Here is a 144179-nt window from a genome sequence, read left to right on the forward strand (position 1 = left end):
CTCAGCTGAATGAAAAGGCCTTGTCAGGTTACCGTCTATACTTGCAACATTTGAGTTTTAGTTTCCAATACAATGTAATGAGGTCTGATACTGAAACTTTTAGAACAGTGTTAATTATAAAATACAGCATGTTCACCTCTTGTGATGCAATGTTTTTGTGGCTGGTTTTTTGTTTTGTGGTTTGTTTTTCGGGGACGCCAGTGGTACCTCAGTTTTCTGCGAAAATGACTGTCAAAAATATGTATGGCCAAATGATGAGGTGTTCAAGCACACTGCGTAACCCATGTGCGTGTTAGGTGAATAGGCTTTTCAGACTGTGATACTCTGTGATGAGTATGGCTGCAAAATAACCCACCATGACGACAAAGAAAGTCACATATTGTAGCACAGTGCTAACCCTTTCATAAAAAGGTGAGAAACCCTTGAATTCCAGAGAGAAGTCATTGCAAAGTATGGCGGAGGCATCCGTGTGGCGCTCCCTTCCTCTCCTCCCTCCATGCCCGTCAGCCTTTGCCAACAAGTCTTCAATAAAGGTAAAAGTGATGTTAAATGTTAATGTGTCAATTTCATTCATCATTTATGTCCATTTAGCATTGTTTCTGCATGTCACACTATAATCGTTCTGTATTAAAAGAGTTTTGTGGTAACATTTTTGTGTCTGGAACGGATTGATTGGATTGACCCTTTGGAACGGATTCATAAGCAAAGCAGCACAAAAAGGTCCTGGGGGTGCTCTGGGGGGGACGGATGACAAGGAGGAAACATCAAAAGAAATGCAGGAGTGGAGAGAAAGGTGACACAGGCGAAAGATTGATGGATGGCAGAGAGACAGTCAGCAAAAACAGAGCAACCAAAACTAAAAACTCTAACTAGTATTTTCTGAGAAGTAAACTTTGCAATCGTGTTTTTGCTGCAATAATGTGTTCCTTGCTCTCTCACTCTGTTTTACTTGTCATTATCAGTGACTGCATTTATTCACGCCAGGCACTTTTAGTTTTTTCACATACTAGTTTGACTACAGTCACTGTTAGCGTTGAGGTCACTGGTGTGGCTCACGTGCAGCAATGTCACATGATCATATTTTTCATAATTGTATTTGTAGTGGAATAAGTAACAAATTAGATTTTTTTTTTCTGGCTCGTTTTATTGTATCCACAAATTAGCTGATGTTATTTTTATTAGCAGTCTAAAGCAAGCAAAAGCATTCTATATTATGTGACTGGCCTTTTACATGCTGAACAGAAACAAATGGTTTTGGTGCAATATAGGGCAATGTTTTCCCATTTAATTGAGAAACATTATGATCCAATAGTCTGCAGATAAGACGCAAACACTTATTGAAATGGCAGCATGCATGCATAATGTATTTATATAACATGCTAATGCCCAATATATAATTAGTGTAATACTCTGTCATTTTTTCCAACAAACCCATCAAGGCAAGGGCATTATAAAGCAATATGCACTAGTCTGGACTTGATTGCTTTGATATTCATTGATTGACATTCTTCCACATGCATCAGTCTATCTCTGTATGGATTGACCATTAGGCAGGGATATAAACTTGGGTGACCATATGACCCAAAACTTAGGAGGGAAAAAAATGAGTTACTCAAAGTGTACTCGAGGATGCCTTGTGATTTCAGTACATTCAAAGTATGCATCCTCTGTATGGATAGAACATTGTTATTTTACAGAATACCAGATGTGTGGACGTGAGTCAGAATCAAGTCACAGATTTGATGACTTTGGCCTTGACTTGACAATGTCATCGAAGACTTGCAACCCGACTTGGATTTTCACATCAATGACTCTAGACATGACTCAGGCTTTAGTCTGATGACTTAGAAAGATGAAATTTCCAGCGAGACAACATATTTTCCCTTGCAGTCTGCCTCATTGAAGGCATCGGTTAATGTCCAATCGGGTTTAAGAACAAACAATGCATGCGCGGATTACATAAATCAAGAATTCTATGTCAGAATATTGTGTTATGTGGTTATGTAAACATGGAATGTACTAAAAGAAAGATTCAGCTCTCGTCTTTCTTCAGAAAAAAAAGTTGGTTTCTAGCTTTTTTTGTTCTTCAGTAATCAGCAGGAGAAAATAGGTAAGTTTAGGGAAAATAGCAAAGGGAGGAAAAACTGCTTTTTGTGAAAAGATACATTTCAAGCTAACTTTCACTTTGACACATTTTGTTTTGCTTTTGTGACAGCTCAAAGAAAAAATTGCACCACACCATAAAAACACAAAAAAATAACAATTTATTTACAAATATAACGCCATGAACCATTTACAATTTTCACATTCGGGACTAAATTGTGCGTGCGTGTGCGAGCTTGTGTGTGCATGCGTTAAAATTTCCCTACAACGCGTAAACTTCTGCACGCTACACTCCTCCACGCTCTCTCACTTCCTCTTTGCTGTTGAGCAAAAGATCCACGCCGAGCTCCTATCAAATGCACTTCTGTCACATTGTGTTTCGGCTTTTAAAAAAAAAATCAACATGTCTTTGGTATGAATTAGTTCATTTAAAACAATTCAAATGCATTCATTGGATTTGTGAAATTGAATAGATTGGTACATTGTTAAAATGACATTTTATGTGGGAGACACAAAACAGTGCTTATGACTTGTAAGGACTCAAAACCTTCAAGCCTATGACTTAGGATGTGACTCGACCTGTCTTTTCTTGACTTGGACTTGCAAATCTTTCCTTGAGACCTGACTCGAGACTTGAGAGTAAGGACTTGAGACTTACAAAACACTGACTTGCTCCCACCTCTGCAAAATAATATCTGTAACCAAAGATACAAATTGCGAAGGAAGAACTTTCAAAAATGTTCAAAAGCTCTGATAAAAATGATTCCAAAAGCAGAACGACACAGGAACAGGAGGTCAAATGCTTGTTCTTCTGGAAAAATTTGCCCTCTTAAAATTTGAACCGCCGGTATGCATGGCGCCCTCAATTTTACAAGACTTCAACTTGATAAGTCTCAGAGGATTAACTCTGTGCGTATGTTTAGCTTTTTCTTTGGCTTTTAGGCCACACTAATTCAAAAAGCCGCCTCAGGCTCAATTGAATGGCCCCATGAAAAACTATGAAAACCAAAACATCCCTTTCTAATAAAAATGCAGGACAGACAGCACAGGGCAGAAAAATAGGACATGGCCTGGGAAAACAGAACGTTTGGTTACTTTAACACAAACACTAGAATATAAATCATGGGCAGCAAATTTTGGTACAGATAAACCATCCAGTCACAGGAGTAGTTTTTATCTGAAAGTGAGACAAAACAGTATTTTGACAGTAGTGTGTCAATGTGGTCAGTGTGCCTACAAATATTTGAGGGCGTTTGGAACAAAGCATCTCTTTAGAGATGAAAGAGATGGTGAAGGTCTGCTGCTCCCAACAGTTCAAAAGCATAGTCTGACCTCCAAAATAAATGGTCACAAATTCCCTCCAGACTAAACTTTCAGTAATTATAGAAAGGATAATCAGGAGTGACGCAGTCTGCCAAGATGACTTTGGAGAGCTTGGTTAGCCTTCACACTTACAGTTCACTTTATTTGGGCAATTGATAGTTTTGCAAAATGGGTCAGCTAGTAGTATAAAAACACTCCCAAACGGTGTTCTGGAAGCCGGTCCTATCCAAACCAGGTTAAAAACATTGCATGCATTGCATCCTCCTGCATACAGGGATGAGGGCGATCCAGTCTACTGTATATCGGTATGAACGATATGCTTGTTTTTGAAATATCGATATGTTAATAATACCGATATATCGCTCAGCCCTAACTACAAGGTTGGAAACCCAGAACAATGTGTGCAGCAGCTCTGTAATCCCAATGACAGTACATGAGTAGAATGCTCTACATGTTACTGCCATGCTGTTTTCACCAGAATAACTTTACATTCATTTTTCCCAAGAGACACGTCTCTTAATTGAAGTCTGAAACAACTGATGAGATTCCCGCCCGCATCGTTTTCCGCTACATTGCTATGTCAACAACCGTCAAGGCTTTCCCTTCTCTGTACTTGCATAATTTCTACAGACGGAGATGATATAAACATGCAAGATGAAAATATATATGATTAAATAGTACCCAAAGGAAGAAGGAAATCCCGTGTGTGTCCCATGGTGGTTACATTAAATGCATGCCGGTTGTGTTTAGCATATGCAGTACAAATACAATACATATGCAATACATACTGGATGAGAATAAGATGTACAGTCGTCCCTTGCCACTTTGAATTTGCAGCTTCGCTTGATCACGGTTTTTTAAACATACAGAATATCCATTCATAAATCATCGCTGTTTGGTTGTTGAATACGGCCCATTAATAGGCAAAAATATGCATATGTCAGCAAATGTTACTTATTTTATGCCTAAATTTATCATTTTATAAAAACTGATAAATGAACTAAAATACACATCCAGTGATCCCTTAATTATTTCGGTTAACTGGTTCCAGACCCGACTGTGATAAATTTGAACAAAATAGGATTCCTTATTTATCAATGGAATATTTTCATAAAAGTGTTTACGACCTTCTAAATATGTTTTTTTAACATTATTAGAGCCCTCTAGACATCAATTAACACACCTATAGTCACCTTTACACTCATATTATTCAATATTATTCATACTGAAAATAGTGGCGGGTGGACAGGAAGTCATGTTAGGAGTTCAGAGTTGAGTTTGAGCTTGGTGTGGGTTACTGCAACAGTAGCCCGCGTTTTTATTGAAGGATTTTTATTAGGGATTATTGTGCCTGTTGTGAGATAATTCAAACATGCAATAAAAATCTATTGTAAATCTACTGTACAGACACCGTAAGTTAAAAAGAAGGAACAAGTAACTCTCCCAATGCATGCCAGTCATTTGATGATTTATGATTTATGCCTCAAGTGTCTTATTTTTTCTCATTATGTCTGCTGTATATTGAATAATATAAGTGTAAAAGTGACTATAGGGGTGTTATTTCATTTCTAGAGGGCTCTAGCATTGTTAAAAACCACATTTAGAAGGGAGTAAGCAGGTTTTTTTGTGCTCTAACTATGAAAATATTCAATTTATTAATAAGAAATCCTACTTAATAAGAAATCCTACTTCACTTATCACAATCGGGGTCTGGAACCAATTAACTGTGATAAACAAGGGATTTCTGTATACTCTAGATGCAAAAAAGTTGTAATATGCTTAGCTATTGTTTTTTGCTGATTTACAGAGAATCAGTCTTCATAAAGAAAAAAAATTAAACTATGTTGTATGTATGAAAACCTTGAAAATAATATTTTTGTCTGAGTCTTGGGTATATCATAACATGATTCTTTTTCCGGTAGTTTTTAAAGAAAATATTCACAAGTACTTTGTGTGTTATATGTGGGTGTTTGCACCATTACCCCTTCCATTCAGTTTTACTCAATTGCCTGCTCTCACGGTATTTGCTGTGTCTGTCTCGCTCTGTCAACGTCTCAGCTTGTGAGGTCTCTGGTTACGGTGCCTACACACGCTAGTTCAACTTGGCCGTGTGCCACTATCCCAGCCAATTAGAATGTTGACTCTTTTTTATTATTTTTTTTTTTTACAGCAGACATTTCGACTTGTCATGGGCATAAAAAGCACAGGTGTAAATAATAACACTAATGACGGGCCCCAAGTCCATTAAGTGGCCTGGTAAAGCGTGTCAGTCAATGCACATGCACAATAGCAAAGCCCTGCAAGTGGTTCACCTGTATGGAATCCAGCCATCATTCATGCAATTAATCATCATTCCAGACGTAAGGTCCTTGCGTTGACTTGTCAAAATGTCTGCAAGTAAAGTGTGCATAGGAGCTAATTTATGGTTAGGTTTCTTGGCAGCGAGTGCCTGCAATCAACTCCACTTGATTGCCAACTAAAAGCACAAGCAGTGGGTGAGGTGAGCAGCTCTGCACAATTAGTGGGTTATTTATGCCAAATTAATCAAAAAAATAAAATAAAAGATTGTATCTGCTATGCAGCCAATGCAAAATAACCTAAAATATTAATTTGTGTGTGATGTAACCCACTGAAATAATCCAAGCATGTCTTGTCTGGTTTTAGTCATGCAGTTATTCGATGCTCATACACAGCAATCAAGAATCTGTGCAAAACTGGAAGACTCATGAAACGAAAGGTACCTTACTTGCAAACAGTTTGGGCAGTATAAAACTGACACTACGTGCCTGTCATACTATTCAAAGTAGGAAAACTACACCCAGAACAGTCACCCGTCATTCACGGGGTGATTGTGAATGGGTCATTGCATGAACCCCTATCCGACCAATGAATCGCCTGCACCGAGTACTGTGTAAAAGTCTAAGGCTAGCATTAGATTTGTTGGTTTAGCAATACTTTAATGACCCCATGTAATGTCACTTCATCTCCATCAAGGCTGAATTGTTTATTATTGTAGAAAATAAACATGGAGTGTCGTATAGTTAGGAGGCTACAACTGGTTCAACTTCAATTTTTTCAATTTAACCATTTCAACGGGACAGCACATGAACATTTGAGATAGGGAAAGCAAGAAATGCAATACCGTATTCAAGCCCAAGGCTAATTTCCATCTGTTGTCCATCAAAACGTCATAAAATAAAATGACTTGACAACAAAAAATACATACACCAGTATGTACATATGAGTATACATTAGCAAGGGTTCGAGCCCACGGTGGTGCACCGGGATGGCTGAACCAGGCGGATTACATAGAACAATATATACAAGGTAAAATACATTCCCTATCATACACCCCCACATCACTTATACAGCTGTTTAAGAAACATTTATTAAGGTGACAAAGAGGTTATGATTGTGGGCGGTGGACCGACACAAACTGCAATATTAAATGTCTTTATTAGCCCTTTTATATAGCTCCTCAACACAATTTAGTGGATTCATCCTTCGTCCAAGTGCCACCCTTTTACAAAGATTAGTGGCACAGTCAAACCTTGACTTCCGAATGCCCCAGTTTTTATATGATTCGTTTTTAAACAAACATTTTTGGTTCTCGTAAACTGTCTCGGTTATTGTACAATATTGTGCGTAACAAACTGTCGTATATTACCCTTTGGCACGTTGAATCTTGTGGTATTAATAACGATGTGGATGGACCATTGTCCCAGCATTGCCTGTTTATTTAGCCCTTTTGGATCATACACACCCAACACCAAATTGTGCAATACTGAGTACACACAATACAACGGTATCCTGTAAGGCACATTCATTCGGCAAACTCAAATGAGATTGTTACACAAATTAGTCCATGTGCCGCATCAGCAATAATTTCCATCTTGACGAAGAAAGAAGAAATCATGGAATGTAACGTAGCAAAAGGGGTAAAGGTGCTTTATAATGATGTTGCATTGTTTTCTGTATGTAAAACTGTAATTATTCTGGATACAATGTGTTTTTTTGGTAATATTTTTGGGTGTTTGGAACGGATGATTTGGATTCATATTATATCCTATGGAAAAAAAAATGTTTTTTGAATGCTCCATCTGACCTTTTGGAACAAATTGATAATGAAAACCGAGGTATCATCGTAATTGGTTTACACGCACCATTTACATCTACAGTATTTGGCGCAGGACTATACTGACTTAGATTTAGACATTAGACTTCGACAGACTTTATTGATCCGAAAGGGAAATTGTTTATTAGACTAGTTCACTTGCAGAAGAAAAAGACACTCTTAAATAAAATGCAATGCGATATAAATGAAATATAATAAAGTAAAAAGGCTATAAGATAAATAATAAAAAATATAAGATATGCAAAGCTTGCATATTTACAAATAGTGTGTAGAAATATGGTAAATGCAAGTAAATTTAGACTTTATACAAGGGAGGGCAGACAGTACAGCGCAATAATGTTGTGAATTATCGTTTACAGGCATGTGAGGTATTGTAGAGCTGGATGGCGTGTGGAATAAGTGAAGTCCTGTAGCGTTTACTGTGGGAACGGAACTGGAGGAGTCTGTTGGAGAATGAGCTCCGCTGCCCCTCTGTTGTCCGATGGAGTGGATGGGTGGGGTTGTCCATGATGGAGAGCTGTTTGTCCAGTGTCCTCCTTTCTCTCACTGTTCCAAACGCCTCCAACTGAGTGCCTTTAACTTGTTCGGCTTTCCGGATCAGTTTGTCCATCTGGTTTTTGTCCCTTTTGCTGGGGCTGCTCCCCCAACAAACAACAGCAAAGTACAGGGCACAGGCTACCACAGACTGGTAGAAGATCTACAGCAGATTTCTGCACACATTGAATCACCTAAGGTTCCTCAGGAAATAGAGTCTGCTCATGCCCTTCTGACTAAACTATTTCTCTGTCAGTCAAGGAGTGAAAAAAGGCTGTGTGCTAGCACCAACACTATTCTCCCTGTATCTCACTGCTGTTCTAGAGCTGCAGAACTGTACCTTAGAAACTCGCTCTGCGTCAACCTGCGTCATCTCTGGGCTCTGACAACAGTTTGTGTCAAAGAACTATTCTACGCAGATGACTCGGCACTTGTAGCTCATTCACTACTGCAGTCAGTATACTTTTAATAGAGCAGCCAGCAGTCTTGGTCTCACCAGCAACGTTTCAAAAACTGTAGCCATGTTTCAGCCCACTCCCAACATCAGAACCCCAGAGCCCAACACCATGCTCAGTTGCCAGCGACTCAAGGTCGTGAAACACTTCACATACTTAGGAAGCACCATCTCCGACAACAACAGTCTTGACAAAGAAATTGAGTGAAGAATCAGCTCTGCTCCTACTTCTTCTGGAAAACTACAAACCACCGTGTGGATACGCTCAGGCATTCGTCTTCAAACAAAATGCAAAATGTTGCCTTCTCTATTCAGCAGAATTCTAATATACGTAAACTTCAAAGTGTTCAAATGTTCAATCTAAGGCGATTGCTTAACATCAAATGAAGAGACAGGATATCCATTGTGGAAGTTGGAAAACGTGCCAACCTGCCAAGTGTTGAAGCCCTGCTGACCAAATGTCAGCTCTGCTGGATGGTCATGTCTTCCTCAGTCTTTTACGATGACTTACAGCAAGGAAAAAGGAAGGTGGGATGACGTACGCTGTGCTACAAAGACTGCCTTAAGCGTCACAGGTCAGCCGACAACAATTTTAAAGAATCCTGGGAAGACGAGGCTAAAAACTGTCCCATCTGGAAAAGCCAATGCTGTTGAACGTTTGGAGAAAGAAATTAACATCTACAAACTAAATGAGTATTTATTCCATTGCTCCGCGCATTGGAGTCTTTTCTCATGAGAAAAGTTGCCGTGGTCATACTCTTCATGGGCGACTGCTGATGATGATACCGGATTATGAGAAAATCCTAACTGTGAATGCTTTCTTTTAACAGGTATTCTCTGCACAAACTAAAATATTCTATTCATAGACTTTAGTTGTACTCCGAAACACCTGCACTTACTTTGAAAATCAAAGTCGGTAAAGCCTTTAATCGCAGCGCATTCAACAAATAAAGACAATCTGTCAGCTTTTATTGAAAGTGAACGTGTGTGTTTGTGTGTGTGTGTGTGTGTGTGTGTGTGTGTGTGTGTGAGCTGCATTGCATTGTGTGAACCTGCAGTATGCACACATACGAGACCCCGGCTTTTGCTTAATCTGTTTGATTGATTATCCAGCCGCCTTTCAGCACCTTTACCATATCTATCGCTCGCTTTTGTGCACGCCCCCCTCAGCTCACACATGTGCACACAAGTCATTCACAGGGCGAAGGATGCACAGCGAACGGCATATTAGCCACCTGTGGGCAAGCCAAGTGCTGTGTAAATACCCAGGGGAGAGAGGGGATGAGCTTTGGCGCCCTGTCAACCCTAATCTAGGAGGACACCTAATCTTCACAATCCCCCATAGATCCTTTGCCATCACTCCCAGATGGATAGGAATAATATACCTGAAGCACTGCTATGACAAGATGAATGCAGAGAATCTGAGAAAAAAATTATACATGGGATACAAGGATTCATTAAATGTCACTGATGTTGAGGCATATGCTTTCAGAACACAGTAGGAAGCCTTGCTTTTAAAGAAGTGACATTAATCCATCTGCAAAGTAGGCACATCTGCCTTTACTTGAACATATTTGCTTCTCCCATGACTGGAAGTGACACATTTAGAAATTTTATACTGAACGCATGATTTACACCCACAGGCCACACCATTAAGCAACTCTTGCACAATCGAAATAAAATACAATTAAAACAGATAATGGCTAGTTTATTTTGGCAAGGCAAAAAATACCTTTATATTGAAAATATAATACTTTTCTAAATGTTGCTTAGACTTAGAGTTAGGCAGACTTTATTGATCCACAAGGGAAATTGCTTGGTTACCTTAGCTTCATTGCAGCAGAATAAGAAAAACACGCTTGAATAAAATGCAGTGCAATATGAATAAAATATAATAAAATAAAAAGAATATAAGACAAACAAGGTTTGCATATTTACAAATTGTGTGTAGAAATATGGTAAATACAAGTAAATTTACACTTTATACAAGGGAGGGCAGACAGTACAGTGCAATAAGGTTTGGAATTATATTTTACAGGCATGTGAGGTATTGTACAGAACGAAGTCCTGAAGCGTTCACTATGGGAACGGAACTGGAGGAGCCTGTTGGACAATGAGTTCCACTGCCCCTCTATTGTTCTATGGAGTGGGTGGGCCGGGCTGTCCATGATGAAAAGAAGTTTGTTCAGTGTGCTGCCTCTAACTGTTACAAATGCCTCCAACTGAGTGCCGATTTATGTCCTTTTTGCTGGTGCTTCTCCTCCAACAAACCACAGCAAAGTACAGGGCGTTGGCTACCACAGACTGGTAGAAGGGTTTGATGTTGTCAAAATGTGTCAAAATACCAAGAGAAGCTGTAAAAACCAAGCTGCATTGAATCGGATGCAATAATACATGCTACCAAAACAGTAATAAAGACCTTTGTGTCATACTTCTTGCCGTATGGCTTCTGGCTATGGTAAGCAGACAAAATTCATATAAAAGCTGAGTGAGGACAGCAAGAAAATGAACCAATGTGAAGTATGCAGCGTCCAAAGCTAAGGCACAGCAACAGAGTATGTTAAAATTAGCATGTGTGTACTCTAATAAATAATACCAGGCAGTATCTGCCTTTGGCAATGAAAAAGCAACAATTGTGGGCAGAGCATTCATGGATACATACCTGAAAAACTACTACTACTACTACTACTACTGTGTCTTTCTGTCTGACATTTAATCAACTAAATATTAAAGAACAGTCTTGAATTCTTTTTTTCTGTTTGTTTGTCTAGTCACTTGTTGATGTCAGGTTTCAAGGCCAATCAATCAAGTCATGACGGTCTAACTATGCAACTAAGAGCTAAAAGGAAATTTATTGCTATCACTGATCACCCAGCCCTGGTTGTTTCTATGTTCTGTGAAAATCTTAGGAAGAACTGTACGCTTATCCAAATGTAGTTTTCACTGCACAATTTAATGAGAGCTACAGAAAGAATAAACATTAGAAATAAATTACCGTCAACATCCTTGTAGCAAAGGCATTTCTACTGCATTAATTACTATATCATGTTATTGACGGGATTTTGATGTAGAAAATCTGAGTATCCTGTAATGTTGAACACATTTGGACATGTTTCGTATAGACAAACATTTAAAGTTATGATTTAATGTTGGTGCAGCTGTAATAACCCATTCAGGAGACATTGCTGTTTCCACTAAGGTCTCTAATTGTGGTTGTTGAGCAGTTTCCTGTTCATAACTCAGCCAAAGTTCAAAAGTGTGCCCTTGACCCATAACCTTGCCTTTGCGTAAGGATGTGGGCCGGGGAGGGCGGAGAGGCAGCGTAACAATAAATAATACCTCGTCTGAATGTGAAGCTTGTTTGGTCATGCCTCCAATACCGAATCAGATATGTTCGGCAAGGACAGCCGTATATTAACTCAATTGGCTTCTTCTGAAGGACATCAAAACACATTCCTTTGGTTTAAACATCTGTTAAAGTGACTGGTCAGAGGCGGAGCAGAAAGCTCTGTTTATACTGGAACAAGGACCTTGCTGTGGAAGTGGATCTGAGCGGCATCTCCACCCCAAATCCAGTTACTCGTACCCAAACGTCAGAGCGGTAATTGCACGGCTGCACTTCAAATAGCACTCAAAAGGTGATGGCAGGGTGGGGGGAAAAAACAACAAGCAATTAGCATTTTTCAAGTACCACTCAGGCGGTTGGAGTGCTAATGAACAATTCTATGATCCATTAATCTGGATCTCGTTTTCACACGGGCGCCATTGCAAAGTGCCGCTTGAATTTCTCTAGTACCATCAGAAGTTCTAATGTAGACAATGGTATTAATCAGTCCCAAGCAAGTGGGGATTCACCAGTAATGTAAAAAGTGATAGCCAATTAGGTGACGGATTTAAATATTTTATTACCGCTCTGAGCCATGGATAGTTGTATTAGTAATATATGCACATAGCAGTCAAACAGAATAACAAAGGGCTTCAGCATACATTTTAGGAAATTTGAAGAACCTCACAGCCTTCCATAATATGTGTGTATCATGTTGTGCCCTGGGCTCGAACCAAGGTCTGCTGAATGAGCGTCGAGAGCACTAGCCATCGAGCTAAAAGCCCAGACTGTCAACTGAACGTTCAGCTCAACTCTTCAGATGACAGGGAGTGAGGTTTACCAACATACGTACATATGTTACCTTAGAGAAAAACAAAAATTAAAACACTTATACTCACGGACAACACTAAAAACCTTCAGTATATCAGTATGTGGAATTCAATTGCGGAAGGGGTTGAGTAAAGAACTCAAAAAAATGCATTAAAATCACTACTGGAAGTATTGCATTGTCTGTATTCACTCATCATCCAACTGTGTTACTGTCAACTAATAACTTCTTCAGTCATTATATAATAACTATGACTTATTAGTAGTAGTAGTAGTAGTTATTATAGATATTACAGTATATAGTTATATAATTTATGTATATTGATTTACAACTTTGACTCCTATTGTAATGCATCATCTCTTCTCATATGCAATTAATAGTTGGCAAAGTGTATATGTTGAATACAGGAAGTGAACAAATGGATGAGCATTTAATGGGTGGTAGGATTAAATAAGCCTTGCTTCTTGCTCCTCCTTTTTGTAATATGTGATGTTACGTACACATTGTAATTGTATTTGTAGTAGGCATCCATCTGTCTCGAGAGACAAGGGGCAAGCAGAGTGTATGGAGACCATGTGTTTGGTTCAAGGCCTCACCAGCATTACAATGGTTTTGGCTGCAGGAGCAACGACAGTGACTGGTAGCAAGGATTGAACCACCAACCTGCCGGTTTCCGGACGACCTCTACCTCCTGAGCCACGGTCGCCTCGTAGTGCGTATGCATGTTCAAACCATTACCAACACTGCTCGCACCCGTTACACTTATTCGGGTCACAGCACCAGTGTAACCCACTTGGTTCAGCCAGCCCCGTGTTCCGCTCTGGGCTCGAACCAAGGTCCGCTGAATGACAGTCAAGAGCGCTAGCCGACTCTTAAGGTGACAGGCAGTGAAGTTTAGCAACGTACAGCCATGGTAAAAAATATTTGCATGCCAAAGATGCCAATGTTTTTGGCCATAACTCTGTCGAATACAAATTTATACAAAAATGTATACAACCATGGCCAAAAACGTTGGCATCCTTGGCCAAACACATTGGCATCTTTGGCATGCCAATATTTTTGGCCCTGACTATCCATCCGCACAGCCACGCTGGCTGGCATGCAGAGTTGAGCTTGCTCAAGGATGACATTCATAATGCATAAGGATCAATTCTCCCCAAAAGTTGGACCTAAACCCCATCAAACATTTAGGGCCTGGCCCTCTCATCCAACATCAGTAACCCTTTTCAGACTACACTATGTTGGCTTGCTGTGTCAAAGCACGTAGTTGATACTGTAGTTTAAAAAGCAATGCAACTGAATGCAACTATTTTGTGGGATCTTTTTGTAAAGAGACTAGTGACTTTTGTTCTTAAAAATGGCCCAATAAGCAACCAGGTGTCCCAATACGTCTGTCCATATAATGACGATTGAGGCATATTATTTTCTTCCTGTCGTCCTTGATACTTGCGTCCACTGGGGACATACTGCTTGGTGAGATGGCACTGGGACAATTGCACCAAACACTATCTTTTCTTGACACCATTTAACCAGTACTGAGAATTGAAATGTCAGAGAGGATTATAAACTGAGTTGACAAAAGACACACGCAGCATAAGGAGACAAACACCTTTGTGTCTTGTTGCTTACATAGACAGGCAGAGTACCGATACATACTCACCCAGGATCGACCTTGGCCTATGATGTAACCTGCAGCCAAGCGCCAGAGGGTAAGAAGAGGAAAAGATGACTGCATGGTGACTATTGATGTGTAGCAAAAGAAACTGTCTGCGGTTGAATGGAAATTACATCTTTATCAAAACAACATCCTCAACTACAGCAAAGAATTCTAGAGTTTTAAAATTTATACGATTTTCTCTGCAATTATTTGTATACAGTTGCTCCTCGCTTGTCATGACGGTTGCCCCCTGAGACCACCAGCAAATGGCAAAAATGTGTGTTGCGAGTAAGTCATACGTCCATAGAATTGTCTATTTTTGACACACAGCTGATCTACCCCCAACTCTCCTCCGATTTCGGATCAACATTTGCAATTAAAGTGACTGTTGTAATCAGATTCGGCTCCAGAGCCCTCTTTGAAGTTGACATTGTACAATGCACTTTCGCATACTGTTTTTACACTGCATTAAATAGAGGAGACTTTATGTGGCAAGAATTTCAAAGAACACTTTCATGACCACTGATTCTTTGCACTGAAATTTGAATTTTTAAAAGAACACAAAAATTACCACATTAACTCTACTACTATTTGTATGTGAATGCTGGAAAAAAAAAAGATGATTATGATGAAATGCCATCAATTATCATAAAGCTCGGTACATTAGCTTGACAAGGCGAGGTTATCATTATAATATTTCCATCTCCTACCGTGACATTTATTTCACGTTCATTATAAAACACATGACAGGTGGCAGCCTGCAATGAGTAAGCACGGAGAGAGCTGTTACACATGCGTCCATAAATAATGAACAGCTTCAGATAGTGTAAAGCCATTTTGTTGTCGATACTGAAAATCATTCAGCTTATCACAAATATCACAAAAATATGTTCATCATGTTTGTGCACAGTACAAAGGCTCAAGAAAATGGGGTATTGTTCTGAATAATTAATAAACACAATGTGGTTTCTACCAAAACTGCCTGTGATAATCATATTGGGTTTGGTGGCCTCGTCCTGCACAAATGGGTACTCATCAAATGCCCCCGTTAAAAATCAAAACAGCATTAATGCCCCATGTGAACCAACTAAATTTTCCACTTTGCCCTCCCGCCTCACTTCTCTCTGCGAAAATACTTGAATGAGATCCCAGTGTTGGCCATGTGTCTCCTTCAAATGGCACGCAGTGATATGCAAAATGGTTGATCTTCTCAACACAAAGACAGACAAAGAACATGTCAAACTGTGAGTCCCTGAATTGGAGTTGGGGATGCAGGGGGCGGGGCCATGTTGGTGTCATGGGGAGGTTATGCAAAATGTGTGTGTGTGTGTGTGTGTTAGTAATGGCTTCCAAGTGTATAAGCAGATGCACGGAAAACACTGGTGTATCTGTGCATGTGTCCTTATGTTTAGCTGTTTTGAATGATCAGTTCCATCACACATCACCTTGTCACAGCATGTCACAAAAGCATCCGCACACAAGTTTCCCAAGGCTTGAAGCATGGGGGGCAAGGAGGGGGTCTGGTGTTACTGTGGGGCCCTAAGCCAGTTAATGATAGCAGGCACCAGAAGTCTCACAGATGGCTAATCTAACCATTGTCTTCCTTACCTAGCCCCTCCAAGCAAACTCCCATCACATAGGCCCCCCCATGTAGCATGCCACTGTTTACCCGTATTCCAACCAATTCTAATCCTGTTTAGCAACATTCTAAGAACTCTGAATGGCTTATCCCCTTCGCCATTCATCCCCCTAACTCTGTCCCCTTTTGTTTTTTTCTAATGATAAAATGGGATTGCTGTGGGTGAAGGCAGTTATCTTCAGTTGTGTCAAAGAAAAGATTTTGGCTGCTGGTGTGGGTGGAAGGGCACCATCGGGAGGACCAAGGAATGTTCATTTTCTTTCAAGGCGAGTTCATGCCCTCGGCTAATTAACGATTATACGTCATAGGTTTTGCATTCACTAATATGTGGGGGATGACAGATACGGTGCTGACATGCTCAGACTCCAGGTCCTGCCCCCCTGGGGGGGTCAGCCTCCCTCTTTCCTCTTATCATCTGTCACTCTACATCCACCGTGTCAATCTGAGCTACTGTCTGGCTCGCTGATACTGCTACAATTCCTATTATCTCGAGGGAGGTGTCTGTGTGACCAGTGCCATTAAGCCAATACTGGATATTTATTAACATGTTCCTTCACAGTGGCACAAGTACAGCTTTTTAGCATTTGCTGGTTAATTGGAAACTTTGTGTCTTTTGCTGCAGTCCAGATTGCTGTTGAGGAGAAACTCATTAGGTCTGACCTGAAAGCAGACTGGTCTAACGTAAGCAATAAGCATGGCTGACGTCTTTGACGAGAATGTCATTCAGCATCTTAACAAAAATAGTAAATTCTGCTGAATTACTCTTTGGTTCCCTCAACCTAATATTTTTGGATCCTTGCATTTTCGTGATTCAGCATTCACATCCCTAAAACTCACTGGTTTTTGGTCAATTTTGTGTTTTTTTTCCCAGAAAATAGGTCATTTTTTTTTCACAGAAAACAAATCTCAATCTCCCTAAATCGGTAATAATCCATTGTTACAACATGCATGTATGACCTAACGACGTAACGACAGTGCAAACAGTGACATCAGCTGTCAACTTTTTTACAATCCGTCCTCAAAACTTGCAGCGAGGTGAGCAAATGTTAATACACGGCTCAGAAAAAATAAAAGGAACACTTAAACAACACAATGTAAATCCAAGTCAGTCACACTTCTGTGAAATGAAACTGTCCACTTATGAAGCAGATTGACAATCAGTTCCACATGCTGTTGTACAAATGGAATAAACAGCAAGACACCCCCAATAAATCAATGAATGAATTCATTTGATCTCCATTGATAATTTTTGTGTGATTTTGTTGTCAGCACATTCAACTATGTGAAGAACAAAGTATTTAATAAGAATATTTATTCCATTCAGATCTAGAATGTGTTATTTCAGTGTTCCCTTTATTTTTTTGAGCAGTATATATTATCGTATGTCGTTGCTGGAATAACTACAACCAAGCAGTGTGGAATTGGTAGACGCGGCTTGGAGAAACGCCTTCTCTGACTGCTAGCCGGGATGACCGGAATTTCCATTTTCACAGTTTTCAAAAGTAGAAGAATTACACACCTATTTTACTTTAATTCCATTTGACATTTTTGTGCCAGAATGACTTTCCACACATTTGTGACTGGATAAAATAACCCTAAAGTTAGCAGTTGTTGTGCCACCTTTTGCTATGGCATGCCAAGTGTGGACGGAAAAGCCACTCATGTTATTAAACCTAACCATTGTTCCAATTTTTGCTTATTAATCGAGGGTGCATGTGAACCTTGACTCAAAGCAAGCAGATGAGCCCACTGAGTTCACGGTGTCTTCTTTTCTTGTCGTTTCACTTTTGTTAGCATACATATCAAAGCATTTTTCAGTTCCTTTGCTCAGCTTGCTAATAGGACATGTTGCCATTTATACAGATTTGAATAAGTGGATAAGTAGCACAAAGGCCCCCACAGAATAGGAATGACTTGGAACTCTTTCATCGCTCGCTGAAAAGGACATTGTTACTGTCCGACCTCACTGCAGATTTCCACAGGCGCGGGGGAGATTACAGGCGACGAAAGAATCCACTTAACACATTTTGTTTTGTATTTCTATCTTTTCTTCTCGTCTTATTTGCTGAGTGTCGGATGTATGAAAAGACGGAATCATTGGCAAATGGGATTTTTGTCTGTCTGTTGCGGCCAGGTATTGGCACGCCTTCACATCAAAGGCCGTAGCCATGCTTTGAAGTTTAGCGTGACGAGCGACACCTGTGTCCCTCTCCTTGTTAGAATTGTTCCACACGCTTACACTCAACACCTTTGCCCGAGCCAAGGTTGGAATCAGTGATTTATGTTGGCGAGAAAATCCTTGTGTCTTTTGATGTAGTTGAGAAAATAAAGAAGAAGCTAATGTTACCTCAGGAGATTTTCCCTCCTTAATTAGCGAATATGAATTTGGTGGTTTATCAACATTGTTTAAATGGGATCAGGTATCTTTTTTTTTTAAACAATGTTTTTTTTACAACAAACAACATGAACACAGAACATGAAAATTCCAATGATTTTAGTTCCTGCCTTCCACCAATTCACCACATCAGCATCTGTTCCCTGGTGGGCATGAAGGACACAATCTTGAAAAAGGAGGTAAGTCACAGTGTTACCAAAGCCAGTTTTTTTCCTCTTGCCCTGGCTATTCATCTACGACATGAGTTCATTCGTCATCAAACACTCAGGGTGGATTGCACCCTGCGGGTTGGGAATGAGGTTCTGCCCCAGGTGGAGCAGTTGAAGTATGTACGGGTCTTGTTTACGAGTGAGGGAAGGTTGAAGCGTGAGATTGACGGGCGGTTCGGCGCAGCATCTGCAGTAATGCGGTTGCTGTACCGGACCGTACGGTTGAAGAGTGAGCTGACCCGGAAGGCAAAGCTCTCAATTTACTGGTCAGTCTATGTCCCCCCCACACCTATGGTCATGAGCTTTGGGTCGTGACCGAAAGAACAAGCGGTTGAAATGAGTTTCCTCCATAGGGTGGCTGGACTCACCCTAAGAGATAGGGTGAGGAGCTCGGTCATCCGGGAGGGGCTCAGAGTAGAGCCGATGCTCCTTCACATGGAGAGGAGCCAGTTGAGGTAGCTCGGGCATCTAGTCCGGATGCTTCCCGTACGCCTCCCTGGTGACGTGCTCCGGGCATGCCCAGCCGGGAGAAGGCCCCGGGGCAGACCTAGGACACGCTGAAGGGATTATGTCTCACAGATGGCCTGCGAATGCCTTGGTGTAAATACAAGAGGTGGCCGGGGACCGGGACGTGTGGACTTCCCTACTGAGATTGCTGCCAGCGTGACCCGGACCCGGATAAGCGGAAGAAAACGGATGGATGGATGGCATTTTCTTTTAAAGAGACGCCACCCACCTTTGCAAGCTTGTTTTCTATTTGATCCATTTTTGAGATGTCTAATTTTAGGTCGAGTTGAAGAAAATCCTATACTTTATTCAATTGTGTGATTTCCAAATGCACATTGGTTGAGTAATGGTAATGGTTTGCCCTCTTGAGGGTATCTCTGATGTACGTCAAAAAATGCAAGACTTTTCTTTGGAATCTTGCTGTGGACACCGGAAATTTTCCCTCTCGCTGTTTCCTAGGTGTGGAGGTCCTGGTCCTTTTTGACGCTGAAATACGTGAAGCACTAACAGAAAAACAGTTGCTTTAATAATGAGTTGTCCTCAACTGTACTTTGGCACTGGCTAAGGCCATGCAGATTAATGACGGTTCGTAATCGAAGTTTCGAAGTTTGCCTCGCTTCCTCTTTCTGTTGGACTTCATGCGCTATGGATCTATGCACTATGACATCACATATGAAAAAGGATTAGCATTTACCTACCCCCATTGTACCGTTCTTAATCCTTGTGAGAAACGGTTATTGGAATTGCAGTCCCCATGAAGCAACACTCAGAGTTTGCCTTTTGTCAAGGCATTTGTCTTATATGTTTGTGAGGACATCTGATGAAAGATGGTCAAGGTGGCGAAGGTCAAAAGTCAGAGTGCAACTTCCTTGTCAGTGTGTTGCCCAGTTTTCCAGCGACCTTCTCCAAACTCCAAAGCGATTATCAGATAGCAACCTTATTGATAACGCATGATATCTGGCACTGATAAGGGAGTTGTGAGGCCAAAAGTCTGATAATGAGCATCCGCACTACAGCCAGTTTGCTTGTCCGATCGCTTCTATTCTGCTCTAATACTGAAATTCCCCTGACGTTGTAGATTATTTAATTTCTGATGTCAAGTTTTTCTAATTATTACCTCCGCCAAATGCAGTGCAAAGAACGAGCGCAGCGCGGAGGTTATGATTTTGCCAGTATTTACCTGTTTCTTTGTCTGTTTGTTTGTTTGTGTTAAAAATAATTTGAAAAATTCTGAATGGATGTGGATGAAATTTTCTGGAATTGCGAAAAATGGGATATGGAAGAAATGACAACATTTTGGGGCTGATCTGAATCACTGTCTGGATCCAGGAACTTTTGAAAGGATTTTTTTTAACATTGTGAGATAGGACCATTTTAGCATTTGTGCATATAACTGGTCAGAGCACTTGGGAAATAAATACAGGACAGGTTTCCAACAGGTTCTACAAAATATCAAAGACTGATCCAGATAATGGAATAATTCCAGACACTATGATCCAGAATATGAAAAAATAGGGGACCTTTGGAATTTTCATCATAGCAAGACAACAAATGAAGCTATAATAAACATGCAATAAACAACATTATATAAAGCCAATACACAGTGGAATCTGTAGTGTGCCACCTGATTTGTTTTGTCTTCAAAATCTATGGAGCTAGATCCAGAAGAAAACCACCATAATGGAAAATGCCATTTTTGTGAATAACTAAATAAATGAATCTAATTTCTAATGGTATGTTTTCATGGTCAAGGAATCTAAATAGGTAGATAAAATAAATGTAGGACTAATATACTGTATATGCTATAAGTCCCAACCCCACATGGGGGGAACTATCTAGTTCCTATTGTGAAAAGTGGCAGCTAATTTCTTGTAAGAGAATCGATCGCAGGTGTGAAGTGGGCCTAAGCACGATACAATTGGCCGACTATACGTACAGCCGAAGCTTCTTCTTTGATGTCCAACACAAGTTACTGTGTTCTCTTCGTCCTCCCAAGTTTTTGGGGATGTTACTGTCGCACATTACCGGATGATCTTCGTTATGGAGTGCAGAGGACTTGCCTCAATTAATCTGTAGACATACCTTTTGAGTTGTCAGCTGCTGGACTGGATGAAAACAAATGGGTATTATGTTTCGGATCTCAAGCCAAGCATCAGCAACCCCGTCTTGGAAACATTTCTCACATTCCTTCCTCTTTCACCTTGCCTCATCATCTTTACAAAAGGGACACTGTTTTACGCTGCTGTTGTTTAGTTCCAGATTTACAAGTTAGAGTTTGGGGTAAGTTGAAAATATTTAAAATAATAACAATCACCGTGTAAATGTCGTGTTACCATCTATGTTTCATTTTTATCCTTACGAGCACAGTTTTGCTTACAAAGAATCCTGTGAAAAAAGTATTTTATTTTGATGGTCATGGCACATTATTTACATTCAGAGACGAGCAGCCATTACCTAAGACCCCCAGAAGAGAATGGCAGGCGGCAGCATCAGCATCTTAAACCTGGAATGCGTTTCCCAAGCTTAATGGGAAAATCCCAATACAAAGAGAAGTTCTGTTCTCCCGGCTGATGAGACAGCAGAAACAACCAGCCTCCTCTCTGAATCATTCTCCCAGGAAATGTCCTTCACCACTGGCTTTTTTATGCAGTACGGCTCCCTCTGCCCAGACTCCAAGCACTGTAAATGGCATGCTGGGTCAGAGTAATTGAAATCATTAATCGTGTTTTATTCCACTTTGGGGCAAAGTAAGCTTGAATTGCACGGAAGGTAGTATGGATTATGCTCCAGTGTTTGAGGGAAGCGAGGGACACAATATTGAGTTCCATGCACCATTGAGTTTCAGAGGTGGAATAGATCATTATGCAATCATAGTAAAACTACTGATTTATCACTTGCATTTATTCTCATTCTGAACACAGAAGGACACACATGCTCAAGTATCTTGGTAAAAATGGGTAAAAAAGAAAAAGGACATTTTTAATATGCTCCACACAGATAATCTACAGCATTTAAGTATTCGGGATGGAGGCGGTACATGTATTCGTACTCCAGTTTTTGATATGGGACTTTCCGTTTGGTAAAAAGGTACAACGGTTTACCTCACATCAAAAGTGAGGGACGGGAAGTATAACTACCTTGCTTCAGGCGTCTACTCGTTAAAAAAATTACAGTGCAGCCCAGCCTTTAGCTTGTGGGAGTCATGGCTGACAGAAGCTTGATCCTGGAGACCCTCTTCTGTCATTAGAGCCTCCTGCACTTCTCCTTCTGGGTGAAGTACGTAAACGGTCAACAACTAGTGGATAAGACGAAAGCAACGTCCAGCATTGTCCATTAGAATTTGGGAATGCATCTTCTTCCGCTTATCTGAGGTCAGGTCGCGGGCGCAGCAGCCTAAGCCTGGCCCTCTCCCTGGTCACTTCGTTCAGCTCGTCCCGGCAGATCCCGAGGCGTTCCCAGGCCAGTTGAGAGACATAGTCTCTCCAATGTGGCGGGGAGAGCCCAGCCACCCTACAGAGAAAAGTCATTTGGGCCGCTTGTACTCGCGATGTTGTCCTTTCGGTCACTACCCAAAGCTCATGACCATAGGTGAGGGTAGGGACGTAGATCGACCGGTAAATTGAGATCTTTGCCTTTTGCCTTTTTCTTTAGTGTCCCCACTTTAAAATAACCTCTATCCATTCTTTACAGTCACCAATGCGTGGATGCTTTGGACACTTGGTTAATTGCAAGGCAGCACAATTGTTAAATCCCACTGTCATAGGGCCAAATGGTTGGTTGATGTTTCTGCATAAAATGTCCAAAGCAGCTCCTTCACAAGCAGATGAACCCTTTTATTCACTCAGTGAGAAAGTATGATGCATTGCATATTGACATGCATGCACTGGATTATATGGCTCACACATTGCGGCTCACAGATTTGTTGTCTTTCCGTAAATCAAGATAAAGCTGTTCAAAATGACACCAATGACTCGTAAATGTTATTAATTCTTGATACAATGGTGTAATAAAATAAATGATACCGTAACATCATTTTAGTATGATTAAATTCTATAGATTAATGTTAAGTGTTCTTGTTGCCAAATTCTTACTCAGCAACACTCCGTAACCCCAACAACTTTGGAATCTCACGCAAATTAAGCTGCGCTTCCTTTAAAATCTTGGGTGAACACAAATCATCTTTAAATATGTTCAAAGAGACATTTAATCTTTTACAAGGTTAAGTGTTTTTTTTTTTTAATGCGCAGGACAGACAAATCCTATTAGATTGAAATTATTTCCTTACAAAGAAATCTGAGCACCCTTTCTTGCTAATGGCAATTATCTGACTAAACCCTTTCTAAGAGGTGTGTGAACCCATTTTGGAGCTTGATTGAACGCTATTCATCACAGTCAGAAGTCTCCTTGCTTCTGTGCGACTTCTCAGTCAAAATGGTGAAGGGCATTCGAGTCTATGTCCATACTGAATGTTCAGGACGAACACACGTCTTTCTCTTTTCTGCGCGTTCCAAAGAGAGAAAAACAGCTAGCACGTGGGAGCTAACAATGCACGTCGTGGAGCACGCCTGCACTAGTGGTCAAATGTTTAAAATACTCCAATTTCTCTGGAGGAAAAAGCTACATTTTGAAGTGTTGGATGGTCTGTCTCCATTCCATTGTTAGTTGCCTTTATTCTTGCCATTTTTGTAGCAACAAATGACATTCTCCAGTAAAATACTGTTCAACGGATGTTCACGAGGATATAGCACCACATTCCTTGTGTTCCAAACAATGTTTTTATGCAGATAGAGGGGGTAGTAAGTACTCCAGAACTTGGAACACCTGTAGGACCGCCAAGGCTTGATCAAACCTCCATTTATACTTTAAATTATTGGTCATTTTGTGGTCCCTGAAACAGTATCATTCTGAAATACACATTATTTTTCAGTTTTGGGTAACTTTACCTTTTTTTTAACCTCTGGCACTTCACCACTTACCTTTGTTCCATTTCAATCTATTCATTGCACTTGAACCTCTTGAATTTCAATAAATAACTGGAAACATTTGGGTGTTCTAAAACTTTTGACCGATAGTGTATTTTGACTATAAAGCCCTAAAAAAAACCTCCAAAGAACGCCAGCAATTTTCCATTTATATAAATGACCTGTATATCAACCAAGCTACAGTGACATTGTTATTGTAGCAGTTAACACAAAGAACTATTTTCTTGGCGTACTGAGGCAGCACCTCACACCAAAACAATGCGATAGGACTAGAGATGTCCGATATTGGATTTTTTGCCGATATATTGTCCAACTCTCAATTCCCGATTCTGATATCAACCGATGCCGATATGTGTAACATCACATATCTCCTGTCATGGAATTACCACAACTTCTTTTTCTAGCCATTGAGCAGTCAAGGTCAACATGCTAACACATGAAGACCAGATATCTGTTGTGAAACTAATGGATGCAGCATCAGCAAATTAGCTTTTCTACGTGTCTGTAAACAACATTGTACAACTATAAGCAAACATCTGAGAAATACTTGTGATTAGGCATGGCAAAGCGTGGCTCGAGGAACTCCACATTTGGTGAATCCAGCGTCTTGCTCTAGAAAAGGGCTGGTTATCCAGTGCAATACTAAGATTTTCCAATTGATGGCTTTCACCCTGAGAATTGGAAGTATTGAAGGAAGAAATCTTGGTTCCGCCTCGCATAACCAGCGACACCATAGACACCATAGACATTGTTAGTCAGGAGCGAGCTAGCTTTTAAATGCAGCCACCAAGACTTGTTTACACGCTTCCCGACGCTATTTGATGAAATCATTTGCACGCCGGCTCTGCCGTACGGGAGCTCATAGACCTCTACTGTATATACATATACAGGTACATTATAGGAAAAAAACGATGCCGATATTGACCGATATTAGATTTTTATGCCAATATCGGGCCAATAATATTGGTGGGCCGGTATTATTGGACATCCCTAGAAAGGACACCGATCTGTACCGACTAGGAAACAGGAACAAGCATATGAACAACCACGAATAAACAACCAAATAATCTGTAAAGTATCAAAGCCACACCAAAGGCATATAATGATAATCACAGCTTCTCTCCACTATCATCAAATCGATCAAGTTCATGCTTCGTCCTTTGGGAGGAACAATACCATCAGTGTGTTCAAGCTGAACCACGTGTGCACGGACATGCGTGTTTGTGTGTGCACATGTTGTGTTAAGGGAGGGTGAAACCATGTGCACAGTGTTTGTACGTGTGTGACAATGATGTTCCCTGGCAAAGTCAATAAAGTCCGAAGATAATCACCAGTCCACCGAGAGGATGTATATCCCGAGGAGAGAAAAGCATCTCAGCCAGTAAACACAACCACATGATGGCAACTTAGGAGTGATAGAATTGAGCTTTTGACCGGAGGGTCGGCAGTTCAAACCAATTTAGAAGGTCTAAACAGAAAGGTATGTGAGATGTCTGTTTTTCTCTCTATAACTCGCCATGGCAATCCTAGTCATCTGCCCTGAAGGAAGGAGGTGTGGCCCTTTAAGTGCTGTAAGGGTAAAAAACATATCACCACGTTTTAATGTTTTAGTCACAAAGACAAACAGGGCAACAAAAACGTCATTTTATTTCACTATGTGCTGTGTGCGCCTGCAGGGGCGCGTGTGAGCTGCAAGGTGTTATACCCATGCTCAACAGAAGGTGATCAGACTTTTACAACAAAGTATCAGAGCTGGTCCTGGAGAAGGATAGGGCACATGTACTTCGTATACAAATAAAAGGTAACAACACAAATGTTTTTCAGCTCAATACGGGAAACATACTTTTCTTTGTAAATACGGGATGGTTGGCAACCACTGTTGCCAACTATTCAGTAAGAAAAGTAGCTATCGGCTGTGCTAGAAGAGCCCGAGAAGTCACTCGATGATGTCAACGTCTAATTTGCATATCATTTGCATATGCTGTTGTAAAATGCTGTCGGAAAAAAACAAAACCTTGTAGGAAAGACAAAAAAAGTGAGTAAAAACACCTTAATTAAAACGTCTATTGAGAACTTTCAATTAGCACAACTGAACAGTTAATAACTGATTCTGCTGTTTATTCTGTGGCTCACATGAACGTGACTCAAGTGTGGTTCGTGAGTAGCACACTCTTCTGGTGAATATATGTAATGGCAACTGGTTTAATAATTACTTACATTTACCCCAAGAATTGTAAGACAATCCCCTTCATGTTACAAATGAAAAAGTAGCGATAGACTAACAATAAATCCTTTGGGCGGGGCGGACCTGTCAACAGCACCCGCTGTTGCTCGTTGAGAACACAATATGCTGAACAATACATGCTTTAACTTTTGAGTCCCCGAATACCATCAAACTCCCAAGCGACACCAGAAAGTCACTAAATGTGCTGCTCGTCACTTTTGAGAAAATATGTCGTCAAGGGGGGTTGGAATGTCACCAGATCTAGTATCAAAATCGCCTAGTTGGCAACCCTGTTGGCAACCCTGTTGGCAACCCTACTCTCTAGCCGTGAACCTCACCATGTTACACGTACAAATACGACCTTTGCCCGCAGATAACCCAACTGTTTTATATCGGATATCAAGCCAAGAAAAGCGGATTAGAAATGAAAATTTAGAAAGTTCTGTGTAGGCGCCGCCTCAGCTACAATTACATTCATAGGCAAAGGCACGACTCGGGGAAAATCACGGTAAGGGATCAAATCAAAGTTTGCAATGTCACGCTCTCACGCATATCCTCCGTGGGAGAGAATTGAATTGAGTGCAATGTCACATTTAAATACAATTTATGTTATTGGAAATCTTATGCAAATACAGTCAACGCAGCAGTTAATAATCCGCCAGGAGAGGAGATAGCTATTGTGTTGTGCCTCTCAGCATATGTGATTTTTTATTTTTTTTCTCACATCACAGCGGACCAATGGAGCATGTTCGGTAGGAGCTGTGTTGGTATTCTTGTTGTCAAGCGTGTCTCGTTTTTTGTTTTTTGTTTTCCTCCTCTTTTCACAAACCTGTCGCTGTGAGCTGTGTGTGTCAACGCAGCAAAGCCATGCCTCTGAAGACTTGCGTGCAAGAAATGCACACTTTTTCGGCGGACTATGACACAACATAAAAGTAAACATGAATAACAAGAGCGATAACCGCACGCCATCTCAAATGCATTCACACACACACACGTTCGCTTATCTGCTGTCAGATGAAAGCAATCTTAGTCTGAGGAGTTTAATTATAATATAGTAATGGAGTAATAATGTTGAATTGCTATGAACGGAATTTAAGAATGGCGCTCCGGCTGCCATCCTTAATTGTTTCCCTTATCTTTAGTGTATCATGTTTAATGGTCTATGCTTTTACTGTAGTATTTTTTTTTAGTGTGTGCACTACATTGTGTTGTTATTGATCGCCAATGACGTCAGGCTCACGTTGGCAGGGTAGGCCCATGCAGTCACAATGGCAGATACAGTACATACAAATCTACAAATGTATGTCCACATTTGGAAAAGGCCTGATTCCAGTCTGAGGATATCTGATTCCATGTGTTCTCTTCTCTCCATGCTGTCATGGCCTACGTCTGAACTGAGCCACAAAATGAGAAGTGTGTCACTTCAAAGATATACTGTAAATCCAGCCTAAGTAGGCACAGACCTCGACCAAGGCTGAAGTGTGTTCGAGTTTGTCTATCCAAATTTAAGCAGGCCAAGTCCTGCTTTGCGGGGGATTGTAGGGTCGGAGGGGATGGGGTGTGATTGCAACTCAAAGAAAAATAAATTCTTCGAACAAAACTGAAAAAATGTGCTGAAAAAAGCTCTCCCAGTAGTACAGCAGATCCCCGCCTTTCGCGAGGGGTTACAATCCGGAAAGACCAGCAAGTGGCGAAAAGCCGCAAGTAATTGATACGCCTATAAAAATGTCTATTTTCAACACATGGCTCGCTCTCCCCCACTCCAAACCCTCCCGCTAGCTTGATGTTGATGTTCTCCTCTGATTTCGGATCAACATCATACAGGTTTAGGCGCTAATTATGCCTCACACATTTTTAAAGTATAAAACGTATATGTACTCACCACTAATGAATGATCATTTTAAGATGAACAGATTAAATTGGAGTCAACCTCGTCATCAGACTAGCGCAATCAATAAGACATACCTGTGTTGTTTTGGGCTTGATATCAGATAACTTGTTTCTCGCTTGTTTCTCTCTCAAGACCTGGCAACACACATTCCCCCAGCCTATGATTTGTGTCATTTGATATGCTTACTACACACTTATATAGTAACAATGCCTAGATACATTATAATTGCACACGCAGTTCTTAAACGCAATCGCTAACCTGTGAAAATGCTGCAACTTGTTCCTTGATAATGCTACATACTGTGGATACGCGACTCCAAGTGTTTGTCTTTGAATGTCTGAGTACAGTATGTCTTCTGAGGGCCTTATATTTGTATTATAATTCATTTAGTCGTTCATTTGTGCTTGAAAATGCTAACCATGATTTCTGGTGTATTAGCCGCTACTTTTTTCTCATGCTTTGAACCCTTCTGAACCCTTCTGTTTGGACTACTCGGACCGCCAGTCATTCACTATCACCAACGGGTTTCGAAAGACTGGACTGAATGAAGAGGATAGCTAAATGGCTAATTTGCCCAGAGACAATGGAGAGCTACAACGAAAAAGAGAGAGACTGTCAAAGAGTGTGTCAAAGGAATTATGAGACTGTTCAGTTGTGATGCTTGTCAAGACGACTTGCGTGGTTTTGAATGACTTTTCTGGTCGACTACTGTTGAACTGGTCATCTTGCACCCATTGTCCGTCAGTGTTTAATTAGCCATGTTACAATGCACCGTTCGGCCCTGTTTGGAAAACACCAGTTCTTTAATCCAAACTTGAAAGAAATCTTTCTGTGTAACATCTTTTCTCTTTAAATTTAGTGGGTGCGGCTTTCATGCCGGTGTGCTCTGCAGTTCGGAAATTAGGGCAATTTATGCCAAAAATACGCCAAATTTGCAAAAATATTTTTTTATGTTTAGATTTTATTATTTATAAATATATATTTTTTACTTATAGTAAGTTGCCATAGTCAACCACGAAACATTAGATGATTTTTTGTAGTTAATTTATTTTGAAAACCATGATCGCGCGAAGCCATGAAATGTGAAGCCCAAAGTGGTGGGGGACAACCGCACCACCACATATTCATCAATTATTGACGACTTATGGTGAAAAAAACAGCCTTTTTTCAAAAAAAAAAAAAAAGACCAAAAATCCATGAATTTGCAAGGCTGTGAATGTTGAATTATGACTGTGCGGGGATCCACTGTACCTCTCATTTTTCTATCTTACTGAGGTAATAGAGCACAGATTTCCCCCAACAACATCAATCTATTCATTTATTTAGCTGTTTCATCGTTTCTGCGCGTCATCATAGAAATACGTTAGAGGTTGTTAGCAAGTGGACCGAACAGTTATCAGATTGTAAAAGTAAATATCTGGATTCGCACATTTCCTATCTTAGATCCACAGAAAAATAACCTGTTCCTTCCTTTGTGGTTTGCAGGGATAGAATTTTTCAGCATTCGAGCAAGCAGCTCAACAAAAATATGTAGATTGCTCATGAAAACACTACCTTTTTCTGCTTATGTAGGTAAAATACTAAGAATTGACTTTAAAAGGTAGGAACACTCACAACATAGTTCAAGGCAGGGTTTTATTAGGAGGGGTCATGCGCATGTGTCGGTGCTGATGTGCGGCGCATATAGCTTTTGTTCCGTGTGTTAAGTATGACGGCTCTAATGATGGAGAATGTAATGAGTGGTAATTGCCTGCACTAACTATGCCGCTATCAAAAGCCTTTATTGTTCTTTATTGGACATCATTTACACTCTGATAGCGCACTCTGCTAAATTAGCCTTGATGCAAATCTTTGTTAATGTGCGCTATGTGAGCACTGTGTGTTTAGCCTTGTCTCGGTGTAGCTATTAAACCCAAAACTCACAGAGTGTTGCATGAGGCCAACAACTATCATTAAAGCATCTAATTAGATTATTCAAATCTGTGTCTCGTTTCAACACAATGATGGCTTCTCTGTTTACCAGCTGTCCTACTTTTTCTTTTTTTTTCTTTTTTTATTTCACAACTGCGCTCATCCTTCCTAGAAAAAGAGGACACATTTTACCCAAGATGCATCACGATTTGGCCTTTGCATGACCCCAACCAACGCCATGATGCCAGCGTCTGTCCGCGGGCGGGGTCACACTTCGGTCAGCTTCAACCAATCAGAATTCCCAGCTGTGATCGGAGGGCTGTGAGTGGTCCAACGTCTGACCCCAATGATCTGATTGGACCGAGTGTAGGGTAGTCAGTGCAAACACAATATGAAAAAAAACAACAATGCTCTACTTTTAGCGATTCGTCTTATTTTTCCGAAGAAAAACACTGCGGCTGTCCCACCGTGTTTGCCTCATACTCATAAAATCCATTTTTACCCTCTGCCTTTGTTTTCGTGACAACTCGAGGCGACTACTGTTTGCAGGTCAGCGTCAATGATGGAAGCTGAAGTTGAGTCGGTAACGAGCTGACACTTCCAAAAAAAAAAAAACCTCCTCTCTGGCGTCCAAACCCACAAGCTGTGAAGGCCAGAAGAATGTTAGCACATTAGCCATCGCCCCCTGTGGCCGCACCTTTGTTTGGCTGCCACTTGACATTAGGCTGCTTTTCTTTGGCCTTGTTAGAGGTCCTTAGTGAGGTCAAGGGGTGAAACGGGACACCTGACGATAGAAATGCGTGACTAGAACATCTATTTGGCCAATTTTTTTTTAGACTAGCCGCAAGTCATTTATCAAATAGATTCAACCATAAATCCATTGTTTCGGTATGATCTTGCTTTTGATTAATAATTACAAAGTCCTTGTAAAACTCTCTTTTCAATGCCACTGTCTTTTTTTTTTTTTTTTTCACGGCTGTCTCAAACTTCCTCAACCATGCTGGACTGTTTAACTCGCCGTAAATCAAGGACAGCAGGGAGGACAAGGTATGATTGCTTTCCCACCCAGGAAGTAATCACAGCGGAGCTGCCACAGCACTGATTAAGACTGATAAATATCGACGAGCAGTTAATGAGATGTCAGGCGGGAACAAGGCCCTTACCTTCATGCCTACCGATGGCACCAATGGAGAGGAAAAATGACCTCGACTTGGCAATGTCACCACTGTCTTCTAGAAGTGTGAAGCGCATGCTCTTGGCTTCCTTTAGTTGGTTAGCAAGCAGATTGATAACACTGATGGAAAAAGGAAGCCGCAAAAGACTTGTTGTTCCTCTTAATTACGCCAGCTAAATGGGAATAATTATGTTTTGTGTAACGCGAGACAACGAGGAATGTACTCATTACTCAAACTGTTCTTTAAATTATTCACAACCTGGAGCATTTTGAGTTCAACTGTATTTCTAATGGGTGAGTGGGCATCATTTGGTCGCAAACAAGTCCTGTTCAGAGATACTAACTGTAAAATATTGCTCTGACAAAGTCCCATGTCCAGAATGACTCATACCCGTCCTCCGTGCAGACACACCGTGGTGTGAAGACGTGTTCGCCCCCTTCCTAGTTTCTTATTTTCTTGCATGTTTGTCACACTGAAATATTTCAGATCATGAAAAAAATCGCAACTTAACACAAAATGCAGTTTTTGAATGAAACTTTTTATTATTAAGGGAGAAAAAAAAATCCAAACCTACCTGGCCCTGTGTGGAAAAAGTGATTGCCCCCCACCCGCTACAAAATGAAGACTTTGGAGTGGCCTAGTCAAAGTCCTGACCTGAATCCTATTAAGATGCTGTGGCATGACCTTAAAAAGGCGCCTCATGCTGGAAAACCCTCCAATGTGGCTGAATGACAACAATTCTGCAAAGATGAGTGGGCCAAAATTCCTCCCCAGCGCTGTAAGAGACTCATTGCAAGTTATCACAAACGCTTGATTGCAGTTGTTGCTGCTAAGCGGGGCCCAACCAGTTATTAGGTTTATTAGCTTTATTAGATTTATTAGGTTATTAACTTTTTCACAGTTTTTTTTTTCTCCCTTAATGATAAAAACTTTAATTTCAAAACTGCTTTTTGTGTTCAGATGTGCTGCCACTGACTAATATTTAAATCTGTTTGACGATCTGAAGTGTTTAATTGTGATAAGCATGCAACAGCAACAAAAAAAGAAATCAGGACGGAACACTTTTTTACACCGCTGTATCCGATGTTCTGCATCCATTTTTTAATGTAATTTTCTGGATTATGCCTGTGATTGACTGGCGACCAGTCCAGGGTGTGCCCCGCCTTTTGCCCAAAGTCACCTTGGATAGGCTCCAGCATACCCCTGCGACCCTAATGAGGATAAGCGGCATAGAAGATGGATGGATTAGAAGTTACAATATTCCTTCAGAATGGAAAATAAGATCAGAAATATGAATTACTGTTATAATGTCAAAAACTAGCTTTTTTTCTCGCTTTAGAACGCGCAGCAAAGAGACAAGTGTGGTCATGTTTCTCATAAGGATTGTGGATGATGGGCAAAATGGAAAAAAAGTGCAGATCTTTAACTTTTAAAATGGAATTGATTCAAATGTAAAGTAATGCAGAATTAATACTACTAGAAATGATAACAAATACTGTAAGTTTCCCTGCTGCGTTGTTATAGTTGCAAATCGGTATTTGATATCATTTTTGTATAGTTATTACATACTGTAAATGTAGCTTATGTATCGAGTCATTCATTTATGCATGTCATTTCAATTGTTTTATGTTGTATAGTTGGATTTATAATGAATTACTAATATTTTTTTTTCCATATTGTATATCAAATTGTTTTGTATTTATTTGTAATTTGTTAACCATATAAATTGGGTGACACATTAATGACAATGGTAAAAACAATGCCGTTCAATATCTTTTGTAAGCGTATGTAAATTGAGGGGGGTGCCTTGGGCGTCACATTGGGTAGGGCCGGCTCTGCGGACCAGGCTCAGATGAAAACGCTGAGCGTCTAAAACGTATCAATGAATGGAATGAGTAGACTAGAGATTTATGTCTATAATATATTCTATTTTACTGAGATATACTACACAGTAATTCTTTCATTATGCCTTGAGTTGTTTTAAAATGCAATACTCATTACCTCAGCAAGGATTATGCATGTTTCATGTTAGGCTCCATGATTTATTCGTCACGGTATTGCTTTTATGCCCTGTTTACTATAAATTAAGACTGTAATCTTAATAATGGGCCCTGAGGACGTCCTATCTCTCACACACACACACAGTAGTATTTTTAATGCGCGGGTTGAACTGCCTCGGTGTACCTGAAGGCTACCATACCTCTCACAAGCAACACATTCTAACCACCTGTCGAGCTTTGACCATGAACTTCAGGTCACTGGCTTGGTATGTGGCTGAGACTGTATTGACTGTTATCCCCCCCTTGGCAGACATAATCAACCATCCTACAGAAAGACCGCACAGCTGCACCCAAACAATCGACAATAGGAGGCTTGTGTGGGGCAAAAAAGCCCTGTGCCCTTTTGGAAAGTGGATAGCAGTCGTAATTTTTATAGAGTTTTGTAATAAGTTATTTATGTATTTTCAAAAAAGCACTTGCATATTGCTATAATTAAAAAAAACACATTTAAAGCCCTAGATGGTAAAAACAAAAATGAATAAGTCATGAGTTTTGGTGGAAAAGATGGCATAGCTTGAGGCAAAAGTGTTTTGTTTTGTTTTGTTTTTCTCTCCCAACACTCAACAATTCTTCTTTCCCGGTTCTGGGATAATACATCCGAATGCTTTCAACTCCAAAGTGGGGCCATTTCAAATTAAATTAGTGCGTAGAACCCAGAAATATGCTGTTGTCAACGCTGTTTACAGTGACAATGAAGAAGGCTAAAAAAGACAGGCAGATGTATTTTTATGAAGTTATTAATTTGTTATTTATATTTTGGTGTGACTTTTTCACAATGTGTGTCTATTTTAGTGCATTATTATTCCGTGCGTTTCTCTTTTCAAAGGGTATTGGCTTTAGCTGCCAGTTTATTGTTACCAGTATTTAATATATTCAATACAATGCAGATGTTTAGTGTTGTTAGGGTTTTTTTACATTCTTTTACTTTTCTATTTTTGCAGTGCCAAAGTTCTTTAATAATGCATGAAAACAAAGATATGCAGTCAGAGTAAATCTTTGTTATTTGCCAATTAGCAAATTGTTCAGTTGGAGCGGTAATGAGGCTTTCCAGTCGACTGGCGTCTCTGCACGGCTCAGCTGAGAGAGGTCCGAAGCTAAACACCTCGCTATTTGTCCAGCAATTATGTTGGGTCCCTGTGTCACCGTACAGACGTGACCAATTAGCTGTGCCCAGCTTGAATGAAGGAGAGGGATTACTGCAAAAGAGCGAAGAGGAGATGAAAAAGTAGCTTGTTGTGGGGGGGTTGTCAGGGGGAGGATGAGGGATAGTCAGTAGAGAGCTGATTAGGGGTGTGTAGCGGTGCGTGTTTCTTCTCGGTCTCCGACTGTGTTTCGCATTGATCATCGTCCTGACCGACATGCGGCTAAGACATGCTAATGCGCGGGGATATTTATGCTAATGCCGTTCAGTTGACCGATTGAGGATTAGAAATGAATCTTTATTGACGTCTCAATCAGTTTCCCTTGCATTATATGACATACTCTGATGAAAAAGGTCTGCACACGATCAATATTTTCCATCTCGGACTTGTGTGACACGATGTCGATAGATGAAGCGACGTATACAGCGCACCAGTTCATCTTGCAATCCGTTTACTCCAAAGTGACAGATTGGAAAGTAATGATGGAGCACAGCTCAATGTGCATGATAATGGTTAGTCTGTTTTTGGAGTGTTGTAGTTGTCAAAATAATGCTTGTGACTGAATCTCTAGTTGAATGTAACTCAAAGGGATAGTTGGGATTTTTTGGACATGAAGTTGTATGCCATCCCCATCAGCAGTGTCGTACATCAACGGTGACTTACCCCACACTTGGTCCTCTGAGCCATGTTCTGGTCGGATTTCGGTGATGAGAAATGTATTTCCGGTTAGTTGCCGCGGTCAGTTAAGTAAAGAGTTTGACTTCTCAAAACAATATGCGTTCAAAAGAGCAATACATTTGCGTCACAAAAATGCCTCCTGGCATTACTTTGTCTCTTACGCTGCATCGCTGCGCGCTATCACCTGTCTATTGTTTTGTATGTGGTGAAGATGACTGCAACTTGACCTTTTCTTGGGCTGTGGAACACATTCGTTGATCATTGCATGTTAGGGTAATTGGAGTCTCTAAATTGGCCACAGGTATGTGAGTGTGAGTGGTTGTTTGCCTATATGTGCCCCGTCACTGGCTGGCGAACAGTCCGGGGTGTACCCTGCCCCTCGCCCAAAGTCAACTGAGATAGGCCCCCCCTCAAAGTCCCACAAAAAACACAAATAATGAATCATGCCAGTCAAGACCACAAGGGGTTCCACTGTAAAACTAATCTTGTATATCTATGTACATATACCTGTACAGTATCTCTGTACACGTAAGTGTATGCTGTTCATCAGGAGGAGCTGGCCCTTTAAGTGCCAGTCGCCCCAGTGATTCTTCCTCTGCTTGAGATTTGGCTAAATCTAAGATAATTTCCATTTCTGCCTGCTGCAACACAAACTGTATCTAAGCAGTATCTCTACGGTGTACATCAAGGGGGAGAGTTTGTTGCAAATATCTGCTGCTCCCATCCAGACACTGAGACCACAGAAGCAAGGCTCTACATTTCCCGTAATTGGGCAGGGAGAGGAAGAAGACGGGAGCCTGGGGACAAGGCGCGGGTTGGATCAGGTAGAATCTATGATCTGAGCATCTTTCTTTTATTTGCTGGGAAACAAAACCATTGGCTCAGTGCCCTCAGAGACGAGCTCATATTAATTGGTGTGTTGGAAAGACAATACTGTGGATGTCTGTGTTGCATGTTATTGGCACACTGTGGATGGCACACATTTTATGTGATTGCAAGAGAAAGACTTGCAACTTAGTTGGCATCTTCTAGGAGTAACTTTAGATTTTTGCTATTCCAGCTACCTGTCCATGCATCCATCCATCCATCCATCCATCCATCCATCCATCCATCCATCATTTCTACTGATTATACTGAGCGGTTCTATCCTAGCTGGCGTACCTGAAACACAAAAGAGCTTCAGAAATAGATCTACTCAGTGTTTTCTCTGCCAAGGATCAATATAAACTCACAAGGTGCCTGTCGCCTTACTGAAATATATATATCAATTTTTGACGTACAATTTAACTGATCTAATTTAATCTGTCAACATTTGCATTTGAAAATGAGGGTCCAGAAAATAAGGGAAATTCCCTCTGCCAATGCACTGCACCGTTGTCCTCGCACATTGCTGTTGCTGTTTCCCATGGAAAACGAGAGGGTCGACCAGAGCAGCCACTCCCTTCACGTGAAACACACCCTGTGAGTGGGGCCCCAGCATGAAATGGCAGAATTCACCTGTGAGTACCTGGTGGTGTAATGGTACAGCTGCTGCCTTTTAAGGCAGGAGGCGTGGGTTTGAACCCAGCTCCATTTTTTTTTTTCATCTTCTGTTAATTTGTTATCTTGCACAAAAAATAATTTATTGAACAATTTGTTTGTTTCCAATGTATTTGCATTACAGTAATCACCCGTTTATCACGGTGAATTGGTTCCAGACTCAACCACGATAAGTGAATTTTCGCAAAGTTGTTTTCCTTCTTTATGAATGGAATATTTTTGTAGTTATGACATAGAAAACCTGTTTACGGTCTTCTGAATATGTTTTTAACATTATACCTTATCATAAAATTAGAACCATCTAGACATGAAATAATGCCCAAGTAGTCACCTTTACATTCTTTAACCAATATAGTTGATATAATCAGAGTAAATAAGCCATTTAAGACAGAATCAATGGCGAACAGAAAGTTTTTCTCTTTTCTCTTTTCTCACCGAACAACTACTGACACCTAGTGACCAATGTAGAATACTGCATTCATAACTTGACTGGCTTATACCTGATTTGCATTTTAGTGCATCTACCTATTTTTATGCTTGAAAATTCCTAATTTGGACATAAAATACGTACAATTTGATTAAATATGCATATTTTTTGACTAAGTCACGAATAGAGTGAGGGAGCAATGTTGCAACCGCGATGTAGTGAGGGACGACTGTACTTCAAAACATGCATCTAACTAAATTCAGGTTCAAGTCAAATAGTATTGAAATAGCTTGGAATTGGTCTTTGCTGGTCTGACATACCTTCAAAGTTGGCCAAAATTAAAATGGACTTTTCTACCTTCAAGATACTCCAAGTGACTAAACCATGGGTTCTCAATTATTTTCTTTCATGGCACCCCCGGGGGACAGAAATCTTTTCACACTCACTCTGATTTGAAAGCGTATTGAGAACCTGATTAATATTTATTTATCTGTATAAACAATTGTATGCATTGCTGGCACCAGCATCGTTCAAGCATGAGTAAAGACATGAACATACAACATGTTATGAGTATAGTCGTACATGCCTCTCACGCCACCCTCACACACTATTTGAAAAGCACTGGGCTAAACACTCAATAAGGGGAGTGGTATGTTATGAACTGTTCAAAAATAAATCTGAGAAACTAAACATGTGATAAGTAAGTACAGTCAAAAGAGTGAGTCATTTTTCTTGAAAGAATTTAATTGCAAAAGAGTATTTTAAAAATATTTCTACAATAATGCGTCATCTTTTTTTAAAAACTTTTTTAAAAGTCATAAGTTGTGTATGTTTGCAACATTTAAATACATTTCAATACTTCTCAAAGAGAATTTAACAATTGCATCTCCAGCTATAGTACAGTCGTCCCTCGCAATATCGCGGTTCGATTATCACTCCCTCGTTATGTCGTGTTTTTTTCAGAAATTAATTAATGATCGCTGTTTCGTGGTAGACTATGGTTTATTCTTACTCAAAACATATTGAAATGCAAGTGACATGTAGTATTCTGGCCAGAATTAGGCAACAGTAATGCTACAAGACATCCATCCTTATTACCCTACCTTGCACGGCATGTAGCCAGCCACGGATGCAGAGTGAAAAAAGGTTCTCCTCCCATTCCGTGTGAATGTGGTAAGTTTGTGCCTTCTTCCCCACTCCATTTGAAACCCTTAAGTTTAGAAGAAATACATTTGAGGCTAACTGGTTAGCTCGCTGGCTTGCTAGCCAGCTAGCGGCCGTCAGAGTCCCTGTAGCATAATAGTTGTGCAATCCGGTGTAAACTATGAATAATAGGAGTGTATTGGTGACTATAGTGGTGTTATTAAACGTATTTATAAAATCATAAACAGTTGTTTTGCTGTAACTGCGAAAATAGGCCATTTATTAACATTTCATCAGATATTGCAGAAATGCCATTATCGTGGTCGGCTGTGGAACCAGTTAACCGCTATAAACGAGGGGCGACTGTATACCGCATCTTCCCATGTTGTACCTAACACATCCCACTTTACGTCAAGAAGTGGTTATTTTCCAACAAAAGATGTGAAGTGAGATAGTGGAAGAGCAAACAAAATACACGTGTTTAAAACAGACACAACAGCACAGAATCTAAAAATCAAAAGTAGAAAGATTTGTGGCACATTTGGTTGTAAGTGTTAAATGATGCAACACACAACGAAAGATGAGGGGTAATAGTATGCTGTAGAACAGAGGGTGAACAAAAGATCCAAATAAGGGAAGCCATTTTCAGGGATAAACTCTCACAGACACACAAACATAACAGTCCATTTCAGTGTCAGCAGCTCGGACCAAAAATGTAAATGTTCTTTTCTGCTTTGTAATGTTTAATATTACAAGCACTGACTATGTGGGTAATCCACTCCAAAGGGCCTGTGGTCAAAGTGGAAGCAATTTAATAGTTCTAAGATGTGCAACACTGGGCTCGTCATATTCTTAGCGCTCGGGATGAAATGAGTTTGCACAACTTCAGAAGCCATGTGTATAGCACACATGTTTTCTTCTGCCCAGTTAACTCTTGTCAACTGTATCTTGTTTGGTAATATAACCATGTTGCCACCGCAACAGTTCAGTTCATCTGCCATGTCATGTCCTTGGAAATGTTCAGATATTATGTTGGTTTGTCATGAAAGCTCACTTCTGGTCACGTGATGGCGACGAGGCGGCGGTGAGTCGTTGACGTCATTGTTTTTGTACTGCCTGTATACACGCCAACAACAAGTGTTCTCAGATTTTCCCGCTGTGGAAGTTTTTTTTTTTTAAAATACAGTTTCAGGTCACCCAGAACGCCGTTCCCGTGTGGGTGAGAGGCTGAAACCATAAAATACTTGTGCCGTTTTGACCTGAAAACGTTTCCGTGCGGATAGCCATTCAGTGTTGTCACACGGCTCTTGTTTATTTAAAAAATAAAACAATTCGAAATGCTTTCATTTTTATGTACGGACTCAAAAATGTCACGCCTATGACTTTGGACTTGGGTCGACCTGACTTGCATGTCTTTTAATTGAGACTTAATTTGAGACTCGAGGTTAAAGACTTGAGACTTGCAAAACACTGACTTGCTTGACTGCTATTTAGTACATGAGAACAAGCGTTGTCAGAGAAAAGATACAATTTGGGTTCCTATTCTTTTTCCATTGTTTTTTATGAGTTACTTTCTGTCAACCATCAGTGGATTGCAGTTTGCATCAGACTACCCTACGGGTGTGCCCCTGCAGTTAGTACCTGGAAAAGATTGTGCTAAAAACTGGTTTGACATGGATCAGTCATTTGAAACGCAACCATTATAAATGAACTGAACTGGACTGGACTGTTTACTGGGTTTATATTTACAACACAGGGCCAATTGAGTGGTAGAGTATCGTCTGCTGATAATATAACTTCATTGTGCACCATAATTCTAAAGGCAGCTAAGCCTCCAAGCGCACTCGTGGCAAAGTATGGGCAAAGATGAAGTACTGTAAAATAGGAACCGCACTGTGGTCTTGCATGAGTTCACTGTCGTTGTTCATTGGGCTTTACAGGAATGAAATAGACCAACATGACAATATCAAAACACTCTAACTACTCGTATTCACATGCTGTTCAACCTAAAGATCACAGACTGCATGAAAGTTGACAGCACCAACTTCTAATCCACCGTGCAGGCTGTATAAAGCAGAATTATTTAGTAAGATGGAGCCTGCAGGTTTGGGTGGTGCGTTTGCCAGGGCTGTTGATCCCGCACGGTTCTAATAATGCAGAACGATGAGCCGAGACAGGATGATTGCAGGCCCAGACAGGAAATGAAGAGAAATAATGATAGGGCAGCCTGCCATATGTCTGCATTCACTTCATCCCTGCAAAGTCAGACCGGTTGGAAGCGTTAATGGACCTGACAGACAAGACCAATGGTTTCTCTTTTGACAGCTCCGGATTCTTTCATGAAGATCATCTTGTACAGGAAGTAAACAGAAGGTTGGGAAATGGGGCAGTTGATATAATGGAGTTTGACGAGAGCTCCTATTAAGTGTATGCTTAACAGTCCACATAAAATAAGTTGGGGCGAGTTAACCACGTAAGTAGTTTGACGGGTGTTTTTGAGTTATGCCAAAAAAAAAGTCTACGCTGGAGGAGGTTGCAGGTTTAATAACTATCTTTGACCTAACTACTTTGCTTGTCCAGCTGATCCTACTTTTGCTTCTCGTTCTCATCATTTCACATTGGCAAATAACCATTTCTTTCACTTATTCAACACACCTTTCTTCCAAAAAAATAAACAACAAAAATACAAAATGCAATGTATACAGCATTTATTTTGTTTAATCATCATCAATTCATTAGCTAAATCCTCTTCGGGTTTCCATCTGATTGTTTCAAGTCCACTTTCCCAAATGGTCGTATGCTCCATCTGGGTGTTGGTGGTAGGGGGGTGTAGCAGAGGGACTGGGGCACAAATAAATACATAGGGAAGGATGTCAACAAATTAAACAATAAATTGATTATTTCTGAATCCAGGTACTAGTAAGTAGAAAGTTGTCCACAATGGGTTTCTCTGCATACCTTATATGCATATATATTGTCCAAAGTTCTTCTTGTGAGTCCATAAAAAAGTTTTTAACAGTTGTCCACAGAATATAGCATAATTCAGATATAATTGCTCCTTGTCACGGTTCAGTTCATGCGTTAATTCTCCACAGTGGCAAATAGCGGAAGCTGTATTGTACAGTATACTTGTGTGCAACGTGACACACGTGCACGTCCAAGCACACTTAATTACACGTACGCCCACACGCACACACACACGCACGCACATACAAAAACACACCAAAAAGGCCTAGTGGTCTGTCTATGGTGTTGCCACAGTCCTTATGTCCCCATCTCGCAAGAGTCCACTTGGGGTACATCAGTTTGACCAGCCATTTTGAACCACAAATCTCCCAAAATGTAAGAAAGTCAAAAAGAAAGCAAAATGTTTGATGTGGACGAACAAAAATGAAAATGTGTGACAAAAAAAAGGCGCCTGATCTTATAAACCCTCCTTCAGGTCATGTTGCAGTCCAAACAAGAGTCCCAACTGTCCTTATACGAACGTTTGACCTCAGTGATCATCCTGATGTTCCACCTCAGCCCATCATCGTACCTCACCCGCCTTCAGCAAGTGCCCTTTTAGATAACACACCTTCAATATGAAGATGGAGAACAACACGTGCGCAGTAAAACACCTCCCAGAACTGTCTCTTTCCCGAAGTGGATTTTTGGGCTGGAGGTAAGGGGGCGCTCGCATCAGGATCCAACTGTAACGTTGCAGTTACCAAAGGCAGCTCCCTAAAACACACTGTCATGCAAACGTCAGCCAACGCCAGAGCTGGTGAGGCTATAGTGGGGTTGATAAGGGGGGTAACTCTAACCCCTCTTGTAGACACACACAAATTGAGAAGTACATGATGAATAACATAAAACAGGAAGTGGTAGTGGTGGAAAAACGGAACAAAAAGTAAGTAAGTCCGAGGCACTGCAAGCCAGTTTCATAGCATCTAATGGGCAGAGATGGGTCAGGCAGCTTGGGTTTGTCCAATGGCTCCATCTGGCATGGTTCCTCCCCCATTTTCTTCCTCTATCTGGCCATCCTGTGACTGCACCGGTCTGGGTGTCCCTTTGGTCACACCTGGACAGGAAGTGTTTGGTTCATCTGTAGTCTCATGTCCTGAATGCTACCTAGAATCTTCTTCTGGTGGCCGGCCAATGTAACCCCTATCCGCAGCAAGTCCCTGGATGGTGGGAAGACAAAAAAGGATCATTGAAAAGGGTAACATGAGTGCAGGTGGTTAGGTCATAAAGAAATAAAAGCAGGCAAACAGCACAAATCAAAAGGTGAATAATAAAGTTGACTTTCACATGTAGGAACCGCGATGAGCCACCGGTTATCAACCATAAAACGCCTCCTCCAGTGTATGTCAACAGAACCTATGCAACACGCTTCTGTTTCCCAGCAGGTGGGCAAAAAGGGATGAGTTTAACGGCCACAATGTGACAGTTAACGAGTAAAATACAAGTGTAGCTTACTGTTAAAGTGCAACCTGACACCATTTTTTGTATGGTAAAGGGTATGGCAACCTGTGGAAGTACAACCATTATTGGTAAACACCATATGGTCTTATCTGTGTAATAATGGAAGTTAGAAGAAAACAATTGGGTTATTGGCATAAAAATGATTGAAGTGGTTCAGATCGGTATCTGTTTTTCTGCCAATATACATACAGTACATATTGGCATGAGATCGATGATGTGCTCCACACAGCGACAAGCTTGCTGGCTCAGTATGTCCGTGTGAAATTATTTCCAGTTTTTGCCTTTGGATTGTAAATATGAAATTTGCAATGACTGTAAATCTCTGCTTATGTGACGAGGTAGTGAGGCATCTTACTTTAATCCTTCTAATCTTTTTCCTTCCTGCTGCGTTCATGCATGACATACTAAATCAGCCCAGTTTACAATTTCACTGATTGTATGAGCCCAGAGTTTCATACTCCGCACTTTACTTTGTTCTTAGACGGATGTTTGTGCCACATAGAAATGTGCAGATTTCGAAATTGTATCATTAGCAGCATTATTTACCTGGATTCTTATTTGTGAATTTATTAAGACTAACCTGCCTTATTGATAGTAAGAGAATACTGGTTATCATTTTTTAATGACTTGAGACAAAATGTTTAACTCCTTCAATACTAAGTACGTAGTTATACGTTTTATAAACCCGAAGGCCTGATCCCAACAACATATTTGTACGTCTTCTACTCCTCACCAATAGATTCAGCTTGAGAGCAATTTTCTGGGATTGAATGAGTTAATGTATATATGTCACTTTTTGCTATCACTTTGTCGTAATTTGCAGAAGCACAATGTGTTTATTACACGACATGTGACCTGACATTAGTTTGAGGGAAGAGCTGCTGCCTATATCGGTATCGTAAATGAAGTGCTAGACAAAATCTGTGTTTTGGATATCTGAAAGAAAGCCAATATTGAGCAACTCTGGAAACCAACAAAACAAAGGAACAGTTCAGTGTCCTATTCTACAGGTATTTTATGTCAAATTCATGCTGATGTTATTTCAGACTATCACCCTCCCATCTATATAAACCGTGGTAATGAAATGTAAGCTAACCAGGGTTTGCTGTTCCAAATCTGCTCCAAAGGAAAGGCTTTGCTTTTGAGAACATACCACCGTTTTTTCTTGAATGAAAAGTACAAATGTTTCCATGCAGATAAACACACTAATTCAAAGGCCTGGGAGAGTGCATCATCTTCATTACTTAGGTGGGATAATCCAATCTGTCAGGGGAAACGATTAGTTTACTGTTGGGGCTCTGCCACAGTCTGTGTCTTCTCCGTTCAATCACACACAAATGGCAGATAATCTAATACTGCACTCGGATACCTGACACTGTGCTTGACTTGTAGCTTTTGTCTGTTTGAGTGTAAACGTGAACACAAACAGGCAGATGTGCGCAGGTACTCACGCTTCTCACTCATTCCCTGCAAAGCTAGACGAGGGTGTATCGCCGCAATTACACACAAATACGTTTACTGTGCGTGTTTTTCATATTTTGTCATCCCCTTCAGCACAGCGACAGAGGATAAAATGATAATAAATGGGCGCCATTAGAGAAATTACTGACCATTAAGGCCAAACAGAGAGCCACAGTACGCCACACCTGTCAGCCTGACCAAATTGAAACAAATTACCTCCACCTATATTGCCTATTACGCAGCTAATGAGGATGATTTATTTATTGTTACAATCCTAATTCATTTACTTGATCATCACTGGCCTCCGATTTTCTTGAGCTCTGTTACATAATTTCCTGTTTGTAAACGCAACAGCAGGCAGGTGAATTTTCAAGGTCAACAATTAGATGCCGGGGGAAAATTGTCTATGAGTGTGAGTGAAATGATACCATACATCTTCAAGACAATTGGAAATGACATTTGTAAATGTTTGAAAAATCTATCCTGAACGCGCCTCAAACTCGGCCTTTCCATCATTTGTTTTTGTTGTTGATTTTTTTCTAATTCTGGCAAGGTCAGTCCGTATTGTACTAATTTGGCTCCCAATCACTTTCGTCGTGATGAGCTAAAGCGCCTCCACTCACTCTGCTGTCATCTGAGCAACCAGGTCAAAGGAAGCAAATCCGGCGTTGATGAAATTCTCGTGGTAGCGGCTCATCTTGATGGCGTCCAGCCAGTCTCCCACAGTGGTGAAAGTTGTGTAGTCTGGCACGCAGCGGTCAAGCAAGGGTTGGGATACCCTACGTGATGGGAGGGAGGGAGCAGAGAGAAAGAGAGAGAGGGTTAAGGTGGTTACTCTATTGCCTCTATCGGCCAACCTATCGCCCCCCAAAACGCCTCCCCGCTGAGCGCCACCTCACCACCTCTCCTCCTCTCTCCTCTCCTCTCCGCCACATGTAAGGGGTCGTGCATGTGTGTGTGGGGATGGAGCAAGGTTGGTGTCATTGTGCGACTGTGGAGAGACTGGCTGGAGGTTTGGTTGGTGGATTCTAGCGCGACAGCTGGTGAGGCGAAGCGTACAGAACAAATTTAGGCTTTGGGCAATGTATGTTGAAGAATTTTTGAAGTATTTTTGGAATGGAAGGAAGAAAAAAGATCCAGAAAGCTGCCTTTCAGCTATAGTTTTCAACTAGTATCCTGCTACACACTAAGTGGGTTAAGGCTACATTACAGTGCTGGTTGAATATGGAAAATGATACTTTTTCAATGAGTAATTGGAATCGACAAAAAAACATCTATGATTTGTATTAGGCCACTTGGACATAAAAAAATGGAAATACATTTCACCAGGTTTGGAGTGTGTTCAACAAGAATGAAGAGATATAGCCCCTTCCCTAGCCATAATCAATCAATTTATTCATTGATTGAGTCTCTTAGTACACACATTAGTATATCCGTAGACCTATAGGTTCGGTTAGGGATTTATTCCATTATTTAAATCTGTGTTGGTCTCACAGTACATGACTAAATCAGTGTGTATTAATTCCATGCTTTATTAAAAACACCATGAAAGCCTGTAGAAATGTACATTACAGTGTTCCGTCGCTCTGTCGCAGTTCACCTTTCACTGCTTCACAGATGTTTTTTGTTCTTTTTTTTTAACACTGTTACAGGCTGAGCCTGGCCCTTTAAGAAGAATTGCTCTGTGGGAAGTTGAGTGTCTATCCCTTCCTCATATTCATACTTAAATCTGGATTGTGTTGAATGTGAACATTGGCAATTACAGAGAGAAGGGGAGGGTTCAGGATCTCAGTCACTTTTATTGCAAATGTTGAAGGGTAGACATGTTAATGGGAGTATGAGTTATTCGCCATTCGCTGGTGGTCCCTGGACATAACCCAATGAAAAGCAGGGCTCTACTGTACTCACAGTATTTGGTTAGTCCAAATCAATGTTGATCCAGAATTTGGTTTGTTCTTATGGAGTCAAACAAGGTTTCTGATTGTATTTGACAGTAAACCTGGGAGTGCATAGTCTATGTTGATATACACCAAGGTATTTTGTTGTGTGATTATAGTTTTACTCAGGTATAAGTGTGTATTGCATGATCCTTTTCCACAATGTGCCAAAGAAGACCCCTTTTTAAGAACAACTCAAGCCCCTTTGCTGATCAGAACTGCAGATAGAGGGGCCACCTTGAGAGTTTAATAAAACTGTAACAACCCAGACAGAAGTGGAGTAGATGAAGAAGAGAGGTGGGAGAGGGGAGTCAGAGTGAGGTAGGGTGAGGCACAAGTTTGGGTGAGAGAAAGACCAAGGGAGCAAGCAGAGAGAAAGAGCACTACTGTCTTCCCTCCTCTCTGCTCTGTTGATCCCTGTCATCCTTTTTGATGGCATTAGATTCATTAACAATTAAAAGAAGAATGAAGAAAGAGGGGAAAAAAGGGAAAAGCCAAAGAGCTGGAGCTAATAATGATGATACAGAGGCTCCATTGAGTGGTGCAGATGGAGTGATTTTTAATAAGAGCTACGCTTCGGCGCTCAAGGCCTCGGGCCGTCGTTAAAGCCAGACCATGGCCCCTCTTTAATGGGGTATTGTTGGCTCCTCCATCTCAAAGCTTGCTTCAAAAAGATCCCGAAAGTTTCTGGGGATGTGTGGGCCACCAATTGGAGCATAGCAAGAACACTGGTTAATGTTCTAGTCTCTCCAGATGTGCTGACACAAGCTAGAAATGTGTAAAAAGTGATGCAGTTTCTCCAAACTTCAAGTCATTACTGTTTTCATAAGACTGCCAAACAGTCTCATGGGAATGCATGTTTGTGAATTCTACTATAAAAGCAACAAAACCCAATGCACTGTAAAGTCAGATGACTAGCATCACAGACAGTAATGCTCATTACTCTGACCACCGATGGTGCAGTTTGCCATCATATCAAACACCACATGTTGCATCATCCAAATAACTTTTATTCCAAACTATGTTAACTAGCCTCCAGCTACCCTTCAATGCCAAACAGGACGACCATCACTCCCTATTGCAGATTTGTCGGCAGGAGGCCACCTCTCTGCTGGCCCGTTTAAAATCTTGTTAGTGACTAATTAAAAGGCGCTCCCATCTCCTTTTTGCATCGCCTTAATCGAGCTAATTAACCGCAAGCCTAATCTTCTAAGAACGGCACTCCAGTGGCCAACCGAGACCCTGGTTTCCCCCCAGAGCACAACCCAGGATTGTCTGCAAACCTCCCTCAGGACACAAAGACCCTGATGCAGGGACGGATAGGTAGGTCACCCCTTCCCCAATCCCAATCACTCAAACTCTGCCACCTTCTATCCTTCAAACACTTTCCAAGAAACAGCTTGCGGATAAAGGCAGTGCTGCTAAATGTCAGTGGGGCATAATTTAGCTCCTTGTAATTTAGATTCACATACTGGCCCAAGTTTCATTCGTAGGAACAGGGTAGACATTTAGAATTTGAGATGCGCTATTGTGGTAGATCTGGCTCTTGCTTTTAGAGTACTAAATATTTGGGCAGCGGGCCATTACTTACTATTCAACAAAACAAGTCCAACCCAGTAAATGGATACATGAACAGATACATTTTCAAGAGCTAATGTCAAAGCCAGTGTTCATATTGCCATCTATCTAGCCATCCTCCAACTTACCCGGTCGACTGTGTGCTGTTCGTGACCACCTTGAGGCTGGCGGCATTGCGGATTAGTTTATCCAGGGTGGCGACTATCTGGGTGAATTTGGGCCGCAGGTTGCGTTCTTTCACCCAGCAGTCTAACATGAGCTGGTGTAGTGCTGTGGGGCAGTCCATAGGCGGGGGCAGTCGATAGTCCTGCTCCACGGCATTTATCACCTGTGAAATGATAAGAGACATAACTGTCACCTCCATACTTTGTAGACGTAGTGTACAGACACCAAAGTCAGGTCAATGTAAGAAAGAAAACATTACAAGGTACAGGTGGCTCCTCGGGTTACAGCGTTCTGACTTTCCGACTTTCGCGGTTTTGTCGTTACCCACCCCCACAAATTAATCCATCTATTTTTGATACTGCTTTTCACTAGTTGTGGGGGGCCAGAGACGGGGTACATCCTGGACTGGTTGCCAGCCAATCTTTGGGCACATATAGACAAACAACCATTCACACCTACGGACAATTTAGAGTCTCCAATTAACCTAACATGGAAATTTTTGTGTGTGGAGAAAGGCAGCATACCCCGAGAAAACCTACACGGGGAGAACACGCAAACTCCACACAGAGAGGAGATACCAACCAACATTTTTCAGATCTCCTGACTGCGTGGCCAACATGCTAACCCCAAGGCCACCCATAAATTAATGATTTACTTAATTTTGGTCCGTAAACACTGGACTAACTTCTTTCACATACAAATACGACTTTCAACTCGCGGGCCGCGGATGGATACTGTACAGTGCGTATCTCATTCACAGTTTATTGAGTCACATTTTGCACTTCATTATCTCTATCAAGTGTAAGACAGGCTCTTCTGGTGGAAGTGCGCTGACAAAACCAAAAGCTATGGACGTCAAAATAGACATCATTGGAAACTCTGAAAGAGGAGAAAAAACCCAATATTGGCTGCACTATTGGTCTTTCGTGGTTTAACTGTGACGTTTATCATTAAAGATAAAGATCGTGTTGTCACGTCTTGGCTTGATGGTGTTGTGGCGACGACCCCAGAATGCAGAGAGCAAAACCCAAATGCTGGTAAAATGTTTATTTTTAATCATTTCTGCTGTGCAGCAGCAGGGATCCAGCATTGAGCAGAAACAATCGCAAAGCTCTGACACCAGCTCACTTTACCGGCTGAACTAAATCATTTACAAATTAAAACACAAACTAGCAGCATCAAGCAGAAAACAGGACGAAGTAAAAACGGAAGTAATTTAAAATAAAAGGCATGGAAACCGGAACTAAAGACATGAAAGGGAAAATAAACCTTGTCATGCAGGCTAACTCACGGAGAGTGACACATGTCCTTGACAATGTAAAAGGATCTGCTCCTATGAAAGCGACAGTGATAACTAAGCAAAGTAGCAGTCTTATTATTGAAATGGAAAGGCTCTGGCTGAAAGAATTGATCCTGTACCCTCTTCCTCAGGACGTTCTCCTGTCTCTTTTACTCCTCATCCCAATTAACCACAGGGATAAAAGTAAGTTCTCTTTTTATTAGGGTTTCATTTAATTTTTGTACGGTATTTAGTGTTTTATTATGTCCTTCATATGTTCTGCGTACAATACAACTGTGCACTTTTTAAACTTACGTCCTGATTGCTCATGTCCCAGTACGGCCTCTCTCCGTACGACATGACTTCCCACATGACAATGCCGTAGCTCCACACGTCGCTCGCTGAGGTGAACTTCCTGTAGGCAATCGCCTCGGGTGCGGTCCATCGAATAGGTATCTTCCCTCCCTGTGGATATGCGAATGAGTAGGTGAGCATGAAATACTGGAGGGATGGAGCACAAACACAGAGTCACACACACATACAAGAGGGAAAGAGAGTGTGAGAAAAACGCCGTTTGAGGTAACATTGATGCACACAGCACAAGGGCGCATGACAAACAACACACAAGGTTAGTAGCATGGTTACAAGACAATGACATGTAGGAGCATATGATGTTAGGATAACAATATATATACTGTAAATTGTCATTTTTCTTTACTCAGTGAATTTTATTTTTAAAAATATATATGCACCGACACTAATTGTTCTAATAGAAAAATGCTGCATTTTTGTGCAAACATTTGAAATTTTGATGCAAGAATCACAATTGTCGAGTACTTAGGGGTGTAAATGTGTAGATGTGCCGTACAGTAATCTAATACACTACAGAGGATCCTCGCACATTCGTGATTCGACCTTCATGGCCCTGCAGATTTGATCCTGTACCCGCGCAGATTTTTGGTAAAAAAAAATCTTTTTTAAAATTTTATTTAATTTTTTCCATGGAAAACACAACTCATTCACCATAAATCGGTAATACTGTGTTCCCCCGCTACATCGCGATTCACCTTTGACAGATTTTTTTTTTGTGCAATTTTAGTGCGCTTTGTTTTATTTTTTTTTTACAGCATATGAACACACATTGTGGTCTGCATCCTGATTGGCTAAGGGAGAACCCGCCCATTGTTTTCTGCATCCTGATTGGCTCTAGACCATTTTCAATCTCCTTTGCGCCGCACTACTGTGACTCCAACTTGGCAGTGACACTAAACTCTCTATGTTTCTAAGTTTTCTCCCTGACAAAACCCACAATGTCGATGAAACGTTCTGCACCCGAAAGGCAGAGGAGGCCAACCATCGCACAAAAAGTTGGACTTCTGGACATGCTGAAGGAAGGTCAAAGTTAAGCGTCTGTAGGGAATGAACAAACAATTAGGGAATAAATGAATCTCTGGTTTGTCACATGAAGGAGGAGGAAAATTGCGATGACTGACGACTGCAGCAACATGTTTTAACGAGGATCCAAAACGCTACAGCGGAGCGGCGCCAGGATGAGGAAGGCACGGTCAGAGGAGTGAAATATGTGTGCGGTACTACTAATCATTTCTTGTGTCCAACCTCATAAGTTTATCATTAAAATTCAAACGAAGGTTTGAACTTTGAGAGTGTTTAAAGAAGAGAGAAATGTGAGAAAATGTTAATGGCTGTCTGAGAAGTGTATAAATTGCACGGTGAGGGGTTTCACAGCCTTAAAACATATCTAATAATTGTAAAAAAAAAAAATAAAACTGACTACTTCGCAGATTTAACTTAGTGGGGGCTATTTTAGGAACCTAACTCCTACGGATAATTGAGGGAACACTTGAATGAAAAAAAGTATGTGATAATACAGATGAAATGCACCGCAAACATGTTCCACTGTAAGAAAGTCCAATATTTTTACGTTTATGTCTTTATGCGTCACTGATAATGTTTTTCGTTTTGCACTGGTCTGCATTTTGCACTTTGTTCAGCGGTCCGTGAACGCACCATAGCTGTGTGCTGTGGGACGAAGTTTGGGGCTCCCAAACACTTGCTGCTCAAACCATGCAGAGTGGTGAACACAAGTCAATATATTATCGTTAGTCGTTACTGGACTTAAAGGCACGTGGTGTGGATTATGTAGACGTGGCTTAAGGAAACGCCTTCTCTAGCCTGCTATCCCTTGACGCTAGCCTGATGACCAAGCTAAAGCGAGCAGTGTGTCAAAAATAAAGATTTATTTGGGCCTATCCATTGCTCGTGGTTTTTCAGCATTCGCTGGTGGTTCCGGAACATTACCCCTGTGAAAACCTGGTGGTGTGCTGCCAGCCAAAGTAACATCAAAAGCACTTCAAACATGTCAATAACAATTTCATGTTTTTTTAGTATGCTTTCGAACCTGACGGTGCAGTGGATTTGTTTTGGAGTCAGGGCTATAACTTATTTATTAATGCCATGGTTTATTTATGTAAAAATGTTAGGTGCAGCACATTTACACATTGATATCCAATACAAGTACATACTGCACACACAGTTTTATCGTAACTTACCAGTGAGCTCGTATAGGTGGGGTCCGTAGGGTCATCTTCAAGAAAACGGGATAGGCCAAAGTCGGACACTTTGCACACCAGGTTGCTGTTGACCAGAATGTTACGGGCAGCCAAGTCTCTGTGCACATAGTTCATATCCGACAGGTACTTCATGCCTGCTGCAATGCCACGCAGCATGCCGACGAGCTGGATCACGGTGAACTGCCCATCGTTGAGCTGGCAAAAGAAAATGAAGAATGGCATGGATGAATTGGATTGGCGAACAAGGTCCAGTGTTCCAAGCAAGAGAAGATAGCTTCCTCATTATTGATTGCTCCCCTTTTTATTGAAGACCTGCATCTTTCCTATAGTCTCCAACTTCTCTGGCATTGTACATTGTTACTTACAGTAGACACCTAACTTGGTGGCCATGCCTGAAACAAACTGTACACTCTGTAGACCTTTCAATAACTCATATGAAAGTGAAATAAAGAGCAAGGTTTTCCTCACCCTTAAGAACGAGTCCAGTGCTCCATTCTCCATGAACTCGGTCACAATCATCACTGGTCGACTCTTGGTGACCACACCCTCCAAGCGGATAATATTGGGGTGGTCAAACTGCCCCATGATGGATGCCTCGGAGAGGAAGTCTCTCCTCTGCCGGTCAGTGTAGCCTACTTTGAGAGTCTTGATGGCAACGATGATCTCGCGGCGGCCAGGCAGCTTGAGGCGACCACGGCACACCTCTCCAAACTCTCCTGCGAGAGCCCAGGTGGCAGATGGCAAAGACGGAGAGGAACAATGGGAAAATAGAGAGAGACAAGGGGAGGGGAGAGAGGCATGATGGAACAGTGGAGGAGAGTGGGGGGAGAAAGGGAAGAGGGAACAGTTAACTGGTTAGAACCAAGGAGCAAGGGAAGGGGAGCAAGTGTGGGACAGGGGGAACTGCACGAGAAAGCCAGGACTCTAGGCCATAGTCAAAGGATGGTGGTGATGGAGGAGTGATTATGTGCCAATAAACTAAAGCGAGTGAAGCATAATATGAGCTGATGCAGAGATATAAATAATTGCATGTGATGGTGATAGGAGTGGATGGGGGAAGGATTAGGAAGGGTAACAGTGACACGGGGATGTGGCGCTAAGCTTCGGAAGGGTCGGAGAAATAGGCACAGGAGGAGGAGATAGGTGGGGATAGAAGTTTGGGGGTTCGCGGGGAAGTGGATGCTTTACGTTTTGAGTCTACACCAAGCATGTGCACAGGTGCAAGAAAAAAAATGATCACGGCCACAGTGATTCATGTCAACAGTGGTGCAAAGATGACAGTGGAGGAAGTTGAGGGAGTCGGGGCAGGGCAGGAATGGAGGGAAGGATCGGGGGTAGAGGAGAGGAAGGGGGACACGAAAAACATGGGGTTGTCACTGCGAATGCTGGGAAGCGACGGCTTTCAAGTAGTAGCCTCAGCAGCAGAGGAGCTGTTGTAGTAGTAGTAGTAGCAGCAGTAGTAATGGTAGTAGCAGAAGCAGCAGTAGAGACTCCCTCCTCTGCCATCACAACGTCCTCCATTTTGGCTCAGAATAACATTAGAATTAAATCTCACTTGGCACAGTCCTGCAGCTTTTTCAGCAGAGATATAACTATAAAATATATAAAACACATGTAATGTTTACCATTTGCACAACGACAACATCAAATGTCAGGGTGGGGTTCTAAAGAAGAGAGCTAACCAGACCAAGGAAGAGGTATTATGTGCAAGGATCTTGTGTCAACTCAAGTAGCTTGGAAGAATATGTTCTCAAGTTACTTTTTTCAAACATTCAACAAATGTTGGCAATGTCATCTATATGCACTAAAATGTCCTGCCCCATTTGCAAAGGAGTCTTACTGCAGGGGAGTCTTGGGGAAACCTAAGTCAATGCTACCCTGTAACTAAACAAGTTATAGTAATTGTATCAGAGGGACCACGACTGCCCCAGGAGATGGCAGTACTCATTTCACAAACTCTGAGTATCTAACTACGTGGTTTTCAACTTTTTAACCTCACATTTGAAATGCATGAATGATGTGTGAGGTGGTTATCAACATAGCCCAGTTTGTGCTTTCTTAAAGCTTCCAGTATGACACTGTTCGACTAGTTTGTTGATTTGTTCTACTCGTTTACAGGACATGATTTCCTTGTCCTTGCACAGCAACTCTCCTGTTTTGTGGGATGGTTTCACAAAGATGACCTTTAAGAAAGATCAGAACAATGTACCGTAGTGAGTGTTACTCATGTCTTACATTGCCTGCGATCTTGCCTAAGGTTGTTTTTGTTTTTTTTACAGATGTATTTTTTCATTATCTCTGAGGACCAGAAGCTAAGCGCATAACTCTAGCTATCTAGCTAGCTAGTTAACTGTCCCCAATGTGAGGTAAAGTCACAGCCAGGCAAAGTGTGTAAACAAAGATGTCAGAAAAGTCAAACGGTGATCAAACGGTGATCAAACACTCTGGCATTGATAGGCCTGTGGCAAGCGGTCAAATGAAAGTCATTAACATTTTACAGACTAGTTTTGATTCTCACGGGAATATGGGACAGAATGTGCCCCTTGTCAGCTAAATATGGGACGCGTCATTTGTTTATAAACATGGGACAATTCCGTTTTTCAAGGGTCGGTTAAGAGGATAAGTGCAGCCTGCTTAAAAAGACGTTATAGTCTAGTTTTAGTGTTTATTTCTTGTAAGCCTTGTGATTGTGTTGGAAAACTTGCAATAACAACAAAATTATTGGCTGGGAGACATGTGACTATCAATTGACAAAAAATAGCTTTGTGTGTAGTCTGTAATGTTATCCCGGTATGTGGGGGAGAGGGGCGTATTTAATGTTAGCCAAACGTTGTTTTTGGGGTCTTTCACAATTGACTGAACTGCTGTATGTGAAAGTGGTCCACCAAATAATGAGCAGCACCAAAAATGTATTTTAACAGGCCTGCCATGGATTGGACTAAGGAGCGCAGCTCTTTGTGAAACCAGTCCCAGGATCGGGTTCAACACAAAAGGGGTTCTACTCTAAACATTACGTGAGGAACAGGGTGCTAGGACTGTGAGTCATGTTCAATTAAAGAATTGTATTTAGCTGGAAAAACCTGTAAGTGACTACAGAAGAATTTCTAAAAAGTGACAAGTGAGGTGGGGGAGAGGGATGGGGGAAGGGCATACCGATGAATTGAGTGAAAGTACCGCTTGGTGTGAAGTCCTCTAACGGTATGGCCTGGAGGTGACTAGCAGTCTTCCCCCTGTAGCTCAGGAGCTTTGGTGGGTTACCTGCGCCGATGACCTCCTCGATCTTCACGCAGGAGACGTCAATCTCTTTGGCAAACTCCCTCACGGCTTCATTGGGATCCTCATAGGTGAAGGGGTCAATGTAGACCTTCATTCCCGGAGTGACTATTGGGGATTCAATGGCAAGAACAGGAAAGTGAATCTATGTTGTCAAGTTTAAGTTGCATAACTACACAGCAGGATAGTTTCCATCCATCAACAGCTAGCCGGCGTAGAAGGGGAGGGTGCCAACTAAGATACTTACTGTACTGCTGCAGTTTCTCTGTATATTCTGACTCTGAACCGTTCCTCTGCTTTCTGTTTGGAAAAACAAAAACAATTTCAATCACCTGGGCAACAGGAAGATGAAAATACTGTGACAGTGACATGAAGCAGACATCAGCTGCATAACCATACACTGCGCTGGAAACAAGGGAAACATGGTGGGAGTCGTGCTGGCTAAAAGAAGAATGTCACAACATTGTCTGAAACAAGTAAACCTGTTCACTCTCTCTAGCGTCAGCGACACTTCCTCTCATTATTTCTGTACATTCCTATTTTCCATTTTTTCCATCTGTATTTGGGGAGGTTGGGGGGTGGATACAAATGTGATGGCATCGCGAGGGGGCTGGGTTTTTGAAATTGCATGTTAATGCGGTTCCTTTGTTGTCTAACCAGTAACCAGGGCAATAATACCCGATGGTGATTTGCATCTTATTTCAAATTCTAATTTAGTTCCGGAATATGCCGAAGCCCTGCATGTCTGTGTTATTATTTTCTCTGTGTTCTTCTATGGCAGTCTAAGCAGCGGTTAAGCCGAGACCCTACGAGAGACACAATGAAACGGTGTGAAAATAGAGGAGAGTGGAGCGGCAGGAGGGAGGAGAAGAGGGGGAGCCAGAGAGATTATTATTCATTGTAGCGTGACCGATGCCCACGCTTGTCAGCCACTGCCTGAGCAGGCTTGTGAAGGGAACCGAGTGGGTGCCAGTCAGCGGTGGGTGCCAACCTTTCACACATGAATATCAACACAAATGCGGCAGTTCGCTTGTCAAATAAGTTGTATATGGACAAACAATATGGTTCAGCCCAAGTGATGTTCAACTTTGCGAAATGTGTGAACATCAGCTTTCATCCTCCCAATAACTGGGCCCTCCAGACAAGGGCACACCTGGGGTCTTTGTGGTCAGAAAACTCCACAGTGAGTGCCGAGCTCGGAGCACAAGCCTATCAGACCAAACAGCTGCTCCATCATGCTGAGTCCTGTGTGAAAAGTAACGTTTTACCCAAAGCTGTTTACTATTCACAGTTTCACAAGGCTGTCTGGCATTCAGTGGCCTCACAGGTGGCGCACAGAAATCCACGGAGGCAGTCCTGGGGTGGTTTGGAGGACATGTAAACAATGTTGACATTTGGAGCTATCTCTGTTTATTCAAGTTGAACTGAATATATCCTCCGCAAATGTTTCTGAAAAGTTCTGCTATTAGTGCATGCTATGAGCGCCTGGAAGGTAAATGAATTTCAAAGTCCCCAATCTGTCCGTCCATTTTCTACACCAATTATTACCAGATATTGCCAAGGACAATCAGTGTGGAGAGTAATGACATTATTACCTGAGGCAGACAATAGCGATGACCACAACGGCAATGATGAAGACAAAGACGGCAGTAGCTGATCCTACGATGAGGGGTAGCTGCTCTTGCCACAACTTGGGTGGGTCAGCTGAAGGATTACAAAGAAAAAAAGAGATGCTCAGCAAACTTGTAATCCCAGCTGGATAAAATATAGTGTCAGTTTGTACAGTTTGATGGATTGCATGCCTAAGCCAACGTCACAACTGGTCGTACGTGCTCCTATGGCCAGTCTCAAAAAACACAAGAAACGCACGGAGGGCGCATGTGTGGCGATTTCAAGCTGTAGATTGGCCGCAGACCGACCGCAGAGGTTCTTTGTCATGTCAAACAAACTCTATAGGTGCTTACGTTTTTGTCAGGTTGCTTGACAAACTTACGCACATTGTACGTCTTTGTGTGTCATCCGTACGACCAGCGTGTGTCTTTCGTACGTTTTGCTGGTGTCAGGTTTGGGCAAAATGTCAATTCGGACGTCGCACACTTTTGTGTGTTGTGTGCTACATGTGCACCCCACATACTAAATTAGTGTGTTCAGATATTTTGTACGCACTCCATGCGTGTCGAGATCTTACTCCTTCATGATCACCACAACTGTGTTCTCCACGAACAAAAAGAAACCACTGCGATTTGGCCAAAAAAATTGCACGTCCGGTTGTGACCTTGGCTTTTGATAAGAATAGTACTACAGTGAAATCAAGACTCTGTGTTCTCGAGGCTGTTAAACTGGAGTACCAGCCACCTTTATTGAGCTGACCACCGTCTACTCAGCTCACCCAGTCAGTTTAAGAATGTCTTTTTAATCATAAGTACGATGAGAAGCAATTCTAAGGATGATAGCTTGACTGATTGCTCGGGAGTAGATTTTCATCCATTCCCTGCAAGGATTTGGGTTCTTTTCGCATGAAAAATAGGTATAACATCATCACGCTCTATAAGCCTCTGAGCCGTCATTATGTTCAAAAGCATACTCAAATAACGATCTTGGGAGGTTTCACTGCTAAGCCCCATATACCCCGGAATAATGAAAGCTGTCTGAGAGAGACGTACTTTGGAGGTTGGTGCTGAAGTCCGCCGGGCTGCTGTAACGACCGTAACCGGCCACTGTTCGTGCACGGACCTGCACCACGTAAGGCGTACCAGCCTTGAGACCTTCAATGCGGGCATTGCTCCGTTGGGCCGTCATTGTATGAGCGATGGCTTCACCCTGATCCTGCAGAACGACATAGTCAATGATGAAAACACTACAACACATGCTGTACAAGACCCCTGGGTTGTCTCATTAATCATCATCCCGCTCTGATAGCTGCTGTTTCTATCATGGCTGACCAATTTCACTTTGTTAACTGGAGAAAAGGGGATGAAAAAGTAAGGAACTGAAATGGTGAGACGTGTTATAGCTGGCTTGTTAATCCGATGGGACAACGGCAAGACAAGAAACTGCAGATATACAGTGAATGCTTTTGTTTACTCCCCAAGGCACATAGTCACAGTTCTGTGCACTCCTGAAAAATACTTTCTAATGGACGGCTGGAGAGAAGACTAGGGGTAATATGGGAGGCAAAGACGGAGACACAGAATCGGGGGTCTACAGAACGGCAGAGCATAATGGCAAGATGGCAAATGCTCAGGCAGTGAGAGCGTGAAAGGGGGAAATAATTCGGGGAGGATTACACAAACAAAGATTGGGGATGGGAACTTGCCTCTCTGCAACCATGTGTTTATCAGCAGTGGCATTGTTTTCCTCATTTACAAATGCACAGATGACACAGTGACCACGATTGTCAGTGAAATTGGATTGAATTAAAGGACTTACATTTCTGCTTACCTTCTCATGGTATTTAATCTCATAATCCAGAATGATTCCGTTGGGTTTTTCTGGAGGCAGCCAGGACAGGCTCATGGTGCTCGCTGTGGCCGCCATCAGGTGAACTGTAGGTACTGCAGATGGTGCTACACAAGGAAAAGCAAACAGGAGAGAGAAAAGCCACTATTTTAGATAGACTAGACCTTGGATTGGGAGAGAGAGGGTGCCTAGCTGTAAAATCTACAGCCGCACATGTAAATGTGGACACCCCGTGGACCATTATGTAAGCATAATCACATATTGTACTTAGACAAAGAAACACACACTTACAGAAGGAATCAAACACAGTGCTGTTCCACCCACCTCAGTTTCCAGGCTTTTTTTTTGCCTTTTCAAGCTAAGTTTTGTCTGCTTCAGTCTCTCTTTCCTCTCTTCTCAGTTCAGGCCTGGTCTGGCTCTGACTCACTCGCTCCTACATCGAGGTCTTTGTTTCGTAACTGTCTGAGTGTACCTTCTCCTTAAACCTACTCCCTTTTTCCATAGCTACACCTTCTTCCTTTGACGTTTAGCAATCTGTCACCGTCTTAACTTTTTATCACACGCTCCGTATCAATTCTGTCTTAACCGTTCTCTTTTTTTTCCCCTCCACCAACGCCCCTCCCCTGCAGGCTTCCCATTCTTGTTAAAACTTATTTTATCCCCAGTTTTTTTTTTTGTTGTTGTTCTTTGATCCCCGACCCCTTACATTTTTTCTTTTCCAAATCCAGCTTGTGTCTGAGGCCAGACATCCTTCTGTTCTTCATCCCCAAGTCTTTTCTTCTTCCCTCCCCTGCAAGCCCACCCTATCCCAGACCTCCACCACACCTCTGTCTCTCCCAGAAGACAATAGTTCCAGAGTAGATTCCCTGGTTACTCCAGCCAGGGGATTAGGCTCTGTCCTCCAGGGCCAGATGTAGAAGTAACCATGGAGGTGGCCCCCAGGGCTTATCACCACCCTAGTATTTATTTTGGTTCTTAAAGTTGAATGCACATGTGGGGAAAGTCCTGGAGCTACATCGGGGGATAATCTAATCACAGATGATGCTCTCTTGCCCCTTTTTTCCTCTCCTCCTGTTCTGCTCTGACCCAGGGTGCCCATGAATGGACACTGGGGTCTGTCATCCTAGTGCTGCACCCCTCATAAAACAATGAAGGCCTATCATGAGGCACGGTGGAGCCTTTGGGTCCCACATCCACAAAGAGAATACATTTCTTAAGCATCTTTCACGAGAGCTGGGCCACAAGGGTAAAGGACAAGGCCACGGAGAGAAGATGATGAGGGGGATGGGGCCACAGATAATCCTCTATGTTGTCTAAGCCTAGCGATAGAGCAAATTTAACAAAGCGACCAAATACATCCAAAGCTGAACTTAAGAGGTCAGTGAGAACCATAACAAAAGCCTTTTTTACATGGAGACTGTGAAACGTCACCATAAAACCAAAGTCCACCAAGCCACATAGCTCCTTTCTAAAATAGTAGCGCATATATACAATATACTCAACACGTCGACGACATTGACCTACTTACTGATATCGCTGTAGGCTGGTGGAGCAGTGGGTTGGGAGCAGTGGGCTGCTAGAATACTGAGGGTTCAGCATGTTGAATAAACTCCCTATTGCTATTTGGAGTGGTGTTAGAACAAAGCAAGCAGTGGGTGTGTGAAAAAAGTCCTTTACTAAGCTCATTCAGAAGAATGTCTTTGCTCTTGATCCCTGTTCAAAGAAAAAAATATGTAACACACGCCTACCTGCACACAAGGCATTGATCACTACTTTTCGGTACATGAAAATCACTTTAGAACAAAGCCCACATGTTCAGTATGGCTCAAATGGCCTCAAAATTGCAAAACACCTACCAGCCTGATTCGTGGTGATGTTCACTGTAGAAAACTGAGGCGTGTAAGGACTCTTGTTGGAAACGCCGTTGACGGCCTGAATCTCAAAGCTGTACTGCGTGTGGGCTTGCAGGTTGCGGACCGCCACTCTGCGCAGGGTAAGACCCAGGTGGCGCGGCGAGATGTCCACGTTGTCATCGCAGCGAGAGCACATTCCCCGCTCGGGCAGGCACTTCTTGCAGATGACGTTGTAGAAGGTGTCATTGCGGCCGCCCATATCCCTTGGCTCGCTCCATTCCAGAACAAGTGAAGTTTCATTCACACTGGAGATGACATTGCGTGGGGCGGAGGGAACAGCTGCAAAAGGCGTGATGGGATGAGAAAAATGGGTTGGGAAAGAGTATGAATGAAATCTCCGTGCATAATGGCTGCATCAAAATGTGTCTTTTTGACAGTGCAGTCACGTACAGACAATGGAGTTCAGATTGCATCATTACACTAAAATTTATTCAATCATCTCAGCAATCAGCATAACGGCGGTGTTGTTATTTTTTCATGTTAACTGGGACAGTTTTTCTCTTCCTCTTAATGAGTCTGAGAAAAAAGGGGAGACGAGTGAGAAAATTTATTGGCAGACACTTGGCAATTCTTATCCAATTACCGGAACCTTATCTCTAGTTGTGCTGGGGAACACACACACACACACACACACACAAACCCCACTAACCACCTCACCCCAGCCACAGACAGGAAATGTAGATTCTTCCCAGGTCTCCAGTGAATGCATCTGCTCCTACACAAGCGTGTTTGCTTTTAATAAAAGCATTACGGTTACACTGAAAAAAACCGTTAGGCAGAGATAGACTTCTCTTTGTAGGCAGCTGGGTCGAGATGATAACGTTTTGGATAGCGTTGGGAAAACAAGCAGAAGTGTTTGCCTTCTCTGCGTTGTGGTGGGAAAAAAAACTTCTGTCCCAAGTGGTGATAACCGTTACGGAGGACCCACAAGTTCAGGACTTCTGACAATGACTTCAAAACCGGTGTCAACCCTAAAACTGATCTGTCCACTCACTTCTCACTTCAACTTTACACAGGATAAGTAAGACAGACGGATATGTAGTCAAATAAAAGCAGTCTTCACTTACTTGTGCAGGGTGAGTCGGGGGTGTCCGTGTCCGATCGGTAGTAACCGTTTCGACAGGAGCAAACGCTTGCCGCTCCAGAGCTGGCACGGCTGTTTGCAGGGCAAGGCAAACAGAAGCCCTCCCCTTGCTTGTACTTGAAGGTTCCAGGGCTGCAAGCTAGTGTGGAAGGAGAAAGAAAACCAAAAGGGTAAAGAACCATGATTTTTGGTCAAACATATGTCCCATTTTCCAAATAGAAGATCACTATCACGCTGTAAAACAACAACAGCAAACATGGAAAATTCAGCAGTAACTTTACAAGAATAAAGTTGTAATCTAACGAGAAAAAGTTTCAAATTTTACGAGAATAACATCGTAATATTACACTGAAAAATAACATCATTAAAGTAGCATAAAGCTGAAATATTAGAGATCTTATTTTTTTTAAGTCGTAATAGTATGAAAAACAAACTAAATGTTAAAAAAAGTAGCTAGGTTTTGGCATATGAGGTTGCAGAAAAGAAAGAAAGTCAAGACAAGACAAGAAAGTCAAAATATTTTGGGAAAAAAAGGCCTAATTACGAGAAGAACACTTGCAAGAAGAAAGCTGAAATATTTGGAAAATTAAAAAAGAAAACAACAGCAGAAATCGGAAAAAAAGCAGCTGTAGGAATAAAGGAATAAAGTCAAAATGTTAAAAGAAAAATGTTGTATTCACTGAGAAAAAAGTTGTAATTTTACTCACTCACTCACTCACTCACTCATTCACTCACTCACTCACTCATAATATGAGGAAAAAATGTCATTTTAATAGCACACAGTTGAAATATTAAAGAAAAAAATTGATATTTTTTAAAGTTGTAATATTATGAGAAACTAACGTTAGTTGTATTTTTTGGAAAATTAGAGTGGAGAAAAAGTTATAATATTATGGGAATAAAGTCAGAATAGAAAGAAGAAAATTGAAATATTTGGAACATTTAAAAATTGCAAAGATCATACTAATAACATGCTGTCTCAACTGTCCCACAAAGCTGAGACGCAGATTTTTCTTGGAATACATATATAACTTCTTAGCATCTTTTATACAAGTGGCACTTGTATTCTTTCATTTTTTAATATGTGGCCCTCGTGGAAAACGTTTGGACACGCCTACCTCAGAGCCAAAACACTGGCGTTAATTGATATTAACACACACAGCCTGCCCTCATGTGGTTTATTCGCACTCAATACTGAGAAGAATGGTCTTCAAAACCGTAAGCGAATCGCTTTAACCACCTTCTCACTTGAGTTTATCGAAGAAAATACGTTTTTGACAGCATCCTACCCGATCGGTAGGAGGTCTCAGGGGAAGACCCAGGAGAGACTATGTCTCTGAACTGGCCTGGGAATGCCAGGAAGAGCTGGACGAATTAGTCGGGGAGAGGGAAGTCTGTGCTTCCCTGCTTAGGCTGCTGCCCCCGCGACCCGAACTCGGATAAGCGGAAGAAGATGGATGGATGGATCGATGGCCTGATAAATGCAACAAATGAATTTATAGTGGAGGCAAACCTCGGTTTTTGTATGATTTGATTTTCGAAGAAAATTGAGTCCGAGCAACGCATTCATTGGGACGCTGCAATGACGTCAGCCTTCCTCTGGGCTCCGGGTTGTCTGGCTCCCTTTGGTGGACAGAGGCAGCACTGCAGTAATTTTCTATGTTTTCTATGCCCTCCTCCAATTAAATGTTTTTTTTTTCAAACGAAATGCATTATGGGAGGACATTAAATGTGTTTTTTTCCATGTGAAACTCTTATTGGTACATGTTTGTATAGTTCTGAGTTATTAGTTGAGTGTCCAGTTGCTGTGTGATGAGTGATGAGTTTAATGTTGTTTGTAAGATGAAACCGTGAGTCAGACTGTTATATTGAGTCATGACGTCCTGCAAATCCCAGTGGGTTGACAAGTTCGTCATTTTTCCATCGCTCATGATTGGCTCCTGTCAAATAAAGAGCTGACAGGTCCTCACTGACTTATGTGCGCCACAATATGGAATATTTTATGATGTGTTATATATGTACAAATCTGTTTTCCCCCTCTAAATTTAGTGGCTGCGGCTTATACACCAGAATTTAAGGTATTTCCTGTTGGAAAAAATGCCTCTGTTTTTCTACGTTCCGGTTTTCGTCTGACCTTTTGGAAGGAATTAATAACAAAAAGCGAGGCACCACAGTAGTCGTTTGGAGGTTTATATCAGATGATACATTATGGTCAAAAACTGGCACTTTTGTAGGCTCCATAGCAAAGCAAGACAGCATCGCAGGTCAGCATGGCTCACGTCATGTGCAAAAAATGTGTCTCTCGCAAAGGAGAATTATTACCACGGCTTCTGAGTTTGAGTTAGTTTTGGCTTCCTGTTAAAAGGTCGGAGGTCACTGCAGCGGACCACTTAATGCGTTCCTGTCCTGCAAAACTCAATATTAGCACATGGCCTCCAGTTGGCGGAGTCGTGTACATTAGCACTGAGTGTGTTTGTTCTTCCACCATTAATCAGAGTTATCCACACCACTGGCTAAAAGGAAGTAGAGCTGGATAAACACATAAAAATGCCCTTGACGTATAGCAGGCAGCTTCTCGCATGGCCACCCGCTGGCTGAGCCCATGCGGGTTCATTTGAGTTCACCCCGACACAAAGAAAACCATAAGCAATTTCCCTACTCAAGGGAGATAAAAGTATAGGATTTTCAACATGTTAGCCAAATGAAAGATGTTGAGGAAGCGTCCCCATTAAATTGGCTTGAAAATGCTGATCAATCATTTCTCGCGAGTAAAGGGGTCATCGTCTTGCTTTCATCCATTTCCCCCTAAGGAACCAACTAAAGAATGAGAAAGAAAGAGAGACAAGGGGGAGAAAAAAAAGAGAGGAAGAGGTAGAAGATGTGGAGGCAGTGAAAATGTTAATCCCGCAAGCGCTTCTACCCCCACACCCATTCCCCTTCACTCCCCTGTGTCTTATCCTCTCATGCAGAACATAGGGCTTAAGAAGCTGATTAAAATGAATTGTGAAAATGGAAAGTGTGGCGAAAAGAGGGGGGGGGGGGCTGGGAGGGATAGCGCTGCAAATGAGGGGAGAGGCAGGAGAGGCTCATCGATTAGCAGAAATGCAATGTCCTTACTGTAAATCGGATGGTGTATTAATGAGAGAAACGGCCTTCAGATTAGAATGAAATGAGGTGCGGTGTGGGGGGTGGGGGGGTAGTAGAGACTGAGGGGTGGAGAAATGAAGGCGCCGTCCTTTGAAACAGGGGAGAAAGAGAGAGAGAGAGAGAGAGAGAGCAGAAAGAGCATCGTGAAGAAGTATTATTGTGTAACATAAAAGGTGAGGACAGACAACGAGGCCAGACCAGTGGAGCTTGATTAAAGAACAGGGTCCGGTCATCAGGGAACTTCACCTTCTGCCGCCAGGAACAAATTGGTTTCTAACCATTTACAACGCAATCTAATGGAACGAGCGGACCACTATTTTATTTTACATGCAGTACAAGAACGACTTCAAAAATCAGGGGTTTACATTTTCTTTTCTCGTTAGGCTGACAAGTGAAAGTCTCATAGGTTAGACGATGGGGCTAGCTTTGCGATTTCTTTTTTGTCCTTTTGAATTTTTAGTCAACATCTCTGCTACACTTTATACTTTTTAAATCAGGGGTTTCCAAAGTACAGCCCAGGGGCCATTTACGGTCCGCAACTGCTTTTGTTATTGGCCCCCGGCACATTCTAAAAACACATTTAACCAAGAAAATAAAAAAAACAGCAAAAGTGGAAAAAAAGCAGTAATTTTACAAGAATAAAGACAAAATATCAACACAGTAAAGTCATAAAGTTAAGAAAAAATATTAAATAATAATAAACAATAAATAATAATAAAACAAATATTAAAGGACAAAATATTCAATGTTAAATATTAAAGGTAATATTATTATGATAATGAAGTCAAAAATATTATGAGAATAAAGTCATACTATTACAAGAAAAAAAATGTACAAGAAGAAAGATTAAATATTTGTAAAAAAAAAAAATGTTTAAAACAGCTCAAAATGTAATGTAAGGAGAAACGGTTCCTAATAATAATAATAATCATAATAGATTTAAGCTTTGTCACTGTTGAAATGAATACATGTTTTTGTTAAAAACATGAACAGTTTTTAAGTTTTTTTATGTTAATTTATTATTTTTTATATTAAAATATGTTTTAATATAATTTATAATATAATTTTTTTTTAATATTGCAGTGCAATATTTTAGAGAAAATATTTAAAATATATTAAAACATATAAAATATAATATATATATATATATATATATAAATTTTCTGATTTTTAAAGTGGTCCCACATCCTTTTTGAAAGAGTTTGGACACCCCTGTTTTAAATGAAAGCGTCTCTGACAGTGGAAGTCGAAACCGTGCATTTTGATTGCATTTTTTTCATTTAGTTTAATTTTATTTGATTTTATTTAACACAACAATGACACTATCGAGAGATGTCCTGCCCCACCACTCAGATGACCTTCTTCCCCATTCAAAACCTCCCGATTGTCGTTGTTATTCCGAGCCCTACAGCAGGGTGGCTATGCTGAACCTGCACACACAGACACATCTCCATCACCTCTGCTCATCAATAAACCTTGCCAGCTCCCCGTCCCCGCCCCTCTCTCATTCTCCTGTCTCCATTTGACCTACACAACCTGAGCCTAATTTTCCGCCCTCATACCCCTCGCCTCATACTTTCCATTTATCCTCCCCTCTCCTGCTGTCACCTGCACTCTATTTCAGCCGAGACCTTGCTTGGTTAAATTCACCTTGCTCTCAACCTCAGTGAACTCGTCGTGTTGTCCATCAGGCCTGAAACCATCATTGGGGTGGGGAGTGGGGGGGCCTCCCGGCTTTCATAAACAGACAACCTCTCAAGCATTTCCATTTATTTAGCAACCAGCTGCCAGGCTAAAGCGAGGTCAGAAGGGTGAACAACAGGCGGACAGTGTCATCTACAGTACAGTGGATTGTTTTACCATGTAGACATAATGTTGCAAAATGACTTTGAATAGCAGGCGACTGTTACTTTTAACCAACATTAAAATACAGCCGAACCTCAGTTTGATGTTTCGTATGATTCGATTTTAGCCGGACATTCTTCTACCATCTCTGCTATCGTCAGGCCAAACATTGCGTGGAACAAACTGGAAACCTTCCACGGAATGGAGTACCTAAACAAAGCTTCCAACATGTCAGTGACCCAGTCTTTGTACTTTTTTTCTTGACCACGTTCATATTTTTGTGTATCTTCACTGGGTTTATGTTATTTCTTATGGAAAAAAATGCCTCAGATTTTGAATGATCTGGTCTTCGTTTTGGAACAGATTGCGAAAACCACGGTATAAGTAAAATCATCTTTGAGGCTACAATTATGAAGAGTTCAGTTGAGTACAAAGTGAAAAAAATGAGTGATTTGACGCTAAATTACGTTTAATATGAGGTAAAAATGCATGAAAACCTGACTAATATGCCTTAGGTGCTGGCGGAGCAGCCTCAAGAAGGACACCACAGGCCTGGAAAAACTGGCAAGAGCGACGCTCTGTCATTGGCACTGAGCTGGACAGCCTGACATCTGTGCCAGAGCAAAGGACACTGAGGAGGCTCCTTTCCATCATGGACAACCAGCATCATCCAGTGCACAGCATCATCTCCCAACAGAAGAGCAGTTTCAGTGGCAGATTACTATCACTGTCCTGCTCCATCGAAAGACTGAGCAGATCATTCCTCCCCCACGCCATGCGACTTTTGAACACACCAGAGGGGCAGCGCTAAAACACGCACAGAACTGGACTTTTTACCTAATTATGTATTATTATTATTATTATTATTATGTATTCTTATGATTACGATTATTATTATTATTACTTATTGTTATGCATTGTTGCACTACAAATTGGAAGTGAACCGTATTTATTTATTTATGTATGTATCTATTCTTATTTTTCTTTCCTTATCTTTACAGTCTTGCCTTAGTTGTTTTATTTTGTGATTTAAGCTATTAAGTTTATTATGACATTTTCGGAGAGCTGCTCGAAACGTGAATTTCTCTTAATAAAGTATGTTTGTCTCTATCTAGGGATTATTGTTAAATAGTCCGTGAGCCATAAACCATCCAAGACTTTGATTCCAAACATCTCTGCTGCCTTATACAAAACAGTGTTCTTTCTCTGTAACAGACTTCTAGTATAAATACTTCTATTTAATAAGATGTATTCATCATTTGTGATAAAGGGAACCTAAATCAATCCATGCTGGGTCAAGGTGTCAGGCAGAGACTTCGATTAATTCACGATTGCCTCACGGCGTGACATCTCTGTAACGCTCACCTTGACATTGAGTATCCTTCATGGCAGGCTCAAAACCAGCTGAGCAGGTGCAGGCACCCACAGGAACCATCCATTCCCCATCTCCGTTGCAGTACAACTTTAGCGGCACGGACACCTCCAAGGCGTTGGGCACACAAGTTCCAGGGGCAATGACCAAGGATGTCGCTTCAGCTCCGGTTGCTGTCTCTGGAAAAACTGCAAAGTTGGCTATGGTGGTGGAGCACTTCTTATAAAAAACCCTCACTGAGATGAGCGACATGCAAGCCCCAAGGTCCTGGAAGGCCAGATAGAACCCGGCTTTGGACAACGGCCCGAAACTCCTGACTTTAGTGTTAACAAGTCCGGAATCGAGCTTGGAAAAGCTCGTATCTGGCGCGATGGTGTCCACTTTCACGTATGGGTTTTCCATCCAGAACGGACTGGTTGCTGTGGCTGAGTCGGAGTCCGACTCATAGTAGAAGAGGTTGAAGGTCTCTTTGCAGGAGCCTGGGATGTTTGGGATGCTGTTGCAGTCACGCACTGTGAACTTCATCTCCACATATACACGCAGCACATCCTTCCGCGGGATAAAGTCACTGCGTAGCCAGTTATTCTGGTTGAGCTCTCGCACATTACAAACTTGGTAAGTCCGGATGGGATTCATGGCATCGTCATAGCCACTCACTTCTTCCCACTACAAAGAAACACAGACAACAACAATTAGAAGTGATATCTCCTAGTATTGTAGTGTGTAAGATAGCTGGAAACGAGTTAACACCATTATTTTTAACCACCGTCACTCCCAACACTGTGTGCTAGTGTGACGTGTCGATCACCAACAAAATGTCTCTTAGAGCCGGTTCTTTGAAGTGAACAAGTCCTGTTTTTTTCTCTCGCTTTTTTCCGCAGGTGATTGGTCAAAATGTGTAGTGTCGTGTGTGTCGTACTGAGACGCAGGGGGAGGTGTTGAAAAGTGAGAAAATAAAAGCTGAGGCACTTTGTGTTTCTGAATGCCAATTTTCACTATAGACTAGCGAAAACAGTTTTGTACATTTGATTTTATATTTGGCTGTGTAATGTTTTGTTGCTGTTCCATTTGTTTCACGAAATAGTAGGAAATTTATAAATAATACACACAGTCAGATTGGACCTTTTGTCTTCATGAGATGGGTATAATTAGATTTTAATTCATTCATTTTCTATGATGCTTAATCCTCACTAGGGTGGCGGGGGGCTATGCTGGAGCCTATGCCAGCTGACTTTGGGTGAGAGGCGGGGTACACCCTGGACTGGTCTCCAGCCAATGGCAGGGCCCGTATAGACAAACAACCATTCACGCTCACATTCATACTTATGGACCTCTGGAGTCGCCAATTAACTTAACATGCATGTTTTTGGATTTATGAGAGGAAACCGGAGTACCAGAAGAAAACCCACGCACGCACGGGGAGAACATGCAAACACCACACAGAGATGCCCAAAGGAGATTCCAACCCTCATCTTCCAGATCTCCTGACCACTTGGCCATAATTCAATTTTTATGTCAGAAATGTATTTTACACTGTTTTTTTTTTTTTACAAAAAAAAGCTATTTAACAAGAAAGTTCCTAATCATCAAGCATCCATATTCACATGGCCAGTGTAACTGTTTCTCTAGCTAGTGCAGTAAAAAGCCAAGGACGAAAACTGCAGATTCATCACAATTACGGCAGCCTGTCCCCTCTTGAACCTGCAGCCACCAGCGCATGTTGAGCGCATATCTGCGTGGAGGTAGCATACACACCGCCTCACAACCAATTACACTTTTAATTACACTGCAATTATTGCGACGTCCTCTGATAGGATGGGGACAACGTGGCGCTTAACCTTCATGCTTCTTGTTTCTTTCAGTTCTGCTACATCTTTCGATGCTACTACAGCACCCAGGGGGTGAATTACTCGGGATAAAACTGGATTTAACATTTTCTAAACTTTGATTACCAGCGTCATTAAATGAGCGCATGCAAGTACATTGGCTGTAAAATGTTTTGGTGTGAGACACTGTAATCGAATGCAATTTCCAGTCGTGAATGAGAAGACCACAATTAAATGCTTTCACTTCAAACAGTGATCCCCGTGAGTTTGGTGTGTCTGTGTGGGTGGACGTGCTGGGGGACCTGCTCTCTTTTCGACACAGAGTGCGTTCATTTTGCAAGCTTAGTTTATTTGCATTGCATTGAAATCACAAAGACAATAGTTTATGTGTGAAGTATTAAGACGGCTTTTGTAGTTAATCCTAATAGGTGAAGAATGTTGCTCTCATTATACCTTATCTAAAGCTTCAGATTGACTTTTTGACCTAGTGATTGCGGAATGTGGAATTTTTCACTCAATCTGTACAAATAAATAACAAAAAGGTGTCATGAGGAAATGTCTACAGTCATGGAAAAAAATATTAGACCAGCCTTGTTTCGTCAGTTTGTTGTTCATTTTAATGCCTGATACAACTAGACGTACCTTTGTTTGGACAAATATAGAGATGACAACAAAAATAGCTCATATGGGTTACATTTTTTGGCATATAATGCTATCGCTATTCATGTAAGAACTTAAGTGATTTTGGTTATTATCAAGAAAACCATGGAAGTTGAACTCTGAATGAGTGAACTATATTTGTTACCATCATATTTGTCCAATCAAATGTACCTTTAGTTATACCGGGCATTAAAATGGATCAATAAACTGAAGAAACAAGGCTGGTCGAATAATTTTCATGTTTAGGGGTCAGATATGAACATTTAAAACCAAAACAAGGGTCAAATTCCAGTAGCAGTTGTTTCCTTTGTAGAGTAGAACATCTTCATTATTCATCCAAGACCCTAGAGGCCATGAGGGAAAGGAGGGAGATGGACATAGCCATGGGATTAAAACGATGATCTGACAAGAAGCAAGGAGAATGAGGAAGCAATAATCGCCAGCCGGGTCAATGGGATGACTAAAAGCATGAAGTGCCAATGGAGATTTAGTTAAGTGTAATACATCACTCACCGCAAAAGGGAAGTGTTTGCAAATGTCTGCACTTGAATGTAAGTTTTGAATGGGTTATTCAGAACAAAGTACTCCTTTGTGGATGTTTACAGAAAGGTCATGCACCTGTCGCGGAAAAAAAATCTTGCACGATCGCTTACAAATTCTGAACAAATCAAGTTTCTTGGCATTGATTCTCAACCACAAGAGTCATTAAATAATCTTGAGGAGACAATATACAACGCTTTTGTGATGCACAGTGGATCCCCGTGCATTTGCGACTCAGCATCCGTGGGCTTTAGGTCCAAAAACACATTTATTTCTCTGAAAATAGGCAGTTTTTTTTTTTTATAGAAAATGCATCTCAGTCACTTTACGTTGGTAATAATTTATAAATATGTGATAACACAGGTAAAAGCCCAGCACATTTTTCCATTTACGTCTTTATGCTTCACTGATAATGTCTTTTCGTCGTTGAGATTTTCCACTTTGAACGCCTTTGAACGCACCATAGTTGTGTGAGTGGAGACGTTTATTTGGTTACGAACATGAAGGAACATACAGTATGATGTTAGGGTAACAATAATACTAAATGTGCTTCATATTTATAAATGTCGGCAAAACAGTGTTTTTATTATGATAGTTTCTTATTATAGATTTAGTTGTGCCATTTAGTAGAAAACTGACCTTTGGGATATTTATAGTCATTTTTCTTTACTCAGTGAATTTTATGAACAAATATGCACTCACACTAATTGTTGTAATATCAAAATGCTGCATTTTTGTGCAAAAAATTGGAATTTTGGCGCAAGATGTGCAATTGTCTTCGAGTACTTAGGGGGTGTAAATGTGTAGATGTGCCGCACAGTAATCTAACACAGTATATAGAGGATCCTCAGCCTTCATGGGCCTGCAAATTCACACATTTTTGGTCAAAAACATCTTTTTTTTAAAGATGTTATTTTATTTTCTCCAAAAATAGGCGTTTTTTTTTTCAACTCATTCACCATAAATCGGTAGTAATTTATGAATATATGATTATAAACGGCAAAATGTACAGCATGCATGTACCACTGCCAGAAGGCTCACAATTTTTACACTTTTTATGCTTCAATGATTGTTTTTTCAACCAACGTTGAGATTTTTTGTGCTTTGTCCAGCGGTCCTTCAACACACCGTAGTTGTGTGAGTTGAGATTAAATGTTTGTTTGGCTACCAAAGCACGAACTTCGACAGTCAATCCGGCCTCAAAACGTACAGCGAGGAGAACACAAATGACCTCTTTCACGTTTTTATAATCCTGGATGCCTGATCCCAACAACGTATTTATACGTCTTTTAAGTTTTTTTGCGTGAGAGGCAAAAAGCGGTGATGATGCAACTTTGCACTAATGCGTTAACATTTCTGAGCACTTTTAAGCCATAAAAACGACCACAAGGTGGCAGAAGTGCATTTGATGAGAGCAGAGATCATTTCAGTGAAGAATCACACATGGCAGGGAGGAGGAAGTGAGAGAGTGTGGAGGAGTGTAGCGTGCAGAAGGTTATGCATTGTAGGGAAATTTTCATGCATGCACACGCACATAGTTGAGTTCTAAATGCAAAAATTGTGAATAAGTCATGGCGTTACGTTTGTAAATAAATTGTTATTTTGATGTAAAACAACCCCTTTTTTGTGTTTTTTATGTTGGTATAGTTGTTTAGATATTTGAGCTGTCACAAAAGCAAGAAATATTTTTGTCAAAGCGAAAGTTGAAATGCATCTTTTCACAAGAAGATGTTTTTCTCCTTTTTTTAGTCAGGATCTGATATTTTCCTGAAACTTACTTATGTTCTGCTGCTGATTACTAAATAACGGGGAAATGTAGAAACAAAATTTTCTTTTCTGATGAAAGACAACGGCCTACTCTTTCTTGTGGTAGGTCCCACGTTTACATCGCCATAGAACACAACACTCTGCGCGCCTTGAAAGATCAGTCAAAATCAGCTAAAATGGCCGGTACTGAAGGGATAGCCTTTGAAAAAATGTCTGCGATTGAGTGAGTTAATAAGATCGTAAGTCGATGGATTTACAGCAGGCAAGCAGTGTAGATTACGTAGACGCGGCTTGGAGAAATGCCTTTCTAGCCTGCTCTGTCAGAACATGAGCAATGAAAGTAAAGGAGTCTGTTTGGACACATAAACATGATTTCCTTTTTGCCTACAACTCTACTTCAGTCTTAGATGCAGCAACATCAGCATATGTGCTGCACAATACTGGATTTGTGATGTCACAAATGGGTATGGGGAATGTCTGTGTTGTGCAACACTGTAAGACAGAGACGTCGTGACTCAGACGAGCCTGGAGAGCCTCCCGGGATAGTGTAGTCTGTTTGTTAGTGGGTCTATTTTGAGGTTTCGGGGTTCTGGATTTGACTTTTCTGTCTCACTTCTCTCACTATGTCATCTCAGCCACTGTCTTGGCTCCTCTGAAACAATCAGCCATAAACAGCAGCACGTCGAAGAATACAAACCAAAACGATTCTTCAATATTTGATAACACGCATCTCCTGTGGCAAGAGACATCCAGGATAAATGCCACCTAAGCTCCCTTTGAACTGTCCTTCACTTGAAAAGGAGCATCTGTTGCTCAAGGAGTTGTTTTTTTTTATATGCTGCTTTGAATTGGTCCTTTTCTGCCACATTGAAGCTTAATGAGGGAGAGGAAGATGGACGGCTGTGAGGAGGCAAAGCCAATGGTGGGGGTTTGTCCATCTGATTGTTTCGGCTGGAGAATCTGGCACCATTAAACAGCAGAAGAGAAGCCAAAGGAGACTATGAAGGGTGGATGACTTGGAACAGCTGGGGTGGAATTCCCCTCTCCGTACGTTGGGGTGTAAACAAAATATAAAAAAAATGAGGGCCCCACCTTTCAGAACATAAGGGCCACAGTAAAAGGGGCCACACAAAGGCATGGGGAGGAGTGCTGGCGGGCTTTGAAGTATAGTCGAGGAGAGGTCAAGACTCCTCTTTAACCCATTGTGAAAAACACATGGGAAAAAACCATGAAACTGTCACTGGTACTTTGTGTGCGGCAGACCCCGATGCCGGGAGATGCTGCAGGTCAATGCCAAGAAGTATGTTCGTCTTCCGGGGTTATTTCATGAGGAAAATCATCTCTTTTTACCTTTGAATTGTATTGAGGCAGGTAGAGCGGAACATCTGTAGCATTTGGATCTCAGTGCAGCCTTTTTCGATGCTAACATCTGTTTGAATACTTAGACATATCCTGTTGGGTGCTTTGTTGATGAAAGGTGGGCAGGCAGACACACGTGTACAAGAATATCACCTAGAGGTGGTCGGCTTAGATTAGAACGCGTTGAGAGTCGAATTTTAGTGCAAGTCGGAATTCATACCTAAGTTAACACTTACGTCATGTACACAGAACACATGAAGGGTGTAAATCCAGCAATAAATCACTAAATTACTAACACAGAATGAAATGAAATGAAAGCGAAAGAACCAAAAACGCTGTGCTGCTTAGTAGGGGTGTCATGACCCTACACAAGAGATTGGGTCGAGTTTTTTTAAAAAGTACAATGAAAAAATATGACTGAACAACGTTTTTTTTTTTTTACAAACAATGCAGGTGCATTTTGAAATGTTTATTGTAGCACAAATTGACGCTAAACCTTATTATCGTCGGCATTTTTTGACACACAATAAACCACTAATGTTATGATAATAATAATAATAATAATAGTAATAATATCTTAATAATGCATTACTTCCTTTAATATGTCATCTTTCATGCTGTAAAGTTGTGAAATTGCCATTTGTGACAAGTATTTTCTCACAAGCAATTCGTACTGTCTATAAAACGTTTGGAGCATTTCTTGAAATGCTGGCTAAAGAGCAGCGTTTCTTTGGCGATGTATTCAACTACACCCTCTGTGGACGCGCACCAATTTCATGTAGGTGCTGAAACCAATGCACAGAGTGACCTTTCTTCTTGCCTGTTGGAGGCGAGAGACTAGACAGACGGCGAGGGAGCACTGCGTAACCAATAAAAATGACTGGGAAACGATGGAGGGTGATCCAGAGTTAGCGTCTTCTCATGACTGAGCTTGCTTATTAACTCGTTCAATACCAAAGATGTATTTATACGTTTTATAAACCCGCTAATCGGTACCGTTTCCCTATTGAATCACTCAGCACCATGACGCACCCTCTGCTGGCGTAAACATGACATGTGCATAGAAAATTGCTTAGAAAATAGTAGCTAGTATGGTTTAATTATTAAAACAATGTGTGGGGGTGCCTGATTCATTTAGAACTCTGCATGTAGCATTTCCAACATCTTTCACATGCACATGGCAACATACGGAGGCCGGCAAAATGATCCAGTTCATTTTCATTTGTGATTAATTTAGTTACTTATCATCGCAAGGCAGAAAACTCGTCACGTTTTGATCTCGCGAGACACGAAATCTTTATCAAAGGAAATCTAGCACGGTTTTGGCAACTGGTAGCGTCGAGATTCACACAAGTGGCTTTTGCCGAAAGATTCACTTCATGCAAAATAAAATTGTGTCACATCTATGCATCAGACAAGCTGCACAATAAACTTACCCCGGTCTCAGGGTGCGAAGTCCAGGCTAATTCTGTCGTGGCCCACTTGGTGTCCATCAGTGTCTCTGAAAATGAACACAGAACATCCAGGTCAGACAAAGAGGAACCCGGTGACAGATTAGAGCAATAAAAAATAGAGTCATAAAACTCCAATGAGGTTTTCCGCGTCGGAATCTGATAACTGACTATCTTAAATGATCCAAAGTGCTTGTTTGCAGCGGTATCGCGGTGGGTAAGACAAAGAAGCACTGCACGTGTTTGTGCGTGTGAGCGGAAGATCTCCAGACGGGAGAAGGAGATCTTAGTGGGAGATCTGTGAAGTGATGTGGACCATTTTATTGCATCTCTTTGTTCAACCAATTAGCCTTAATTAGACATCTGCGTTTACACAGGAGGAAGTGAGAGAAGAAAACAGCTATGTGTGCCATCTAGTAAAGATCCGCTTTGTGTCAAACGGACATCCTTTGACTCTTGACTTGCAAACAAAGATACGCACTTAAAAGCACAATACGGTGTGCAATGCACACTTTCCCTTGCTTAAACTCAATCTCCTACGCTCTGGCTTCTTTTTCTGATGGCTATGCTGTCAGTATTGTGCTCGCAGGAAGGGAGCATAATAAATGTGGAGTCTTTTATTACCTGGAGCTCAAGGTGCGGCATGGTGCCGCCGTGATTATCTCTACCACCGTGCTGTGCTGCGAGGTAGTCTGAAATGATGAAATGGCGCTGCTAGTTGGCGCTAGCTAGTGGGATGTGCTACTCTTGATCATGGACAGAAAGTTGTGTTTAAAGGCCGGGGGTGTCCAAACCTTTTCCACTGAGGGCTGAAAAATGAAAGGATGCAAGGGACACTTTGATATTTTGCAAAGATATGCTAAGAGGTTATTTATATTTCAAGAAAAACCTGCATCTCAGCTTTGTGATATCGATAAAGGTGGAAAAGCAGATTATTAGTATGAACTTCTGTCTTTGCTCTTTTTTCCCCATTTTTCCTGTTTTTTTTTTTTTTAATTTTCCATATATTTCAACTTTCTTATAAAATAGTTTTTGGTAAATGTTCTTCTCGTAATATTACCACTTTAATCTCATAATAGTTTGACTTATTATAACTTTTTCCCCAACCTCATTTTCCAAAAATGACAACTTATTTGTTTGTTTTTTTTCATAATATTACAACTTATATAATATTTATTATATTATATTTATAATATATTATATATTTTTTCTTTCATATTTCAACTTTAATATACAACTTTCCCTCGCAATATTTGGACTTTATTCTCGTAAAATTACAGCTGTTTTTGTTACGTTCTCCTTGCTGTTCTTATTATTTTGCCCCTGCCTTTTCCTCCTCAGTGTTTTTTTTCTGTCAACAGAACTCCCTACTCTGGCAGGAGGTAGATACAGTAGATACAATTGCATGGGTGTAAATGATGTATAACGCAACACCTTATGCATGCATTCCTGCATGCTAAAAGTGTTACACTAGTGCATGATGACAGACCACCTCAAAAAAATGATTCGTATTGAATTTTGAATCAGCATGTACATTTGGGATAAAATATGTGAACATCTCTCCGTGTTTACTTCCCTGTTTTGCAATCGAGCAAAAACACGGCAAAAATGTGACAAACACCACGGTGAAACATGAAATCAAACTGTAAAAAGCACCCAAACGTCAGATAAAATGTCACTTTTCTGCAGAAAGCTTGCTGCTCTGTCCCTCTCCGTCACATAGGCTCACACTGCTCTGTAAAGACCCCCACCCATTCCGCTTTCTATCAAAGGCTGTGGCGCAGTCCCTATGATCACCGTAATGAACAGTATATCGCTCGGAAAGCGCAGCGATTCAGAAACCAGCGGAATTCTTTTGATTAGGGATGTCCAATGTTGGCTTTTTTGCCGATATTGTCCAACTCTCAATTGTGAGCAAGCTTGTTACTAGCTACCCACAGCTGTTTACACGCTACACGACACGGTTTGATGAGGTCAACAGTAGCATGCCGGAAAATATGGGAACTTATAGACCTATATACAGCATTTAAAAAAAAATCAGTTTTCATTATCGGGAAAAAACCTGATACCGATATTGGCCGATATTACATTTTTATCGAGTCTGATATCCCTAATTTAAATCACGTAAGACTAACTGTAATCAAAAAAAGCATCGTAAAACCTATTGCCAGCTTCAGCTTTTATGTTAAAATAACAAATTTTTTTGAAAATGTTCTTTCCACGGGCCGTAATTTGCCCATGTCTGATCTACTTGACGACTTGATGAAGAGGTTTGTGTCAACACTTTTCAATAAATGTTCCCAGGTAAAGAAACAAGCGCGGTTCACTTTAAGACTTGAGCCCACTGCTGCATTCAGGAGCACCAAAGGTGACAAACATCCTTCAACTCCAACACCTTCTTGTGACTTATGGCTGTATATTTGGCATGCGCCCACAGCAGAGAATTCCTTACGAATTACAGACCCTTGTGCTTTGACTTAGTGCTTCGGACATGAACGTGTGACTGTTGAGAACTAGTGTTGAAAATGTTTTTTGTGAAAAATAACATGTGTGTAGCTGTGGCTTGGTCCCCGAGGCGGAATGGTCTGTAACTGTCAGGCCTCTGAGGACTGTCTCTGTGGGAGTGGCTCTGGGAGGCTAAAGTGAATACACGCAGCTGTACAAAGTCAAAGCCAGCCTGCTTTGTCAACCATTCTCTGCCGCCGTGCTGATGCTGAAAATGCTTAGAGGAAAAAAAAAAAAATCACGGAGGCAGTTTGCTTTTGTCCACGCGCACTCTTTGTGTCCCAAACAAGTGCCTACTTGTGTTTTCATCTCCAAAAGCGCTTCGGTGGGAATTTGCCGCAGAACTTCCCATGACTCATAACATGACAATGCGTGATTTGAGTCCTGCTGCTGATAGCTACGCAGGTAGGAAGTAAGTTGAGTGCTGACAAAGACACACCTCCACTGACTGTTGCGTTTTATTATTACTATGGCTGAGATGTTGTGTTGTGTTGTGTTGTGCCAAGCTTATCATTAGAGCTGACCTTGCTGAGGATGGCACACTACACACACACACACACACACATACACACACAGTACAACAGCCGGTGCGAAGAGGAGGTAACGACGAGGGAGAACGAACGAGATGTGGGGAAATGAAAGGGAGATATGCAAAACGCACACCTGTGCAGTTTGACTTTGTGGCTTGGATCATTCGGGAGTGTGTATGCAGCACTAACACACACACACACACACATACACACACCCTCCCCTTTTTCCTGATGCATCTGCATTGTTGAAGCTCATCAGGTTTGAGCTTGTATGGATCCACGAGTGTGTGTGTGTGTGTGTGTGTGTGTGTGTGTGTGTGTGTGTGTTTGGTGCAAAGCCATGCATTGTGTCCAAAGTGGAGCACCGATTCTAAGTCAATGGGCCAAAATGAAATCCCTGGATGACCCCTCCCTGTTGGTCACTTGAATGGTTTTTGTGTGATATTTTGGTCACAATGCCCATATTTGGTGAATTGAAGTAAAATGTAAAATAGTGCAGAACCAGAAGGGCAGGTTGAATGGAAAAACAAGCGTAATGTCAATATGATACCCCCCCCTCCCCCATACACACAACATGCTTCGGTCTGCCTTTTCCCTTTCTATGACTTCACTTCACTTTTTCCAGTTCCGGGATATGTGAGCTGACATGTGGCATAATTGCAGCTTAGAGGAGATAGAAAAGCAAACAAGGTCAATCAGACAAATGCTCACGTGAAAAAAAAAAAGATGTAAAACAAAGAAGCACAACCTGAGTCGCTGACGCTTCTCATCTGTTGCGTACTTTTGTTGACATGACCCATTTTCAATTGTTCTTCCTTTTTGCTGATCTCTAGGTGTGTTTGTGTGATAGATGTCACTTGCGGCATACACAAGAGTTTTCCGAGCTGTTCAACTAGCATGTCCCTGTTTGAGTAACACGGGGATCGCTTTAGCGACGTAATATTTACGATTGAGGTCAAATGCACCTGGGATTAGCATAACAAGCATGGCGGTGGCAGTTGTCTTCTTTGCATGCCCTGATTGCGTGACACAAAAATCAGAATGCCTGGAGAGATCACAAAAAGGCAAGTGCGCACACACACACATACACACACGTACGGCAGGTACACGCAAAGCATCCCTTCACCCCCACTCTAATCCCGTAATGACAGGGCAGGCCTAATAACAGGGGAGGGCACCGAAGCATCCGTCCCTATGGCCGCATCCACGCACACTCACACAAACACACACACAAAGCTTCTTAAAATATGTCTTTGTTCTACCAAGAACTTCTAGCAAGAAGGAAGAAAGGGGAAAGAAGGCACGAATAGAAAGACTAAAGAGGGAGGGGAATGTGGCGACATCCCAGCAGGTAGTGGTTTGGATGTGCCTGCAACAACACACAGATTTCTAGTCTGGATTGTCCAGATTAGCCCGAAACTAAGGCTGTCTCTTTACATGTCTTTCCAAAAGAAAAATGCAGAAAGTGATCACTCTGAATGGAGCATTTCAAACAATCAGTTCAACCTAAAACAAAGTTTGGCACAGCACTGTATAATTTTCCATAGACAAAGTCTAAGGCCACCGTTATTTGTACCTCCTCCAAGCACTGCACGGAGGTTATGTTTTTGCCGGCGTTTATCTGTTTGTTTGTGTTCAAAATAAGTTAAAGGTCTGAATGGATTTGGATTAAATTTTCAGGATTTGTCGGAAATGGGATATGGAAGAACTGATTACATTTTGGGGGAGACCCAGATCACCGTTTTACACCATTTTACACCGTTTTATCACCTTTAAGATTGTGAGATAGGACCATTTTTGGCATTTGTGCATATAACTCCACAAAAAATGCGCTTGGTGGAGGTCTGCGCTCTCAGAGTACTTTTGTAGTCATGGTTTTAATGACTGTTTTCAGAAATAATTTCACCATATGGCATCAATGGAACGGTTTTTCATTGTCTAACTAACTTGTTTTTCCACCAAAAAAGGTAAATATAGCATTGCTACAACTTCAAATCTCATAGAGTAAATTAAAGACTCAGATTTTAGCACACTACTGTGCATTTTTGAACATCCCAATGTTCATTAGACCGAAACTCGGTGTCATAACAGCACCAGTGCCAACATAACGAAAGTAACCGGACTGAAAAATGAAGTAGCGGTCGGTGACGTCTTGCAAGTAATGCAACGTCCCGAAAGAGACACACTGAGTTTGATGCTCTTTTTAAACTTTATTGTTCAACACTGACCGTCTGGCGCCGACACGATCATACAAGACAGCACTTGTTGTGGTGCATTCACAAAAAACAGAATTCCGAGTATCAACCTTACAACAACTTTAATTGAATTGTGTATCAATACACAATTGTGTATCAATGTGTATCCATGATGGATTTCTGCTGAAATTGTGCATGTGTGCATATAAACAGAAGAACTGTGAAATGTACATTATGTGTTCTGTATCGCTGATGGTTTTGCTGTGACAGTTACGAAAATTTGTTGCGATATTGTGGGCTCCATCCAGCCGCTGCTGGATCGGCGTGCTGGACAGAGTGCCGATATCGGACATTTTAGATGCAGGCTGATACAACCCGATACACTCACTCCATTGCGGTTCACCTTACTTTTTAGTGCAATTTTAGTGCTTTTTTTTATATATAGCGTATGAACGCTCTTAGCGAGCCTGACCTTTTAAGTAGAATTGCATTGTGGGAACTTGAGTGTTGTAGTTTCGTGCTTAGTGGCGTCTCGCTGTCTTCGCTCTGTCTTCTGTCTGCACCGCCCATTGTCCTCTGCGTCCTGATTGGCTGTAGATCATTGTCAATCAATCTCCTTCATGCCGCCCCCTCTGCGTCATGCTAGCAAACAGCTTGCAGTCGTTGCGTTTCTGCAAGTTTGTCGACGAGACGTTCTGCACGCAAAAGGCAGAGGAAGCCAACCGCCGCACAATAAGTTGGACTTCTGGACATGCTGAAGGGAGGTGGACGTTGCGGCTGTAGAGCGCCATTAGATACGGAATAAATGAATCTTCGGTTCATGGAGGAATACGAGGATCATTGATCATTAAAATTCAAACAGAATTAGAACTTTGAGTGTGTTTAAACACAAGAGAAATGTGAGAAAATGTTAAAGCCTATCTGATAAAAATGTATAAAGTGTACGGTGAGGGGGTTTTCCAGCCTTAAAACATATACAGTATAATCATTGTTAACAAAGTTGGCTACTTTGCGGATTTCACTTATTGCGGGCTATTTTTGGGAACCTATCCCCCGCGATAAACGAGGGAACACTGTACTTTTTTTTTGGCTGATATCGGCCCAATATCAGATATCAATATTGGACTGGAACACCCCTAATTGGCACCGTTTCCACCCCTAATCTTCATGAGGCCTACGATGCTATGAGAATGTTCCAATGACAATCTCCTCTTCCTCTGAATGGACGTACTGTAGTAGTAAATGATGAAGGTTGGAAGATGAGTAAAAAAGTCACATGAAGGGCCTTTTAAAACCCGTAATGACTCCTTCCCTCCGGGGCTCCTCCTCCTCCTCCTCCACGGCTTAATTATCTCCCCCCGACCTTTTTCTCCGACTTGCTTTTGTTGCGTTGCTCCGCAGTCAAACACAACGAGCACATGGAAACCTGGCATGGGGTGGCCACTCCATTAAAATACTGCGGCGCCTGGTTGCCAAACACTCAAGCCTCTGTTTAGACACAGAAACAGTGAAATGTGTCAACACAGAGTGTGAGGACCCCGCGCTCAACTTATTAGCGCTATTAGCCTGATTGCTTTGTGCGCAATCTTTGTTGCCTCGCCTTTTGTCATCCGCGGAGGAGCCGTGGCACAGAAAGAGGAAGAGGAGGGACAAAAAGAGAGCAGGAGGAGAGCCGCTATTGAAATTCAAATTGTTCAGGCAGCCTTTTTGCCTTTGTACGGGGCCAGAGAGCCATGATTAGGAGAAGTCCACCCCCCAGAAACCCCTATTTTTTGGCAAGACCTCCCTTTTAGCGCGCACACACACACACACACACACAAGGGCGATAATTGGTTGCTGTGACATCAACAGGCCAAGGAGGTGATTCCTCTGTGGAATTCCTGAACGGACTTGCCTTCAATGACGGATGCCCCCCCCCAATCCTCCATCCGCACACACATACTTCACCCCACTAGCACTCTGTGTCAGTCATGCCACAATGGCTGTCACACAAGAGATTTGCCTTGCGTTTGTGCTAACAGGGTTGCACTCCCGAAGCCGAGCAAACAGCGATCTGCTTACCTTCCCTTCCCCTCGTTTAATCTTCCTTGTGCATGGTTGCTCTCAGTGGAGAAGTCTGATGAACTGTCTTTGCCCTTTGCGTTTGTCACAAGGCGCTTGCCCTCAATTATTTCCACCCTCGTCAGCCTCAGCGCTGCTGGAGATGCAGCAACATCCCTTTTTTTCTTTATGTAAGAGAGGTAATTTGTGACATGGCGCAGTGATAAATAAAACAAGCATATATTTAATTTTCTGTTAGAGGTTTTGTGCCTGCGCAGCAGCTGCAGTCAGACTTTGATCGCAGCAAGGGAGACGCTAGGAGTTGTGCAAATTGCATTTCGTGTGTGTTGTTGCAACCACTCACGCTGTTGCCTTATTCAAGGGCTCATGAAGTCTAGCCCAGTTCCTGTACCGCTGATGGAACGGACCTCTTTGTCTTTGCCCCCTCCGCTCTTTGCCCCTTCCCCCATCGTTCTCTCATCCCTTCCCCTAAGCCCCCTCCCGCCCCACTTCCACCCTCCTTCCCATCTCCTTCTCGCAGTAACGCTCCTAATTACAAAGCAAAGAGGATCTGACGAACAGGTAGCCCTGGGGGCGACTGTCTGTAAAACCAGGTGTGCTCGCCCATGTTTATGCGAGTACGTACACATTCGTGCATGTGCATGACCGTGCGCTTATGTTAATTCCTTCGGCGCTGTCCTCCTGCAGTTTGGATGCTGTCGTGTACGTGAATATGAAGAACTGAAACTGGAGCCGCTGCTTGGTTTGCATGTTGCATTTGCAACAAAAGTCACTTTTTCGATGTTTCGAGTCAGTTAGATGCAGCAGATCGACAGTAAAAAAAAGACGTCCTGAGTAAGACTGAATGATGTCTGAACGAAGTCACTGGATATATAAGTAAACTAGTAAACTACTTTTATAACTAACTTTACTAGCCTACTAGTAACCCAAAACATTGATTTCTCTCCAACTGCCCGGTCAAAGTGTACTACTTTAACAAAAAGATAAAGTGGCCACATTTCATCACATTTATAATTTTGGACTAAAATAATGCATTAAAATGCATTATTAAATTCATAAATAATAATTAAATTAAGTTAAAAATATTAACAAATAATAACAAATAAAAAAGATACATTTTGTCCCCAAAACCACAAAATATGATATAATAATTAAACACAAAATTTAGTGCAAATGTAAACTTTTATTTTCATTGTCAGCGCATGTTTTGCAGAGAAACGTACCATTGTTTGTTGCATGCATTTGTTGCATACAAAACACATTTTATGCATGCTCGCTGATGCTTCTGTTGCTCACTTTTAATGAATTTATGCTCATTTTTAATTGAATTATTATTTATATTATTTAGTGCACTTTTTTTCCATATCAGGAAAATTTGGTAAAATCTTTGCACTGATTGCAGGTTCCCATGCATTCACTTAGACCGCCAAAGGTAGACTTGGCACTACTTGTTAAGGCTTTTATTTTGAATAATTTTACTCTGAAAGTGTCCGCCTTTGCTTACACTACGATCGGTAACGCCTTTCACTCCGCCGCTTTCTGTAGGCGCTGTTTAAGAGATCTACTCTATGTGAAGCATTAATGACTGTTTCTAAATGAGTGTGTTTCCCTTATTTTTCGGTAAACTTCCCTTATTTCCAAATGCATATGTAAAGTATGTTGCTGCGTATGTAAAATAGATCAAATGTGCATATGTAAAATATGTTGTTACACATATAATTGGCATTGTGGCCGATTAGATGATGATGCCGCGACCCCCCACCACAGATAGATGACAGTCCTGTTGAAAACACTGCTTTGCAATGCATTTTTGTGTATGAAATCCTTCTAAAAACAGGTTGGTCAACCCGCAGGCCCTTCAAACATCCTGAAACTGACCATTTACATGCGTACATATGCGCACCGTCCCAGGGGTTCCATAGAAGGTTGTGTTCAGTTGCAATGGAGTAAACTGCAGCCCCTTCATCAACCACTAGTGACAGTTCAACACAGAAGCAAACGGTACAACATATAAACACATAGAGACAAACCATGAGCATTTGCTACAGTGGCTCCTGCCATTACCTTCCTACACCAATTCACTGATTGTTGGCTTCAGAAATCCATTTCTTGCCAGGATCAGTGTGATTTCTTTCTGTGCGGATTTGCCCGGTGCAAACGGGATAGAGTTCCAGCTCACGCATGCACAGTACTTATGCTTGCTTTGAACACTCAACCTTCTGGTTGCTACGCTGCATAGTACTTAACATTAAGCTGTGACAAGAGAATGTAAAAGCCTTATTCTGCCGTCCGTAGCGTTCCGCATTTATCTTCCTGTCCCCCCGTGCCTCTTCGTTGAACATGTGCTCTGTTATCTTCATGCATGTGCCGCACTCACAAGACTGCTGACTCGTGACTTAATAACAGACTTCTGAGTCTGTGCGCTAGCTGACGTTGATGTTTTACTTTTTTTTCTTTTTTTCTTTTTTTTTTTTTTTACAAGGAGTACTTCATAGCCTGACGCAAAGCTTTCGTTGCTTCATCCCCCTTAAAAACGGTATCGCTCAGTCGGAGTCATCCCCGCCGCGAGGTTGTCTGAAATTGTCGTCTTGTCGTGTGAAATTAGCGCTTCTCGCGGGACACTAATCACAGTGTCACATGTCTGATGCTGACATCATCCTGCAGTCATTTAAGCTCCTGACAGCGTAAACCCCAACTCCGCTGTTTGGATGAAGTCAATAAAGGCAATAAATCTGACACAAGCAATGATATACCGCGTATCGTTTTCTCACAATCAAAAGTTACGCATGAGAACATCATGACGTCGTACCTTGGAAAGGTGCCTTACTCGTTTGTAAATGTTAAGAGCACCGAGTCTGTCTGTGTTTAACCACATCCAGGATATCGGCACGGGGCCAGATTTCTCAGCGGGCACGGGATGTTTGCATCACATAACATGGAAACATGCCTGAAGGTAAGCCAAAAATGAAGCAGCTCTTTTTGATTTTTTACATTCAGCAATTCATATGGGTTCCAAATTCCAATTCAACGTGGTATGCTGAGCTGTTCCAGTCAGGAATCGGATGACTGAGACCAAACACAGGATGACTAGAACCGTGTTTGCCTCTGCGTGAGATGTCTTGATGCCATCATCTGATTTTCTGCTGAATGACTCAGCCCCGTCTGCAATTGAAAAATGCAAACAAGCGGGCAGAGAGCACGTTCGCCTTCGCCCTGAGGATCTGCATATGGAAATAGCGATCTGCTCGTCGGATTCTGCGAGCGTTTGCGTGCGTGCGTTTGTGTTAGTCAGCGCGAGACAGGGTAATCTAGTCTTTGTGCGTGTGGGCGTGTGCAAATCTACAGCTGTTGATTTCATTGTGTTTCACCTCAGCCCCGCCGGGTAGTCTGCATTACCTGGTATAAGACTCACATTTAAACCCCGATGCGGAGTAAATGCAACCTCAGTGGGCTCTGATTGATTTATGAGACTGTCATGGAGATTAGAGGCACACACACGAGCGGAGCACATCTCAAACATCTATAAAAAGACTTGAAACAAACCAAAATAACAAGCAGGCAACACTCATCTGTACTCCCAACGTTATCATTACCAACGTTTAACCATTCCTATTTATAAGCCGTGCTGTAAACGCTATCTATCTATTTTGCGTATCTGTCTTTGAGGGCCAAAAGTCACCTGGTGTCTTAGCCTGGTTCTAGCAGCAGTGCAGTTCAGTAGTTCAGACAGAACACGTCTTCACGGATTCACTGTACTATGCACACAGTAAAGGTGCCGGGACCCCATTCAAGTTCTACTGTGCATGCCCAGCTTGCATGATTTGACATGAGCCTTTAAATTTCACTTTGAACAACAATATCGATTATTTTCTTAGTCAATTCATCTCAAGCTTTTTGTTTCAACTAATCGAGTAATCGGTTAAGCCCGAGGCCAGGGGATCGCATGTGTCACCCACGTCACGTCATCACTTTGCAGATGTCATATGACATCAGCCATTTGACCCTGATTGGCTGTTGTGCCTCCGCAGCAAAGATTAAGTGGCGAAGAGACGGCGTCGCGAGCGACACCCAGAAATGCAACTTTCGTTTTGATTATTCTGTTTACGGATAAGCTAATTCAGCGGTAAGATGTCTACATCTATAATAAAAGTTATCCGTTCGCTGGTAGCAGCTAGTTATGTAGAAAAACAGTCAACTGTGTGATGGCTTTGACCTATTATTATTATTGAAAATATTATTTCATGTTTAGCTGGAAAATGTGCCCGTTGCTGAAATCCTTTTAATATGATATCATTGATGATATCTTCTTTTGCCTAAAACACAAAGACAATAGGTGAACTTTCATGGATGACAGAAGATATTTACATTTTTAAGTAACAAAAAAAACAATTATTTGAATACCAAAATAGTGGTCGATTAATTTGATAAATGATTAATCGTTCATTAATTGTTGCAGCTTTAACTGACAGATCTATAATTGGATTCTTATTATTGAATTCATCAAGTCTAACCTGTCTTACTTGTTGATAGTAGATGAACTTGTTTTAGTTGATCATGATTTGGTCTGGATTGTGTTAAATAAATCAATTCTTAAATTAGCTCTCACACTTTTTCTATAACTTTGCATATTGTGGTATTTGTCTAATTATTTTGCACAGTGTTTATTTGCGACAGTAATAAACAGTAAAAGGATATCAGTATCGGTTGACATTAGGGGCGCACCGATTACAATTTTCTGGCCGATCGCTGATCTTTAAAAAAACCCGACCTGCTGATTCTGATTTTGGTCAATACCAGCATACACCTTCAATCTTCCAATCTTATTTTGTTGAAACGCATGAAACAATACCTGTGAAACAATCCAAACTTGCTGTTTTAAATGCACGCGCAAGATCGGTTTCATATGTAAGGATCGACCGATCGCCGATCCCCCGAAATGAAGGAAATCAGCGGCGTGCAATCGGCCGTTGAAGCGATCGGTGCATGCGTAGTTGATAACGGGAATGAAGTGCTGGAGAATATCGGTACATTCGATGCCAATATCGAGCATCTCTGTTATTTACCCACAAGATTGGAGAATGCCGTGATGGGTGTACCCATGAAGAAGTACCCGTGGGGTATGAACGGGGATGTGAAGTCAACAAAGGAGAGAACACACAGAAGAGAAGAGGATACATAAGACGAGAAGCGGATAGTGGTGTTCATCTCTCTCGTGTATTCCCTAAAGCCTCTGCTTTCATTGCCACAGTGTTTTTGGCATACTGACATGCATAGGCCTTCGGAGATTTGTGTGTGTGTGTTTGTCGACAGCTACAGTGTCTTGCGCGTTCCCTCTAGCGTCTGTGTTTTACATGCCAGCCTGATGGCGACTGGCTTTGCTCATTGCGTTACTGCAGCCCAGGGAGCCATCACCGACTTCACTACCTCCGCTCGTTCTTACCACTTTCACTCCGTTTCTTGTTTACTCGCCGCTCATGTGACAACCGTGGCATCCACTCGGAGACAAATTCAATAGCGCCATCACCGCAGACGGGGGGGGACCACAACGCGATCCAAGCAAGATGCCCTTCGGGAGCTCTGTGCGCATTTTAACGGCTGCAGTGTTTGAGTGCATCCAGTCATTTGAGTGAATGTGAATAAGTATTTGCTCCTTTGAGTGGAGTTGTGTGATTATTTGACTGTCTCACTGGAAGTGTAAACACGTGCCAACACACACACGCAAACGGTTACACACTTTTTTGCTAATGGGCTACTGTGCCGCCTGTGCGAGTAGCTTGTGTACGGGTAGGTGCCTCACAGCTCTAATAGCCAGTTTGAGAAAATGTTGTGTGTCAGCAGTGGCTGACCCGACAAAGAGATCCTAATCGCAAGGGAACCACAGCCTATATTGTACACTTACATAATGCTAATGCACACACGCTGTGCACAATGACTTATTTATTTAAACGTTATTAACACCATCGCAAGTATTCTCTCTCTCTTGCTCTCTCTTTCACGAACACACACACACACACACACCCCCCCCCACACACACACACACACAATTCCTGTTTATTCATCGGGCTGTACTCTAGAAAGAGCTGGAACCGGGCTATTGAATGAAAGCCGCAGCTTTCTGAATGGCTGAACACCACAAGAAAAAGGCTGAGCGCTGGGCTTTGCCTCCCCGTCTCTATAGCCACGCCGTCGCTTTCTCCCGCTTCTACCCGCCGCTTTTCCTAATTCAGTCATCTGCCAAGATATCAGATCGCTTTGCAATACATTTCCAGAACATCGAGTAATGATCATGTTCGACCTAATTAAAGATGTCCACTTCCTGTTACACCCGGAACAGCTGCCTGCGAGTCTGCAACGAGGGGCAAAAACCCCAGTGCGGTCTGCGTGTTCCACATACCAGCGGCTTCCAATTACTTTAACGCAGTTTAAAAAACACTGCGGTGGTAGAAACCAAAAGCCTTTGAGGTTCGCTTGTTGCTTTTCTGCTTCTCATCGGAAACGTATCGCAAGAATAAACAAAAACAGCTCAAATTGGACCAATTAGAAGCTGTCTCTTGACCAACCATGTGGTGATTTATTAAGATGTTGTAATTATTAATTTGCCAGGTATGCCCTTGTGTACCTGTCGGGAAGAAAATTGGGAAAATGAAAAAGGCAGGTGGGGAATTTTAGCAGATGAGTAATTATACTCTACACTCACTTCCGTCAAACACACACACACACACACACACACACACACACACACACCCACACATCAAACCAGCATTCTTCTGCCTCTTTTAAAGCTGGGGTGTCCAAACTTTTTCCACCGAGGGCCACATCGTGAAAAACAAAAGGCCAACTTTGATATTTTGTAAAGCAACACATGTAAACATGCTAAGAAGTTAAGTATATTTCAAGAAAAAACTCCATCCCAGCTTTGTTATATAGTGCAGGTGTGTAAGCCTGTTATGAATTTTGCTCTTTTCTCTTTTTTTCTTATTTTTGCCATTGTTGTTGTTTTTTTTTGTTGTAAATTTTCCAAATATTTCAACTCTTTCATTTTCATCTCGTAATATTATGACTTTATTCTCATAATAAAGTTTTGCCCAAACATTTTTTCCAAAAATGACTTTTCTTTTCTTTTGTTTGCTTCTCATAATATTACGACTTAAAAAAAATTTAATATTTCAGATCTATGCTACTGAAATTACATTATTTTTTTCTCATATTAGGAGTTTATTCTCATAAAATTATGACTCTAAAAAAAAAAAAACAATAAAAAAATTTACTATTTACTAAATTTACTATGTGCTACTAAAATGACATTATTTTCCCTCATAATATTACACGTTTATTCTTGCAAAATTGGAACTTTTTTTTCGGTAGAAAGGGACATTTTTCTCATAATAATGTGACTTCATTCTCATAAAATTACAGCTTTTTTTTGCATTTCTGCCGTTCTTTTATTTTAATAATTTCAATTTTCTTCTTGTAAAAATGTCTTCTCATAATATGACTTTTTTCCTACAATATTTTGACCTTATTCCCATTTTTTAAAATGACACCTTTATTTTGCTTCTCATAATATTATGATTTAAAAAAAATAATGTATTTTTTCTTTAATATTTCAATTTTATGCTACTAAAATAATGTTATTTTTCTCATTACATTGTTTCCTCTTAATACTTTGACTTTATTCTTGTGAAATTACTACGGATTTTTCCATTTTATTTTCACAATGTTTCAACTTTCTTCTTTAAATAATTCCTACATTTTCATCCCGCAATATTATGACTTTATTCCCATAATATAATAACTTTTTCCACAGCCAAATTTTCCAAAAATGACCAATTTCCTTAGTTTTGTTTGTTTCTCATAATATTACGACTTTAATGTTTCAACTCTATGTTACTAAACTCTATCAAAATGTTTCAGTTTTTGCTGTTGTTGTTGTTTTTTTTTACCTTTCTTGTTAAATTACAGTATATTTTTTAGAATGTGCCGCGGGCTAATAAAAAAAACCAGCCGCGGGCTGCAAATGGCCCCCGGGCCACGCTTTGGACGCCCTGTTTTAAAGAAAAAGGTGATGTGGAAACCAAGTGCTTTTCACAGCGGCTCGTTAAAAAAAGGCAGATGGCTTGTTACAGCTCACCTGCGTGCCCAATCATTCGGCAGTCAGGTCAAAAACTGCGAGAACAAAAGGGAGGTTCGGGCAGTTAAAGGGAGGAATGTAACCTGGCGGGTCAAAGCTCCGAGGGCGTGTATGACTGACACGCAGCGACATACAAAACCTTTCTCTATGAGAGGCACGCAAATTCACATCCGGCAAGTTCGCATTAAAGCAGCGGTATCTGTTTCCCTGTACTCCCACGCACAAAGACGAATCAGGGGAGTACCACTTAAAGCATCGGACATCTCCATGTCAAATATGACAAACGCAACCGGGAACAACAGCACCACGTGCACCTGCGCAACAGCTGTTTACAGGAAACACTGGGTGGGTAATCTGCTTTTGTGCTTTCTTTCGGCCCTCATAAATCCTTTCTTCCTCTGTTTTCTCATTCTGGGTCTGCTTCCAAGGAGTGTGTTTTCCAGCTACGGTGGAAGCTCAATTTGTGTCATTTTTCCACGGCAACAGGTCAGATGAAACCCGAAACAATCATCAATCAGCAATCATCATTACACGCACTGGCCAAACTCACCCTTAAACCGTTCCCCCTACTAGCTGTGCTAAAGGTTCCTACCTTCACATTACAGTCCTATTGTAACAAACGCTACCATCTGAATTCAGTTATAAACGTTCTCAACTTTTTTTGTGTGCATTTCCATATTTAATTGTAAAAAAACACAATTTCACCCATAAATGCGTAGTGCACCTGAACACCTTATCAGCCATCGGTGCACTGTGCAAAAAAACCCACCAACACACACATTGAAAAGATTATTAACTCATTCAATCCCAGGCATTTTTCAAGATTTAACCCCTTCAGTACTGACCATTTTAGAAGATTTTGACGTATCGGGCGTTCGGGTACATAAAAACGTATAAACACATCTTTGGTGTTAAATGAGTTAAAGGATTCCGTGGCTAGAATCTGTCTATCGCGTCCTAACGTTAAAAGAAGCACTATCCAATGTGTGGATGTCTTGTTTGGCCACTCGATTCCGCAGACGACCAGAAAATCCAATCCTACGAAAACCTGGGAGTATGAAAACTGAGGTTCCAGTGTTGTCCCTTGTGTATCGCAGCTAATTTGGTTCTAAACTCGACCGTGATAAGTGAATTAGCAAAGTAGGATTCAATATTAATAAGCAAAATATTTTTGTAGTTAGCATACTGTAGTAAACCTGTTTGACTTTGTACATACAAGTTTTCACATTGTTGGATCCCTGTAGACATGAAATAACAGCCCAATTCTCACATTTACACTCCTATTATTCTTTGTTTACATCACATTGTGCAGGTTGCAGGATAACTGCTGGGACAGACGGCCACCGCTAGCATAGCAAGCTACCGAGCTAACTAGTTAGCCTCTCCAATTTACTTATTCTATACTTAAGAAAGTGTTTCAAACGGAGTGGGGAAGATGGACAAAGAATCCAAACACGTACCACTTCCACACGGAGTGAGAGGAGAATCTTTTTTTTTTTCCACTCGATCTGAGCCATGGCGTGTCGGCTCGGCTCTGCTGGCTCAGTTGCCAGTCTCCTTGCGGTGTGAAAGGTAATGTAATCTAACGTCATGTCTCATAACATTACTACATATGACTTTCAATATTTGTTGACTAATAATAGGACATAGTCAATCACAAAAGAGCGATCATTTATGAATTAATTATTTTTGAAGTGAGGGGTGATATTGGAACCGTGACACCGCAAAGGACGACTGTATATCCAACTATCTTTGGCATAAAGAGCGTTCTATGTTGCAAAGCTTTGTCAGCAACATCACCCACTTAAATAATGGATGGTAAAAGTCTCATTTCTGTCTGCTTGCCTTATTTATTTGCACTTACAACAATGGTTTACACTCCATAATGACAAAGAGGCGCTAACTAAAAGGGGTTAATGTATTTATCCCAAGCTTTTATTCACTGTCCTGAAGTAGGTGGTGGCAGATAAATGTGCTTTTTTGCCATCAACGACTTTAAGTAAGTGACGCATGGGAAAGATTATCATTATTTACGGCTCGTTTGTTTTTCGATCCGGCATACTCTTAAATGTTGGGACAAAGCGGGGTTGCTGTCACCGTATCTGTCTCTCCCGCACGTTCCGCTCTCCTTCTACGGGCTCTTACTGGGTTCTGATTCTTAATCGTCACCCAGTTAATTAATCTCACACTTGGCTGCTGTAATAACTTGACTTGTTAGACCTTTACTGTGTGAATGGAAATTGCCTCTTTAGCAGCTAAAAGGGCCACTAATGAACCCGCGCGGATAGAAACAGACAGAGAAAGTGTGCGTCGGGAGCAGCCATTAAAAAACATAAATCAAGGCCAATGTCTCTTTGGCCTTTCGTATACATTATACTAACATTTGGGAATGTCATTCTGAAGCCAGCGAAGGTATTGCACAAGTTGAAACGGAACTCCGGTTGTTGTTATGTCTCATTACGCCGCATGAGTCTAAAAACCACAATAAACAAAAATCACTCCACTTGTGATTGACAACCTGCAGCCTGCACAACAGACGTTGCAGCTTGTCAAAACATGAGCAGCGGGACTAACATGATGTAACAAACAACTAGAAACTACACTGACCCATTTCTGTCATTTCGTCTTCTTTGGAGGTCCAGGGTATCGTTTGTATCATCCTCATAACTCATCATTACATTACACTAAGTCTGTCACAATAATCGATAAATCGATTAATCGAACGCTTAAACAAAACAGGTTGATAAATTGACATGTGCGTGTATGCGTGTGTGTTTCATCTGCTCGTCTCTCAGCGCCACACAGGCTGGATGACAAGAGGGTTCACTCTGCATCTGTTTGTGCACATTGGTTCTATAGTGGAATGAACGGAGAGAGTGAGCCCTCCTGTCCTCTCATTCAGCTTCTTTGTGGAGGCGGGGCTACTAGTGAGTGGACACAGTCTGCTAGATCAAATTAGCCTCATGAGAAAGCAAATGCTAACATGAATGAAGGCACAGAAGCGATGGTTTTGAAGGCAAACGCAACAGCCCAAGTGTGGGAATATTTCGGTTTTAAACAGAATGAACAAGTTGAGAGAGCATGAACACAGACAAACCAATATGTCGCATTTCTTCAAAAGTAGTGACGAGGAAGCGGGGGAACACGACCAACTTGCATGCACACCTGAAACACAGCCATCCTTTTCTGTTTTCCCAACTGGGAAGGTGCAGCAGAGCCTTCGTCCCGACAGCCAGCCCTTCCTGAGGCGTCTGGTCGGCAATGTAAATATAAACAAAATAGCGCCAAATGGTGTGTGCACGTAGCCAGGTCGCGAGGGCAAGGCAGAGGAGGAGTGCGTGACCCTTGAGTGTGTCGCAAGTTTAAAAGCACAATGTGTACATTGCCTGCCCACGGCAAGCGGCTCTTCCCGCTGTACAATCTGGTTCTCCCGGTCACGATAGCCGTAGGTTCCATAGTAAGCCAGTACGCCCATCTTGTAATCGAAGTGAGTGGGCTTCACGAGCCTCGTACGATGCCCACACACGGTACGTCCCCAGTGAGTGAAACGTACGACAGCCTTACATGAAGCACACTCCGCACTCACAATCTAAAAGCTACCACCGGAGGGCAAGCGGCAAGCACGTGGGCATCACGAATCACTTGCTCCATAAGTACAACACACTTGCAACCCCTCTGATACCTTACTTCCTCTACGTGCTGGCCAAATTGCCCAAAAATCACGCAGTCTGTGCTGTGGGATGTAAGGCCCGTATCATCAAGTGGTTCAAATATGAATTACACCTCGCATGACAACAATGAAAAAATGGTCTCAAAAAAAGTTGTCGATAATATCGATTACCGAAGATAATAGTTATCGACCAGCAAAATTTGTTATAATGACAGGCCTACACTTGAGTAAAAAGCAGCATGTAGCATCCTGAGTCTGACCACGTTATCTGGTCAATCTCATGGTCAGGGAGTGGTGTGGTCCCAAGGCTTATTAGATATTAATGTATTTAAGCCACAGAGAAACCACTGGATAGATATCCCGGGCACAGGATCCAGGCTCTGCGCAATTAAAATAAATTGACGGATGGACAGACATCCAATTCTGCTGAGGTCCATATGGCAAGGGGGCTTTCAGAGGCCCACTTCAATTACATAAAGACCTCTGTGTATTGGCATGGCACACAGAAGGCCCCAGACAGCAACAACAGAGATAAAAAGGATTGAACTACACATAAACACACACACGTACAGTACATGCGGCGTATGTGTACATTCACATGCACAAAAACAGACGTGCATACTCAGACACACAGAAGCTGGGTTATCTATCTTTCTCTACCACAGACACAAACAAACTCATAATGTCATCATCCTCGCAAGATGGATGTCTAAATAATTGCATCATGATTACTGAGCCACTTGCGTCACTGACCCATGCACAAGGACCCTCGAAGTTTACGGCAACTCCATTAGACTTAAACCAGCCAAGCGGTCAAGAGTTTGTCTGCTTTATGGCACTTTCATCCAGCGGGTGTCCTGTCGTCCTCAAAGCTGCCGTAGCACAGCATAAATCTCAGGGAAAGAAGCTGGCCGTACTTCAGCCCACAGGAGGGGGGACGGGGGAGGGACTAAACAGGAAGTGAGGCATGTTGACGTTTCACATTTCGGTGGAAAGAATGACTAAAAAGATCAAAGTTGGCTTGTTTTTGGTAAATGTCATCCCCCTTTGACCTCTGTTTTACCCTGAAGATACAATGTGTATTTTTCATTTTGACATCTATCTATCTTAACTTCCTTTTTTGGGAACGTCATGCGGGCTACGCCGCGGGCTCATGCATTATTCAGCCTTCACTGACGTGTTACTACAGCTGGCAACTTGGAGGGAAAGGGATGTCAGCCCCCCCCCCCCAACCATCTAACACACAACATATACCTGCACATGCACACACATGCACACAAGGCCAACAGGCACTGACTGATTGATTTATGGGACACACATTGCACATGCATAATCCCACACACACATTTTCCTGTGGTTAAAACACAGATTTCCATTTAAAGGGTGTGTATCCATGTGGTTGTGACCCAGAAGGTCATTCATTAACACCATCAAACAGTACACAGTTTTGACAGTCCTACCACTCCCCATTTTATTTTGGATATACATTTTTTTTTTAATCTTAACAAGGCCTACCAGATTTTACCTCAGCCAAGGAGGTTATGAGTTTGTCGGGTTTATCTGTTTGTTTGTGTTCAAGACAACATGAAAAGTTCTGAATGGATTTGGATAAAATGTTCAGGAATTGTCGGAAATGGGATACGGAAGAACTGGTTAAATTTTGGGGGTGATCGGGATCACCGTCTGGATCCAGTATTTTTTGAAAGGATTCTTTAACATTGCAAGATAGGCCCATTGTCGTCATTTGTGCATATAACGCCACAAAAAGATGTCCGAGCACTTGGAAAAAAAACATACAGGGCAAGGTTCCAACAGGTTCTACAAAATATCAAAGACTGATCCAGATAATGGAGTAATTTCGGACACTATGATCCAGAATATGAAAAAATAGGGGAGTTTTGTCATTTTCATCATAGGAAGACAACAAATGAAGCTATAAACAGGCAACAAACACCATCATATATAGCCAGGGCACTGTGGAATAGAATATGGATTGTGGCAATGGATTTGTAGTATCTTCAAACGCTATGGAGCTAAATCCCGAAGAATTAGGAAAAATGCCATTTTTGTGAATAACTACTGAACTAATATTGATATCATTATGAATCCACTTGCTAATGGTATATTTTTGTGGTCAAGGAATCTAAATATGTACATAAAATATATGTAGGACTAATATTTACGGTGTAAATTACAATATGGGGGGAACTATTGCGCTTGGTGGGGGTCTGCGCTCTCAGAGTGCTTTTGCAGTTTATTTTAGTTTATTCTTTTTATTAATGCACTAAAACATGTACTTGTTTTTACCATGATCATCTGCAGATGGGATGTATTTAATTAATTAGTAATTGTAATGAATAGCTTATGTTTTGCATATTAATCCTTTGACTTGCACTACAAGAGAGCTAACACATCGCCGGACACCCTCCGTACATACTACCTCCTTACACATGCACTGCTTTGACAAAAAATAAGTATCTTCAAAGGGAATAATTAACTTTACTAAGTTTATCAGTCGCCATGACTGATGTTTACCTCACCTACCCACAGGGTCTGGTGTAAGCCTTAAAGCACAGATTGAATGAGTTAATGAATAACCATCTTTGTGTTTATGCCTAAACTGTGCGTTAGTAGAAGTGTTCAGCAGGGCTATCCTAAGAGAATAAACATTTGCTTTTTTCTCTCTCTAACTGGAACAGGAAAACTATGAGTTCCATGCATTTCCAAAAAGGCAAACTACAACCCTAACCTTGGGGGTCTAAGTAAGCTAGGTAGAGCCGGCAATGCTCCAGCTACGGGGTGTGGATCAGCATTGACCTGATTAGTCATTGGCCCTGACCCTGCACCAGGCAAAGTGGGGAAAGTAATAATGAATCCCCAGGGATGCCGGCCGGTAAATCTGACTTGGGATCAGTGTTAATGGGATTCTCTTTGCGCTATACCAAGGCCACAATGGATTGGAACAACTAACCCTGAGCAATTTTTGGCCAGGTGTGTTTGTATTGGTAGATTGGTAATTAGAGTAACTACTGGATTTGAGTTAACTTGCGTGATTGGAGGTACAGTCTCGATCACTCAGTCTTAAAAAGAAACACCAATTGCTGTTTTCATTTTCCATCCATCCATTGTCTTCCGCTTTTCCGGGTCCGGGTCGCTTGGGCAGCAGTGTCAGTAGAGAAGTCCAGACTGCACAGTCTCAGACAACCTCTTCCAGTTCCACCAGGGGGACACCGAGGCATTCCCAGGCCAGCTGTGGACATAATCCCTCCAGCATGTCCTAGATCTAACCTGGATCTAACCTGGTGGATTGAGCTCCTCACCCTATCTCTTAGGTTAAGTCCAGCCACCCCATGAAGGAAGCTTATTTCAGCTGCTTGTATCCGTGATCTTGCTGTTTCGGTCACTCCCCAAAGCTCATGACCATATGTGAGGGCAGGAACGTAGATCAACTGGTAAATCAAGAGCTGTGCTTTCCGACTCAGCTCTTTCTTCACCACACTGGTCCGGTAAAGCGACCGCATTACTGCAGACGCTGTACCAATTCAGCTGTCGATCTCACGATCTAACCTTCCCTCAATCGTGAGCAAGATCCCGAGATACTTGAATTCCTCCACCTGGGGCAAGACCTCACTCCCAACCTGAAGGGTGCAGTCCACGCTCCTCCGGCAGAGAATCATGTCCTCAGTTTCCGGTACTTTAGTGGGTGTTCATGGATCCCCATCTCTCATTATGAGGCAATGATTGAAAAGTCATTAAATGTACACCAATAAATGTCTAAGCTGGCAATGTCCAAGTATTTGAATGAATGTACGATAATGAGGTGCAAAAAAGATGAAACTAGACCGGTGGAGAGTAAATTCTTCAGCACTGTTGTTGCTCTGGGAAAGTGTTAATATTTCACTAAAACCAAGCCTCCTGTTCTGCACCTTCAGGTCCTCGTCTATATTTAATGACTGTCAAGGCCAACACATCTCGAGCTGCTCTATTCTTGGGTTAATGAACAGTTGAGGAATTGCTTAGACAAAATGGGTTGGAAATGGATCGTTTTTATCATTTGTCTGTATTAGAAGCACTTTATAGAGAATCACAAAAACACACCAGACAGTGTGAGTTGTTTAACATTAAGGACATGTGGGGGCTTTGTGGTCTTGACATAAGGAAAAAACTGGGGTCATCAGCGATGGCTAAGACTGTATGGATCGTCTGGAAGCAGCCCCATTAGCAATGGACTAATTAGGGAAGGCCAAGTGATTTCCAGTCCCGGTCGAAGCCGTGATTCATAAATAAGTAAATGCAAGGGCAGCGTGGCCGCTTAATTAACAAAGTGTGGAAAAAAAAATGTGCATGAATCTCAAGAGGGACCGACTCAATCTGCTTGCAGGGATGGAATATCGGCAGCGCTCATGTCTATCTTGGTGGCATTGATTGATGCTAAGCCAAATTGAATCGCTAATCATCACCACCCTTTTAGTCCCCGCACCCCTGAGAGAGGCCAAAAGTGGCAATGGAGGTAATGCTTTTGTATCCCCTTCCTGACACTGGAGGCTTAAACATTATAATTCCCCACAACTCTTCCACCCCCACTGCTCACTTGACACCCCCCCCCCCCCCCACCCCCACCCCCCTCATCTGGCTCTTGTGGGTGTGTGTTCCCCTTTGCGCTTACAGCTACCAGTTGCTTGTTTTCACACTTTTTGGCTAATATCTTAGGCATTTAGAACCCAGACACCTCATACCGCTCACACTTAGCCACCCTGTGGCAACACATCCTGCTGCGCCGAGGTGCATTCTTTGTGCGTTACTCCCCCTTGTCAAACTTTTACGGCCAATGCTGACAGACAGTTGAACACACTGCAAGAAACGCTAAAGCAGACATATCAGACCTGCCATACAAGTTGTTGTTTCTTTCTGTTCATGGACACCAAACCTTGTGATGCCTTCATGGGAAGCAGGGAGAAATTTCAGTAACGTTCTGGGGGATGCGTTTGTCTTGTCTTTTAACAGCACACTTTCTTTGCTCAAGCCACAATAGGGTAAGTTATCTCCACAGTCACCTTATCAGAAGTAGGCACCAAGAAAGGGTCTCCAGCAGTAAATAGCATCTGCCTCAGGTGCCTACTGGGATTTTTATATCACACACGCATGAGATAACACGGAAAGGAAAAGAATACTGCAATTAGTACCCAGCGTACTTGTGATAAGATGAAGCAGAAGTGAAGAGTGGCAGCAACAGAGCAGTGGAGAAAAAAACACGAGAATGGCATTTCGAGACGAGACACGGTAAGCTTTGGGCAAGGCTTGGGGAAAAAGAAGCCAAATAGAGTGAATAAAAGGTGAAGCCAATGAAAGGAGGCTTTTTGCTGGGGATGGTTTCACTCAGAGGCCATTTTTGGGCTTGTCCTCTTGTGCTGCACGTGTCAACCAAAGGTCTCTCTATGGAAAAAAAGTAATCAATATTACACAAAACCACATGTGTTGCCTTTTGATGAACATGCCTTTGAAATCCTCAGGAAAATGGAGCATTTGCATGTTAAATAGAAGCTACAGTACCGTTACGCTCGCAATCACGGCTCAAATGAAATTCATGTTTACGCTCCCCCGCCCTCCCCTTTGTTCAACTTTAATTATTTTCCTCCCCAGCACTCACCCATTCTGACACTATCAGAGATTAGGCTTTGAAACTGTCACACAGTGTTGCCATTGATTAGGGCCGACTTGCTCTTTCGGAGTCATTTAAAAAAGACAGACTGCTTCCAGACTGCGCTGAAGCCAGCCAGAAGTTTCATCAGGGGCGGGTGGGTGTGAGTGTGTATGCCAGGAAGAGGCTGACAGTTAATGAGTGAGAAAGATATAACTGTACAGTGGTGCGTTCCTGCCATGGTGCCCAGCTTCAATGTTATTGTATACATTCCTAATTTGTAGGGACACTCCGATACATCGGCCACCGATCGGTATCGGCCGATTTCCGTAAAAAACGTTTGATTGCCATACACCGATAAATGTCTTTCAAAAGCCGACCACCTGTGGCTGGCACTATTGCAGCCCGCAGCGACCCTTTCGTGCAGTGTAGCGTCTTGCCCTAACTAACATCTTGGGGAGTGTCGTCCTCATCTTGTGATTCACACCAAAATAATAAGCCTACAGTTTTTGGATCAGTGTTTGATATTTTGTAGAACCTTTTCGAAACTTGGCCTGTTTTGTTCTCTGACCATTTTTTGTGGCGTTATATGCACGAAATGCCAAAATTGGTCCTATCTAGCAATGTTAAAGAATCCTTTAAAAAATTCCTGGACCCAGACGGTGATCCGGATCACCCCCAAACTTTAATCAGTTCTTCCAAATCTCATTTTCGACAATTCCTGAAAATTCCATCCAAATCCATTCAGAACTTTTCAAGTTATTTTGAACACAAACAAAAACTTGCTTATTCGAGGTCGGGTCGCGGTGGCAGCAGGCTAAGCAGGGAAGCCCGGACCTCCCTCTCTCCGCCCACTTCGTCCAGCTCCTCCCGGTGGATCCCGAGGCGTTCCCAGGCCAGTTGAGAGACATAGTCTCTCCAATGTCTCCTGGGTCTTCCCCGAGGCCTCCTACCGGTTGGACGTGCCACGAACACCTCCCCAGGGAGGCATATCCACAGATTATATCCATAGATATAAAAAATAAATACATATACATTAATTAATAAATACATGTGTGTGTATATACATTTTTAAATTATTTTTTTAGCAAAAACCTGCAAATGTGGAGGGCCTTGAATGCTGAATCGTGACTGTGTGGGGATCGACTGTATTCTAATAGGAAAAAAAGCTCCCATTTTTTTTAAAGGGTGGAGTGTACCTGGTCGTGCACCGGCCTTTGCCTTAAAATTTCCTCCTGCTCTCGTGTCTTCCCATCATGGTGGAAGTTCTAACACTCAACTCTCACAAAGGTAAAAAGCAAGGTCAGATGCCATGAATAAACTCTAGCAGCAGGCAACTTGGTTTCTTGATCTTTTTTTAATCCACTCACTCGCTTTCATTTCAGACACACACACATTGCTGCACACCACATCCAAACGGCATATTTCTGGAGGAAGTACAGCAGATAAGAAACTCTGAGTCTTTGAACTGTCTGGATGTTTCAAACCCCTTCTTCCCTCTCGATGTCTGAGCTCTCCCGCTGCTGTGTGGAGACTGGGAGGAATGGGCTGATCGATGGGGGCTGACAGCAATGAAACGAATGGAACCGGCTGATTGATTCATTAGCGGTGGAATGGGTGGAGGTGGATGCGGGATATGACCCCGAGAAGCAGGTGGGTGTGAATTCGGTGAGTGGTTGGCGCATGTGCAGTGAGTGAAGGTAATGTGTGCATGCATGTGCATGGCCGTCTTGTTAAGCAACTGTCACCTCTTGCTTTGTGTGTGTGTGTGTGTGTGTGTGTGTATGAGGGAGGGATGAGAGGTTAGGAGGGATTTAGTCATAGGGTGTGAGAGGAGAAAGGGAAGCTGTTTGTGGCCTGACTTGGCACAGAGGGAGGGGGTCAGACTGCATTGTGCAGCACTTTCATCTGGTGCATTGCAATTAGGCTGCACAGCACTCATTGTCAAACCCCTGTTAAAACCACTGCTAACAACCTCCATGTCACATGCATGGAAATCAAGTATTGCAATATGTTTCAGTCACACAAGTGGATCAAGCAATAACTCATCCTGAGGTTCTGTGCATATTAAGACTTGTATGATGAATCATGTGTCCTCACGAAAATATTCTTTTACCTTGGTTAACAACATAAGCAACCATGGCGGTCTTAGGCATAAAGCATGCACAGACCATACATGAAAGCATTCACACATTCACCATTCACCATTCATTAGGGTCATCAGTTTCTTTTCCGAAAATATTTTTTTTCTCCACAGAAAACACTCTAACTTGGTAGTAATTTATAAACACATGATAATACAGGTAAAATGTATAACATACACGCATTGCTGTTAAAGAAAAAATCCAATATTTACATGTTTATGTCTTTATGCTTCACTGATCATGTTTTTTTCATCAAGCGTTGCGATTTCGCACTTTGTTCGCTCTGAGACGCAAAAGTGAAACTTCTGCACTCACGATTCCGTCCGTTCATGGAGCGCCTTACATCACCATTCATTAGTGATGAGTACCTTTACATTTATACTTGAAAATGCGTTTAATACGTGTGTGAGGCATATTGAAGAGATCATTACAACAGTCGCTTTTATTGCAAATGTTGACACGCAATCGGGATAAAACGTCAATGTCAAACTAGCAGGAGGATCTGGAGGGGCAGGAGAAAAATAGACATACTGTATTTATGGGTGCATCCATTACTCGCGGATTTTTGCCGTTTGGAGTGGAACGTGCAGTAACTCCACGTGACGCTACTGTCATTAGCGGACAAAATGCAGCAAAATAAAAAAGCTATTTCTAAGGAATCACAACATGTTATTTTCAATATTCACTAAAAAAATACACTATGTCCTAGCAGCACGGGTAATGTTGACAATCTTACATGTGACCCTTTTGCAACAGAATAATGAGAATGAAGAGTTCCGCCTTAAAATGAAGAAAAAGGCCAAGACATAACATGTTTGCATCTTGAGTAGCACCTTCCATTTAACGGCTGTCCTGCTGTTACCAAATGGACAGGTGTCAGGGGCATCTGAGTCATTAAACACCTAAAGAAAAAAAAAAAGAGTCCACACCTCCACATTTGCTATACTGCCCCATAAGACGAGGGCGGTTTAACTGGGTGTTTAGACTATTTGCTCCTTTTATTGTCCCCTAACTATTGGACTTCTTTAAGCACTAAAGTCACTGTGTCACTGCGACTTGGGTCTGACTTGAAGTGAGGTTAAATAAATGCTGCCGCAGCTGGCGGTGTCTGCAGGAGGCAGCTCCATGGGACCATAGGGATTATGTAAATATCACGACAAAAGGTCACGTGTGATTGGTACCGCTTCAGCTAAAATGTGCTGGAGCAAGCATTAAAGACGTGCGAGCGAGTACGATGCACTGCTGAAAATAAAAGTCTGCTCAAAGCTGCTGCTCTTGCCCTCCAAAAGTGAATGAAGAAATACGTGATCGATGAAGTAATGATCCCTGTGAGTCTGTGGGCTTTTTTCAAGTAATGTGATGAATGTTTTTGACACCAAGCATGAAAAATTGAATAAAATAAACAGCAGCCTTACTAAAGACAAAACAGATACAGTCCCTCGCCACATTGCAGTTTAACACGGCCTATTAGTAAAAAAAAAAAACAAAACGCATATTTAAGCAAATTGTACAGGTTTTTTTTTGCCTAAATTAAGCATTTTCAAGCATAAAAATGGTTAAATGAACTAAACTATAAATATAATCCATTAAGAAGACGCATTGAAATTGTGAATGTAGTATTCGACATTGGTCACTAGGTGTCAGTAATTGTTCGGTAAGACAAACACCAGACTTGATCACCGGAACAACGGGCTTTTATTGCAGGTTTAAATGGTCTCACAATAATCATAACATCATAATCTTAATAATAGCACAGGCTACAGTTGTGGAGTTAACCCATGACGAGCTAAAACTCAACCCTGAACCCCCGACATCATTTCCTGTCCCACACACGGAACACATTTACCGCGACACACACGCGGTTTTATTGATGTCTTAAATGGCTTATTTTCGCTGATTATGTCTACTATATTGGGTAACAAGAGTATAAAGGTGATTATAGGGGTGTTATTTCATGTCTAGAGGACTCTAATAATGTTAAAAACTGTTGTAACCACGTTTTCTATGTCATAACTGCAAAAATCCTTTGGAATCCTAACACTGTGGTCGGTACCTCAAAGAGTTATCGTCAGGAATCCTACTTTGGTCAATTCACTTATCACGGTTAGATCTGGAACTAATCGATCGCAATAAACTTTACTGTCCATGGAAAAAAGCAGTTTTCCTCATTTGGAATTGTCTGTACAAACACCCCGAGTGTTAAGAACCCTCTCTCTCCACCCCACCAAATATTTGACTTGTTATATTTAACAAGGCCTGTTATTCTGAAGCCAGGTAAAGTGGTTTTCCTCCCCCTGAAGGCATCGACTTGCACAGCGACGGCCACTCTCCAGACAGCTGTAACCGTCTATTTTTAAAAGACATCCAATATATCAAAGATCTTTTCTTCTGCCCGGTTGGTTAAATTTGCTACAGGGATCCGAGGGTGGTAAAAAATGGTGGAAGCGAGCCCCGAGGTGGATTCCCTCCCGCCTGACTCCACCCTCCTGCGTTCCTTCGACTGTCCATGAAGTCAGGAGCGAGGTAATGGACATCACATGTGCAGAAAGGCTCCTGGACCACTTCCCTCAGGCTTCCACATACAGTACATGTGTGCAACCGCCATCATTGAGGTCAGTCGAAGTTTTTAAGGCTGACGATAACTCTTTGGGGTACCGACCACAGTGTTACCTGCTAGTTATTGACTGGTTACGCCGTATCTCGCGAGCCACACAAGGGTTGACCATCTGGAACCAAACCAAACTGCAAACATGGCTTTAAGCCAGCGGTGTACGAACTGCGGCCCGCGGACCACATCAGCGTCTTAATCCGGCCCACGGGGCATTTCCAGATTCCTTTTTTGAAAAAACCTTTTAAGTTACGTGTTATGTTTAAGCGCTTAGTTGTTGCTCATCACCCACGTAGTAGTAGTTGATTTATGTGATGCGTTAGCCTGCTGTGGATGTGTTGTGTTTTGTTCTGTTTGATGACCACTTACAGTGTATATAGACGGCCCCTCTGCCGCAAGTCAACAAGTTTTCCCACCCCTGCTTTCAGCCATATTTTCACTCTCTAGGTGTGTGTGTCAACAAGCCGCGGAGTCGGTCTATCCAAATACACACATCCTCTCTCATTGTATTTTTATTCACCACTGGAATAGGATAACCCCCGGAGCTTGATTGTGTTGGAACAAGCATTGTTAAGAAAGAACGAGGCCAGCCTCTGGGACTTAACCCCCTCTCAGATTGATCCGAACAGAGGCCGCTCATGACCTCCGGTTGAGGGTCACGGGATGCGGGTCGTGAGTGGGTGAAAAGCACAGCGAGCACTAACTGGGATCTTTTGGACACACGTTGCATTTTATGGACATCTGGTGCAGGTGGCACCAATAAAACGCCAACTCCAGTGACCGTTAATACCGCGTGAAATGTGTCACCAGTAGAGGGATATGCCATAAACTTCCCGAATCTGCTCGCTCTCATGAGAAAACATGGTAGACTTTTTTTTTTTAGCTGATTGTCTCACTCAAACTTGCAAAAGCTCCCATCCTGCATACACTCACTCTCTTTCACCCCCCTCGCTGTGTGTGTGTGTGTGTGTGTGTGTGTCCTGTTCTGCTCTGCTGACTCCAGACAGCAGCAGCGGTGGGCAGGCCCAGACACATTTGCCCTCCCTCGCTTGGGCCCAACAGCGGGTGTCAAAGACGTGCCATCCCGCAAGGCCCCTGGCCCCATGCGGTGCCAGCACGAACCCACACACACACACATACACACACACACACTCACGCACGGCATCTGGAAAACAGCATCCTCCACAAACTTCTGCTGAAAGTCTATCTCAAATGTTGGACTACAAACTGCGGTTTGTTGATACGAACACATCAACTTGACACGGGATACAACAATCACGCGAGTAAACGGACGTGTTTTTCAATATCCGAAACAAAGATGATGCTGATCTCCTCCAACTGTTCCGGTGCGGGACACTGAAGGTCATTTCTGTTGACGGCCATCAAACTTTTCCAACCCGCAACGGTCGGTATTCGACCCTGACATAGTTTTTCATGCAATTGTTGATTCTTGCTGTCTCTCATACACTATTGAATAAATCACCAGTGCGTATTGTTATGCGCGGTGATTAAAAATTACAATTCTATTCCAGTCATTTTTCATCTGCGTGGTGCATAATTGTTTCCTCTGTACGACTGTGCGCTTTATGAAATCGTATTCAGTGTATAGGACAGTACAACTTATACATTCTGTACAGTTGTTTCTATTATTGTAATGTATTTAATATATGTGATTTATTTTTGTATTTTTTTAATAGCCCGAAATGGCATTCATCTTCATAATCATGCAAACAGCTGAATCAAATCAATTTGCTAAATAAAAATAAATATTCTCATCTCTCGATACTCACTCCGGTGTTATTTGTTGTCACTTTCACTTTTATATGACATCAATCGTTGTTTATAATCATTTCCTGGCCTAATATTATACTTAATTCACCTAAAAAATATAAAAATACAAAAATAAAACCCCACTAAAATGACAATATTTTGTTTCTTTTAAAACAGCGCTCTCTGTCTGTCCTCCAGTATGCCGTGTGAAGGCACCAGCTGGCCAAAGATGGCCGTTGCTTGCTCTTCATGTGGAATTCCAGCTCGGTAAATCTTTCCACGCCGCCATTTGAGTCATGAAGTACAGCTCTGTGCACATGAACGCTCCTGCAGACCCAGATAGCGTAAAGCATGTCAACTGTGCTGCTCCCTGATCCAGTTTTGCCCCACATCCCAGCAGTATATGGAAACCCCCCCCATATCATCCCATCCCGACATGATGTCGTCCATTCCCCCCCTTCTTCCCGAGAGTCTTACATCCATTTCAATCTAAGTCACTGTGCATCTGTTCAATAGAGCTGCTGTCAGATAAATGACCCACAGCCTGGCCGAGGGCCCAAACTGCCGTGGTCCATTTTCTGCTGCCGTCGTGTCGATATTGGCAAGTATTTAAGAGTATCATGGAGGCAAATGCATGTAAAATGTAGAATAATAGCACCAGGAACAATGGTGCTCAGTAGAGTGGGACCAGGGCTTCTCACACATGCACATATGTACACTATGTTTGAATTATTACAATGAAAACGTCTGGGAAATTGGAAAAGCCAAACACAAACAGCAAGAGCAAATCCTATAATGTTGACAAAAGGTGGGGAAAATATTCAAATGGGATATTTTAACACGTGTACATAGATATTGTTGGATTTTTCCGTGTTTTGTATTCTTGTATGCTGCCACCGTCCACTTTTCCAGATCTAATAATAATAAGAAGAATTTTGTAAATATAATATTTGCTGTCCGATCACAGGTTCCAAATGAATTCATCATGACTAATCAACATTTATAACATGTCTGAACAATGCCCATTTTTACTGTATTTTATTGAAAGAAAGCTAAATGGATGATAAACATTTGTATGTAATAACGGCTACTAATGAAGTGAAACTCGAAATCAAGCTAAAAGATGCCACACATGTCTTAAAAATCAATTTACCTAACACTGGTTTCCTTAATAGTACCAGAACTTTTGAATCAGACTTTAACGTGTTTATCATGAGCCATGAGGGGTTGCGTTCAAACGCACCACGTCATTTCAGTTACATTCACATTTTGAGTGTATTTTCCGAGATTTCCGAGCGTACTTAAATGCAGCACATTGTACTAACCGATTTAAAGTTACAACGCGACTGATAATTGTCTTTCTGTTTATTTAGACGCATAGTAAAGACGCTGTCGTATTGTTTGGAGTGTCCCTGAATGCAACTCGCGGTGGGTGTAGCTACAACGAGGAAGTGTCCTTCGACGAAGGGACTGAAGGCGCGTTTGTGAGTTGGAGATACTTACGTGTGGTTGGAATCGCGCTGCTGTTGATGTGTTCAGATCAGATTAAAGTTATAAAAGTTATAAACGAGCGTCAGACTCTGTGGGGAACTGCACTGTGCCGTGAGATGTGGCTTGCCGTAAGGCATACCTTAATTATGCTCAAAAATGTAAGGTAATTTTGACAGCCCTACATAATAGTAATAATAATAATAAATGTAAGATATTTCTTTTTTCCACCCTATTTTTTGTGTGTGCAGCTGAAAGCAGAGGCTTAAACAGATTCAGGGGCAGTGATAAATAGCCTTATGAATTGATAATTGCTTCTTGCAAGAGCACAGCAAGAAAGTCTCCCGCCTGGCATCTAATTCTGCCTTTTAAAAAGCGCTGCAGAGCTCGCATCGATTCACCGGATCGATAAGGAGCACATCAATTGGCACTTTGGTGAAGTCCACGTGTGACAATTACGCTCGTTGCCAAACGCTTATGTTTTTTTCATAACACCAAATAAAGTGCACAGATAGAGACGACTCTCTTATTGTTGCTTTATTATCACAAATTAGCGCCGTTTTGCCTAACAAATGGCCACTAATTAGTCACGTTGTCATTTAAAAGTGGATTCCAAACAATTGTTTGGTCATTTGCCTTCATTGAGTGCTCTCAGCATACGAAAAGCTCACCCATTGAACTGCTGCGTTTTATTGGGGAACAAAACAACTCCGTGCCATAAATATTCGTGTTACATCATTACGCTGTTTTCTATTTCATTCACTTTTTATAATGTAGCGCCTGTCGCAGATGTGAGTTTGCTGCCAAAAGCCGCGATAATTGCAATAACATTAAAAAAATGATGACACAGAAGACGACCCCTGCTGCCACACACACGCGCACGCACACACACAGTATAAATCATTCGCCAAGTGTAAACGGCTCCCGTGGAGGTGTGATCTCACCCACGTAAACACATCAACATGCGCGTATCAAAGCATCCCGTTTGCGCGCCATCACGCCATATTGCGCCATAAATAGCGCTTCAAAGCTGTAAAGGTTGGGATTATTATATGAATGTCCATTTGTCTTATCTGCACAGGAAATGTAACTTTTTAAAAAACAATAAATCATTGCAGACGTCAACATCCGGGCCTGACTGGAAAAAGAAGCTATTATGTTACATCATAAATGCATATAATGCACGTGAATGTAACTGCTACTATAAATTAAAGGCAATGGAAACGTTAGATGTCGGCCTCCCCCCACAAACTCTGAAGAATGGATGCACTTAAAATCATCTGGGTTCACTTTTCACTGCTCTGGCCTCATTTATTTATTTATTTCATTAATTAATTTATTTTATATATTTATTTCTTTATTTCTATGTTCCTTCTATTTCGAGTTGTTTTCCGACCATGAAGAGGGACTAAAACTCTTTATTGGGACCCCACTTCCATCAACAAATACTTTTTTTCCCTCATATGGCACTTTTCATGTAACTTTATAATTGTTATAATGATTATATGTGGACCATATATCATTTGACACTATTATTTGTTGTTGTTTTTTTTTAATTGGCATGAAATTGCAAGCCGGCTTGTCCTTAGGGGGCAGGGGTCACTTGAAATCAGTCACCCCGAGCAGAGCGTAACTTTAAAAGTGGATGCAAATTATTCCATGGCTGCCCGTGTATGCAAACCCCACATTTAAACTACATACAATGAAACTCAAAATCTTGAAATCAGGGGTCTACAAAGTCCGGCTCGGGGGCCGTCCGCGGTCCACGGCTCATTTATTTTACTGACCCGCAGTAGATTACAATAAAATGTAAGGAGACAAAGTTGGAATGTTGATACTAATAACACAACACTGCATGCAAGCTGATTTTCTTATAGAAATTCATGAAAAAACTTATTTTTTTGTGCAAAATTACAAAAAAAAAAGATTTTTCCTGTGTGGCCCTTAATGGAAAAAGTATAAACACCCCTCCCCTAAATGGAAGTTGGACTGAGCGAGCGAGCGGGAGGGATGGATGGCCCCATTAATTATTCCCAGGGCTGTGTGACCTCGCCCCCGGGGAACCTCGCAGTGGGGCCGGCTGAACTCCCCTTGCAAGGCTCAGTCTTTTTCTTAAACTCCAGCAAAAAAAAAAAAAAAAAAAGTCAGCGTGTCCACCATAAATCACCATGCTAGGTAAACCCCACGCCTGCTCGACGGGACACAATTTATGACATCACTTTTTTTGTAAGACAAATATATTGTTCATTGAAATCCATCTATTTGCAAGCACAGACGCAAGCCCGCTCGGTGCTGATGTCAGGAAAAGACTTGCAGCTCTTTTCAGCCTCATTCCGTCTACATCTGGAGTCAACTTGAGCACAGCAAGCCTGGACTCATCCGTTCACAACATGTCTTTCCAAGCACCGGTGCCCGACTGGCAACCACTGACCTTCGCTGCACAGGGGGGTCACCCGGAGGTCCAGCAAAATTTCAAACATAATCTTAGCTTTTTTTTTTAAAAAAAGTTATTTTAAATGTGCTTTATATTCATTTCAAAGGGAAAAAAGTGTCTCAGGTGGTCCTGATAGTGGATTTACAGTTTAACAAGTAACTTATTTATCACAACTTTCTAGTCAAGAGCAATAAAGCAACAAACTTGCCAGATAAGAGCTGCTTTATTCAGAACTTCTGAATAAATGTGCCAGGAATTCTTCACTTTTGTTCAACTTCCGACTATTTTTTTATGCGTAAAAAGCAACTTTGGTGGAATAAATTGAACTTTTTTTTTTTTTTCGTTTTTCATATCATGCATAAAATAGTAATAGTTGCGTTAAAACGAAATTTACCGTCCAGTGACAGGTATTTGTTATATGATAAAAGAGACAATATTAATAAATAAATGACTACTGCACGGCGGGCTCTAGTGTGCCGGTGGTCCAGTGTCCCACATTCACAGCACCACAACGCAGCTCTCCGATCCAACGTTCAGGAGCCACGCTTTAGGTCTCTCTTTGCACTCATTTGCGCTGTTTTCATCCTCTCCAGAGTGTAGAAATTACCTAAATTAATTTCCAAATAATTGTTTAAAAAGTACCCGAGTTGCCCAATTAGGCCTATGTAAAAAAAAAAGAATAAAACGCACCATTGTAAATGTAATAAAATTAACGACTTTATGGTAATTTATTGTTATTTTTAATGCTTTATTTTTGAAAGATGTTTGCCTACTTTGAATGTGTGACAGTCAATAACCCAAAAGTCTCGCATTGACCCGAGGAGGGGGGGAAAAGTGGTTTTAAAGAGATAAAAGGGGGTCGACTCCCTGGTGAGCTTCAGTGTGGTACTAATTTCCTCTAAAAAGCCCAAGAAAGCAGCAGCAGGCGATGGTTAATGTTACAAAAAAAAGAATACACAACTCCCATTGAGGTGCATGACAATTACGCAGAGATGGGTAGTGATAGCTGGGTGTAAATGGGTCCTGGGGTCCTGGCTCACTTCTCTTTAAGTATCCTGCTTTTTACATTTAAAGGTGAAATGTCTTACCTTCAACTGCGGAGGCCACAGCCAGCAAGAAGCTGCACAAGAGCAGAACGTAATCCATTGTCATAGCCCGCTCATGTAAACAGACCCACGGCAGAGGCGAGTACGATCCGTCGCTGGTTCCTCCCTCCACAGTCCACTCCGTACAGTCCCAGCGGTGTTAAACCCACGGAACCATTCACCACAACACCAAAAGCTGAGCTGTGAACTGGAGAAAACGACACTTCTTCAGATCTCCAGAGGAACCGGCGCAAGGACCCCACTGGTGTCCCGCCAGTCAGTGCGCACTGAGCCGGTCAGCTGCGCGCAGGTAGTCCAGTCCGGCACCACACCATTGGCGCAGTATAGTTCCACAATCAGGATTTCCAACCTTAAATAGTCGACTGAGAAGAGAAACAATCCCGCGTGGAAGATCCCCAAAAAGGACTTTCGGTGTGGTCACAACACGAGAGGAGAAAGAAGCGCTGGTGACACAACCACAGCGCGTGTAGCGTCCACACAAAAAAACGGCGTGCGTCTAAATGATACTCCAGGAACTGCTGCTGAAATGCTGTTTATTCCCTGAGAGGATTGATCGGCGCTGGCGGGTGCGTGGACCTTCTGCCTCTCTCTGTGTGCGCACTGGAATGAAGCACACGGCAAGAATAAGGAGAAAGAGCGTGTGTGTGTGTGTGTGCGTGTGTGCGTGAGAGAGAGAGAGAAAGAGAGAGAGAAACAGGAGTGCCAAGGGGAGGGGTTTTTAAGGCTGCTCTGACAAATCCGTCATTTTGTCTGCTATTTATCATCAAAATGAACTTCTCCACCTAAGATGCAACAAACCAAAAAACAACCACTCAGCTTATGGAATGACTGCAGAAACGTGGTCAATTTTCTCCAAAAAATGGCAAAACTTCAATAAGTGTTAAAATTGGACACTTTTAGCAACATGACAATGCTTTCACTTGCTTTTAAAAAAAATATTATTACAGATTATGGAGTTGTCTTTGTTTTGTTGTCCTTTTTGCCACTGCCTTTTCCTGTCTGCGTGTGACTCTTGTCTCCCCCTCCCCGTCCCCTGCACAGGCATGGGCACACAGCGCCCCCCTGCGGATCCCCTCACAGAGAGGGTTTGTGTGTAATCACAGGAAAGACATTTCATTTGCGTGCGAGAGCAGCATTACTACATTTCCTATTGTTTATCTTACAGATGAATAAAGTTCTACAAGCAGATATAATTGGATAAACACACTTACTGTACATGGATTACTTTATTAGGGCACGTTCACAGCTTTTTGGTCCAGTTAAAAGAGACTTGAGTCCGTGTGCTCTTGTCCAGGACCAAACAGGCAGGCCGAGACCGCCTGAGAGATGGATCCTGGTCCACATGCCAGTGGATCCTAAATCCTGAGTGGGGTAAGTGTGAACGCTCACCGCACCAATGCACCAAAATACCGGATACAATATGTGACAAACAGGGGTCTACAACAGTGTTGTTGCCACCCCGTCGCTCGCAAATGTCCAAGTTTGCTGTTGTTTTGGGCTTGTCTTCCTAGTCTTCCTCGCTTGTTTTGCTCGTGAGACCTGGCAACACTGGTCTCCAACATGCAGCCACTTGATTCTTCCTGAGTACTGAGTCCTGAGTCCTGAGTGCTTAGTTTGTTTCTAACTGTTCAATTCTGCCTCTGTTCCACAACAACAGCATAAAGACTAGGATTAGGACACGGAGCGGAAATCTGCGTCGTAAATCAAATACAATAAATGTTGCCGCCCATACAAGTAAAATGCAAATAGCTCACCTCGGTGGCCGAGTGGTTAGCATGCTGGCCACACAGTCAGGAGATCGGGAAAACCTGGGTTTGCATGTTCTCTGGGTACTCCGGTTTCCTAAAAATATGCACGTTAAGTTAATTGGAGACTCTAAATTGTCCATAGGTATGAACGTGAGTGTGAATGGTTGTTTGTCTATATGTGCCCTGCGACCTGCTGGCGACCAGTCCAGGGTGTCAGCTGGGACAGGCTCCTCTAGTGAGGATAAGCGGCATAGAAAATGGATGGACGTAATAGTGATGGAAGTTTGAGAACCCTAGTCTAACGTATGGCTGCAACTAATGATTATTTTCTTAGTCGATTAATCTGAAGCTTGTTATTGTGATTAATCGAGTGATTGGTTAAGCCCTAAACCAGGGGTCGTCTACCTGTTGTGTTGTGGCTCCCTTCGCAATGCTCAAATGCGCATGTTTGAAAAGCGTTAAAACTAGAATTGGAGAGCGCAGACCTAACCATAGTCCCCCCCCCATCTTGTAATTCACACCAAAATAATAATCCTACATTTTTTGGATCAGTGTTTGATATTTTGTAGAACCTGTTGGAAATTACTATTTTTTTTCCAAGTACTCTGACCATTTTTGTTGAGTTACATGCACAAATGCCGAAAATGGTCCTATCTCGCAATGTTAAAGAATCCTTTAAAAAAATTCCTTAATCCAGAGGGTGATCCCGATCACCCCCAAAATGTAATCAGTTCTTCCGTATCCCCTTTCCGACAATTTCTGAAAATTTCATCCAAATCCATTCAGAACTTTTCAAGTTATTTTTGAACAAACAGATAAATGCCGGTAAAAACATAACCCTCGCGCTGTGCTTGCGCTTTGTGCTGCGCTTGGCGTTGGTAAATATCCAACTTTTTGTAAGACCGTGAATGCGTCCTGGCTGAGTTCTGACTTGTGATTGGATGAGCCCGAGGAAGGGCGAGGAGCCGACGTTTGTATGCCTGCATCGGTTGAGACGTGAGAGATGCGTCTGTTCCCCCTAAGCTAACAATACATATATACCCCCCCAAAATAAATATCTCCCAAGAAAATAGTGTTGAATTCTGCAGGGACAGATTTCTTTGTCTCCTCTGCAACAACGCAAGCATACCTGTATGCTTGATAGGCAAGAAATTTAGCAAACAACAAAAAACGTTTTGATCTTAAAGGTTGCGGACCCCTGCACTAGACGGACTGCGTCGATATGACCAAAAACACAAACAGTTAGTGGTTTGGTCCGCAGCATATCAGCAAAAAGGCAACAATGTCGATCACTGTTGTCCACAGTCAAAACTAACGTGTGTGGCTATCTTGTTTTGCCTAAAGCACAGCGATAACAGGTCTGCTTTCATAGAGGACAAAGAAAAATAAAAAATAATCACATTTGAGTGGCTGAAACCGGAGGATATTTATATATTTAAATTTAAAAACGATTAATCGATTACCAAAATAGTTGCTGATTAATTGGATAATCAATTAATCACCAGTTGCAGCTCTCGTCTAGTGCGACCACCTAGTATTTCTTTATTTATTTTTTACCAGGCTACACGTGTGAACGCACCCCATTAAAGGAAGCTCGCACACAATCTTTATTTTCCCTTCCTCGGCCCGTACAGTAGACGTGCAAAGTGTTTTGCTGAAGTCGACAGCAGGAGGGGCAGAGGCTATCTGCAGCAACTGGCACTTTGCAGCTTTTCTCCTCTTTCACTTTTGCCTTGACGGCGGTTTTACTATATCGCTAAAGTGCTCAAAACTGTGCTAAAGCATACAGTATATCCCAAAGACCACTTGGTTATATTTTATTTTCTTTGTGTTGATAATTTGCAGATATAACCATTTTTTTGATTCCTCTTTTTTTTTAACTCTTCCGAAGATGTTATTGCTGATAAAGTCAAAACCTACACAGAGTAGCACAAGTATGCTCCCGATTCTTGAGAATAATTCATGAATATTGGCATAGTTTGTATAATTTGATCCAAGCTAGTGCTTTGAGTGAAGTGTAAAATATGTATAAGTTGGCTGCCGCATCGTCACATTAATCACTAGTAAAATTCCCTTTGAGATGGACTTGGTCAGTTTTGGCCTTTGCCTTTTAAACTTTTTCAACGTGGATAGGATGCCAACGAGATGGAAATGCTAACAAGGCTAATAGTTAGCATTCTAACAGCTAGCATGACAACATCCTGAGTGGATACCTTTTGAAAACATGGATCATCTCTTACCACAATAAACAGTTGCTAAAGTACGACAGAGTATTAGGACCACATTGAAAAAAAAAATCAGAGATTTCGAGAATCAAAATCGTAAAAATCGTAGAAAAAAGTCGTAAATTTACGAGAAAAAAAAGTGTTCAAGGGATAATTAGGATTTTTTGACAGGAAGTTGTACGACATCCCCATCAGAAGTGTAGTACTTCAACAGTACCCCCCCCCAATTGGACCCGTAAGCCCAGTAATGGTTGGATATTTTTTTTTTAATTTTTCCTTTTTTTTTTAAAGTTTGACAAGCATTTCTGTTTTCTTCTCATAAGAGGTGTTTATTCTCATCATATTTTGACACTGTTATTGTTATATTATTTGACTTTCCTACTACTTTCCTAAAATTGCAACCTTATTCTTTGTCAGACGTGAAAAACTAGCTAACTCTGGTCCGGAAAAAAAATACTTATTCTTTGTTTTGTTTCTCATAATATTATGATTTAAAAACAAAAATACATATTGCAGTTTTTAATATTTCAACTTGATGCTATTTTTTCCTCTTTATTATTATGAATTTATTTTCCTAATATGTTGTCTTTATTCTTATAAACTGACATTTTTCTTCTTTTTTTTTGTTCTTGTTGAATTGTATTTTTACAATGTGCCAGTAAAATGGCCTGTAAAACAGAAAACAGCCCGCGGGCCTCGCTTTGGACTTTCATCTTTTAACAGACTAACAAAAAACAAATAGGTCCCTGAAACTCTGTAATGTGTTATGATGTTTGGATGTTTTGTTTTTGGAAACTAAAAGCAACCAAGGACAACTATAAGGGATAAAAGCTTATAAATTGCCAATCATAACAAAATTATAATAATCCTAACAATAATAAACAACAGCAACAATAATCATGTGTTTATTATGATTACATACGGTATATATTATATATATATTAAACACAGAGCAAATATATTTTAAAATCAGCACATTTTGAGGTAAAAAGAAAGGGAAAGGAAATCACTGTAAGGGGATCTGTGGCCGCTGCAAAGCACGCCATCTAAACCTGCCGGAGCCCCCGTCTCGGCTGCCTGGTCGCCATTTGAGGCCAAGCAGAGAAACACCGAGTTCACAACTGTCAATTCAACACGCTTTTCACTGCAAAATAAAAAGGCAGAAAGTAAAAAAAATACCTAAAAATAGGGTCAGAGAGAGATTTTTGAAGGAGCGTTTACTGATTTTATTTAAATACTCAAAGAGCAAACACAGTGCCGGTGCTTTCACGTCCACGTTATTAAATGGACGCTTTTAAAAAACGCACGGTGCAGGTTTATTTGGACCTTTTATGGAGTGTATCATTTGTTTTTTTGAGGGGTTTCCCATCTGTGAATGGCAACAGTAAAACGTTCTACACTTCCCTTGGTTTGAATGCTCGTAACCGGTGGTTCCCAAACCTCTTCAGACCTCTGACTGGAAGTCATGTGCCCCCTAATCCTGCACGCCTAAGAAAACACAAAGCACAAAATGAAACATCTTTGATATATTATTAAATATAATATGACACTATATTAAAAAATTACTTTTCAACTGCACACACAGGCGACTAATTTAAAAAAGAGAGGGTTTTAGAGTTGTCTTCTGTTATTTTATGAATGAATATCATTATTATTAATTATATTTTACATTATATCAATTGAGACAAGCTGCGGTAAGATGAGGTGAACAACATGGCACATCGTAATTACGAGTAATTGTGAAAACAAGGCGCACAATGTACGGAAATCAAGAAGGAAATTCACGACGGGGCTTATTGCTGAGCCAAATGGACACACAGTAAGAGTTTGTACAGCATGAGACTACGCACGGAGCAAACATGATTAAAGCTCACCTCTGTGCATTTACGTGAACAGGGACGGGGTGAAGGGAGAATAGGAAATGCACATCTGCCTCACACACGGTGTGTTCAAGGACCGCCGGACAAAGCGACAGCAACGCCCGAAGAAGACACATTGTCCGTGAAAACATATTCATTCATTCACACGTGCGAAACTGGGGGCTTTCTAATGTAGTCAGTGCAACAAACAAATGACAGTCAGAAAAAGCATTGATTAGTCCCAGCACCACGTCAGAAGACCAACTCTTATTCAGCTCACAATATCAATCATCTGGAAAAATCTTCAAGGTGAAAGGAAAACTGCACCTTTTTGGGAATTTTGCCCATCATCCACAATCCTTATGTGAGTCCTTATGTGTGACTCATTGGGATGGCTGTGTCTTCCAGCACTAGACTTGCGCTCCCGTCCTCACGTGAACAGCAAAACCAGCATCTTGTTGAGTCTTCGTAGCAAAATTGAGAGCCAGTAGTATCCACTCTTCCGTCTGTCCTGTTGCAGTGGCTTGAGGCGTTGTAAGTGACGCTGAGACTACACAACCGGATAAATATACAATACAATAACAATATCGCTGGTCAGTCATGCAAATGGAACATGGAATGCAAATTGTTAGGGCTTTAGCGTCAAAATAGGTACCTCCCATGACGTGCATTGTTAGCTTGTTTTCTCTCCTTAGAACACACAGAAAAGGGAAAGAAATATGTGTTCATGTTTCATGTTAAGTATTGGGAATGATCGGCAAAATCCCCCAAAAAGTGCACTTTGCACATTAGGTACTGTAAATGTCAGTGTTTGGAGCTCGTATAGTTAAGCCGTTTTTTTATTTTTATTCACGTACCCCGCTTTGGGAATCTAGGCTCTTGACAAAAAGCAGCGTACATTGTTACCATGGACGCAGAAATACCCGATTTTATCCGGTACGTTATCCTATCACCTAACCGCAGTAAGAACAACTTTACTTCATAATCCATCAGCACCACAACCAATCAATTTTGGTCTGATCTGGTTTCGCGTGTGACCCAATAGAAAGGGCAACACACACACACACACACACACACACACACACCGATGATGGTTAACAAAGCGCTGTAAGGAACGTCTCACAGCACCTGGCACATATTAGAGACACAGTTGGCAAAGTGGCAGACATTTTACTGCCGTATGGAAATGTTTGATGCTTACACCTCGTGGGCCCTCAGCAGACACTCACAGACCTCAGCCGTCCTTCCTCCCACTCATCGAGCGCCAGGGTATCAGTGTCTCTCCACACTACTTTCTCCATTTCACACACGCAAACCACGCAGACCCGCTCGGACCTTTTCTGACACGCACAGCAAACTTTTACTTCTCTTCCGCCCTCACAAATCAAATGGCTGGGCTCGAACACAAACACACACGTTCACTCCCTTTAGCATGGATACAACTTTTTAGCTCTCATGTCTGGGTCTGGTCTAATAGCAGCACTAATGTGATGTGAGTGTGAGCGGATCGCTTTACTCCTGCAATATTAAGGGAATGGTGAGCTGCTGGTTATGTTAGAGTGTCTTTTGACATGTGTGCATGTGTGTGTGTGTGTGTGCGCATGTATATGGTGTGTGTGTGTGTGTGTGTGTGAGAGAGCGAGGCATGGAGTGCTGCTGGTAGTCGCACTAGTGGAGGAGGAGTGGGTGGTTCTGGAGAATCTCAACATGTGCGTGTGGAGGGTGTGGGGGTTGGTGGGGGGCTGTTCACAGAAGTTTCGGAGCTGGGGGTTGGGTGCCTAATCCTCCAGGCCTTCACCAGCGACCGAGCACTTAACACAGGATCACAAATGCGGCTCCAACCGAACCCCCCTGAGGACCACCATCAGCCAGCCTCCTCTAAACACACCGCTGCAAACACACACACACACACACACAAACACACACACACACACACAAACACCGCGTGCACAAACTATCAGGCTCTCACCTCTTGCTGCAGTGCCCAAACTGCAAATCAGCACCTCTCTGCTAAGCGCTCGGCGCTCCTCTTCCTTCCCGACACCCCAACGTCTGCCACAAGCAGCTACTGTCTGACCCTGATGACTGAAGCCATGTTTCCACCGCGCACTTCAGCTCCATTCAGCTCCCCACACACAAGACTTACACATTTCGCTACGCCAACCTGTGTGCTGTCATGTCGGCGTGGCGCTGTGGAACTTGCCAATCAATTCAAAAAGGTGCTTTGTGCGTTCTTTCCCATTTCAATGAGTTGCTGATTCTAAGCCACCGTGCCGTGCTCCAGCATGCGACTGGGCAATGGTGGCAGTTGGCACCGTGACACAGGGTGCCAAAAAGTGGTACTAAAATGATTTTGTTAGCCTTAGCACAAATACTTGGCTAATTACAATACAGATTTTCGAATAACATTATATTTACATTTTAATATTATATTATATTATATTATATTATATTATATTATATTATATTATATTACATGACATTATATGACATTATATGACATTATATGACATTATGGGTGTCCAAATTGCAGCCTGCGGTCATTGACAGCTCACGGCTGTTTTTATCTTGGCCACTGGCACATTTTAAAAGTACAATTAAACAAGGGGAAAAAAGGAAAAATGAGCAGTTATTTTACAGGAATAAATACAAAATATTAGGAGAATAAAAAATTAGGGCGGTCAAAAATTGCGCATTAGCTAATTTATTCCAAGAAGGAGGCACAGTGGAGTGCCCCCACAGAGTCACACAGCGTCTGACGCTCTTTAATAACCTCATTCTGACCTCCACACATCAACAGCATTGCAATTCCAACACCATATATGTATCTCCAACTCCAAAAAAACATGTCTCTCGTCCCTTCCACGTGCTGATTGCGGGGGAGAGGCGGGGTACACCCTGGACTGGTCGCCAGCCAATGGCAGGTCTTCTCTATGCATAGCATTATGAATTATCCTCACCGATCTTTTTTGCAGTGCATGTGGAAGTAAATGTGGAAGTACAATTTGCTGCATTTAAGTATGCTCAGAAATCCCTGAAAATTCACTCAAAACTTGAGAATTCAACGGAAATGACGTGGTGTCTTTGAACGCAATCCCTCATGGCTCATAACAACACAATTCAAGTGTGATTCAAACTAGCGTTCGGTAAATAGATTTGCAGACGTATGTGCTGTTGTTTAGCTTGATTGAGTTTTCAGTTCATTCGGAGCTGTGAATACCGTACATACAAATATACAAAACAATGTCCTGTCATTTATCTTTCTTTCAATAAAATACAGTACAAATTTGCATATTTCAGACATAGTTCCAAATGGTGATTAATCATGATTAATTAATTTGAAAACTGGGATTAATCTGATTTTAAAAAATGTTATCATTTGAGAGGTGTGGAAAAAAAAATAAAAAATTACAGACGAAATATGTAATTCTTTAAAAAAAATTGTGAAAAACATACAAAACAAAGAAGAAATTTGCAATTTCAGGAAAATTCGGTTGGGTAAAAGTAAAATAATATTAGAGCCAAAATATTATGAGAATAAACAAACTAATATTACAAGAAAAAATGTACAAAAAGAAAGCAGAAATATTTGTAACACAAAAAAACAAGCAAAAAAAGTGTAACATACGCACAAAATAATGCGTTTTGTCACAGATAACACAAAGCTGAGATGCAGGCTGCTTTTTTCTTGAAATATAAAAAACTCCTCTGCATTTCTACATGGGTTTTACGTGTTTTAAATGTGTGTTTGATTTGTCAGTATGCAGGTTTGGACACAGCTGTATTGTATTGTATCGTATTGTATCGTATTGTTTTGTTTTATACCAGTACTGTACTCATTGTGCAGATATAACTGAAATACCTAATTTTGTATTTATTTGGTGTAATTGTACTTTTTGTCACGTTTATGCATGCAGCAATCGTCTCCCTCCTCATTTCCTTGATAATATGCTCTGACATGCACTTTACACAATATTTGCATGTACAGTAGATTCTTGCATATTCATGATTTAGTATTCATGGCCTTGCAAATTCACAGATTTTTGGTAAAAAAAAATAGTCATTTTTCTGCAGAAAATCATCTCATTCACCGTAAGTCGGTAATAATTAATAAACCATACAGGTAAAATGCACAGCATATGTGTACCGCTGTTAGAAAGTCCACTGTTTCTCAAAAATAGACATTTTTGTGGGCATATGAATGACCTTTATGCCATTTGCTGGTTGTAACCTCTGTGAAAAGCGTCTTTAAAACTGCCTTTATGTTTTAAAGTTGCATAAGCTATTAAAAAAAATACTTTTGTCAATATATAACATTTGTATTATATGAAGTAATATATACCACAATCTGAGATACAGTGTTCCCTCGTTTATCGTGGGGGATAGGTTCTAAAAATAGGCAAGGCAAGGGAAGTTTATTTATAGAGCACCATTTGTGCACAAGGTAATTCACAAAGTGCTTCACAGAAAAGTAGGGTCAAATCACTTCATAAAAACATAAAATCATTCTAAAATCATTACATAAAATTCCATAAATCATTACATAAAACAATAACAAAAACTAAAAAAAATAAAATAAATAAATCAATTAAAATAGCCCACAATAAGTGAATACGCAAAGTAGCCAACTTTATTTGTTTACAATTATTATATATGTTTTAAGGCTGTAAACCCCCTCACCATACACTTTATACACTTTTCTCAGACAGGTAATAACATTTTCTCACATTTCTCCTTTGTTTAAACACTCTCAAAGTAATTTCGTTTGAATTTTAATGATCAACCTACGAGGTAGGACATAATAAATTATGATGTGGCTCGCGCCTATTTCACTCCTCTGACCGTGCCGTTCCGCTGAAGCTTTTTTGTATCTTCCTTAAAACATATCGCTGCTGTTGTATTTTTCTCCTCCTCGTCTTCCTCCTTGAACCGAAGATTCATTTATTTTGTAATGGTAACAGTATTACAGTATACAGTATTACAGTGTTACAGTATTACAGTATTACGGTATTACAGTATTACAGTATTACAGTATACAGTATTACGGTATTACAGTATTACATTGTTACAGTATTACAGTATACAGTATTACAGTATTACAGTGTTACAGTATTACAGTATTACGGTATTACAGTATTACAGTATACAGTATTACGGTATTACAGTATTACATTGTTACAGTATTACTGTATTACAGTATTACAGTATACAGTATTACGGTATTACAGTGTTACAGTATTACGGTATTACAGTATTACAGTATTACAGTATTACGGTATTGCAGTATACAGTATCACGGTATTACAGTATTACAGTATTACAGTATTACGGTATTGCAGTATACAGTATCACGGTATTACAGTATTACAGTATTACAGTATTACGGTATTACAGTATACAGTATTACGGTATTACAGTATTACAGTATTACAGTATACAGTATTACGGTATTACAGTATTACATTGTTACAGTATTACAGTATTACAGTATACAGTATTACGGTATTACAGTGTTACAGTATTACGGTATTACAGTATTACAGTATTACAGTATTACGGTATTGCAGTATACAGTATTATGGTATTACAGTATTACAGTATTACAGTATACAGTATTACGGTATTACAGTATTACAGTATTACAGTATACAGTATTACGGTATTACAGTATTATGGTATTACAGTATTACGGTATTACAGTATACAGTATTACGGTATTACAGTATACAGTATTACAGTATTACAGTATTACAGTATTACAGTATACAGTATTACGGTATTACAGTATTACAGTGTTACAGAACAAGAACATTCAACTTCCCAAAACAGTCAAAACAAGTAAAACCAGGTCAGGACTTCAAATATAACTTTCCATTACAGGAAATTTAGCTTGTGCATTGTGCGTTAAAAACACCTTTTCTAAATTGTCCGGTGTACGCCTTCAGGGATAATCCTGATGACAGCACCTTCTACACCCTGCAAAGAGCTCCAACGCACTAAACGTCTAAAGTAAGCGTGGATGTGTTACAGTATATGACTCAGCCTGCAGTCACAGTGACACACTGACAGACACACACTCATCATCAGTCACGTATTACACGTATAAGGAGAAGCCTGTGCTCCATTGAAATGTCCGGACTGGGGGCCAGCACTGACAGAATTCATCTTTCATCACTACCCCAGGATTATGTGGGGAACATTGGAAGGAGGAGGCTGGAGTCTGCACGCTACTTGGATGGGAAACGGGAGTGTTGCGGATGAGGCGGCAGACAAGTGATTACATTTGCTCCCAACTCAAATGGCATGCAGTTATTTTCTTTCGAAGAAGTCTTCGACTGTGAATGAAGTTTCTTTTTTCTTTTTTTTTTTCCCCCCAGACAGGATTTTGGACGGCTGAAAATCTATTCTTTACTTTGTCAACAAGCCATGTCTTCTGCCATTAAAAATAATGTGTTCAATTACTCCGGCTAACTGCACATAGGGTGTGCTACAATTGCGTTCAGAAAAAGAAACCCTCCCCGAAAAAGTAACTTTTGAAGTCCCACATGGTTGGAAACCTTCACTGTGCGGATGATGTATGTGCATGAGTTTGGCATCGTAAAAGAGTGCCTCAAAACCAATGGAAAGTTGAAGGCGCAAGTATAAAGCAGATCTGTGACATCGAAACAAATTTAGACGTCAAACACGGTCCAATATGCCATTTATACGAGTGTGATATGGAAAGTTGAGGCCTCTGGTGAACATGATTTTGTTCGCTCGCGATGATATTTGAAACAGGCCTTTCTTGGCTGTGCTGTCGAATGTCATAACAGGTGGGCTTAGCTTCATTTGCAAGCCAACAAAATCTGCACAATACACTAAAATGGAACAATCTTGTGGGCATTGTGTTGAAACTGCTATTGCCATTCTAAATACGAGGCCTAATTAAAGTGATTGCTCCTTCAGCCACCTTACAATTTGGTAGTATATAGCGGTATGCAATTGTTTGTTTTTCCATTCTCGAAGCTATGACGTGTGCAAAAATAAGTGAAACCGTAGCAAAACTGCAGCGAGACCAGCGGTCTCAAACCCATAGCTGTGGCAAACTTGAGTTCAAGAATGCTCAAAGAAAGAAGCTCTTTAATTAGGCAAGCAACAGCAAATTTGGAACAATTGAGATTCTCAAATGGGGGGTGGGGGGGCGAGCACCACCTACAATCACACAAAGAACCCTGGTGCAACATGTAGCACACATTGGACACCTACTACTACGCTGGGGAATAATAAACAACAACTCCATTAACACTAAACACATAACTTTAGCAACGTAATAAAAAAACTAGTGCCGCAAGGTATGCTGGGAAGCCTCTATTTTGAAGAACCTGTTGATGTTCTGGAGAACCGTTCATGTTTAATCAGATTAATCACAGTTTTCAAATGAATTAATAATGATTAATAGCCATTTTGACTACGGATGAAATACAGTGGTGCCTTGGTTAATGTCATTAATCCATTCCAGAAGGTCTGACTCAAACCAAAATGGAATCTGACCAAAGCAAATTTTCTCATAAAACATAATGTAAATGCAATTGATTCGTTCCAGATACCCAAAAATGTTAACACAAAACACATTTTACAGACAATAATTTTAGTTTTAGAACAGAAAACAGTTCCAGAAAATGATTATAAATGACAAATGAATGGACAACTGAACATTTAACATCACTTTTACCTAGTTTTGTTGGGAACCCCCATGAATTAAGAAAATAAAAGCATTATTCTGTTGCAACTACAATTTGCAAAAATGTAAAAAAAAATTATCACACTAAACGTTCTAGAACCAAGAAACATGTACCTTGCTGTTTAATATAAAAAATGAAAAACACCTAAAAACAACCACTGGCGGCAAGGACGTCGCAGAAGTGCGCCGGTGAGGATGCCTAATGCGTGGTGATGTGTCCTATGTTTGACACCAGATGCCGCGAACATGCTACAGTAAGTTTGAATGCTTATTTTTTGTTGTTGGAATAAAAAATTAATGTTATGGACGTAAAATGAGATGGGCAGAAACACCGAGTGTCGATGCGCCGCCGGGTTTATAGACTGTTAAGCGGCAACCGGAGTAGTGTTACGTCGTGAATCTTTTAGGAATTCTGATATAAACAAAAGCTGTTGCCCTCGGCCCACAAGGCATTGCGCGATCACATGGTGGCACGATGGTGGCGTAAACGAACGCTAAACAAGCAAGCGAACGCAAGCCAAGGCAACATTTTTTGCGAACATTTTTAATGTTAACCAAAAAATGTACGTTAACCAAGGCAGCACTGTATGCCCATTTTTACTGTATTTTATTAAAAGAATGCTAAATGCTAAGACAGGATTATATATTTTTTTGTATTAACAGCTCCAAATGAACGGAACATTTTAATCAAGCCAAAAGATAGCACACATGTCTGAAAATATATTTGCCTAATGCTAGTTTCTTTAATAGTAGCAGAACTTTTGAATCACAGTTATGAGCCATGAGGGGTTGCGTTCAAAGACACCACGTAATTGAATTTAAAACTTCCAATTTGAGAGTATTTTTTAGAATTTCCGAGCACACTTAAATGCTGATAAGTATATCCCCTTATTGTTCTTCTTTTTCTTTCTGTTTATGAAGCTCACACATACACGCATAATAAAGATGTTACTATGATCGCCGGAATTCGGAGTGTCCCTGAAAGCACCTTGACAACGAGGAAGTGTTGCTGCCAGGACGAACAGAGAGATGTGTTTGCGAGTTGAAGATACATGAGTGGTGTTGCAATTGAAGTTTTCGGGTCAGAATAAAGTCATAAAGGAGCATCAGACTGTGTGAGTCTGCCGCCATAACGGAGAGGCGTGGCTTGCCATGATGCGCATGCGTTAATCACGCTAAAAATGTTGACGTCATTAATGAAGTAAATTAGTTAACGCCGTTCACACACGTTATTTTGGAGATGACTGAATCTACTGTTTTGGAATAGAGGTGAGATAAGCTTGAGACCCCTGAGTAAGACACATTGGGGTCCGTTGATTGTTTGTCAAATGATGGCATCTTTCTTTGTACAGCAATGAAAGTGGGACGTTTTCCCAATAATGCTGGTCTTTCTCTTATAGTAATAAACAGCCACCCTAGCCATTGGAAAATAATGTGTTTATAGGGGCATTCAGAAAACGTACTGTGTAACAATAAAATGCACGTATTGCCAACCTACTTTTCCCAACAACCATCCATCTCCCTTCAATTAACTGATGCCAGCTTCCCCTGCAGCGCTGAACAGGATCAGTGGTAGAGAACATGGATGGATGGAGTCCGCTGTGGAGTAAGAGAGTTCATACAAGATGCCTTAGACGTCGGCCATAATCAAAGGTCCAGGATGAATAATCACCGGCGCTGGTCCAATAACATCATGATTGATTGCCCCTCAGCCGCACACTGTCTGAGATAACATTGCTCAAAGTGTTCAAACACAATGTCAACACAGTGTCTCCCTCACAGGGCCCCCAGTTTGCCCTCTATACCCAGAAATCCTATGTTGGCCTTTCACCTATCAGCATGCCCAGCTGCAAAATACAACCCTCCCTGCCGTCTGTGTAACCTTGAGGGCAGGCAACAGTGGCAAACTGTGGCACATGCTGTTTACTGTAGGTTAGTGAGGGTCACTGTCAACATCCTTTCAGATTGAGCAAATGCATTTAGGAAGGTATTTACTGCGGTTTGAACAACCAGCAACCTCCGTAAGAAGAGTACATGTATTGGTAATCTCATATGTCATAAGCAAGAGACACGCAGAGAAATGCAGGTCAATAGCTTTGGTGTCCCCGTCGTATGAGGATAAAATTGCACCAACAAATTGTCTCAGTCTATGCTGTCAGTCAAGTTAATATGTTGCCTCGCTTATCGGTGTTGAAGTCCAGTCCTCTACAGAGGTAGTTATTTCTGACCAACTGTCTAACAATAAAAAGCACATGGTTTAGTTTAGCACTGGCTACCATTCAACATGGCTCCCATCTGCCCGTTCTCTCGCTCTGTCATGTGACGTGCCGTGAACCAAATGCTGTGTAATGGGAAGCAGAATACGGTGAGCCCAAGTCTACGCACAAGCGTATAGGAATGTCTCCCATATCCCCGAGTGAATGGCTAACTGCTGATGTGAACACCAAAACAAAGCATGCATGTGAGATAGTTACACCTGGCAAGATGTCATTGAGTGTTTTTCTGTGTGTGAGCCAAGCCCTTATTACCTGTTGGTATGTGTGTGCAGTGGTCTGTGTAGCGTAGCCTGGAGTCTGCGCTTGCATGCAAAGTCTTTATTACCGAGAGTATGCGTAATGCATCAGAGTGCTTATTAGTACCTTGGCATTGTGTTGTGTGTGTTTTGTCCCTATTAGCTTCTTCCTCGATACCAGATGATTCTTTCTGATCATAAGCTTGCATGTTAAGCAACAGAATAGCGTGAAAGCCAGCCAGGACTGTTACAACCATTAGGAAGAACCGGCATTTACCCAGCTGCAAGTAAAAGCCATGGAACACAATGTGAATTTGTTTCTGTTGTGCTTACTTTGTGGAATTACTGTGGAGCCTTGGTTAGCATCATTAATGTGTTCCAGAAGGTCCGACTCAATCCGAAACGTACGCTAACCAAATCATTTTTTTTCCCATAAGAAATAATGCAAATCCAATTTGTCTGTTCCAGACACCCACAAATGTTAACAGAACAATTTTTGTATAGGCTACATTTACACTGCAGGCCAGTTCCGATTTTTTCATGACAGTGTAAACAGTAGGGATGTCCCGATCCGATCTTCAGGGTCGGGATCGACTGCCGATCCGCTGTATTATGAAGATCGGGTAAAATTGGCTTCCGCCATGAGGTCCGGCCGATCCGGTTGCCGTCTAACGTTTGTAACTCTAGGCCACACTCCAACATGCACCGGTAATGCGCCTCAAAGCTCGTTGCCATCCGACTCCCGCCGCCTGCAAGAAGAAGAAAACGCAACACCACCGTGCAGACATGTACCGTGGTGTACCGTGGTGAAGTTAGTATCACGTTAACGCAAGGAAAGTAGTTTATACTGGACTGGTCCGTCAACACCCACGCCCTCTACAAGAAGGGCCAGAGTCGCCTCCACCTGCTGAGGAGACTGAGGTCCTTTGGTGTGTACAGGACTATTTTACGGACCTTTTATGACTCTGTGGTGGCCTCAGCCATCTTCTATGCTGTGGGCTGCTGGAGAGGGGGCAGCACGGACAGGGACAGGAGCAGGATCAATAGACTGATCAGGAGAGCGAGCTCTGTCCTGGACGGTCCTCTGGACTCCGTGGAGGAAGTGGGGGAGAGAAGGATGTTGGCTAAGCTGACATCCATCATGGACAACACCTCTCACCCCCTACATGACACTGTTGTTTCCCTGGGCAGCTCCTTCAGCAGCAGACTGTTACACCCACGGTGTAAGAAGGAGAGGTTCCGCAGGTCCTTCATACCGACCGCTGTCAGGCTCTACAACACCTGCACCACCTGAACCATGTTGTAGTCACTATGCATTCTTTACACTGTACTCTTTACTTGCGTATCTTGCTTGCTTGCTGCTGTAACAAGTAAATTTCCCCGCTGTGGGATAAATAAAGTACAAATACAAATACAAATATGCTAATACTACACATTGTCACTGATAACACAAAAGTTTAGATGATGTTTGCGTATTTCTTTAAATATAAAAACGTCTTTGCCTATCTACAGGGATTGTTTTAAAAAATGTAAAAGTGGCCCCCACATCCTTTGGACTTTTCAGTCTGTGGCCCTCGTGGATTGGTAGATTGTTCCTCATGGGACAGAAATGGAAATTGGAAATTGTATGGATACATACTGAGCCAACATGTCGACATTGGAAGTCCAGAGATGCAAAGCAGGAAAAACATTCCAAAAACGTCATTCAGAAACTTTTGGTCAGCCTCCTGATTGTATACACTTCGCTGCGTTTGGTGTGAAAATGTTTGCTTTGCTTGTATACCGTCCAAAAGCTACAACCTTGTCTTTCTGAATGATGAATCCAGACCAACCCCACCTACAGGTATGGAGGCTTATTTCCCTTCGCACAGATGTGGAAAGAATGTGTTTGTTTACCTTCGACTGTGGTCCCGCTGGTGTGTTCAAGTGCAACCTTTTGGCCCTTTTTCACTGCTGTTTCATTTGCATCTGCTAGACTTAATAAGAAATGTAAAACCTTGACAGTGAACAGTAGAACGTACAGGCATGTGAAGGAAGTTCACAATAAAGTTGACACAAGAGTTGCTAAATTAGTATACATTCTCTGAAAACAGCTGGGAAGCATTTGAAGTTACCAGAACGTCTAAAGTTCCAAATTTGTGTGAATCCAAACAGTTTTACTGCCAATATTACATCACATCAACAAATAAAAAGTTGACCATGCACTTTTATGATGTTGTTTCATATTTGTTTACTGGTCTCCAACTGCATGACTCAAGGCAGATAGAGCTGGCAACGTCATTCTTCTTGCTGCGGGGCTCTGACTTGTCTGTGCATTTCAAATGACATCACCCGTGTTTGAAGGAAACAAGTGCAACTTGTGTTGCTAAGCTGAAACTCCTAATACTAGCCAATTAAATCATTCACGTGGACTGTTTCTTATCTAAACGAGCATGGGAGACAGCAGTCGCTATGAAGAGTAATAATAGCACGTGAAGATACAGTATATATATCCGTTTTATTCTACAAACACCTTTTACTGCTGATTTAGTGCGTCGTCTTTGATTGCTTTCGTGACTCTGGAAGTCTCATATTGGCAAGCTCAGATTTAGAGTACTAATTTGTCGCAATTTCTGCTGTGATAAGCTGATAGGCAGCACCCCTGGTGGACAGGCTCGTAAATCAAGAACATGCAACCAGGTCCAGACAAGCCTCTACAGTTGGAACGGATGCATGCAGCTCATGCGTTCACATAAGACGGAGCGGAGTAAGAATTTGACAGACAGCAACAGGCAGGAGGTGGCACAAATCCAACACAGTTTTCAAATTTCCACCATTGACAAGTTGCATGAAATACGGGTTAATACTGAGTTTACCTGAACAAGCATGATTACAAACATGCTTCTATTGGGTGCTAATGTCATAATGATATACCGTTGGCTCCAGGTGTATTTGGACACTGACAGGATTCAGAAACCACCAAAATATTTTGAAAATAAATCAGTCAAGTGTAGATTCTGCTTTAATTTAAGAATTATGCATTTTACCATTCAGGAATTTTAATAAATAGTGTAATATATTTCGCTCAGGTCTAGAACCTTCCCCTTCTCTCTTCAATTGCCATGGTTCACTTGCGACACAATGCAAATATGCCTCACGCACTTATTAAACGCATTTAAAGTATAAAATGTGTAGATAGTCACCGCTCATGATCGATAATTCACCTCACTGCAAGTTTTGAGGCCAGACTGACTGAGCACACATCTATGGTGCGTTTAAGAACGGCTGAACTAAATGCAAAATCTCACCGCTTGATTAAAAAACATTCCCAGTGAAGCATAAAGACATAAACATGTAACAATTGTGGGCTTTCTAGCACGTATGCTGTGCATTTTAACTGCTTTATCACATATTTATAAATTATTGCCCACTCATGGTGAAAAAAAAAGTCTGTTTTTGGAGACAAAATGTATTTAAAAATAACACACTATGAACAAAAATCTGCAAAATGTGGGGCCGTGAATGCAGTATCACAGGATCCATGGTATTATGTTTCTTTGTAAGAAAACACAGTATAGTCTATATATGTATGCATGCATAGAGTACAAGAAATTACACATACAGTAGCCGTGTGATAAACCAGTATTTATCCTGCCACGGCCTATGTCAAATTCTTTGCTATCATGCAATCAGAGCGAAAGACTCAAGATTTGTTGCAAGGATATGCTTTGAGAAGACTTTTATCAAGCATTGGAAATTTAAAATGATCGAGGTGGTAGTAGATGTCATGAAAGTAGAGTGGAAAGGTACTCAGCGGAGCGCAGTCTTGCAGCCAGCAGTTCTAATTAGGTTCTGCTCCAGCTTGTCCACCTTCATAGTTAACTCTGCCAAGCGCAAGCACGGCGCGGAGCTTATGTTTTTGCCGGCGTTTATCTGTTGGTTTGTGTTCAAAATAACTTGAAAAGTTTCTAAATGGATTTGGATGAAACTTCCAGGTACTGTCAGAAATGGGATTTGGAAGAACTGATTACATTCTGGGGGTGATCCGGATCACCGTCTGGATCCAGGAATTGTTTTAAAGATTCTTTAACATTATGAGAGAGGACCACATTTCGGCATTCGTGCATATAACTCCACAAAGACAATATACAGCACAGCTTTCCAACAGGTTGTACCAAACATCAAAGACTGATCCAGATATGGTAATGAGTCTGGATACTGTGTTCCAGATAGGGGACCTTTGGAGTTTTCATCATAGGAAGACAACAAATGAAGGTATAAGCATGCAACAAACACCATTATATATAAAGCCAAGGCACTGTGGAATCTGGAGTGTGCCAACGGATTTGTTGTATCTTCAGAAGCTATGGCGCTAGATCCAGAAGAGAACCGCCATTACGGAAAATGCCATTTTTGTGAATAACTACTGAACAAATATTGATATCATTATGAATCTAATTGCTAATGGCATGTTTTCACAGTCAAGGAATCTAAATATGGAGATACAATAAATGTAGGACTAATGTGTATGCTGTAGATCACAATATGGGGGGAACTCTGCGCTCTCCGAGTGCTTTTGTAGTAACATTTTGTGATCAGCATTCATGTATTCCTGCAGCTGCTTCTGCATCAAAATTCAATGTCTTTACCTCACCTCTGCACAGCTTGTATGTCTAGAAGTCCTCTTTGCCTACTCTTGCAAACTACACAAACAGCAATGGAAGCCTTGGTGGAGGTAAAGATTTAAGGGCCTGCACTTCCGGCCAGAACAAATGCAGCTGTTGTAAATTGTGAGTTTGCATGTGTGCGATTTACCAACTGCTGATTGATTTTTTATTTTTTTTTTCCACTGATAATAAAGTACTTGAAGTGTTTGCAGGCTGTGTGTCCACATTTGGTAGCACAATAGAGCTATTCACAGACGGAGGTTATAAGACTAAAGAGAGGAGTAAAGGGCATAGAGACACGCTGGGAAGAGCAAGAGTTTCATGTTCGGTAGGGTTGGAATTATTTTTCAATTTTTGATGTAAACCACTGGTGCTGTGCGACCAAACAAACGTCACCGGAGTTGCTAATTTCTAGCATTGTTGTGTTATTTCATGTTCCCCCCGCTGAAAGTCATCATTGGGTGTTTAGTGACTTTACCCAGTTCCATCCATCCCTCTGGGCTTCCCACAACACACACACAGGTCTGTCACCCATGGCGATGTGAGTGATCTCTGTATGGACGCTGCCGAGCAGCACAAGGGGGGCATCTGGTCTTTTTCCCCTCTCAGTTGCTGAAATGTAAACACCCCAGTTGCCTGGATTTGCCAAATGAGCACCTGGTATTTCAAAGTGGACTCTTTTTTTTCATGTCGGGGTGGGGGCAAAGCTGTTCTGCATTATGCAGACTTCCACACAAACAGGCTGTTGCACACTCGCCATTCTTCACCACCAAACATATCACGGGAGCGGCGGTGGGGGGAGACGAAACAGGCCAGCAGGCCCACACATGCACATGTCGCATATTCACACAAGTACGTGAACGGCACGCCACCGAAAGATATCCTTTGGTCCGTACACAGCGTGCAGTCACACACACACTTACGAAGTACTTCGTCATTCTCTCACCTGGCCTTGTTTAGTCTGTATGCAATGTAATGGTATATGGTAGGATTACTGCGATTCCTCTGCACTACATTACAGTGGTGTGGTATGTGTCAAGACTCTCTGTCCTTGTCCCTGCGGGCTGCTTGTGATTTGCCATCAGAACAGTTAGCCAGAGACTAGCCAGAACCCGAAACGTCATACTGATAATGTGAGAAAAAATGGGGGTCAATACAGGTTATATCCATTGTAAAACTTTTAAGTCTGACGTTTTTTTCTCCTGAAAAAAAGATTTGCCCGCATAATGTCCTGAAAATTCATTTCTTACTGAAAATTCCCTAGGCTTGAAAGCATCTTATACCTCATTTATAAATTTGACCTCAAAGCATCGTTTTTGAAAGGTGAAATAGTTATTTTCTTGAGGGGTTTACAATATGAACATGTTTTGCTTTGAATAAAATATGTTACGGATGTTTGGGTGTTTATGTATTCGCTGGACGCTCTGGTGGGAATTTCATATCTTTAAATAGAGCCGGTTCTTTTGGCTCGGCTCCCTAAAAAGAGCCGTCTCTTTTGGTACCCAAACGGCTCCTCCAATTTTGTGTTGCTGAAATTGATTTATTATCAAATTACGCGTGAAGTGAATTTTTTATGTAAAAATGTAATATCAAACTGAAATAGGCTAACTAATAAACTTCAATGGTTTTATGTGGCAACCATCCCATATGGAAGGGGTCGACAACCCGTCGATCGTGAGCTACTCGTCGGTCTTTGGGACTTTGCTGGTAGGTCGCGAGAACATTTTGAAGAAAAATGTATTATCATATCAGTGTCCTCACCTCGCGGAGATCCATCAACAGGCACGCATCCACTGAACACGCCCGTACGCCTCACCGCTATCCAGGCAGCACCCTGTGAGCCCCGGCAAGGAGCCCAGTCCCCAAAACCCGGCTGGAGGGATGCCTAAAGTGCGGCCCAGGGGCCATCTGCGGCCCGTGGCTCATTTGTCATTGCATTGCTGCAGAAACAAAATAAAATTTAAAAAAAAACGCAAAAATGATACAAATACAGCAAAAAGGCTAATATTGAAACCAACCACCAAAAATAAAACATATATATATGCTTCGTGGCGGGGGTAGTAGATCTTGTGCAAGTTCACGGCTGAGACCAGGGATCTTGGTCTCAAAAATGATATGTTGAGGTATTGGTAATATATGATGAGGTATTCTATTAACTGGACAAGAAACGTCTCCCTTTTACACTCATTAATGTGCTTTTGTTAAAGCAGAGCCTTTTTAAGTGCTCTCTTTATGTCCAGAAATGTTGCATGTTGTTTAAACAATCTTTATCCTGGCCGTCAATAAAGGAGCATTACTTTTGGAGTAAATGCTCATTCTGTTTATTGAGAACTAAGACAGAAATAGCAAGATTCTCTTATTTTGGAATTGTTTTTGTCTGACTACAGTATGAAGAAAAAATGACCACTATTGAGACACTTGGACTCACAGGAAGTGAAAGTGTATGTAAATATTAAGGAGGCCACAGTTGTGATCAAACTGTTCTCACAACAAAAATGTCTTGTTAAAATGAGGAATTAAGATCCAGAAGGTCCCAAGCATGATCTTGTTTTGCTCGTTCATAATGCCTCACCAAATATAATCACAGAGCTGCAACCTTCCAGATAAAAAAAACAAAAACCTAGAGACAACATCGCTATTTGGTCCAGGGAGCCTTTTACTCATCCCCCTTACATCTTCCTAAAATGGAAAATGCGGTCATGTTGCTTTCAGTGTTGTGATTTGTGGTCTGTTGCTTTTGGGTCTGATTCACATTCATGTGATAACAGTCTGTCATGCTACTGCATGCCTCATCTTTGACAGTGAGTGGCGAACACTGGCCGTCTGTCAGCAGCACACGCTGACGCTTCCTGGCCCACACCCTCCTAAACCTGACCGAGGGGCCTCATTGGTTGAAAGTCAAGGGGCTCCTTTGGATTCCTAAATACATTCCAGGCTACACAATCATCATTTGAATCAGCAGACTGAAAGAAGAAAGAAATTGTGTACAGTCTGTGTGTGCGTGTTAACATTTACGTTGAGACGCAAATGACAAACAGTTGCAGGTCTTGGGTGTAGTTACACCTTGCACATACGCGCCCCGCCTATTCGTTGGCTAGAGGGATACTAACAAAGCTGTGTTGATGTCTGATGTGCAAATGGAAAAGCCGGAACAAAACAAAGAACGTGTTGAAATGCGTCAGATCTCCATATATTTATCCACTCCCTGGCGTTGATAAGTTGTGTAAAATCATGGCGTCTAGGGAAAGTTGTGTTGGGATCTCTCGAGTGAAGGAGCTAGTGTTAGTGGAATTTAGTACGTGTGTCTGGATGGAGAATGCGTCTGTCTTTTCCTTCATTTCTTCATTCATTATGGTTTTCATACTGCAGCGCCTAAACATTTTAGCACTTTAGCACTTTATGTCTCCCCAAACTCTTGGTTTTGTGAAGTCTGAATGTTGATTCATATGCACTGTCCCTGTCTTTCTTAAATAAATGTACAAATATACAATCAAATCAAGCACACTCATCTTATTCTTTTATTACAAAGTAAGCCTGTCACGATAGTCAATAAAAAGTCAAAAGTAAAAAAAAAAAAACAGGTCTAATTATGACACCCTTGATAAATTGACTTATGTATGCGTTTATGTTTCATCTGCTCGTCTCTCTGTGCCACACAGGCTGGATGACAAGAGGTTTCACTCTGCATCTGTCTGTGCGCATTGGTTGTATAGTATAATGAACAGAGAGAGGGAGCCCTCACCTCATTCAGCCTCTTTGTGGAGACGGGGCTACTAGTGAGTGGATACAGAGGGTTAGCAGTTAGCTTTGTGAGGCAGCATACACGAACATGAATGAAGAAGCGATGGTTTCTGAGGCGAAGTATTCCCCAGTGTGGGAATATTTCGGCATGAACCACAGACGACCGACACAGACAGTTTTCTCAACTGGGGAACTACTGGCGCTCTCTTCATTGCAAAAGAAATGCAACCGTTCAATACGGTTATATGGCATAAATTTTAAACATACGTACAGGCAACCTCTTTGTCAAGCTAATGTGGCTCACACAGGTTACACTATACTTGAGTATCATCTAGTGGTTCAAATGTGAATCACACCTCTCTTGACAATTATGAAAAAATGATCTCAAATATGTTGTCGATAACATCGATTATCTACGATAATTTCTAGCACACTTACCGACCAGCAGAATTTGTTATTGTGACAAGCCTATTACAAAGTGAAGCACTATTTTCCATTCCATTCTGTTCCATTTTCAATCCACTACCAAACCCAGTTTGTCTTGGTTGAACAAGACAAAGGAGTTTTTCCTTTTTCCTTTGATTTCTTTTGGTACTGTTACCACATTTACCTACTGATGAGCAACTGTGGGTTAAGAATCTTGCCCAAGGATACTTCGACATGGTCATGAGAGGACGGAGGATCAAAGCACAAACCTTCAGATTGGAAGACGACCACTGTACCAACTCAGACCTGAGCCATGCCGCCCTTGTACTTGATCAAGTACTGAAACTAGTGGCAACTTTCCACCCCGCATACTGTAGTATTAGAGGTTTGGTATATTTGTGTTTTATGCAATTTGCTGTCCTTTCTGGTTCAAATGCCGTCTTGGCTCTGTGTGGAGTTTGCAGGTTCTCCCCGTGCTTGTGTAGATAAATAGATAGCCAACAGTTCGAGCTTGAAGATCTTCTCTCCACAGTGTGCCACTTACCATTCTTTTATTAAGTCTTGGCCGTGGTCTTGTCTGTACATTTACATCTTGGCTACAATTCAAACTCTACGGACTCCTCAAGGTTGTACGGCCTTCCCCGCCCCCAAAGATACCCTTGTTTGACTTCCATTACCTTTCTACACCTTTCCTTTTTATCCTTTTGCCCTTCCTCACTGTTCTGTTCATCAAAACTTTGGCAAATTTGGAGCTCAGTGGTCTCCTCCTATGCGCTGGGGGCAAAGGTGCTCTAGATTAAAACGAAACGTGCAAATTGAATTCACACTTGATGAAACAAACAGATTTGCATGAGTCTATCCATCTGAGATGGGGTGACCAGCTCCAGGCAAGGAGTTGTCCCACCTCTGAACTGTGTAATGTACTAAACTAATTACTGGGCTGTAATTGGAGAAATGTGTCACCAAGTTTGAGGCAAGGTGATGTCAAGTGGTGTGACCCCAGCCCAAAAAAGGTCACAGTTCTTGCTAATAAGTCTCAACTGGGTTGCTGCAATTAAGCATACCCTGTATAGTTTTGTAGCTCGGCAAATACTTCTTAGAATTCTGCATTTACGTCGTGTCAGATGGCTTAAATTGCAGTTGTTTTCTGTCTTATGGTGGCAATAAAGAATCCCTGCTGTTTTGAAGCCATATTGTTCAGACAGCTGTGTATTCACAATCTATTATCGTCCCCTTTTTCATCAAATTATGTTTCATCACATTACATCAACTTAAAATTTCGAGTGAAATGCTGAGGCAATGAACGTGTGAGAGCTGTGGGGCCAATTTGTGTGATAGATTTTTTTTTTTTTTTTGCATAACCATTTTCTCAGCTGTTTCACTCAGGCATACAACGACACCAGGGTGTGTGCAATGCGTCTTTGCTGTTTTGTCAGTCATAATGGCTGATGGTTGCCAATAGAGGTCAACAGGGACTGCAGTCGGTTGGGCATCAGCAGCCACAGATAATCCCCCCTCTCTCTCTGTGAGGGCATACTGGCAGGGCTCATGGGGCAACTGCGGGCAGACAAGCTGACGTGTTTCCTCCCTCTCGTTGTGCCTTCAGCTATTTACCAGATAGAGGTCTCATCCCAGCAGGAATTTCACACCCTATTGACAATGTGGCTTCTGTCAGCTGCCGCTTTGGGACCCTTTAACAGGAGCTCATCCTTCCTTCCGTCGCTTCCTTGTTTTCCACAACGCGCTCTTTTTAATTCTTTGAGGGGCTTCTTCAAGTTGTTAAAAGAAGAGTCAGGGGTCCGGATGATAGGCAATCAGTCAAGTGGTGTGTGTCCAGGGAGGGGCTGCGATTGTAAGGCGGTCTGTTGGTTTAGTTGAGGCAAGACTCTGTTGTTTAATTTGATGTTGGAAAAAATGGCTGGGTCACGGGTGAAGCTTATCTACCCAAGTGAGCGCAGTCTTTTCCTGCAGGTATTCAGCCTGGCTGGCATCTCAATATGTTATTTTTTTGAAAACTCAGTTGTCACAACGCCAATTGATTTTGATATTTTGCAGGCCTCAACAGCCGGCTTGGATGATACACATGTAAAAAATGGACTTAAGGGAAAACTGCACCGTTTTGGGAATTTTTGCCCATCACCCACAATCCTTATGTAAGACATGAACACACGTTTTTGTCTTTTCTGTGTCTTCTAACGATATAAAAACAGCTAAAAAGAGGCAGTTAATTAATGCATGTAGTGGGACACCTATTCCGCCTACAAGTCCACTATAAAAACACCTCCACAACCGTTTTATGGTTTTATGCAGTAACAGGCACATTCATGATAACGTAATACTTACAGTATTATGGCGTACTTTGGTCATTTTAGGCAATACTGGAACTTCCTTCCTGGGTGTGTTGATTTCACATTGCAATATAGAAACGATCGCTGCACCTAGTGTTAAAGCAAAAACACAGCAGCGGTGGCAGCAGCTCTAATAGCGTTACCTTTCGCTAGTAGTGAGCGAGTTTGTGGTGAAGCTAGTCGCTAGCTGGCTAGTAGCTCGCCAGTGTGGTGTGACGAGGTGTCACTATGCAGGTAAAGTAGTTCTTCGGCGTAACAATGTTAATAAGAACGTTACATTATGTAAATGGAGCTTGTTGGTGGGTTTTTTTCCAGAAGACCTTATCGGCGGAATAGTTGCGTCCTATTACGTGCATCTTTAGCTGCCTCTTTTTAGCTGTTTGTATTAGAACGTACAGAAAAGAGAAAGACGTGTGTTCATGGCTCACATAAGGATTGTGGATGATGAGCAAAATTCTAATAAAACTGCAGTTAAATTTGGACAAATACATTGTGAAACTGTTTAGTTGTGCTGTTCTTATGATGGCAATGTAAGTCGAGTTGGACCCTATACCTAAACTATACCTAAGTTAATGCCTAAGTCAGTCACACTGTGCACTGAACACATGAAAGACTTTTCAAAAGAATTAAAGAGAAGAACGCTTTACTTTTTCCCTATGATTTTCTTGCACACTGGAAGGGGCGTTCTAAGGGAGGGAGAGAAAGGCTAATCTCAATAATGAGACCATTACACTGCTCGTTTCATAGGAGAAGATCCTTTCACACGTCCTTATCCGTGATGACGATCGCAGCGTTTGAGTGGCTTGGACCGGGCACGCAGCCATTGTTGGTCGTCAATTTTACAATGTCTAATTTTGCCTTTCACTTTCCTTTTCTGTGACAGGCTGGCATCCGAAGAGTCTGCCTCACACTCGGGAGACACAATGACACACTGAAAAATGTACCTAAAAAGAACAAAGGAGACATTGTCCTTCATCGGTGTAGCGACATGCGACTCCTTATTCCTGCAGCGCACGTGTGTTACTTATTGTCTTTATTTTTGCACCGTATTAACAATTTATGGAAGTGCGTAGACAATCAGAAAACATCATAAGGTGAGGACCGCCTGTACTGTATGTCCCTTATTGTAAAGTCAGTTAAGCATGTCGAAAACAAACTATAAATTCTAATTTCTAAATCGTCTGCCTTCTGTTTTAACGTGTTATTCACACACGTTATTTTTCAATGGGTTAGAGTTCACTTTTCTTAAAATGCATTTGTGCATGTGTGTTTGTATGACGACCGAGTAATTTTTTTTTTTTTTTTTTTTTGTGTTTTCAAAAAGGTTCCCATTCAGACGAAAAAAAGTTGACCTTGACACTGAAAATGCTGCAATAAGAATGCCACACCACTAGTTACCCATGTCCCCCTGGGTGGGAGCCCCGAGCATTTTTAATACTCCTTCTGTATGTCCGGATTTATAATTGAACAGCAATACATCTTCACTGTTTGCAGCAGTGGTGCGGTAAATGTATATTTTTTTCAACAGCACTGTGTTGCTGGTTAGGACGTATTAACAAATGATTTACGAGGAAACAACAACTACTTTGATTGCAAAAAGTTCTACTTTCAGAACTGCCTGCATTGCCAGACTGCGATGCACTCTCCTAAACACCATTTTTACCTGGTTTCAGTTGAAGACTGTGTCCCGAAAACAACCCCTTAATCCCATATATGGCTTGTTTTCTGCAGAAGGCTATAACTAGAGGCTGCTTGTATCTATTAGTTAATCCAATGTTAAACCCGGCACACCTAAATAAGCCCCGAAAACACTATTGTTGTTCTAAAGTAGGGCAATGTGGAGTCCCTTGACTAACGCTGTCATAAAACATCTCTCATCACAGATATGTGCTCCTTCTTAAAAGCGAAAGGCCACATCCTTTCCTGCAGCGAGACACGTGCTGCGAGGAAGGTGAATGTTGCTTTCTCCTCCCTGCGTGCTTCTGTATGAATGTGCACGCCTCGACCGAGAAGATTAAACTTGTTTATTTGAAATGTCATGCGGTAGTCCGTGGTATGATCAATGGCTGTGACAGGAACCACAATCAGGTTGTTGTTCTTTGGGGGTTTGCGGAGAAATACTACATTTTCCTCGACCAAGCAGAAACGTAGACTTGATCAGTCATACACAGAATTTTCACATTTTCTTTGGAAAGGTTGAAGGTGAAGGCAAACAGTCGTTTTTCATGTAACCAGTCAAATATCAACAAGACAATCAATGAAGCTGCTGCTAACCTACTTTTCCGACGCGAACTGTAAAGGCTGTGATTGGTCGGCTTATTTTCTCTCTGCGTATGACTCGTTCAGAGGGCGGCCAGCTCACCTCCGCAGACGCCTGCTCCTTAGATTTCCGATATACATTTGCAATAAAAATGACGGTGTAAACACATGGATTAGTGCCAGTTGCAATAACGCTCCCCTTCTGCCTTTAATTACCATTGTTCGCTCGCTACGTGAGCAGACAACAAGTTGATGACGCTGCGGGCGTTATTCATATTTAGATATTATTATACCGTCAGTATTATATATTTACATGAATTATAATATGAAATAAATTATACAATAAAGATATTAATATAGAAGAACTTCATTTCAGCCCCAGTTCTCGCAGTCCTAACACGCACAGTTCTGGGGTAAAGTTCCTGGGTACATTTCCTGCAGTGGAAAAGGGCTTCGTGTTATGTACTTTAGAGATTATTTAGAATAGAGTTGTAGAAAGAACTAAATGAGGATGGAATTAAATAGGGGAAGAGGGAAAAAAGTTAATTAGTTTAATAAGACAAGGGAGATGGGGAATGGTGGGAGAAACGGTTTTGTATTGTAATATACAGAACATGGAGACAACGGGGGTAGCTAATCTGGGAAATTGAAAGCTGCTCTGAGAGAGAGGTAGGTGCACGGGTGTGGTACATGGCCTTTAATCTCTCAATTGTAAAAAACAAATTAATTATTTGGGATCCTCAGATTCCCTGTCCTCCTTCCACCACTTGATTAAAGTTGCACCCGACACATAAGCCTTGTATTTGCTTCTGAGAAGAAGATACAATTAAGTTGGTTAGCTAATGGATATTGATTGATAATTATTCTTTGTGCTTCGTTATTTGTGGGTCTTGACGGCCGTCCTCCGCTCAAAGGGAATGTATTGGCTAGAACAATAAGGTGGAATACTGCAACCTACTAGCAATATTTGCTACACAAGGCAATTTACATCTCTGTCATCTATCCACCCGTGTGTTCATCCATCCAACCGTCCATCCATGTATCTTCTTTTACCCACGCCGCGACACCGACTCATGTTTTCCATCCAGCTACAGGGACCGCCACTGTTTGAAAGATCTGTCATTGAGCAGCCTTCAATGAGAGGCCATGATCAAGGCCTAGCTGAAATCCTGTGTCACATATCATTGACAAACACACTATGTGGCTGGTGTTGCCTGTAGTTACCTCACAAACAAGAGAATCAGATCCCAAACTCTTCTGGCAGACATCATCTGTGCTTTTATGAGCTCATTCCTTCCCCTTGGCTTGTTCGTCTCAGTCCATCTCTCTGGCTCTCCCCACGTCTGCTTCAGATGACACCAATAGTTGTCCTAGAAAAACGCAAATAAATAATTGAATGCATAATTAAATTTACAGTTTATATAGCAAATGCTCTGGAGTAAATTCAAAATGTAACATACTGGCAAAACATGTAAAGGGATGTTTATTTCATTGAGTAATGAAGTGTGTTTACGTGCCAGGAAGAGGTTGGCAAGTATGTATTCTTGATAGGACAGCCTTTGTTAATATGCCACTTGTATGATTGAGCCAATGCTAGAAATATGTGGATGAAGGCATCCAACTATAACAAAATATCTCACTAACGGCTCCTCTAGTCTACCTCACACTGGCTGCGATGGCAGTGAGCCAGTGCAGTGTTTGGAGGAGCTCTTCTTACGTTCCACTTTTTACTGCTTTCAAGTCAGAAACTGCCAGCTTTCTGTATCCAAGATCACAATGTTGGTGCACTTGAGCATTCTATGGCGGTTCGTCTGACTTCTTTTTTTCAGAAAATAACAGTTTAATTGTGCCTTTACTGGGATAGTGATCGTATTGATTGTTCAATATTTATAACAGCAGATCAAGTATGCTCAACTTAGCACATTTGATATCTCACATGGCAAGATGCCATTTTTTGTGTGATTTGTCTGTAACTGTTTTGTTTTTTTCTTTATTTTAATTTATATTTAAGCGTTACATTTAGTAGAAACCCACCATTGGTCCAAATATAGAGTATGATGATCCTATTACCTTTGTTATTGTGATTTTTCCACAAATGGTTGTGATTGGCTAAAAAATGTACGGTCACGATGCAACCCAAGAGCGTGACAACCGGTGAATATGTTTTTATGTCAGACCTGTCAACATTTGAAAGTATGGGAAATTTCCCTGGAAAAAGGGAAAATAAGGGGACATCAGAAGCTGTGTTGCTCTGAATGCCGGCATTTTTTGTTCATGGATGCTAAAAAATCTGGGAAGAATACAAGAATGGGAGGACATCGGGAAAGAAGGGCAAAATTCGAGTTTCACAGGGAAAACGGGAGGGTTGACAGGTTACAGTCATTAGTTTGAACAGGCTATTTTCCCAAAAAGACAGTTAAGTTTTTTTTCATTTTTTCTTTAAAGCCCGCCATGACAAAGCAAGAGGAAGGGAGACATGTCAAATGGTTCAGGATCAGATTCAAGCAGAGGTAGAGGAAGACCACCTGGTTCCTGGACAAGGTAGGAGAAGCACACTGAACAGCGCAAAGTCTCCTGGCTCAGGAGAGCCAAACATCATCCGATCCGTCTATGACATTCTCCTGATGCCGGCCAACTTGCACCATTGTAGCTTAGCAGAAACTTCAGCATGACAACTGTGCTAAAAGAGAGGCACCTTGGAACACATCCTCAGTTACTGCCCGAAGACATTAGGGGATGGGCGTTACCGCTGGTGCTATGACCCGGGCCTCAGTGGAGTAGCGTGCCACTTGGACAAAAGTCGAGGGTTGATCACGCCTGACTAGGTTGTCTGGGTGAAGGTTTCTCATAAAATGAGATCCAAAACACTTGGGTTCATCACCTAAGATGTATCCAAGTATCACCGAGAGGTGTATATTAGAACCAAGTTTACCTACGGAATAGTTAAAAATACCAAGGT

General features: G+C 41.6%; 1 protein-coding gene across 15 annotated transcripts; it reads right to left on the reverse strand.

Annotated features, from left to right (window-relative positions):
- Positions 1-37928: 37928 nt before the first annotated feature.
- LOC129189368 (ephrin type-B receptor 3-like) lies at positions 37929-112358 on the reverse strand. Of its 15 annotated transcripts, none has more exons than XM_054791018.1 (16): positions 111719-112358; positions 75442-75506; positions 67847-68519; positions 61473-61628; positions 60349-60684; positions 58475-58599; positions 57697-57859; positions 56629-56737; positions 55281-55333; positions 55019-55141; positions 52229-52476; positions 51740-51955; positions 49485-49634; positions 47854-48053; positions 44834-44989; positions 37929-42448 (listed from the first exon to the last, which is right to left on the reverse strand). In XM_054791018.1, exons 1-16 carry the CDS (start codon positions 111780-111782, stop codon positions 42340-42342), a joined length of 2946 nt encoding a protein of 981 aa, XP_054646993.1. In that variant the 5' UTR covers positions 111783-112358; the 3' UTR covers positions 37929-42339. The 15 variants fall into 15 exon arrangements, with proteins under 15 accessions (XP_054646993.1, XP_054646988.1, XP_054646984.1 ...); XM_054791013.1 differs by having other exon boundaries at positions 55019-55153; XM_054791009.1 differs by having other exon boundaries at positions 54935-55153.
- Positions 112359-144179: the final 31821 nt, after the last annotated feature.

Source organism: Dunckerocampus dactyliophorus, chromosome 10 (genome assembly GCF_027744805.1).
Source record: "Dunckerocampus dactyliophorus isolate RoL2022-P2 chromosome 10, RoL_Ddac_1.1, whole genome shotgun sequence".
Classification (NCBI taxonomy): Eukaryota; Metazoa; Chordata; class Actinopteri; order Syngnathiformes; family Syngnathidae; genus Dunckerocampus; species Dunckerocampus dactyliophorus.

Bases quoted from the DNA above. Each gene is read 5' to 3' on its own strand.
- LOC129189368 (XM_054791002.1), bottom strand. From the start codon at position 111,782: ATGACAATGGATTACGTTCTGCTCTTGTGCAGCTTCTTGCTGGCTGTG. The intron at 58,600-60,348 runs GTAGGTGTTTTG...TTCCTTGTGTAG, and splicing joins CATCACCACGAATCAGGCTG to CACCATCTGCAGTACCTACA. The intron at 52,477-54,913 runs GTATGCCCTTCC...GGGCTCTCGCAG, and splicing joins TACTTTCACTCAATTCATCG to GAGAGTTTGGAGAGGTGTGC.